Source organism: Pseudopodoces humilis, chromosome 1 (assembly GCF_049639895.1).
Source record: "Pseudopodoces humilis isolate 2021_Gansu_Grassland_sample_001 chromosome 1, ASM4963989v1, whole genome shotgun sequence".
Classification (NCBI taxonomy): Eukaryota; Metazoa; Chordata; class Aves; order Passeriformes; family Paridae; genus Pseudopodoces; species Pseudopodoces humilis.
In genome coordinates, this window is record NC_142200.1 from 20558630 (window position 1) to 20693921 (window position 135292).

Here is a 135292-nt window from a genome sequence, read left to right on the forward strand (position 1 = left end):
AGTGCCCATCTGAAGCAGATTATCTGCTCATGCCAGAAGTCACTCCAGTCTGACCTACTCTCTGAGTCAGCACCACAGACCAGAACACTTTCAAATGCACACCCTGGAAAAGCAGCATGGCTCTGTTAGGAAAAAAAAAAAAAAAAAAAAAGTAACAAAGAAAGAAAAAAAAACAAAAGAAAAAATATTCTGCAATTCCACTGGGGATAGAATGAGAAGGAACTGCAAAAATAGAAACTTGGGTCAGCCATTAGAAAAATGTTTCCCAAGTTAAGGAGAGTAAGGCCCCAGAACAGACTGCCTTAGAGAAGACTGAGCTGGCAACCTTAAAGGATGTATATGAAAAAGCTTGAAACATCTCAGCTGGGATAGCGTTCTCACCTGGGGAGAGAACGGAGTAGGATACTTACTATGCTTTCTTCCTATCTCTTCCCTACACCATCTCCCCCACCTCCTCCCCAAAATTCTGCATCTTTAACAGTCTACAAGCTAGGTGCTTGAATAGAAATATGGCAATAATTTTGTCTCCTCAAGTACACATTTAACAGTCACTCTGTGGCACTTATGAGGACACTCAGGAACAGCAGCACAATACCCAAATGTTTTTGATTAAAGTACTTCAGGTCTTCAGGAAGAAATACTGCAGCTACTGGTGAAGGGAACAAGCCTCAGAGCTTGTTGTAGAGCTTGAGCTGATTGTACTCTGTACAATCAGAGGAACCAACTCTGATTGTAGCTAATAAAAGGCAGAGGGAAACACCAACCTGGTTTTCACAATACCTTGATTTGGTGGTTTCTTAGTGAGGAGGGAAGACTGTATCAGGCAGAGTGAAATGAAGCAGAGGATGTGGCTGAGAGAAGGTGCTGTACTAGGGACAAGTATGGAACAGAATGAAGCTCACTCATGGGAAGGAAGAAGGGGTGAGAGAGAACTGTCAGAAGACCCAGAGGAGCAGAGTTTGTCCTCAGTGCAGTCAGTGACAGCTGGGCATGGACTTGCCCTGCTCCTGCATCTCACTATTCCTCTCCTCCAGACAGAGCCTTCACAGAACACCTTCTTGCCCAGCCCCAGCTCTAGTACCTCTTCCTCTGCCCACCCATCTTTCCAACCCTAGTAGTACCTCCCAAGGCTCAATAATTAACTAGTTCTTAAAGTGAGGAGAGGAAGACAAAGCAAATTTGAGGCAATATTCCTGACCAAATTTGGTTCAGTACATTCCTATTTCCTCAGCTGCACCTGGCACTGGGGAAAACAATCCCACTGCACAAACCTGTTGCTTTGTTTGCTTCAGGCACATTACAAAGTAATTAACTATTACCTTTCCCACGTCATGACTGCTTGAGAATGACACTTCTTTCCCTGTTCTGTTGCCAAAATTATTTCTCCTTCACAAGTTCAGTAAACAGACATACAGTTCTTTGTATGAATGAAGAACAGTCCCAAAAACAAGCGAGCAAAATTGCTTCTGCCCACATTCAAGAAGACTCAAAACACAGATCTCTGAGGTCTTGACATGTATTTTTTTCCCCACTTTTTTTTTTTAAAGGAATTACTCAGAACTTGGGTTTGGCTGGGCTCAAAAGATTATCTAGCACTGAAAAGACTATCTGGACTAAGTAGGCTACCAAAAGCAAACAGTGTTATCAGTCAGGCACTTAGTTTAAAGAAACTGGCACTCCCCTTCAAAAGGTACGTGTTCTTCCTTATCTCTTTAACACAGACCATCAAGGTTTTAGCTTTCACAGTGCCATTTTAGCACATGGCAGTGCCCTGTAGCTAAACAGAAAAGGAAAATGCTGAGATGTGAAAATGATGGAGCAGCTCCTGAACTCAGAAACAGTGTCTGTATTCTAAACAATAAGACCTTAATTATCAGCTCTGTTAATTAAAAAAAAAATCTTCAATATTAGCACTTTACAGATACTATTTAAAAATGCTTCCTGTGGCTAACTATAAAGCTGGGGAAACAATAAAACCTTTTTTACTATCAGGCTGTGTTAATTAAAAGAAAATCTTCAATACTGGCACTTTACAGATACTATTTAAAAATGCTTCCTGTGGCTAACTATAAAGATGGGTTTGCATACTGTCCAACAGTTTACTACAATCTATCATGTATCAAAAGGTCATAATTTCTAGGCAAGAGAGAAAATTTATTGAAGTCTGAATTAATTTCAATAACTTCCCTATTTCCATTATAGCCTAGAATAAAAACCAATTGCATCTACAAATCATAATACCACTGGAACAAAATAAAAATCTTGGATCTGCTTAGAGCTTTATGTTACAAAGGATCTTTATTTAACTTCTAGCTTATGCTTAGAAATAATGTATCTGTGAACTCTGAAATATTTCTCAATTGCTGTCATTGAAAAACATTGTGTACACTTGACTTTTTTCCCATTTGTTAGTTCTATGAACATCGAGCTGAAAGGAGGCAACACATCCAGGTAACTTATCTGGATTGCAAAAATACTTAAAAAATTTATTAAAGAATTATTGTCCCTCATTCAATTGCTATTTGACTGCAGTTCCCTGAAATTGACAAGGAAACACCAAGCTATATATTGTAGCTAAATCTCAAACCTGGGGTTTCAAAGAAGTAGTTTCTGCTAAGAAGGCAAACTTCCAAGTCCAGCCACCCACATGTAGCACCTGCAAGGACAGGACACACACCAGGTCTGGGCAATAAGCCCAGCTGACGAGACAGGCTCTCCACAGCAACTTTTATCAGACACCACATAGAACTCAAGAGCAGCAAATCTAAAATGGATCTTGAAAAGACTCAGATGAGAATATCAGGTAATACTCAACAAGGGCTCTCCTGCCAGGAGCCCTCCCAGACCCCAAATCGCACTCAGGGCTCTGGACTGCAGTTCTGGTGGGCAATCAGCAGAAACAAGCACACAAACATCCAGGTCCCTTGCAAGGTTCAATCCTAAATCTCTAAGATAATTTTGCAGCACCAGAATCTAAAGTTTAATGCAAATTCTGTGCCTCAAGCATAAAAGCATCCTTTCCTGTTGCCTTAAAACACTTAGGTCACATCTTGAAAAGTCAGTTTGTTACAGGAGGAGGACAAGATACTTGTTTTGGGCATCATCAGAAGGGCTATACCTACCTCCTACTGTGACAAGGCCTTTATCTAAAGTATTTGCTGCTTTGAGGAGGGCAGTGGAAGGAATAGACAGTAAAACTTCTATTAAGCTAGATCCTTGTTTCAGGTCAAAGCCAAAGGAATGCAATCTATGAGGACAAGACCCAAGAATATATTATTTTGCTGAAAGAGCAAACACTAGACAAGTTTACTCAGAAAGCCACAGTGCTTTTAAACAATAATTTGAACTCTTTTGGATATCCATAAAAGGCTGAGAGTGCATTTTTACTGCCTTAATCACATTTAGTGTTAGAAAATTCTGAAATCATACCATGTTAAGAGACAAGATCTCCAAAAAGTCCCTCTCTGTGCTGAGCAAAACTTGCAAATTTGATTCCTTAAATTTGGTTAAAGAGACATATCTTACCATGCTCTGGGCTCTATCTTGCCATTGTTCAGGAGTGCCAAGGGTAGAAACAGAGCAACTTAACTCACTAGAAAGAGGAGGAACATGCCAAGGGAAGAAAAAACGTATATTAATATGACTAAGTGCCAATAACAGAAAAGTGTGAAAGAAGAAGCAAGTACAAAAAAAGACAGTTTGGGGAAAGGAGACATGGTGAAGAACAGAACCATGTAAGGAAAGGAGAGACCAGACACAGTACATAGTACATCCTAGGGAGGGCATTATAAACCAGTATTTAAATAAGAGAAATTTTATTTTTCTCTAAAAATCACCATCTAAACTTTAACAAACACATCACACCTCACTGTAAGACACTGCTGATGCTGGCCATCTGCTGTACTCAGCTGACAGAAACCACCACTGCCATCTCAGGATGTGTTCATTTGTCAGCTGCTTCAGATTCCAGTCATTACCAGTTTAAAGCCAGGGCAGGGTGGAGGCTGAACAAAGACGTCACATTTTGCCATGGGGAGATGCCAGCTCTGCCGTGGGTTTGGTCACCTACAACAAAAGGCAGTGAAACTGCAGCAGCTGCTGCGTGCAAGTGGAATCTTCACACTTGACAGCAAAATTCCACAAGTACTACCCCCTACGGCTCTACTTAAACCCATAATGGCAAATGCTAGTGAAAGAAAAATAAAACATCATCCAAAATATAAAACAAGAAAACAAAACAAGATGCAAAACTGCAGACCTTTCTTTTTCTTTATATTGAAACTGTGTGAACAGTAAGACGACAGTAAGAAAAACAACATTAAATATAAAAGAGCAATTACCTCCAAGACTTCTGCAAATCCATGATATGGCTTCCTGCGTTACACTTTCATTAATGTTTAGTGTTTAGTCCAAGTGCAAGTACTTGTACATTTGTTTAGCAGGAATGAAGTACATTTTATTTGATTCTATTATTTTGTGAGACTCTGAAACACGATTGATTGGCTGGTAATAAAAAGCCCCATAGAATTCTAATTGATAGGAAAATATATTGCTTTCTCACAAAAGGATTAATGGGTTTTTTGGATTAGAAAAAAAAAAACACCTAAAAACAAAACAAGGTTTTCCAAACTCCACAGGATTGCTTTGGTGTTTAAGGAAGTACTAGAGGCAACACTTTGTGCCCCGGTGTAATTGACATGGTGGTGTTCAGTCAAGGGTTGGACCCGATGATCTCGCAGGCCTTTTCCAACCTCATTCGTTCTGTGGTTCTGTGTACGATTCTCCCTGAGAAATTCTGTATACAGCACAAGTCACGACACTGAGTTAGCAGGTTTCCAAAGGCAGTTAGGAATGCGGCGTTACACCACCTCCCCAAACTGCCCGGGATGACGGTGGTCACCTCACCCACCCACAAAGCTGCAAGATGCCCAGTCAACTCCCAACGCCCTTCAACCTACAGCACGAACTTCTTTAGCGTAAAACACAGCGATAAAACACCCCTAACTTAAGGAGCGACCAGAGGAGAGCCGAAATGCTAACCCCGCTTTATTCCCGGCCTAATGACAATATTCCTCCGGGATCCGCGCCTCCAAACTTTCCTCCGCCGCCGCCCCACCCGCCACAGCGCACGCGCCCAGCGGCCGCGCGAGCCGCCCCCTTCCGGCCCCGAGCGCGCGACCTCCCAGCGGCCAGCGGCGGGTGGGGCGCGCGGAGCTCGCGAGGGAGCCGCTAACGCCCCGCCCCGCGCCAGTCGTTGGTCCGCTCGGCGCGCACGCGCCCTTTCACCCCCCCCGCCCTCCCCAACCGCGCACATGTGCGCGCCCTCCCGCGCGTGCGCCCTGCCGCCGAGCTGCCCCCACACTCGCACCGCCCTTCGTGACGCCGGGCGGGCGCAGGCGCAGTCCCCGCGCGGCCGCCCCCCCGCCCCGCCCCTCCCTCGCGCATGCGTTGGACCCGCCGCCCCGCGCGGCCTGCCGCGCGTCCCCCCCCCCCCGCCCGCAGGTGCGCGTGCGCGGTGCGCGCGGCGCCGTGCGTGGCGCGCGGCGCGGCGGGGGCGGGGGGGCGGGGCGGGTATATATAGAGCGCGGCCGGGGCGGCGGCCGCCCCCTTGTCCCCCGGCCGCCGTCGGAGCTGTGTGCGCAGTGCGTGTGCTCCGGACCATCCGGACACGCCGGCCCGGCCCCGCAGCACCATTTATTACTAAAAAAATACCTAAAAAAGCCAAAAAAAATCCAAAAATCTTAAAAAACCTTTTAAAAAAAATAATCCTCTTTCCTCATCCAACCTTCCCGACAACCTTTCTGCAAACGGCCGGTTTGATATAAAATAACCCGGTGAAGCGAAGTCCCCCGGACCCGGCGCAGCCGAGAGGAGACACACAGCGAGCCCGACCCTGCCGAGCGCAGCACCCGCCGCCACCAGCTCCACCCGGCCCGCACGGAGCGACCCGACCCCCGCCCGCCCATCCGCCGCACCCACCGCAGCCGTTGAGTCCGAGCGGCCCCGCGCCGTCTCCGCCGGCCCCGCTCGCACCGAACGCCGCGGCCTCCGCCTCGTCAGCGCCCCCCCCGCGCCGGGAGACGGCGGCAGGATGAACCCCAGCGCCCCCAGCTACCCCATGGCCTCGCTCTACGTGGGGGACCTGCACCCCGACGTGACCGAGGCCATGCTCTACGAGAAGTTCAGCCCCGCCGGGCCCATCCTCTCCATCCGCGTCTGCAGGGACATGATCACCCGCCGCTCGCTCGGATACGCCTATGTCAACTTCCAGCAACCCGCCGACGGTGAGTGCCGGGCCGCGGGCGCCGGCGGAGCCATGTTTGTCCCCTGCCCCCCGCCCCGGCCGCCGCCCCGCATCCATTTTGCCGCCCGGGACGGGGCGGACCAGGCGGGGAGCGGGGGGAAGTTGGCGGCGAGGCCGCCGCTCGCACGCGGCCCGGGCCGCCCGCGCCTCGTGGCGCCCGAAGAAGCAGGGGGGAGGCGCTTCCGCGGACCGAGAGCGGCCGCAGGGCCCCGGCCATGGGCTGGAGAGCGCCCGGGGGCCCGGCGGGGCTGCCCCGGCTCCCGGGGAGGGGATCGAGGATGAGTGTGCGCGCGGCTCTTCACGTCCGACCGAGATGAAGGGTAGCGTGAGGAAAACATCGCAGTCATTAGCACCTTTTAATAACCGCGCAGGAGCTGGGTGTGTGTGAGTGCGTGGTTAAGAGGCCGGGAGAAGGAAGTAGGACGCACCGGTGTGGCTGGGTAGTTTCACAGGCGTCCAGGCCGAAGCGTTTGTTAAAACACCATGGCAGGTCCGTCACGTGCAGGGAGGGCATGAAACTACTCGGGCCTCCTTGTGCTTCTTCCTCATGTAGCTGGAGCCCTAGCTGTGTTCTCATTCGTGTCTCTTCGCCGTAAATTCTCTGACATCGTTTTTCCCAAGTCGCGTTTTTATGAAACTTGTGTTTTCACGAAGTCTTGTTGCTTCTCTAAAGTTATATCGGTAAAGAAACTTTCTCTGTAGTGCTGGTCATATTGGGAAACACAGTGTGATCTATTTGGAGGGTGTTTCATTAAAGGAACTGAATGCGACTGCTTCTAAGTTTTGTGGAGTCCAGTTAAAAGAAAAGAAGTAATTGCCCAGCTAGAAGATAACGTGATTTCAAGTAGAGTTAAGTAAGCAGTTTTCTATTATGATGATTTTATTTTCAAGCATATGAAAGTGAGATACTTAAATTACAAACTTTTCAAGCAATTAGATTTAACTGGCTTTCAGAATTAGCTTTAGCATACAGCCATTATCACATCAGACTTTGGTGTACCGATGGTATCTGTATATAAGTAGTAGAAGTTACTGTCTAATCTTGAGAAGACAGATACTCCACCTGTTATCAGCTCTCTCAGTTCAGAGAGCTTTTGATTTATTCAGCCATTCTTTAGGATGAGATGATTTGAATGCTTGTTTTGACATACTTTGTTTTCAAAAAAATAAGGGGTTAGCACAGGTCAGTACTGTAGTATAGTAATGTCAGGGCATAAGGTGAAGGTGATTCAAATACTGCGTCTCCTTAGTATTGACAGAGTTCCATAAGGGCTGACTTTATCATTGTCATTAGTTAAGCAATCAGTGCATTTTGTGGCTTGTTTTGTAATTCGTTAAATGTGGGAACAAATAGCGCTTTTTCACGTGAGCAGTGCTTAATTCAGTTTTTGAATATGCCTCTTGGGTGCTGTTACTCCAAATGCTGTATTTTTCAGGCTTTGGGAGACACACGTTTTAGTCCATAACTAGTCCAGTTCAGCTAAAAGTATTTCTTATCAAACCTGCATCTGGCACATATCTGGAAGTAGTTGTTTAAAATACACTTCAGTGGTGTTGCACAATTATACTTTTTCAAGATTTTTGTAATTTTCCTATTCTTGGCAAATATCTAGAAAGCATTTGCTGGGGGTGTTTTATAGGTCATCACATCCCTTTACAGAAACCTTGAAATAGGAGTTTTGAGGATGAATGGTTATTCTTAATGTCATCCTAGTTTTATTTTGATTCCAAACTAGATACCTTTTATTGGTCTAGCCAAATTTTTAGCTTCATCTCAGTCTATGCCTATTAAACAGCTAGTAACAATTACCTTGGGTTTTGAAAAATAGTTTTGAAGGTGTGCTTGACATCACCAGCTGTCTGTAAACGAGGGATCGAAAAGCCCTTCTAAAAACTAATTAGGCCTGATGACACATGTGTGAGGTATGCACACATTTCAGAGTTGTGACTTTTCTGAATTTGAGTCATAGTCTGGAGTAAAGCTCGAGCAATCTTGTTTAATCACTAAACTAGAAATACTCTTGAGTAATCTGAAACGGCATCAGAATCGTTTGGATTTTTAGAATAGTAATGTTTCCAGAGGTTTTTTATTTCATAGCTATTGCTGTTTACCTTTAACACAGGTTGGCATTAAGTGTATATTCTGAGTGATTTTGAAATTGGTTAAGTGGACTGTCCAGTTACTCTCGACTAAAATGGGAGCTGGTGAGTCATTCAATGAGAGCTCCAGCAGAATCAGCAGAAGTACAGCCTGGGTAGGTGTGTCCATTGGTAACAAGTTCGCTGCTGAATGGGGCTGCCTCCTGCAACCGGCACAGCCTTTTATGACTGAAATATAATGAAAGTGAGCCAGTTTCACTCGTTGGGAATTGTAATGTGTGTAGCTTGTACCTGGTTGTAGATGAAGTTTATTAATGTTTTAAAAATCTACCGTGGAATTACAATGTGATGTTGATTAGGCAGAAAAACTTAAATTTCTTGTACTTCTGCTCAAAAGGAGAGACAAGGAGAGCTGCTGAAGTTTCCATGCTGTTCTCGTGGAGGAAATGGTGCTTGTCTAAGACACAGGCTCTCACAATTTGTTAAGAGTGGTAATGTTTGCAAAGGACCCATGGACCCACTTTCAGTCAGATGGTTGGGAAATGTGTTTAGGAACACACATTTTTGAGGAGTGTCAGGATTATTCTAGAAGCAATTAGCATGAATTAGAAAAGCCTCTTTTCTAGTAAAGGAAGCCCTGTTACTACTTCTGGAAATAATGAACTGTTTGTTGCTGGCACATCTATTGGTGCTGGCAGTAATGATTCTAATGACTTCCAGGGCAGTAGTGAAGTCTTAAAGTTTCTACTGTGGCTAGTCTGATATCCACAGGTTTTTATTATTTTTTCCTTTTTTTTTTTTATCTTCTCCCCCCCACTTTTGTAGTATAGAGCTTTCCAATTGTTTTTTTTTTTCTCTTTAGCACTACCTAGGTTGCCTTTTCTCTCCTGCTTAATTTATATTAAAGTTTTTGAAAGCCTTATTAACTTACATAGAAGACTGGCATGTAATTTTTGTGGCTTCAGTTTAAGTAACTTGCTGAGTCGCTACTGTCAAGTGAATATGGTAATAGTATCAATAATCTTTTTTCCCCTGAAAATGTTAGATGTCCATCTCTTTAATGCCTACAGATGTCTTTCAGAGAATATAATCTTCAAATTTATTTCTAATTTGAAAATGTCACAAGAAAGGATATAAAACATGGTATATCAGCAGAATCCCAGGTTCACTGCAAATTGTCTTTGGCCATGACATGCAACAATATAGCTCAAGACAAAAGCAGCACTTAAAAAATAAAAACATTAAATAGAGGTTTTCACAATGGGATTGGCCCTTGGTCCTCCCCCAAAAAAATTTTAACTAACACTGTTGCTGTTTAAAAAACTAGTGATCTAAGCTGATTTCAGTCTTGTTAAGGTCATACTGTTCTGATACTTGCAAATTACAGTGAAGTGAGCTAGCACCCAGGGGTGTGACTTCAGGTATTTAGTGGAACTTTTTTCAGTGTTCTTCCAGACTTACAGGAACAGGGATGAAAAGGAGCTGCTATACTTGAGAACTATTGCTCTTTTATGCTTAAATACAACAGTTGAGTTATAAGATCACAAACATATCTTGTGGCTTTGAAGAGTCATGTGAAAACTGAGCAAGTCTTGATACTTCCTCATCTAAATACACAAGAGATTTTACATACAGGATTTGAAAAGTTAGTTATGGAGTTCTACTGGAAAAACTACTCCATTGGAGTAACAAAACCTGGTTTACATTACCCTAGTTTGCTCTTTTAATGTTTGCTCTTTCATTGAGCTCATATGTATTTCATTGTGAGCTTTTAGAATATATGTATCATTTCAGATTCTCTGAATTACTAAACCAAGTAAGTGCTAGTTTTGAATCCCTTTAAACTGTCTATGGCCCAGAATTTCATCACAGATCTTTTTGGTCACTGAGGAAGTTGTGTGGAATAGCTGCCTGAGTGAGGCTTGAACATCCACCTAGAAAAGAAATTTTGTCAGTTTATGGGTACTGACATTGTAGGTGTTCTTATGTTAACATTTGCAAAAGGTCTCGTATAGACACAAGCAGTACCCCTAAAAGTATTCTTGTTGACACAATATACATCTGTGTGATATAGGAGAAGCCAGCTGATTTTCACAAATGCTAAAACTTCATAACAGCTGCCACTTGCTGCGTTTTCTCCTGTCACCTTACCATCTTTTCATAGATTTAGTCTTACGGGTTGATGAGATTTTTTGCAGCTTTCTCAGCTGGTTTGTGCTCCTTCCGAAGTGCAGCTTTTGCTGATGAGTTTTTTCTAGTTCTTCCTTGCATACAACAAGAGTACACTGGAGGCTTGGGTTTGCAGCTTGGTGATGGTGCTGGACTTGAAATAGTAAAAATGTTACTAAGAATTGTACTTCAGCTGGTATTTGTGTGCTTATTAAGATAACTAGAGTTTTCTACTAATTCCATAATGTTTTTCCAGCTGAACGAGCTTTGGACACCATGAACTTTGATGTCATTAAAGGCAAACCAGTGCGCATCATGTGGTCTCAGCGCGATCCATCTCTACGCAAAAGTGGTGTAGGAAACATCTTCATCAAAAATTTGGACAAATCAATTGATAACAAAGCTTTGTATGACACATTTTCTGCTTTTGGGAACATCCTGTCTTGTAAGGTTAGTGGAAAATAAAAGGTATTGACTCACAAACTCTTCAATTTATGCTGGAAGCATTCCATGAGTATTACAGCAAGGTTTTTCATTAATAGGTGGTGTGTGATGAAAATGGATCCAAGGGTTATGGATTTGTACATTTTGAGACACAAGAAGCTGCAGAAAGAGCTATTGAAAAAATGAATGGTATGCTGCTTAATGACCGCAAAGTGTAAGTACATAAATAAGTATTTAGGGATCAGCAAACTGAAATTCATTTTATGGCAGACAAAGATTTAAAAGTTTACCTAGGAAAGGAGGGTTGTTCTAAATTTTTCTAATTTTAAGTTGTAGAGTTTTAGTGTTAGGGATTTTAAGAATTTTATCACCTGCCTATTCTAGAGGCAGCCTGAGTTCAAAAAGACAAATAATGGACTCCAGAGGAAAAAGTAATTTCATTAATTGTCTCACAAGCCAATATTGTAATAAGGATTTGGGATCTTCCTGGTTTTCTGATCTTATTGGTTTGAGATTAAATACAATCCATTGAGTATTCTGAATAGTACTTCCTTTATAAGAGTTATGAGATAAGTGTGTTATCCGTATTTTGGAGTTAGCTGAGAGTTACTTGGCACTAAAGAGTGTCAGATTAGTCTAATATTTTTGTATGAATGTCTGTTAATAGGTATATCTAGGGAGTAGAAAATAAAACTTAGAGAAGTGTACTGTTTTAAACATTATCACTGTTCGACATTGTAGGAAAAAAAAATGTTATTTGGCAACTTCTAAAATAATATTTAAGCTGGAGTGAGTGTGCCTCACAGCTATGCCTAAGGAATCGTTACGGTGTTTGGTATAATTGCAAAAGAACAGTTCTTTAAATACTTAGGAGGGTTTGGAAAAATGATGACAGAAATCAGCATCAGATTACCATCATGGATTATTTTTACATGTAGAGATGGATAGGTAAGACACATATAGGGAAAACACATATTTTGAAACTCCAGTTTTCCTGGTTCTTCTGTTCTTGACTGATATATTGTGGATGTTTTTATTCAGTGTCCATTGTTATACAGCCTTAAATTAATAAACATGGTTAGTATGCATTTATAACAGCACAGGGGTAAATATGTTTTATATTGTGAGAGTTAATTTTGCTTTGAATTTCTATTCAGGCTAGTCTTTTAGAAATCAACTCAAACACTTCACTCACTATCTAAATCTGCAGAACACATTGCATTCCCATTCTTACTGTACTTGATTGCTATAAATAAGGTGAAATAATCAAAGTTTAAAAATTACTGAGGTACTGGATGCACCTGTATTGCATTTGCCAAATTTGTGACTTTAAAGTTAGAGACTACAATAAAATTGAAAGTAGGAATCTGCTACAGTCAGAAATCTGTGTCAGCCATGTACAGTCTGGTAGGGCTGCAGAATGTTGTGTTCAGGTTCTGCTCTTTCCTGCCAGTATGAACTAACCATTGGTGTTTCCAGCCAATTTGCAATGGTATTTGACTCAAGAGCGAGTTGAACTATTTACTTCACTATGCCTAAAAATAGTCATGGATGCAGGCTGGAAAGGTGTGCTGCGGAGTGAGGACAGTTAGTTAAATATCCCTTGCTCAAAAACAGAGCAGTAACTGCTTTAAGGCTACCATATTTTTAGTATGGCAGAGGGATTGAGCTGTTACCTAGAATTTCTGTTTAGCCTCTTTACTTAGTACTCTTTCCATTGTCAAGCTCCTGTTCTCAGAGGCTGTTTTATAAAAGTGAACAATCTCACCAATGGCTTGGAAGTATTTTCATGCCTTGTAACTTGTATTTTCATGGGATAAACACTCTAATGTAACAAAGGACAATGGAATTGTTTTTCAGATTGAGTTTTATCATAAATATTTTATCTCAAGAATTTCCTACCTATAAGTGAACAAGACTGATTAAGAATAAAATACAATGCCGGAGGATTAAAGTAAATTTTTAAACCTTGAGACACACTTGCTTTAATCTGTATTACTCTGTTCTTCCTGCAACTAGATTTGTTGGAAGGTTTAAATCTCGCAAGGAACGTGAGGCAGAGCTTGGAGCCAGAGCAAAAGAATTCACCAATGTTTACATCAAAAATTTTGGAGAAGACATGGATGATGAGAGACTTAAGGAACTCTTTGGCAAGTTTGGTAATGTCTTAATGTTTATATAAACACAAGTGAACTTCAATTTACTACATGTCTCCTATCTGTACAGTTCCTTGAAATACAAGGAAACAGGGCTGATGTTGTTGTAAAAACGTAATAAAAGTTACTGAAAAATTGGTACAGAATTCTAGTTTCAGACCCAAAAGTGCAGTAATATCTGAATTTTAAATGCACACAATTTCGTATTTAATCCTGCTATCAGGACTGTTTTCAGTAATCTCAAGATCGTGTGTCTATGCCTTTTACAATTTTTTAAAGTTGTAAATAGAAGTGTTCTCTGGTTTAGTACAGATTAATTTTATAAATGCACCTACAGGCTGTGTGACAAATGAATTTACTATTGCTTTCATTGACCTGCAGACTTACCTCTGTTATTCAGTTGCATTGTGATGGTTGACATAATACAAAATTATAAGGAACTATTCCAGCACCAAGCTATGAGATTCTGCCTTGATCCTCACACACACGGGGCAAAACGCACAGTTAACGCACAGAGCAAAATGATGGTGGATGTAGTAATGTAGATGATGTGTTACCATCAAAATAGGAAATGGAAAATCTCTTAATGCCATTACAGGTTCCCCACATTTTATTTTCAATCTCACTTTTTCTTTTTTTTTCTCCTTCCCTGTATGCTTTTGCTGTTCTCCAGTGGATATTGTGTAAAGCAAGGGAAAGTCTTGTATGAGAGATACCCTGTAGCAGCCTTAAACAGCGTGTACAGGAAATTCTTTTCTGCACTTCAAGTATCTGTGGTTGAAACACTAGCAAATTTAGCTGCTACAGCTAAATTGGCTACTTCCAATTGAGTCCGTGAACTGCAATTTTTCAGAGGTTATGAAATTGCTGAACCAGGATGGACTTTTTCACCAGGATAAATAGTGAAATGTATACCTAATTACAAGGCCTTCCTCTGGCTTTTTCAGTACCCACTTCAAAGGATGGAAACACTAATACTTTTCAAGTGTCATAATTTTTAATGACAAAACAAATGAATTTATTTTGTGGTGAAATTTTCTTTCACTTTGAAGGGGAATTTTGGTTGAAAATACAGTAGAAAAGAAATTCAGCATGCCGGACTTCAGCCATAATGGCTGAAGTTCATCAGAGCAAATTAGTAATTTCATATTAATGGGTGACATTCACTTGATACTATTATTGGTGCAGGAGTCTTTTAAATATTATCTTCTAAAGCTGTTCAAAAGGTGACAAGAATGCACTGTGTATGAAGCATAAGTATTTTATTCTCTTTTTAGGTCCTGCTTTAAGTGTAAAAGTTATGACTGATGAGAGTGGAAAATCCAAAGGCTTTGGCTTCGTTAGTTTTGAAAGACACGAAGATGCCCAGAAAGTAAGCTTTTGGACTTAATTTTAGGAATCCTGTAACTGAGACCCAAATAATATGTTTCATTGAATGATTAAGTTTTTTTAATTGGTCAAGGCCACTGCAAAAAGAGATACTCACTCCTAAATTACTTAGCACAGTTTCTGTCATTTAGAATGTTTTCCTATGAGCAAATGTCAGTTGGTCTGAGAAGCCTATTAAGTCAAGATACTCTGATACAGCTGGAACAAGTGTAGAAATGGGGAATCTTGAATACTTTAAAAACCTGTTGTAGTTCGGCTTAAAGTTCTTAATGATACTTGGACTTTCACATGCTGAGCAATATACAGCATAGCAAATTACTACATCTCTGAATCACTGGATCCAATTTGGTTGCACAAAATGTTTGTGCAAGGCAGAAAGAATTGTGTTTTCAAACTGTAGCTCTGCAAAGTCAGCAGGAAAACTGTTAGTTTTATAAAGCATGTTTGGTATAACTGTGAGAAAATAGTTGTAGAGCCCGGTGATGTTGCTTTTACTCCAAGGGGTAACTTTGGAAAAAGGGTCCTTTTTATTCATATATACGTCTATAACATGCCAGTATGCTGTATAACTTAATTCTTTGTCAACGGGTTGCTTTGATATGTCAGTTTACTGTGACAGTAGGGCCATAACATCAGGAAAAAATGCAGTACTGAACAAATCATGGCAACAAAGTTTGCTTTTCGAAAAGCATTTTGGTGTTTTGTTGGTACTGCAAGTGAACAAGCAGGAGATTAGAACAAATCCTGTCACTTAACATCAACATTTTTCAGGCTTGTATACATTAATTGATGAATAGTTTCTTTACTGTAGTCAGAAGGACATGTTTGGTGTTTTAAATAACATAAAATTCCAGTATCTCTGTAAAAATGTCTAATGGCTTGAATCCTAAACATATACAATAAACTGGTGACTTCTGGTTTTAAATTAATTGAGTATGTGCTAGAGTTTTTACATCTGAAGAGTTGTAACTCAAAGCAGTATGAAGGGAAAAAGTTCACATTTTCATACTTTTAAGTATTTCATTAATGAAAGACTAAAAGTGACAAAAAAGCTCTGTATGTCATCTGTAGCTTGACACTCTAGTATAGAAAGATCTGATAGGTACTATGGTTTCAGGTGTTACTTTTAAAGATGGGACTAGGTGGATTAAAGCCTTTCAACTTTATTTGCTTATTTTTTCTCTGCCATTAGTAAGATAAGGCTGGAGAAATAGTTCTTGCAACTTGGGATTTTTTTCTCCAGCTTCATATATAAAAAAAGTGGTTTGTATCCCTTGTGACTTGTCTTCAAGACAGGCATACTGGAAAGCAGTTTCCATGTTACCACAAGTGGGGAAGTCTTGGGGTATTTTGTTTCAATTAGTGGTATTTTAAGATGGATTCTTTTTCTAGAATCCTTATGTAGATAGGATTCTTATGTTTTTATATTTGAAATGCATTTTTTTTGTGTGTCTGAAAAATGCTGGAGCACTGCTAACTTGTTGTTTGTTAATGAAGGCTGTAGATGAGATGAACGGGAAAGAGCTCAATGGAAAACAAATCTATGTTGGCCGGGCTCAGAAAAAGGTGGAAAGACAGACGGAGCTGAAGCGCAAGTTTGAACAAATGAAGCAGGACAGGATCACCAGATACCAGGTTCCGTTTTAAATCAAGAGGGCTAACTGTATTATATGATAGTTTGAGATTTACACAGAACGCTTGCTTTTAAAAATAACTTGCCTGTTTTCTTAGGGTGTAAACCTTTACGTGAAAAATCTTGATGATGGGATCGATGATGAGCGTCTCCGAAAAGAGTTCTCTCCATTTGGTACAATCACTAGTGCAAAGGTAAAGTTCATAGATTGTGTTCATGTTTTTTGAAAGTCAGCTTTCTTGATTATTGTACATGTCAGGTTAAACACAGTATGATCGTCCTTTCTTGAAATAAATTAAGTAGTAGGACTAGTGTAAGAAAAGTTACGTCTTTCCAGTCAATATTGTGCTCATTGTTATTTCAATGAGATTTTAATCTCCATTCAGGTGACAGTGAACTGTTAATTACACACTAATACTCATTTTTAAGTTGTGGTCTCACTTCTAATAAGCTGGAACAAGAAACTCATGCAAGTTGAATAAGTATATTACAGAACATTTAGTTCTAAAACTAAGTTTTGTGCTGACAGGTGATGATGGAAGGTGGCCGCAGCAAAGGATTTGGATTTGTGTGCTTTTCGTCACCAGAAGAAGCCACCAAAGCAGTCACAGAAATGAATGGTAGAATTGTGGCTACTAAACCATTATATGTAGCTCTAGCCCAGCGTAAAGAGGAGCGCCAAGCTCATCTCACCAACCAGTACATGCAGAGGATGGCAAGTGTAAGAGCAGTACCTAATCCTGTAATCAACCCCTACCAGCCAGCACCTCCTTCAGGATACTTCATGGCAGCTATTCCTCAGGTAAGTGTAGGGATGAGTAACTGCGTATAAGGTCTGCTTAGATTTAACTGTAAATGTAACTGTTAGCATGTGTCAGTGATTTCAGCATTTTAATCTCATGGTGGGAGTGTGCTGGGCTGTTCAGCATGCCCGTCACAGACAACAAAGTTAAGTGATGTTGTTGTGTTTGGCAGACTCAGAACCGTGCTGCGTACTATCCTACTAATCAGCTTGCTCAACTTGCTAGACCTAGTCCTCGCTGGACTGCTCAGGGTGCCAGACCTCATCGTAAGTCACTTTTTTACCTCTGTCCAGAGATTGCTGTAAACTCTGTAGCATTTACCTTTGTACTTCCAAATACATTTTCATGGCATTGCTGTATCAGTCTTCTGTTTGTCATGTTGTCACCACTCAGTGTTTCAGCATGTAACAGTATCTTTTTTCTAAACCATAGCATTCCAAAACATGCCTGGTGCTATCCGCCCAGCAGCACCCAGACCACCTTTCAGTACCATGAGACCAGCTTCTTCCCAAGTTCCACGAGTCATGTCAACACAGCGTGTTGGTGAGTTTGATTTATGCAAACTTTAAGTGTTAGACTTCTGTTCCAATTTTGATGGTTTAGCATGATCTTGAAAAAATAAACATTGCTAAGTTTAATATCACAAGTGATATTCCTAATGTAATACCATTTTCTAGTAATTACTTTAACTGCTGTCCCAGCAAAGACTCCAGCTGTGATCCCATCTCTTCAGGATGAAGTACTTTTGTGTGTGCTTCAGTAATACTGGATGATGGCTTCTGTCATTTCTAAACATAGTTGCAGCAATTGTAATAATAGGTTGCATATAGAAATACTGAGATGATACAATTCTAGGTCTTAATTTGTTATATTTCACGTATACATATTTTATTGTTGTGAGAGAGTATCATGAATGCAAAATCTGCACATCACTGAATGAACCAGGATTGACTGTATTCATTGAATGGTTTGGGTTGGAAGGACCCTTAAAGCTCATGTAGTTCAACCCCCTGCCAGAGGCAGGGAACCCTCCACTAGACCAGGGTACTCAGAGCCCTATCCAGGCTGGTCTCTAACATCTCCAGGGATAGAGTCCACAACCTCTCCGAAGGCATAATTCTCCCAGAATGTATCAGGCAGCCATCTACTTTCTAAAAGTATCTTTTTTAGAATGACTGATGTAATGTGTTCAGGAAATCAAATGTCCTTTAGTTTATAATGAAATTATATTAATACTCAAAAAAGTGGATTTTTTATCATGGATCTTTTTTCAATGGCATGTAAAAAGGGCAGTTCATGAATGAAGTGACTGGAAAGTAGCATCCAGTAAATTTCAAGGTTTGAACCTTTGTATGTGACCAGTGATGTGACAGTTGATAAAACTACTAAGATGAATCTGTAACACAATACCTAAATTAGGTGTTTGGCTCAAGTTGATTTGTTGGGCAAAATAATTATAATAATAATTATTCACATCTGGAATTGTTACTATTTTTTCAGCTAATACATCAACACAAACGATGGGTCCACGTCCTGCAGCAGCAGCTACTGCAGCCACTCCTGCCGTGCGCACAGTACCACAGTACAAATACGCTGCGGGTGTTCGCAATCCTCAGCAGCACCTCAACACGCAGCCACAGGTTGCTATGCAGCAGGTATGTGATCTGGGGAACTGCTCTGTGCTTTTACTGATGTTCTTTCTGTGCTTTTACTGATGTTCTTTCCAAAGGAAGGTGGTGAGGGTGATGGGAGGGAAATTCAGGCTCTGCATCATGGCAGTAGAGTAAAAGCACTAGAGAGTTAAGTATATTTGAAGTTCACCTGGGACAGGATACAATCCCATGCTGCGTCATACTTTCCAGTTCCCTCATACCTTAGCCTAAATTCTTGTGCTTGCTCCTCGGTTTCTAATATTCCTCAGCATCATCACTCAGCTCTAACCAGTAGTATTTGATTAAATAGACATAGTTGTTAATTTCTTTGATGTTTCTGACACTGTAGGCATTGTGTATGCTGAGTTGTGAAATATTGGCTGTTTGAAGCTGCACCTAATTATGAGCCAGGGTTTAATTTTAAAATGTTATTAAAATTAATTTGCAGCCTGCTGTCCATGTGCAAGGTCAGGAACCCTTGACTGCTTCCATGTTGGCTTCTGCCCCTCCACAAGAACAAAAGCAGATGTTAGGTATGTGCATGATACCTTTCTCTATGTATTGTAGCAAAAGGACAGTTAAAAGTACACTTTTTCAATCTTAACATGCAGAGTAAATGGTTTTAGCAGTAGAACAAGTTGGTTTCCCTTATCCCTTCAATATAAGCTGGATTTGTCCCTACTTAAGTTTTTTCTCTCTAGGTGAACGTCTATTCCCTCTTATTCAAAGCATGCACCCTACTCTGGCGGGTAAGATCACTGGTATGTTGTTGGAGATTGACAACTCTGAACTCCTCCACATGCTCGAGTCTCCCGAGTCTCTTCGTTCGAAGGTAGGTGGACTTTTGCCTTGTACTGCTTCCGTAGGTGGTTAAGTCTACGCTGATCTAACAGCTGTTCGTGCTGGCACAGTGGAGTAACAGCAATGCAGCAGTGGCTCAGGGCAAGAGTATCCTCTTCCAGAGGGTGACACTGACTTACATGGATGAACTGGAATTGTAATGTTCTCCTTTATCTTTTCAACAATGCAGGCATTGTTTATACGTGTGATTTCCACTGTATTATTAACTTAAATATAAACTGCTAAGCTTCCCTTCATTTATTTCTCATTTGTACATAACAGGTTGATGAAGCTGTAGCCGTACTACAAGCCCACCAAGCTAAAGAGGCTGCTCAAAAGGCAGTCAATAATCCCACTGGGGTTCCAAGTGTTTAATAGGTAAGTTTGGCCACTGTAGTTCCATAGGTTGACTGGGGCAAGTCTTTGGTCCATGGCCTTGAAAGCAGCGTGTGTCCAGGCTCTGTGTCATGTGCAGCCAGAGGAAGTAGCAGCTATGGTAAACAAACTTCTGTGCTCAGTTGGTTAGCAAAAACTACTGACGTGTCATTGTTTCTAACAACACATTTATCTTGAATTAGTTCTAGGCATGTGTGCAAAAACAGGCAGTTCTACCAAATGCTACTGTTGAGAACAACTTGTGGAATTGAAATAAGCTTGAAACAACCCCCTTTTTCCTTAGGAATTAAAGAGCTTGTTTACACTGTAGTTTGTATATAGTTACCAAATTCTAAAATTGTACAGTAAGTGAAAACTAAACTACATATTGTCTTGACTTCACATTTGGGTGAATTTAATGTCAGTTAAAATAGTGATTTTTCTTCATTGCCTTCTGTGGGGCTGATATCTTAATTGTGCATGACAGCGGCAAATGGTCTTACCTTAATTTTGGCAGGGAAAAAGTGTGAAGTTGAGGATAAAAAGGAATCTATTATCTCTTTTGTCTAGTTAGGTTTTGCCTGCAAATGTGCCTTCTGCATTTGTAGCTGTAACATTTGATCACATAAAATTTTTCCTTTTTTCTTGATATTTTAATTTCTGTAATTTTCCTTTCAGAGGCAGAATTTGAGTAATGATTTTTAACATTTCTGTTTCAATACTTATTTTTTGCTAGTGACACTTTCACTACAGAGATAAGTGCTGAATAGGTTGTTTCTCCTAAACTAAGGCACCCATACTTTGAGGCCATTACTCTGTTTTAGCAACTGGAAATTGAAAATACTGCTAGGGTAGTTATTTGATGAGCCTCAGTCTGCCGGCCTCAAGAGTAGAGGTGACGTGCACTCAATCACGGTAACACTGTGCTTAAAGTGGAGCTGTCTGAGGGATTCTCCAGTTCTAGAGTCAGTGTTGTCTTGACATGGATCACAGACCTCTGAGTATTTTTGTGTCCCTAAAAAGAGGGAGGCCTTCTGATATTCTGTTTCTAAAGAACTTTGATATCATTTAAACTCAGTGAAAGCCCAGAGTGCTGCATGGTGTACAGTAGTAGTAAACAAGTCAGAAAACATACAAGGTGCTGCATTTGTTTTAAAACATAACACCATTGTTTTTCTTTGCAGAACTATCCGGGACTACAATCTAGAACTTCGCTTCACCGAAGAAAAAAAAAATCTAAACATGGAAAAACTATTAAATATTGAGAAAAACATTGCAAAATATAAAATAAATAAAAAAAGGAAAGGAAACTTTGAAGCTTACGTACAGAGCAACGCCGGGGCTAGCAAAACAAATGCTAGCCCTAGATTACTTATTGATTTAAAATTTAAAAAAAAATAGTAAAATAAAAAATACAAATTAATGTTTTATAAACCCAGGGGAAAAGAATTTTCAGCACAGTACAAAAATTTAAAGCATTCCTTTCTTTAATTTTGTAATTCTTTACTGTGGAAAAGCTCAGATTATCACCACTGTTTTAGTTGACAGTGAGAATTGATAGCTGAGCAAAGAAACATAATTTGGATTATAAAATTCTTGGTTTAATAAAAATTCCTTAAACACTGACTTACTTGTGATGGTTTTTTTTGTACAGTCTACTTTTCATAAGCTTGTCACCCAGAATGCCAAGTTAGAATCCCATTCTATAGTATGTTTTGGTGGATTGTAGCGAAGATAAGCCTACACCTGTAGACTGTCTTCTAAATAACAGAAGTGAAGGGAGGGGGGAAGTGTTTGGGTTTTTCTTAACAAATTGTGCTGCTTGACCTGTCTCTGCTCTACTGCACAATAGCACAGGAATAATTCTGTCTTCACTCAGGGATGATGGGGTCATCAGGTCAGTTTGTGTCCCTAAAGGGGGTTTGCAGTGAAATGGCCAATGACACTAAAGTGGGAAGAGGGAGCACTAACACGTGAGCTATTTCATTTGCTACAGAACTGTACTGAGATTGGGAGTTTTACTTAAATGTGAAACCAACCTAAGTGTTAAATGCATGAACAAGAGACAGAGTAAAAGGGCTTTTGTTGTAAAACAAAATTCCACTGTGTGAGTTAGCAGATACTCTAAAGTTTGTCCATCCACAGATGTGTTATCCTACAGTTGCTGCCTTGCTTTTTTGTTTTCTCCTTTCTACAGACCTGTGGAATAAAAAGGGGTATTTTCTACCCAGTTTAGCCCATAATTGGCTGTATAAGTTGCTTTTTCAAAATTGATAATGCAAAGGGAGAAATGAAGAAGTGAAAATGGCATACCCTGCTTTTACATAGAAGAGGGTAAAACCTGTCAGGCTGGGCTGGGGAAGAGGCACAAAGATCTGTTGGTCATGGAGGAAGATGTGAGAGGTAACCGCTGCAATCTCTGGGTTTCAGTTGCTATATGTAAAGAATACAGATTCTATGGAATTCACAAATGCCAGTGTTCTCTGATCTGTTGCAGTCAAAGCCCTTCAGTATGCTTCCTGAAGTCCCCCAGAAGACAGTTCAGGAGCCCCCTTATTTTTCCTCTCTTGCAAAGGGGAAAATCTTCAGGTTTCCTGTTATAGAATTTGAGAAATAAGCCTAACATAGTAAGGTGAAAGTGATGTGGTGTAAATGGAATCTAACTAAAATCCTTTGCTGTAAATGCATTAGGTTAAACTTGTGTAATTCTTACACTCAGTCCTGTCCTGATTGCAGTAGACTGGGATAGCCTTTAATTTGTGGTTTTGCTGAGGTGTGTGACTAGAATTAAGAATATTTGAAATTGCAAGGTAAATCCTACAAAAGAGGCAGTTCAAGCAAGATACGTATATGTTAAGAGGCTGAATGTATAACCTTGATTTTATGTAATGTCAACTATGAAAACATTTAAAGTTTGGAGACTGTTTTAATGACCTAAAAATATTTAGCGCCATAATGGGAATGCTGAAGAATCTGATGATATTAAAGGTTTAATGGAAGGTCTAAAGGCTATTACAAAAACCTGTTTTCAGGATTCTCAGGGTACTCGCAGGAAAGTAAGAGGCCACTTCTCACTTCTTGTTTTCCTAGATAGGTTGTGTGTTCTGTGAGTCTGCTGGAGTTAACCAAACTAATTTTTTGTCTTATAAGAATGAGCAAGTTACTTAATGTCTTACCAATGGGGAAACTGAAAAAGGAGGAGAACAGGAAGTCTTCCCATTTGTACAGGAATTTGTACACCTCCTGTAGGTGTGTCATGCACTAGCATTTGTACCAGCATGAAATACTGGGTAACCGCTGTGATGGGAGGGAACAGTGAGGCAATTCTGCTGAGGTGATCATGGCAGCCTAAGAAAAAGGCTGTGGGTTGATTTGGTTTATTTCTTCACAGTCCTGATTACATGGTAATTCCCTGCTGTATACCACAGATGCTTATTCAATAAATGTCTTCTATTTTATGTCTAAATCTTAAAGATAGCAAATAAGGCATTTATCAGTGCTTCTACCAGTGCATCCTTGGAGCACTACTGTAAAACAATGCAGCATGCAGAAAAATCATTTTTTTCAATAGTGGAGAACTGGACCTTTGAATTAATAGGCAGCCTGACTGGCAGGCACTTCTGCTGCCACACGTTCTCTCTATTATGTGTCTCAGAGGCTTACACTGATCCTCTGCACACTGCAGCCAGTCAGTGCTAAGCTGATTTTGCTGGAACCTCTGGCATTTCATTACTTCAGTCTTTCTGTGTCTTCCATCCTAACCACAGCAAACACTTCAGAATTTAGCAGCAGCCAAAAGCCTGCTTGTGAAATTGGTGGTGATTTGAATGAATGAACGAATGAATAGTATTGTATTTGCCATCGCTTTCCCAAGCAGGACATGGCTTTATGAGCAACTAAATCAAAGGTTTGGTGCAGAGGTAATCTGGATTGTGTGTATTCTCTTTGCTGCTCTGCTGAAGTCTAGAGAATTCTGAGTTCACTGGGTCCAGGGGAGGAGGGGGCAAGGTGGTGGAAATAAGGATGATCTAGAGTCTGACAATGTCTTATTGCCAGTTTGTGCCAATTAGGTGTCTACCCTTGAACAATCCTTGCATCTTGAGTGTCCTTGGTAACAGTCTAATGATTGTGATGGACAGCTGGATGTTCAAAGGTGGCCAGTTAACATTTTGAGTTAGGAGTGTTGGGAAAAAGATTTCCTGAAATCTACATCTGGTAGACATATTTGTGCTTGGGATAACTGGAAAAAAAAGAAAAAAAAAGAAAAAAAAGGTCCAAAACAAGAAGGATTTGTATTTCTTTTCAATAGGTTTAGGAGTTTTGATCCAAACTAATATACTAGAGAAGAGCCACAGTCCTCGGGACCACAATTCTCCCTAGACTTTCATAGTTATATGTGAGTCCATGTGGTGTGATTACCTCACTGAAGAAAGCTTTTAGTCTCACTTTTTTTCTATGGGACGTGGTCAATGAGAAAAGTAGATGTATGGAAATGAAAACACAGCTGGCAGGGTTACAAATCCTTAGGATATTGCATTTGAAGTGAATACAAATTTAAAACACACGTTTCCAGCTACACTAAGAACACAAGATGTGCATGTAGTTACAACTTGGACAACAAGAACTAAGGAAGAATATTTTCAAAAAACTAATTTGAAATTTAGATTTTTCACTTGTATTGGGATTGAAAGTAACCATTAAGAGAAAAAAAGAATTGACAAGCTAGGCCAACATAATGGCCCTTTTGTACATTAAGTACTAAGAGCAGTACATCTGCCAAGTGGTCTCCTATTTCCCATGTCACCTGCTAAGGAAACATCCCTAATCCTGTCATGTACCAATTGGCTATAGCTGGCCAGACATCTGTGCTTTTTTATAGCTCTGAGCATGTGCTAAAATATACCATGTGATATCTGTGCATTCAAAAACGAAAAATGATGCCCTAGACAGGCTAAATAGCTGTGTCACATTTCAGTAACTGGGACCTTGGGTTACATGTGTTCTAGGTTAAACTTGATATAAAACAGAGGTTACTCTTCAAAACGTAAGCCCCAAGCATATTATGTTGTCACATCTGTAAGTGGAAGCTTACTTAATCCTGTCTCTTACCACTGTCGGAGATTTGCCACCTGTGGCAAATTTCTAACACCAAAGATTAAACTGTAAATAAGCCACCTACTTCCCCCCGCCCCTTTGTCCTAGGGTGGGACAAAGGCAGAGACTATGGGTTGGGATAACAATTTACTGAAAGCAACAAGCAATGGAATAAGAAACATACAGTAACAGCAACAATATTAGTAACAAGAGTATATATAAAAAAATATGCTTTACCCACAAAAAGATGTTTACCACCTCAGCTTAGTTCCATGTGGCCCTGGAACAGCACGATAGTGGCCAAGATGGTGGTTGTTCTCTTGCTGCCAGCTCCCTCCTGTCCCAACTCTGCTCAGCTCCTTTCAGCTCAGCTTGGCTCAGCTTCCTCCAGCTCAGCTGGATTGGGGCTCACCCCCGCTCCTCAGTTCCCCAGCACTGTCCTTCAGCACCATATGGATTCTGTGTTCTGATGCTTTTTCTTTAGCACCATGTCCTGTAGCTGTGTCTCAGAGAAAAAAGGAGGAGACAGCAGTGATGGCAGAGGACGGGGTCCTCAGGGCTGATGCCAACAGCCTTCCCACTGGGGAGAGGGAGGCAAAAATGGTGCACTTGTTGGAAATTTTACAACTTTTAAATTTTTTTTATGTAGCTTTAGTCAGGGGATTGTTCACCTTTGCCCCAGGGAAAGGAGAATTGAAGTTTCTCTTCAAAAGGCTGTTCATCAATGCTAGGTGAGGTGAGGCCCGATGAGTTTAACATCTACTGTTTGGGAGTAGCCACAAGATACACAGGAGATAAATATAAACATCACCCTGTGGTGTGGTCAGAGACACTTGGTTTGGGAAAAGATTGGTAAGAGAACCACAGAATGAGGACCATCATTCTATTAGCATCAAAGGCAAAGGGATCAATAACCAATAGGAGATTGAATGTTAAGAATTGTGTAATTTAGGCCCAATGAATGAGAATTTCTTTGGGGTTTTATGTATAAATATGTGAAAGGTCTGGTAGAGAACTAAGTATGATGGAGTGATTTTCGCTGGGTTCAGTGCAGAACCCAGGCATGTGTGGATGAAATTATTTCGATTGCACATCCAGGCCAAAATAACATCCTGGTCAGAATAACCTAATGCTAAGTCTCTAACACTGAAAATATGTTGTTGGAGAGTTTGTTTTCCCTGCACTTGTGGTGACACACTCACCTTTGCTTCCCCCCAAAACTCTGTCCCCAGAAATGACGTGGGTGGTATAGAACAGCAACAGAACCACACCATGTCCCCACCCTGCAACCAGGACACCACCAAAATTAGTTGTTCCTCCTCCTTTAGTTTTCAGGAACCAGATTTAGGCAAACGAGAAGAGACCAGCAACCTAGAATGACAACAGTAGAAAACTCCTGTGACCTGGAGTGTAGATCTTTCCTCTGCCTTCCTATACCTCACATTTTCCCATTAAATTCATTCTGCAGGTGCTTAGCCTCCCAGGTTACAAAAGTGGATATATGGATTGGCAAAATGTCTTGGGATACAAACAAGGATGCACACAGCAGCCTTGCTCAGGAGTGTGTGGTAAGCTGGCTAAATGGGAAACAATGGCCAAGCAGCAGCAACTGTCAGCTCCAAGTCCCTCTTTTCCTTGGCCTCTGGGAGAGAGGTGTAGCTGCTCAATTTTGGTCATTAATCCTATGAACAATGCTAGAAAGTTTATGGAGATCAGGCCAGGCAAATTGCAGAGTCGAATGCAAGATTTTTTTTTTTGACAAACTGGGGATTAATCAAGTGTTGGATCTTGAATTGCCTACGTCAATACCTCCGAAGTGACCCCTTCCACACAGAGTTACAAAACAGCTGGAACACAGGCTTGAAGTACTCCAAAGAATAGCGAGCCTCAGGGAATAATGTATAGCCCCAGGCAACAGAAGTGGATTATTTCAGGGTGAATCTGCAAGTTTATCTCTACTTTTGCTTTGCTCCTTATTGAGTTCCCTCTGTCCTTTTGCTCTCTATCATTCCTCTGTATTTCTTAGGAAAGTGAAGGGGGAGCATGTGATGCTGAGCTTTTCTGTGAAAGCAGTGTCTGTCAGCCTTCTCTTTGCTAGTTTTCTCTTTGCTCTCTGGCTGGCCTTTGCCAGTCCTTGGCTTCAAGCAAAATCTCTTCTGGCTTCTCCGTGAGTCTGGGTGCACACTGTTTTCTAAGCAGCATACTTTTACCTCACCAGCTCTATTTTAGGGCCCTTTTTGGTGAACTGTTATGCTGGTGGGTTAGGTAGGTGCTTCTCTTGGCAACTTGCTGTGCTCTCAGTTGCAGTGATAGGACCACTCTGAAGTAGTTTTTAAGCCAGTAAACCTGGATGGATATCAATCCATCTCTCCCAACTCTGTGTGACTCCACAGCCAGTTGGAGAAGCACAGCTGAAAGGTAGATGAGTCACAGCAGGGCTGCCATGAGAAGGAATGTTTGCTGAGGTGTGCCCTTGGAGTTGCAGTTCTGCGATTCTGTTCGCTGTGGGACCTCTCACAGTAGTATTTTGCTTTGGTTAATGGAGCATTTTGGATAACCTATCTGAACTAATAAATCAGCTTATGCATTTGCTTCCATTTTTAAAAGGCCTACTGTTTCTTGCTCAACAGGTTTTAACATCATTAGTGCTCTCAGCAAAATTGTTCCCTTCTCTGCATCCCTGGTAACTGAGAGTTTGCCTCCTGCTGGTCTTCAGAACTTGTTGGCTGATTTTTGTTTTCAGTTCCTTCCTTCCTGCTGTTGGTAGCACTTGGTCTTGAAGTTTACAACTGCCATCTCTTAATTGCCTTCCCTATTCTTCTGTGAGGTTGCTTGTCTAAAATTATTATATCCTGTTCTGTTTATCTTGCTTGAAATACTTTTTAATGTAGAAAAATGTACATGTATGAGAAGTCTTACTCCAGGATAAAGGAATTCTCACCACATGTGACCAGATCACATATCATGACCACAGTGTCCCACAGATGCAACAATTCCGTGATGCAAAGAATGTAAATTAGAAATAAAATTCCTTCACAGACTGATTTCTGCATTGCTACATTGAGGGTATTTCTTGAATACTACTCTGGAGGGTCTGTCTCTGTCATCTGTTGGATGAGCTGCTGAATTAATTGTGCCCCTTTCAAGGTAGCAATTTTCAAAGCTCTTCTATTCCACCTCTGCAAGCTCCTGTCCTGACTTGTGAAGCATAGGGCACATAATTCTTGTTTATGATGCTGTGTCTTATCTGTCCCTTTTCTTTTGCTGTGCATTTTCCTTCTTCCTGTTACTTTTTAGTTTGAGAGTGCTTCTGTTTGACACTCCTAGACACTGCTTCCTTGCTGTCTCCCAGAGCAGCTGTTCTCTTAAAAAGGACAGTCTGAAGGGAGCAGCTGTTCAGAGGTACTGTGTGGTGATGGAGTATACGGTGGTTTGGATACGCTGTTGAATGGGGAGGTGCAGATATACTGACTGTGAGCGACTTACCCCTCGGTGCCTCACCTCCTAAGGGATCTCAGCTTTAAGCTCAGGACCCAAGGAAAATCATATAGAGGGAAGTGTGATCAACTGAGAGCAATATGTTAAAAGAGATCTTGCTTAAAGTGAGTTTCTTAGGTAGGGTTGGCAGAAATGCTGAGGAGAGTGGTGCAACTTTAGCCCTTCTCCTCTTGCATAGGCACTTGGCTGTGGATTGACAGCAGGTGCCTATCTCGGTATGAGGATTTACAGCCTTCACCTTCCTCTGGGAGATGGGGCTTTGTTCGGACTCTCTTAGAGTCCAGAGGTGGTTCTGTGTTCTCCCCTTTGCCTCTTCTTTGAGAAGCTAGAGCATTCAATTTCTCTAGCAATCCAGTTTTCTTTTCCACTTTTCTCTGGATATTTTATTAAGTACTAGAAGAAGGAAGGAGAGCTGAAGGAGCAGTCTGCCTTGGCTTGTGATGAATCCCACACCACACACGTTGGGCTGTTTGCACTTGCTGAACTGAGATTTGTGCAGCCATTCTCCGCAAATGACTGAACACCTTCAGCTGGAGTGTTGATGGCAGATGGATATGCATTTGAAGGATCTAAGTCTTGGCCCTCGATTCACCCAAGGACAGCCAGGCAGTGCTGTGTGCTGTAGTCATGCTGTCTCCTGAGTGTTCTCTGGGTATTGCACACTGACCAGAGCACCCCTAATAGAGCTCTGGGAATTTATTCTGCTTATGGAGAGGTAAGGCTCTCTTGCAAGACTAATTTACGGAAGTTTCTAGAGTGGGATCAAAATAATTTGGACAATGGTTTGTGCTTTAAAAATGTCACTGTAATTCCTTGAAATCAAACAGTTGCTGAAGATCCAGGCCTTTCCTGGTTTCTGTGTTTGTGATGTAATGTTTGCATTTGGCTTTTCAGTTTTGCAGCTGCTTAACAATTTAGCAGTTTTGTTTCTGTTATTCTGTCTGACTTTGAGATCTGCACATCTCCAGCATGACCCTGGGTGAAACAGCTGGTCTAGGCAGCATAGACAGGACTAACACCAAAAGACAAACCGATGGGACTAGACTAAGTAGGAGATAATTAATTTTGGTCAACTACACTTTGAAACTGATGGTATCTCATGCTGAGGAGGAGAATGTTCAGTGCAGAAAGATGTAAAAGAAACAGCACCAACTATGGCCTGTGTCTTTACTCCTCTTTTTGAAGATAATGGCACTTAGAGCTTAACATTGTCATATTTAGGAAAGCTACTCTATCTATTTTAGGTGGAAATCTTGGATAAAGACAAAGTACCTCTTCCACCAGGTTGGAACAGCCTATCTGGGTTTTCAGCACCATACACAAATACACACTTAAAGTTTATGGGCATTTTCCTTTAATTCTTTGAGATGTGAAAAAATTAAATTAGTTGCAAGAAGTTGGTCTTCTCTGTGGCCCAGATGCCGAGGATACACAATTGCATTTCAAGAAACTTACCCAGCAGCTGGCACTGAGATGAATTATTTTTTTAAGTAGGCCAGAGTCTCGGTTTGTGTGAAGTGATGGTAACAGACAGCGCCACTTTCTGTAGGTGAGGCACAGCCTGAACACAGAGGGAAGAGAGGGGACCACCTTGTTGTCAGACTCCTGGCAAATTTTCTTGCTCTATCTCCTCAGTTTGCCTGCCTGTAGAGCAGAGATAAGTTTTCCCTGGAGGAAAATCATGTATGGGAAGGGCTTTGAAGATAAAAGCCACTCTACACTCACTATTGCAGTCAGCTTTACATTAAACCAAAGCATGTCATGTTATCTGACTCTTTTATGCTGTGTGTCTCTGAGCAATTCACACATTATATCTAAAAATCAAGACCTTGGATATGCTGGTGTGTTGCCAGCACAGGGAAAACAGAGTTGTGATTCTATGCTTCACTCCAGGTTTTAGCTAACAAAAATAAGATATCGCTAATTCTTGCAGTAATAAACTTTTTTCCTTCATACTTTGGTTGCTGGAGTCATGTGAAAGACTTAGGTAGCAAGGGCCAGAGGGGAAAATGTCATCTTCCATATGATTTAATGACACTAATTGCCAAGTTGAATACTGGTGCATAAATTTAATTAGTAGAAATGTCTCAGCATTCTGTAGGGAGTCTCATTTTACTGATCAGATGACACATCATTTTGATTTAGGTTAAAAAATGTTTCCAGGCATACTGTATTTTGCTGTGTTTAGTTATGTGCATTTTGAGAAAGTAAATATAGCTTATCCTTCTCTTGAGAGTGTTTGCCTATAGTTAAAAAAATCTTATACTTTCAAGTGATCAAATACTGTCCAAACCTATTGGAGCCATCTTACATCAATTGTAAAATAGTGTAATTGGGGTTTTCTAGGACTTCCAGATCTGTTTATAGATGAGATAGGGTTTGTACAAAGGCATTATGTCCATATTAGCCAGCTGTAATAACTGAAGGAACAATCAAACTTTAAGATAATTTGTGTTCATTAAATATTTTGTGGGGGGTTGTTTTGTTTTTGGTTTTTTTTGTGGTTTGGTTTGGTTTGGTTGGGCTTTGTGTCCTTTTTCCTCTTTACAATATTAGATGATCCAGTAACTTTTACCACCTCTCATAGACAAAAGAGTAAAAGCCTCTAAAGTAGCACAAGTCAAGGACAGAAGTTGCCAACTCATAAAAAAATAGTTCTGTGGATACAGAACAAAGAAATCCTGTATGGACATACTGGAAAGAGAAGACATCTGTAATCAGAATTTGTTTGTGTGTAAGACCTAGCTGATAAGGTTAATATATTAACTTCTGTGGCTTGAAGCAGTAGCTCAGAAATGTTAAGACTGTAAAAAATGGGGACCCCACATCAAAAGAGGCTGCTCACTTGGGCTGTCTTCTGGTAGGTACCCTGAAAAAGGCTCTGCCCTTGCTGTGGGCCCTGAGGGCCATCAGGGAGGTTCTGGGTGGGTGCCCTGTGCCTTTTGCAGGACATCATGTCTTGCTATCAAAACAAGAGAGCACTGAAAGCTCCTTGGAAACTACCTATACTTCCTCATTTTTGCTTTCCTTGGAATGTTTTGCAGCTAAGGAGCATTTTGTGCCTCCTTTCTGTCCAAAGTTTCACCTGACAATGACCAAACTAATGGCAAACGAGAGAGAGGCAGTTACAGCTGAAGCAGTATCTTCAAAATGGTAAACCTGGGTTTAAACGTTCAAAGGTATGTCTACAATTGTGACTGCAGGGTGCTCTACCCTTCTTACTGAGTTAGGGTGTATCTCAAATGCTGGGGCTAAACATTGCAGTCCTGTCCTGGCTGTAGGTTCACCAGGTTCAGAACATCAGGGTATAATATTTCTCTAATTTCTGAAGTAGCTGCCTTTCTGCAGGTTTCCCAAAATATAAGAGCACAGTTTCACACTGAACAGCCTGTAGTCTGTTCATTCTCTGTCTCTCTGGATCAATGAGTGGAGCCACCCACCCCTGCTGCTCCACAACTGCCAGAGCTAATGTGGGGCACAGTGGATAGAAGACTGAAGCAAAAAAGACAGGCACTTGGGCAGGTAGAAGTATAGCATGGACCTCCTTTCTTCAAGACTTTCCAAGAAGACTTGTGAGAATTATAGGAAGAGTTTGTAGAAAAATGAAATCTCAGAGCAGTGTGCTGTGTTGTACGTCAGGTCTGCAGGATCTCTAGAATAGGTCTGATGAGTTTCATGTAAGCCAAGAAAAAAAGAAAAACCCATTTCAACTACCCAAAAGGAGGGATGTGTGTGGGGATGAGCTTAAAGAGGTTTTGTAGCCTCTGGTCTCAGATACTTTGTGCCAAGACTTACAAAACAGAAACTCAGAGTTAGTTTTTAAAGTTTTACTTAGTGGTTATTCTATCTTTTTTGGCTTGAGTATTCTTTTCTTTTAAAGTTACTGGTCTTGAGCGACCACAGAGTTACATGGCCAAGAACCTTGCTAAGGTCTTGCTTTGGGAGAAGAGCAGCATTCCATGTATTTTGCCCTGCTCATAGCTTCAGTAATTTAACAGACTGATAAAGTCAGTTGTGCAGAAACCAAAGGATGATTAAAGTAACACTGATTATTTAAGTCAGCATTTAGTCATGTTTTGAGACACTGGCCATGTTTTTAATCTGTTGGCTACATTTGGTTTCCTCCCTCCCCATTTTCCACTTGTTTTTCAGTTACTTTGGATTCAAATATTACAAATAGAGATATCTTCATAAATCTTGTTGAAAGTACAGCAAGTAAGTTTTGAATTTTTCAGCCAAATAGTTTGTTACATGAAAGTGTTGAAATAATATCCTACCTCCCAGGTTCAAGACTTCCTTTGCTATATTTTTTTCCTTGTGTTCTTAGTGTATCAGTCTGCCTTGTAAAACAGTGAGTTCCAAAGACAGAGCGCTCTCTGGGAAGCCTGGGTGGCAATAATAATAATAATATTGCTATTGTTTTTTTCTCCATGTACAAACTTGTTTCTCACATGGAAAGAACTTCATGCTTTGTTTTTATATTCTGTGGCATATCTGATCTATCTTTTGCCTCTAAACAGTTCACAGGAAAGTCTTTGTGAGCGCTCAATAGAAGGATTACAGACATTCTTGGATTTTGCAATTGTAAATGCTTTTTGATAGTGTCAGTGGTTTGCACTGATGAGTGTATTGATGACTGCTGGGAAAATGTCATGTTCTCTTACCTTGCAGTTGTAGTGATGGGCAGAATCTGGCATATATTTGGGTTGTTGTAGCCTAGATGACTTTTCAAATCCATTTAAATGTGGTCCATGACATGTGTGATCTTTCTTTGGCAGGCTTGGAATCTAGATAAATTGTGATTGTGTCTGACTATTGCAAGTTGCCAAGTTTTCCATTCCTCTTTTCATGTTGCTGTGGTTCTAATGAGAATAATGGAGTTTTGGAGCAGGTTGGTGCAGCATGACTCCACAGCATTTTTAGGGAGGGGATGCTGTTTTGGTTTTCTGGGAAGTGCTTGGTATGCTGTGGTAACCTTGCTTGAAGTGAGCTGTGTTTTGAAGAAGTGAGTGTGTTTTGAAGAACCGAGTGTGTTTTGAAGAACCAAATATGAGGTTTGTATCTCAAGAGCTCTTCACTTGCCATGTGTGACTAGGGTATGTAAAGGGAATTCAGAAGGGCTATAGAAAATTATACGAATAAGGATTCCTAAAAAAATTCTAGAAAGATTTTTCCTGCATACTTTGTAAATAAAAAGATATTGTTTATTTACTGTCTCTTCAATTCAGAATTCCTGGAGTGCTAAAGACAGTGAACAATTTCTGATTTCTGTTGTGAGAAACAGTCTCTTTAGTTCTAATGCAATGCCTGCTGTGGCCCTACAGATGACTCTCAGTAATTACTGCTGAGTCTTAATTAGTCTTGATGAGACTGATAACAGGGCTACTAAAGAAAGTTAAATCTGTCAGGAATGCCTGCAATGTTGTCAAACACTGCCAACTGACTTTTCTTCTATAAAGTTTTGGTAGGAAATAATTCTTCAAAATATCTGTTTCCAGGGTTTAAAGATGTGTTTGGACATGGCAACATTGTGGATTTCTCTTATGCACCAGCATAAATAATGTGTATTTATTTTTTTTCTCTACACCTCCTTTTGGTGAGGAGGGTTGACTTGATACCTACATGTGCAATACTAATTTTACAGATTATGTACACCTTTGTATGCTTATAAACGCATGTGGTGACTGTGCTACCAAAAGCAATCAGTTATTTTGTGGGAGTCAAGATAGGCACAGAATTATTCCTTAAATGTTGGTGCAAGGTCAGTACATTCTCAAGACATAAAGTGAACCCAAATTTCTCTTTCACAATACAATGGATTTTAATAAGCTATGTTTAGGCTTCCTGGTTGGCAAAGACAGTAGTTACACAGCTTTATTTGCTTACAATTAAAACTTAAAATGGTTGTTCTTATATAAATGCTGCTTCATAACAAATAGCAGTACAATACAAATAGCAGTAGTGCTTTGTGTGTTCTTTCATTATGGTAAAGAACAATCGCCAAATAGAGATCAAATAACTCTGTGAAAGACAAGAGTGCATTCATTGTCATTACCTGTGCACAGTGCCTTTTATTGGCGTGACTGACAGTTGAATAAATATTCATTTTGGCTATTAAAGAATCCCAATCAGCAAACTGGCCTTGTTGAACATGTTCTAATATTTATCAGTGTACTGTGACTTGAGAGATGTTTTATGACACAGTAACAAAATTTCTTCAACAGCGCTGAATGACACAGAGTGAAATTCATCCTTAAAGCACTTCTGTGCCATTCTTTGCTTCCCCATTGTTGAAGATGTGTAGGCAGCACTTAGTGGTTCTACATGTTTCTTGGGAGGGAAAACAGTGAATGTTGCTGTGTTACTGATACTACTGTTAAAACCAAGCATTACCCCAAACTTGCTCATCTCATACCACAAGAGAGATGACTAAAAAATCATTAAAAATATGAAATTTTTTGGCAATGGCATTTCTGGCAATGGCATGGACTGGCCTTGAGTAGTCAGTCTTGGCAATCAGAATCAAGTTAGCACACACCTGTGCAAACAACCTGCCAGCTGATGTGGGAAAAGAGGCAGAGGGACTGCACTGCAGGTGCTGATGAACGGGAAGCAGTCACTTTCCTGCCACAGCAATTTATTGAGCACAGATATGCCTGCAGGTCAAACCAGTACAGCTTTTATAATGGAAACCTTCATTTTTAATAGAGTGAAAAGATGGGAAACCAGAGGTGAATGAGTTTGCTAGGGTTGGGGTACTTTTTCCCTAAAAATTCTATTGCTGGCTTTTTTTCACCTTCATGTCTTTCATTTTGAAAGAGAAGTTAATACTTAAGAGAGAGTAAGTTAGTACTTACTTAATTTTCTTGGTTTGCCTTAAACAGCAGTATTTAAGCTTCTATGTGAAGGGATTTATATGTGTCACTGACTAAAATACAATATACAAAGCAAAAAATCAAACTCAGTTTAAGACTTTTTTGGTCCTTGTCCTGTGTTTCTTCTGAATGGGGATTGTGAAGTGTGTGTTGGAGTGGGAGTGCTGTGCAAGCACCATGGCTTTACTGCAGCTGCTTGACAGTATTGAACATGACTCGTGTGTCTGCACTCAGCATCAGACTAACCAACTGCATCCCCCAACCATATCTAACAGGGCCAACTTTCCAAGTTTGGAGTAAGCCCATGCAGGCTAACCCAGCTTTCCAGGCACCTGTTTTTGCCTGGCAGCACTTTTTCTGGCAGCAGAGGTTACAGCAGGCATACTGTGGCTGTTGCTGCAGCAACATATCTCCTGGGAGAAGTTGTCAGGGGACAGCAGGACACCCAACACAACAGGAGACAGCTTGACAGAATGGATGTTTTGCTCAAAACAAACATTGCTAAAGTATTTGCCAACACTATTATGTAGTAGAATTGAACACAGAGTTGAATGACCTAACCCCTAGCACTCCTGCCCTTCCACTCTTTCAGACTGCAAACTTGAACAATGACCAAGCTGAAGAGACTGATTCAGTATATCCCTTACTACCTCCAGCTCCTTAAGACAAATGCTGTGGTTCTTGCAAGAAGCCACTAATAAAAGGAGACCTTGTGATTTTGTTGTGTCTTCTCCTTTTTCATCAGGAGAAAGACAGTATGAGCAGGTACATATGTCCCTATCAGTCTCATTTTCATGCTACTCATCAATATCCTTGAATGTAACCTGAGATTATGGTCTGCTGGTGTTTGGCATCTATGAAATAATGTGGTGTATTCAGGATGTGAGGACAGCCAGTCATTATGCTCTTATGAATAGAATTGAGATATGTTTCCTTGAAGCAGCAGAGGTTTGGAGTTGGGAACCTAGGAAGCTGACCTTTTCCAGTCTGTGTTGAACAGCAGCCTCTAACATGAGGAAAAGGATTCAGGTGTTGAAAGGACAGATGAAAAGTTTGAGTACTTGAACAAATAGAACAGAGCAGAGCCTGATAATAGGCAAAAAGTAGCATTCTTATGTGGTTCTTCACCAAAGGACTCTGATACAAGGTGGTTTTCATTCTGAAAAGCAAGCATGAGGCCAAGGATTGAATACCATATAACAGTATTGTGGTGTGTATGGTATTGGAAATGTAGGTAAAATGTGACCCAGAAATCTGCAGGTGTAACCAGAATCAATGCTGGTCTGATCACAGGCTGCATTTTCTTGGCTAGAGACCCTGTCCTTGACCATGTGATCTCTGCTCCTCTGGCCTTGCAACACACCATTTGTGCAAGCAATGGAGGAATACACAATTGGAACATTCCTCTCTTCTCACTCAGTAATTCACAAATGTGTTTGGATCTGTATGTACACAAACAGAAGACTGAGTAAGATTTCAGAACTGCTCTAAAAATGTTATTTGTTCATATGAAGCTAGGTTGTGTTTCTTATTTATTTAACTTCTATTTCAAAAGTAGGGAACTGAATTTCATATGGGAAGTCCCTATATTTTCAGACTTGTCTTGTGTGCTGGCCAAGGGGGAAGGTTTCTGGTATAGAAAGCTCTGAAGAATTTTAATTCAAGGATGTCTGTTTTATTTTTGTTTCAGTGTTAAGATACAGTTCAGTCTCCTGACCTGCTGTTCCTTTCAAACATGTTGTACTAAGGACCTCATCCTCCTCCTTTCTCCTTTTATGGTCCATGCTTCTTAGATGAGCAACAGATCCACTGAGAGCTTGATGAAGATTCAGATTGACTAACTCCTGTTAAAACAAAATCACTTAAAGTTAAGTTCTCTAAAGGAAAAATGGGGAGAATAAAAAGATTTCTAGATACCCTTCTTGTTATATAACATACATATTTTTGATGTCTTTGTTTGTTTCCATTTTTGTTGGTTTATTGCTTGTTTCCATTTTTCTTTCTTTATGAGAACTTTTCTTCCTTTCATCAAAACCAAAACCTAAAGAAAATGCTTTACCAGCTCTGTATTTTTCTGTATTCCTATGTCAACAATTAAGCTGTGATTCAAGCTGCTGGGAAAGACTAGTGGGTAGTAGACAGCAGTTTTAGATGTTTCAGGAGATTTTACTACAGGTAATAGTAACACTGTTAAGGGGATATGCAAACAATATTAAGGGACACAAGAAAATTCAAATTACATGGCATTTACCATACATGGTTTCCTGAATTTCAGGAGGGAAAGTGTAAGAAACATGAATAGTTCTCCTGAACATCTGCTGTTTCCAAAACACAAGGTTTCTTCTTGTTGGTGCCTGTTTTGAGTAGATAAGACTCTAGTGCTCTTTCCAAAACTGAAATAGTTGCTTGGGACAAAATCTGAGCTTCTGCTGCAAATTTATTTAAAAATAAATTTCCATCCATTTTGGAAGTGGTTAGGATTGCCATGTGCACTTACTGAATGGATAATTGCTAATACTGGTAAATGTTACTTTCTATAATTTATATTAAACTTATGCTGGATTCTATTGTGTTGTTTTAAGGACATGTCTGTATTCTTACTTCTTCATTTAACACTGTCTTCTCCTGCCTTACAGACTGCACTGTTTCCTCCTTTTGTTTTGTGTAAGTAATTTTCTTTAGTCTCAACAATACTTCACTGATAAGAGGCTAAGCACAAATATTTGTAACACTGAACAATGTGTGGAGTTTCTGGCACGGACAGTTCTGCCTTCTGGGCTAAAAGCAGGTGATAAAAGGAAGGGGGGGGAGGGGAATCCCCAAGCATAACAGTTTAAGATGATTCTTACTTTTGGTTTGCTGTGTCATAAACTTACTAAGGCAATCACAGAATTATACCAGCCAGGTTTGGGTTGGAAGGGACCTTAAAGATCATCTAGTTCCAATCCCCCTGCCATGGAGGGGACACCTTCCACTAGACCAGACTGCTGAGAGCCCTGCCCACCCTGTTAAACACTTACAGGGATGGGACATGCACAGCTTCTCTGGGAAACTTGTTTCAGTGTCTCAACACCCCCAAACTGAAGTAAAATTTTCAGCCTAATATCTAATCTAAACCCACCCTCATTTAAAATCTATTCTCCCATGTTCTACTGCTACATGCCCTTTTAAAAATAACAGTAATCAAAAGTTGGAGATAAATAGTTAGAGATAATTTGTCCCCAGTGCCACAACGTGAAGCTGTGTTTGCAGTTCAGAAGAATCAAATAAGATAAAATAACGCCATTTAAAAAAGACAGCTGCAGAAACTGCTGGTTTAAGTATCAAACAGTCATATTTAATGTGACTATTCTAGATGGAATTGAGATTTTATTTCCTCTAACATCCTTTCTTGAAGATCCTCAAATTAGTTTGCCTACTAATTCACAGTGTTCTTGGAGAACTCAAATTGCTTGAAAGTAGTTTGAAACCTTGAATCATGCTTGGTTTTTTCCCCTCATGATTACTGAGTAGAGAGGTGGCAAGGAGGGTAGTGTGCTGCCCGATGGCACTCCCTTGGAGTGGCAGAAGGATAACATGACCTCTGTGTTCCCAGCCGTGGGCTGCCACAGTGGATGAGGTGCTCTGTATCCAGGTTGAAAAAGCTACAGGGTGGCGGTGAGGATCTGGGAAAAGTAGATGCATAAAGTCCTCTGTGTACTTTCCCTGCGGGGGTTTTGTCATGAACATCACACACCCAGAAGCACTTACTCTGGTATTTGAGTCTTTTTAACCCCCCAGCACTGCTTAGCCCCAGGTAGCAAGCTGGCTACCTGGGTAACCTGCTTACTCCTCGTTGAGAGTCAGTAATGAGGAGTGGGTCTTTATCTCATCATGATCTTTGTTCCACACTTCACATACATTTTTATCACACGTGAAATGTTTCATACCAAAATATGTGCACCACAGGCATTTGTGAGGAAGTGTCTGCTCCTTCCCACCTGAGGAAAACTGTAGTCAAGAAAGCACAGCAGACTGCAAGAGGCAGAGGGACTTTTGTATCTTCACAGAAGCAAAGTAGTGCTTATTTTAATTAAAAAGAACAACTAGATCTGTATCCTGGATAAGAAACAAATAGATTTGGGAATAAAGATGAAATCTCTAGGACTCAATGCCTTGAGAAGGGGTTCTTTTATTCCTTAATACATGCAAATAGGTGTGTATGTAGATAGGTGAAATACTGGATGTCAGGAAAATCTGTGAGAAGTCTGTTCAAGTAAGAAAGATTGTTTTAGTTTGGCTCTCCTCAACTTTGCCCCCACATGTCATTCTACGAATTTTATAACAGGTTCTTAATTTCAGTTCTTGTTGGGAAAAATCCCCAAAATCAACACTGAGTGTTTGTACTTGTCTAGTCTTTCTGCCTGAAAAAAATAAGTTACCAATCTGAACTGAGTTAATTAATTGGAGGCACGCATCTTCTCCAGGGTACCCAAAGAGGGGTAATAGATCACACAGCATAAATGTCAGCTCTGCCACCCTGCTCTTGCTGACCTTGCAGGAGATGGGAGCTGGTGTTACTACAGACACCATGAAGACTCTGCAGAAAGATGGCAAGAGTACTTGAAACCTAAGGGTTCCCAGGAACTCTCCCATATTTTCTGCCAGGCTAGCAAAGGTAGATACAAGAAACTAAAATTTAATGTTGTATGCAGTTATGTACAATTTCAGAATTTTCCTCTGCTGTGGTTGTCAAGGGAAGTATCTCTTCTCAATTAACACAAATTCCAGAAGGATCACTGCTGTCTTCTGATACAGGGCCATCAACAGGAGGAGGAGCTACAGTGATGAGTTTCTGCCCTCTGATCCAGATGGAATCCCAAGGGTCTTCTCAAACTAGTCCCCATCTTCCTGAAATGAGTAACTGACTTCTCATGCAGAGCAAGACATGGCACTTTCTGAGCTCAGGAAAATCTTTTAGGGACGTATGAAGTCTTACCATAAAACCAGTGGAGAATATTTCATTCCTGTACACTACCTCACTGTCAGAAATGTGAGCTTTGCCTCTAGTCTGACTCTGTCTGTCATCAGCTGACAGCCAATGGATCTGGCTTCTGTGCTTTAGTTTCCCAGATTGCAATTCACCCCTTTATTATGTCTACACATAAGAGAGTTCTCTGAGGTCATTTATTTGAGATCTGTTTACTCATGACCTAAATGCTTTCAGGTTTCTTTTTTACATCCCCTCTCACTGTGCAGTGGTTTGGACCTTGGGCACTGGCACCGTATTCCTGTAGCAGTGGCTCTGGTCTATCCAGATACTGCAGTCCCATTATTCTCACCAGACCTTTGCCCAGGTGTAGGTACAGGGATGCACTTTTTCCTTTTGGCAGGATTGTGGCTTTGAATATTCACCTGCAGTTGTGTGTCCACCTCCTCTTTTTGGAGTCTCTACTTCCTAGGAAGCAAATGCGTCATGCCTACAACCACTGAGACATCAGGAAGACTGTGGCACTTAACACCAAAAAGACTCTCCTCTAATTCTTCAGTATCTTCCCATTTGCTGTTCTGCATATTTATTTTTTGTCATCTGCAAACTTTAGTAGTAGTTTTAGTAACTTTATGTGTACTAAATGGCAATCTTGATTGTTTATTTTACCTGAAAAAATAGGGAATAGAGCATGAACATCTTCAGAAGGATTTCAGTGATATGGAAAGCAGTAAAACAGTGTTGCATTTCTACCTGACAGGATACATTTAAGATCCAAACCCAGAAAGTCTTTTTGGATGTTTACCTTGCTGATGGCAGCAATATTAGACTTTATATCCAGACATCAGACACTGCAGAAAGAATATTTCATGTAATGGCTTTCTAAATTGTGTTGAAAGTTTCCATTTGAGAAGTGGAAATGAGAAGTGGAAAAAATCTAATATAATTTCAACTAGGAAAGGATAAACCTCTCTATATGAAGACATACAAGAGTATTTTCTGCGGGCTTTGAGGAGTTTATTGTACCAGTGGGATGGGAGGCATTGCTGGCTTTGCATAATGAGATTTTGGGTCTTTAGAATTGTCCACAATTAACTTCTTAATGTTACATGACTTCTGCTTCTATGGCATTTAGCTGCCAAGTTCAGGTTTCCTTCACTTATGATAGAATCAGAAAATACATAGAGACACATTCATAATTAAGCGGCCTTTGGTTTGGCATAGTGTGGGTAAAAGTTCTTGAAACTGAAGTCAGAAATTATCTAGTCTTCATTTATGTCTTGGCTGGAAGCAGCTGTTAAAACTGAGCACACAATTGATGCATCTTTCTTTTCTGCATGCTTCACTTTACTTGTTTTGTGTCCCTTGGTGCTTTCTGTGGAACTGTGTGTTTGCAGTGTTGGGGCAGTTCTAGCACCGGCTCTGGGATGTCTGTAACAGCTGTTGCAATACACACAGTAAACTACTGCTAGTTACAATTTGAAACCAGTAGCAACCACATATTGTTTACACAACTGGCTGGTTTGTGTTTGAAACTTTCAGATGGAGTTCCCTTCTTACGCCAGGAGAGGAGGAGCAGCAATGGCTCTGCCTATTTTGTGTATTCGCACATTTACGTGTGAGCAAGCAAGCAAGCAAGGTTTCTTTGGTTGCCCTCATTTCCTAATCCTAAGAGCAATAACAAAACATTCATCTGCCTGATGGGTGCTGCTCTTTGTCATGGGATTCTGAAATTTCCTCTCACTGTACTGAAAAGTGTGCACTGTGTTTCTGCTATGCCTTTGCAATCCGAGTTTGTGAAGGCAGTTCACAACTGGCCATAGGTATAAGGGAGCTGAACACATATTTGCTGTACTCTTGAGCTGATGTGTGTTAGTCCAGCCTCAGAATTTACACTATCTATACACAGGAACCATAAACTGGATAGCACAAGGTGACCCCTTGCTGGCTTTGTTCTGCGGTGGGGTTTGCACCACCTGAGGCAGTGCTGGGAAGGGTTCTTCCAGGGCAACGTATGTGTCAGAGTCAGCCTTAGACCCTGCAACAGGAGACTTGTGAGATGGGAGATGCTGAAGGCAAAACATCTTGGGGGTGGCAGGGAGATAGGAATTCTGATTTGGGGAGAGAGAAGTAGGTGCTAATAGGGTGGAAGAAATAAGGAGACACTTTTGGATAAGAAATTGTATAAGGGCCTTGAGTAAGTAAAGGATTTTCTAATATACTTTAAAAAACATTAATAATTTGTGCTTGATAAACTTATCAGTTTTCAGTGGGCCAAGGTAATTTCCAAGCCAGACAGTGGTGTTGTATATTGCTTTGTATGTTATTTTTATATTTGTTTAATGATTATGTGACACTGTGAAGAAGCAATGACACTTAAAATGCTGCAGACACCAATTCTCTTGTGGTCTTAAAGATGAAATAGGACTTTTGGAAATTATTTAGCTTTTGTCACTGTAAATTGCTACTACATTCACTGCTATTTTGTGATGGAGGTGGATTTTACAACCCTCAGTCCCTAACATTCTGGTGCTCAGACAGCATATACCAGTTTGTGCTTGGATCCAAGAAATAAAACCTTATTAAATCTGAGATGTACATTTGCCATTCCTTGGAAATGCCATCTGGTATGCTTAGCATCACACTATCAAGGGATAACACGTTAGTCTGTGGCTAGTTTCTTGAAGTAATTTGTGAGGACAGCACAGTGGCAGACAGAATAAAAGGTGATAGTCACCTTTTTGTCTTTTGTATTTGGACTTATGAAACTTTCTTCCCATCATATCTGGTGTCTGAATTGACTGTGAGACAAGTGATTTTAATGGTCTGCTGCCCTCTCTGGTAACAGTCCTGATATTAACAAGGATAAGGAAAACCTTGCTTGTGTGTTTTTTAATTTTAACTGGGAACAATTCTTTTCAACCTATATTTAGCTTGATACATTTTTCCATGCACAAAAACATGTCTGCTTTTTGAACACACAGATACAGCCGCAGGAAACCCTTCTGAACTGTGAAGATGACTTTGCAATGCTGTCACTCTGACACAAAGTTTGAAATGTTTTGGGATTGGCACACTTTGGAAGAAGAGAAACCTGACACTTCCACCTTACGCTCAGACAAAGAAAGTCCATCCTCTCTGACCAAAGCATGAGGTTGCAGGATCTGCCAGGATAGCTATGACAGCAGTATTCTCAGGACTGAAGAGAATTCTTATAATTGCCACACCATTTTCCTGAGCAAACTCAGGAGATTATGGTCACTGTGGAATTTAGGAATGCGTCCATGGTACTGCATTCTTCTAGGTTATGGCTGTTTAAACATAAGCTTTGATTTTTCAGAACCTAAACCAGAATAAGATAACTATCCCAATCAGATTCAGTGGTTAGTGGCTCACCTCTGCCTGATTTTTCTGTCCCACTATCTCATTGTGCAATATTGTCTGCATTTTCTGTTGGTGCTACTTCTATCCTCTTTCAAAGAAGATGTAGAGAGGCCACAGCAAACTAAAAGCAATCCATTCATAAAGCCAGATAGGGTTTTTCCTCCTTACACACTGTAGATAATGGAAGTTCAACAGAGCTCAAGTCTGCTCTTGTCAGAAGCCTTCCCTTAGCCCTCCCTTGGATTTTTATTGTTGTTGGCTGCAGTGACTGAATCTGAAGTCTGAAAAAGGCTTGCATGATCCTTCTAAGGTTAAAAGATCCATCTGGTCTGATAAATTCCCTCAAGCTCTCCCTCTACATCTTGGAAAGTCTGGCAGTGGGGAACAACTAACAACAACAAAGTATGGCAAGAAAGAGGGTGGTGTAGGGGTAAGACTTTCACATATGAATATCATCCCTTTGAGTTTACAGGTCACGTAGCAACTCTACCACACAGGAACTCTTGCGTGTGTATTCTAGGTAGGCATTTAATTGGATGGCCATACCTACATGAAACAGTTCTTAATTTACAGTTCACATGCTGAGTTTAACAATAGGACAGGAAGCTCTCTTGTTATACTTATAAACAATGTCTCTAGCTTACTTTCCTTTATATAATTATGTGTTTCTTTTCTTAACTGCCAGTAACTGAAGTTTGACCACAGTGCTATTAAACAAGCTGTAAATCAGGTTTGTGAGTGTCTTTATGATCATAAAATGTGAAGAGGCTTTTGCATCCTCAATGGTCTGCTAATGTCCTGTTTCCCATGTGGGTGGGTACATGAGGATGAGGCAGGATCCAGGCCTGTGACTGGGATAGGCTCAGGCCACATCAGGACAGTGAACAGTCTTTGCTGTTGACTGGAGTTAGGCATTGCAGTTATTTATATTTTTTCAGTCTTTTTATTGGCATAGAGATGTCAGTGCTCTTCTGAATGTTTTAAAATGAAGGTCCAGTTACTACTGGACTTACAAAGGAACTCAGGCTTACTTAGTGAGGTAGGAACTTTACAGTCTGTGTTTATTTTATTTATTATTCCCTTACCCTCTTCATTCTGCTGTGAAAGGTATCTCTGAGTATACAGTTGGCAGTTACTACATCTCAAATGCATCTTCCAGAGCAGTTTCAGATGGATTTATTTTTGCCTTGTACTGTGATATGATCAGATACACAGGAGAATAGAAAAGTTTTTCAGTTTATTACATTTCTATGTATCTTTGATAATCCTCAAAAATACATCAAGTCCTAATATAACCCACATTTCAAAAAATGTTTAGATGCTCACAGGCTTAAAAAGGTATGTTTTAGTGTTCTGCTGAATCACGCTATCAGCTTAGAATTAAATATTTACAGATTTGAGCCTTTAGAGTTATATTTTTTTTAAAAGTAAGCAGAAAACTAGTGATCTCTGAAGAGTGACATGCTTTTCTTTCTGTACATTGACATTTTATACAACCTGTCTGGTGATCTGTTCCAGAAAATTTCCAGTCCTGGAAGTTTCCATCCATGTGTCCTATAACATCTATCATGCTTAGCTGTGTTTCGAGTGAAGGCTATAAGACCGTAGTCTCAGGGAGTAGAGATGTTCTGTAATTAGTAGAGCTTGGTCTGTTCTGTAAGCTTAGACTCAGAGAAAAGGGGAAGATAACTAGCTTGTCACCCAGAATCTGTTTTGTTTTTCTTCTCTAAAAGCACATTGCTAGCCAGCAAAAACTGATACATGAAAGTAGTTTAGCTATTTCGCTAGATTTCACCAAATGTCTCTGTGGTTTCTTTTCCCAGTAGCGGAAAAACTGGCAGAACTTGAACATCCTTATGTGAGATTTCAGAGCATGAAGGAGTTGCACTCTAAGCTTGGGATCAGAAAGTGGTGAGCTTAACTGAAACTACTAAGATGCATGATAACTACTATAAGCAGGAAAGAAATTCCTTGAATAACTTAGTTACAAAGCCTTCAAGCTTCAGCAATTTTTAATTGGAATTGACTGGTTTCTGTGGTGTTGTATGTTTTAAATTTTAGCACTGTGGTATCCCTGAAGGGTCCTTTATTGTAGTTAGCTATTTATTCCCTTCCTCTTTCACAATCTAGAGAGGTGTTTTGTGACTCCTTGCCTCCTAATAGTTATACTTGCACAATGCAGTGACCACAAATAAAAATATACCCGTAAACAATGTAGAAGAGAACTTTGAGTTCTGCGTTGCAAGCTGCCCCTCTGGGCAGAGGTGGATTACTTTTTATCTGAAGTGCTTATCTATACACTAATATACATAATACCTGAGGCCATAGCTTGAGCATTTCTTTTAGTAAGTGGCCTGGCTTAAACAGCAGAGCACTCTTTCCTTTGCTTGTTCCTTGGGCTACTCCTTTATTATGCTGGTGGGATTGTGTGGGCAAACATTGGTGAACTGGACTGGTGAGCTAACCTAGTCTAAAAATACTGGGTTTTTATTTTTATTTGGTTTTGATGGCCTGTTTTTGGCCTGAGTCAGTCCCCTGGTTCTTTTTGCTGTGCAGCAAATGGTAATGCTGACTTGTGGGTGAGGATAAACCCTGAGGATGGGGAGCCTGGTGCCAAGGTCCCATTTGTCAGAGTGCCCCGAGGGGGCAGTTAGGCAGTAGAGCAGGGCCAGTCTAATGGCTGCCTGCTGTGGTTGTGCTCAGGTCTACTTCTCCCTACAATGAAAAAGAAAAAAACAAATATATTTTTGCTTGCTTAGTGAGTGGTATTGATTGCAGCAGATAAATGAATGGAGTGGAAGAGGAAGAACAGATCATGTCTTTTGGTGGCAGCAAGGAAACGTACACAGAAACTTTGATGCTGGTAACTTGTCTGGTTTAAATCTACTGCATTAGAGCTCGCCCTCTACAAATATTTCTCTCTTTCCCTGTATGTGCCTTTATGAACTACAGAACTAGCAATCCAGTGAAAGAACTGCATGGTTTTCAGCTATGGCAAACTGAGTAGATACTTCTCCATTCAGCACTGCTCCAAGCCCAGCATAGGAAATGATGAATGTCTGGGCTGCAAGACCCAGCATAGTGCGAGCGATACATCCGTACTGGCCATGGAACCTGCGCTGCTCCAGTTGTATGATTGTGGAGATTTACCCAGTTGCTTTAAAGCAAAGGGGTCAGCCCCCAGCACGTGGATAACTGAGTGTGCAATTTGCTTTGCTGCTGCACTGAGCTCAGCCTGCCAGACCTTCACAGTGCTTGATGCTGCAGCTCGCTGGCTTCAGGGTAGGTCTTGCATGCCAGAACTGCAGCGTGGCAGTGGCTGCTCTAGCAGCCTTACCAACTACTGTGTAGAGTTGTTCGAGAAAAGGAGGAAAAGGTGTTAGTTCTATATTGTAATTTACATGTTTGGTACCACCAAAATCAGTGGAGAGATTGGATAACCTCCGTTATCCCAGTTTATTTCCAGTCTGCTACAATGCATAAGGAATGAGTACAGGACACGTCTCAAGATCACATCTGTTGTTTGATTTGGTGTTTTTTAATCTGGTAAGTAATGAAATCTTTCTGGATTTGACTTCCATTTTATTTAGCTGAAAAATTCAAACAACCATTCAACAGAAGAATTTCTTCATGTTTTATTACTTTTTTTCCCCTTGGCTTGGGAAAGTTGTATGGATCCTTTTTTCAATACACTGCTGATGGATTGTAGAATTTCACTGGACTTGCTACATACACAGGTAAAACTGAAAGGACTTTGTAATCTTAAAGATTACCTTTCCCACATTAATTTAATCTTCTATATAAATTCTTGACATATTTATAAATAGTTCTTGTTAGCACTGATTTGTGCCACTTTTCTAAGTGCCAGATATAGCTGTTGTTGGTAGGGAGCATGTTGGTGTTTTGGGTTTTTTTTCTCTTTCAAACCCTTATATTAGAGATTCTAACTCACCTATGGCTGAGGCATAGGAAAAATATTACACAAAAAGGACACATTTAGGTATCTATCCACTGTATTTTCAAGGTGATAATGTATCCTAATGTTCCTAATATGTAGGCACTCTGCAATCATATGAGAGCATAGGTGAACTGTAAGTTTGTTCTACACAGAGCTTTGGAAACTATTAATTCATGAGTAAAGAACAGTGTAGAGTGAACTTTTCCTAAAATCAAAGGCTTTGTTTAAAAACCAAAATAAACCTCAAGCTTTCTATTTCTATTTCTGAGTGTTTATGTGAAAGGAAATACATGTTTGCTGAATTTTTCTGCTAACTTTAAAAATTCTTTTAAGGCATTCCAGGAAGTTAAGAGGAATTGGGTTAAACCAACAGACAAGCAGATGCAGCAACTTCAATTTCGACAAAAATGTAAACAAAGCAAAGGTAAAACAGTATGTAAAAAACCAATCAAAACAAATCAAATAAGTGGGTTTTTTAAAGAAACTCTACTAGGGGCTGTGACTTCAAAAACAGAGCATGGTTTTGTGGAGTCATTTGAACTAGAGAGCCAGGTCTCCCATCTTCTGGTCAGATACTGAACCAACAAATAGAAAAGGAGATTCCAATCTCCGTTAATATTTTTTAAAAATTCCAACAGAATGAGCTGGACCTCAAGGGTTAACAAGAAGTATTTGATTAAATGCTATCATTCTCTCCAAAACTCAGGTGCAAAAGTTTGTCATTTAGGCAACCAGATGAAAATTTGGATTGCTGGGTCTGTTGTTCACAGTATTTCTTACTTGTTAGTTTTATCTCTTAGTATTATCATATCTGCTAATCATCCAAAAGACCCATCTCATCATATCCTGTTAAAAAAAATGAAAAAAAGTTTTTTACTCTGGACTATAAGCACTATTCTCTGAATCAAGCACTGACCTATTATTGTGTCAATCTATGTCCTTCCAGAAGAAAGAGCATTAGGAAGTTTAAATATTTGTCCTATAGCCCTCTTTCTTTCAGTTTCTTTTTTTTCTTTTTTCTTATTTTTCTTCTCCAAATCACTAGACCTACTTGTCGTTACAGCAAATTGTGTTAGTTCTGTCTCTTTGGTGCAGTTCCTGATGCAGATTTGAGAAATGCAGTTCTATGGTACATACAGCTAGATGTTTGATCCTTTTATTTGTGACTATCCAAAAGAAAGCTGCTCAGCTGACACCCATGTTGACAATTATGAGATTGATGCATGACACTGCCTACTAACAAATTAGAGGTTAGCTTTAAAATCAACAGGTGAAGAATTTGGAAGGTTACTTCTGTTGTAAGTACTTCACTCTCTTTGTATCTATATTCATTTCCTCTTCATGAAAAATAAGGTTGGAAGGCCTGGGGAGAAGGGGGTGATGTTTTTTAAAGCTCTTCCAATTGCCCATATTCTCCTCCAAATCTATTCTGAAACATATTCCCTTGGCAGCCTTTTCAGCAGTGAAACATCTTGCCTTACTCTGCCCTTTTCTTCCTTTCCTAGCATTCCATGTCATGCTTTACCTGCCCCTTTCCTTTCCTTTCGAAGGTAGGGTTGTCACAGTTTTGTGTGGGAGCAAAATAACTGCTTTAGCCAGCTTTATGCTTGCAAAGACTCCCCCTTACTACCTCCCACTTGCTCCCTCCCACAGGGAAAGTGTTCTGGTAGAGATTTCAGCTGTTTTATTTGTATATATATAAAATGAACCTAATTGACTGATTCTGATTTAAGGCTGGATACATTAATGCTGTTTTAGCTGCTCCCTCTGTTCATCGGCTGGAAGGTTTTTGTTTGGTTTTTCTGTTTGTTTGATTTTCCAGGGTATACAAAGGATGCCAAAGAAGCTTGGATACACTGGAGCTCCGATTTGAGTACAATGACTCAGGCACATGAAACTGGATAATTTTGTACACAAAACAGGTTATTTCTCAATCCTTTTAGGAAAGGATCAGAGTAAAATGTAATCTTGCAGGGTTAGTCATGCTGAGACTGGGCCATAAGGAACTGCAGTTTGTTTGTTGCACTATAAGGATGTTAAGAACAAGGTAAAATTAACTGAGTCAGGAAATGATAGTTCAGTTGTTAGGGACTGTAATTTTCTCCTGGAGAAGGAATGGAAGAGTCAAGTACATAATTCTGAAAAAATCAGAAAGTTCTCTGGTTTATTCTCTTTCGACCTTTGTGTTCAGTAGCTGCTTGAAGAAAATGGTATCAGAACAGATTATGAAGGCAGCCAAAGGCCAATAAATGGTGAGCATATGTGTCGGTATAGGAATTTGTATTTAATATGAGATAACACTGCTACTCTATCACTCTTACAACTGTGCTGAGAGAAGTACCATTGAGGAAAAGTATCTTGCACATTCCAAAATTTCACTCCAGAATTAATTGACTAAAAAGAACATCTTTGCTCAATTTTACTGAAATAATTTTATGAATGTTAGAAGGTTTATCATCACAGCTTTAATAATATGTTTTACATTCTCTCTCCTTGACTTTGACTTTTTCTGACTATGGTAAAGGGTATAGATGGTATAATTTTTTGAATGTTCTGCACTACCCTGTTGTATCCATTTCTGGCTTTCAGTTTTTCCCCACTTCACTTGCTTGCTCCATCTGCTGCAATGTTAGACCAAATTGAGATCTGTGGCATTCACACAGAGAAAATTTTTTATTTTAAATAGAAGTCTTAATAAACTAAGTGTCTGATTTGTAGCTAAAATACTTCTGTCTTTTGTGTGGGCCTTTCAGCATGGAAGGATGTTTAGATATTTGATATTTTTAAAAATCATTTCCAGCATTAGTAATGTCTTTATTTAACCTTGTGATATCTAAAGACTTTGTCTGCCAACTGAAAATGTCTGAAGAGGATAAACGAAAGGACCATGTGTAATCTTCTAGGCCCATGCTGACTAGAGCAAGCAATAATGCAATGAACAGCATGTTATTTCATAGCTTTAAACTCTAACGGATTCAGAAGAGAAGACCAATTTTAATCTTGGGAAAGATTAGATCTCTTTATTTCTAAATTTATTTGTAATGAAAGTAAACTTTTAATTATGAAGATTAGCATTCACTATGTAACTAATCAGCTGTGGATTGTAGCTTGTACCAAAACAGAGAATTATGAGAGAAGGGCCACTATTCCAGTTCATTTCTTACACCTTTGCTGCTGGGTGTAACTGAATGCTGATTTGCTCAGTGTATTTTGTTACAGTACTTAGAAGAGCATTTCAGCTTATTCTCAATTTACATTTGTAAATCTGTTCTGGAGATCAAGATGCCTGAATAGATGAAAAATAGTAAGAAATCCAGCATCGAACAAAAACAGGTTAGTGAGTGAGAAATTGTGTCAAAATATAAATACAGTATGTCCTTGCTTGTGTTGTTTAACCCAACCTCTGTTTTTCTGGTTAAGAAAACTTCTAAAAAATTTAGTAAGAGCTTCTTTGGGTAGGAAAAGGAATAAAACTTGAAATTTTGGGAGGATGAAGAGGGCAAGAAACATGTCTGAATAAAAAAAATTATTTTAGCTTGATGATTCAACAACTTGCTTCATTTTATTTGCTTATGGCAAGTATTTCTGAATGACATATTTAAAATTTACAGAAGGACAGAATGTATATGGAGATCAGGTATGTATATCTGCATGCACCTGCTGATATATTTTAGACTTGCACTTAGATTCCACACTAGGATTGTTTGTGCATTTGTTTTTCTCTCTGGTTGGGAATCATACTGATTTGGAAAATCTGACATGCTACATATCCATACACAGAAATTCTCATCACATAAAAGATGCAATTCCAAGTTCATTTGCAGGAATCAGTATCCATTGAAGATAGTTCCTGAACAGCTAAATGACTAAAAGATGTTGCTCTTTCAAGTCATTTGTTGAATGAAAGGGAATAACATAAAGTGAATTAAAATAAATACCTCTATTACAGTGTGTGATTGGCTGAAGAAAAGTGTTTCTAAAAGAAAAATATTTATAAAAACTCAGTATGAATTCAGAATAAAAGTGATGTTGCTGTACCTTTAGAAACCATAAAACCAATCACTAATTGCTCTTCAATAAGCAAATTGATTAAACTGCGTGGTGGGTTCTCTTGCCCCTTTCTTCAAAGTGCTCTGTACTTGCTACTGCTGGAGATGAGATTCTAGGCTAGGTGGGGCCTTCAGCATTCACAAATAACTTGCAAATGATATTAAGAGAGGCAACATTTTCTGACTAGAAGTGCACCTGTGCTGGAGACTGAAGGATGTGGTTTAGTGGTGTTGCTGCAGCAAAGCTTTAGCAAGGACTAAGTTCTGTGGCAGTCTGGGCTTGAGGCCATTGGTCTGACCTTAACATATTTAAAATATTTTTTTAAAAGAGAAGAACAGCCTTGGACAGGGCAACAGAAAATCCCTGAGTTTATCAGCTGTGTCTGGCTGCTGATGCAAAACTCAGTGAGCTGAAAAAATTAAAGCTGATAATTATAACAGAGCTGTTAAAGCAAATCACATATGCTCTTGTGTTAAACAGTGATAGTATGGAACGGTATATGTAATTTTTTACAGAAATTTGAAGTTGCTTATGTCTTCATATATCAAGCTGTGTTTTTAGAGAATTGATATCAAATCTTAAACCATGCATAGCTAGCTTCTAGATGTTTTGACCAAAATATTAAGGATTTCCTCTGCTATTTCTCTATTTTTTTTGCAAGATGCTTGAAAAATGTAGTAAAAGTTTATCTTTTGTACATGCTCATTTGAAAAAACATTGAGTTGGGTCTTTATAATTTTGGCATTAGAATCCCCAAGAGACTTATAAATCTTTGCTCTGAGTTGGGGAAAAGTTTAACTGGTGCTGTCGAAAGACTGAAAACTTACTGCTGACTCATGAGAAAAACATAACTTTTATTTTGTTCCTGATAATGTAGGAGTACATAATACAGCTAGCTTAGCATAACAGCCTGAAAATTCTTGTCTGAATACACAGCCTAGTGCAGCAATAAGATTTAGTAGGAAAATGAGAAGCATAGGTGTACTTTGCAGAAAGCAAGGCTGTGATGTAGAAGTGCCTGCACCTAGGCAATTCTGCTGTTATGTCTTTTGGAAGTCTTGAAACAGGCATGAAATAATTTCTACAGAGATAATGTATGCAAAACCTGGTTCCAGCTTCCTAATGCCTTAATGTTAGTTATTGCAGCATGGTTACCATAGCTTCATGATAGACACTTTCATTAGATTTTCAGGACATTTACTTTACAAGCATATATCAGGAAGATAAATCAGTGCCATAAATTTTCCTAATAAAACAGAAAAGTGCAGATACAGGCAATGGAACAGTATAATTTGCCTGCTTATACCTGCCAGATGATATGGTATCGAGAAGCTTCAGACAGTACTTGGTAGCCTTTAGGAAAAGTAGAGTTGAAAGGTAGCATTTATGCAGTTATGGTTAAAGAATGTGTGATTAACAGAAGTCAATCTAATTCAGAAGGCCTATTAGGCAGTTAAAGTACCTGTATATATAGCCTTGTGGATATATATATATATGTGTGTGTTATTCCAAATAACATCAATGTTGGCACATTTGGGAACTGCTGTTCAATCCACACATACAGTACATTGTAATAAGCCTTGAGCAGAAAAAAACTGTTCTTGTGTTCTATTCCAGTAGGAAAAAAAATTTCTGTTCTCTCTGAAAAATGCCAGAGATCAACCTGAACTATATTACGTGAGATTTTTTAGCTTGTTTGTATTTATCTATAATTATTGAAATGCATATGCCCTTCAAACTGTTTGTTTGTTCCACTGCATGTAGTTCCTTTGGGTTGTATCTCAAGGAAGAGATTTTTAGTCAAGCCAAATGAAGATGACTGTGTATTTGAGAAAATAAGTGAAGATCACCTCAATAGTTTATTTTAGATACTGTCTTTCAAAATGAATTGTCTGAAAATAACAAACCCATTGTTGAAGCCTTGAATTATAAATAAAAAAAAAAACAAAACAAAAAACCAAACCAAAACCAAAAATCTTCACTGTAATTCCTTGCCTGTGCACTGTTCTTTAGAGATTTTACAAATCTAGTTACTAGTGAGAATGGGTGCTGAGACTCTGCTTTTTTTTGTTTTCCCTTTCCCCAGACACTGTTCGAGCAGAAAGGGGAGGGTTGACAGGAAAAGATGCTACTCTATTAGCAAGGAAAAAGTATTTACACATCAGTTTCTAATGTTTCTGTGAATGCAATTAGTGTGATGGTTGAGCAGGCTACTGCCACCTAGGCATTTTCGGGGAAAGGCATGCATTTCCTCTAATCTTTCCAAGCAGACCAGACTGTTGTGGTTCGTTTACTGACCTGCTGAGGTATGATCCATCCAAAAAAAAAGCTACACTAATATTGTGGGTGAAGTCAAATAACTGCAGCCCCCACCCTTTCTCCCCTCTCACCCCTGCTCCCATTCACTTATACTCAGAACCTTGGTGCTGAGGCGAGGTGGGGACAGAGGCACTGTACTTTTGCCTGAATGTTTAGCTTGCTGTTTTTTGTGGGTTTACAGGGATAGCACACACAGCGTCAAAATCGCAGAATCACAGAATCAGTTAGGTTGGAAAAGTTGTCTGAGATCGAGTCCAACCTCTGCCCGAATACCACCCCATCAACCACACCATGGTCCAGTCTTAAACTCTTTAAACATGTCCAGGGCTGGAGACTCTCCCACCTCCCTGGGCAGTGTCTAATCACCCTTTCTGTGAAGAAATTCCTCCAAATGTCCAATCGCAACTACCCTGGCACAGCTTGAGGCGGTATCTTCTTGTGCTGTCACTTGTTACCTATGAGAAGAGCCCGACCCCCCGGCTGCAGCCTCCTCTCAGGGAGCTGTAGAGAGCGATGAGGGCACACCCGAGCCTCCTTCGCTCCCTCAGCTGCGCCTCACGGGACTTGTGCTCCGGACCCTTCCCCAGCTCCGTTGTACTTCTCTGGACTCACTCCAGCTCCTGAAAGTCCTTCCCGAACTGAGGGGCCCAGAACTGAGCCCAGTACTCGAGGAGTGGCGTCACCAGAACCGAGTACGGGGAGACAATCACTGCCCTGTTCCTGCTGGCCGCGCTATTCCTGATTGCCCGGGCTCGGTCCCGTCCCTGCGCCCGGCCAAAAGCGCCGTGAGGGGGCGGATGGTCACGGGGCGCCCGGCGGCCTCCGCCCAGCAGGGGGCGCCCTCGCCCGCCCCGCCGCACGGCCGCTCGCTCCGCCCGGCCCCGCGCGCCCCCCGAGAGCCCCGCGCAGGTACGGCGGGAACGGGGCCGGGACCCCGCGGGGCCGGGGCGGCGGCGGGAGGCCTGGGGGGGCACGCCACGGTACGGCAGGGTGCTGTCACCGCCGACAGGCCTGTGCCAGGCCGGGGGGGGGGAGCCGGGGACGGGCCCTGGGCAGGGCCCGGCCCGGGAACCGGAGAGGTGGAGCGCTGCGATGCCGTTCGGTGGGAGAACAGCGGGAGCAGTGCCGGCCTTCGCGGGAGGGGAGGGAAACGGGGACGCGGCCGCGGCCGCCCTGCTGACAGGGCATTGGTAAGTGAGCGGCTTTGAACGTGCTTCCTAGGAGAAAACAAGGTAAGTGAAACTGAAATACATATTTTAACCTGCTGTCATAACTATCTTTGATGAAGCAATTACTGTTTTTAAGGGAAATGGAGTAGTTCCCTTTTTTATTTTCTAGACCACACTAAAGCTGCTGCACGTTGTTATTGTGGTGAAAAGGTAGGGATAATACTTGAATTGTAGACAGGCTAGGGAAGTAACTGGAGACAAACTATGGTGAATAATACTGAATCAAAAATCCATCAAATCTGAGTATCAGAGGGTATAAAATTAGTTATTTGAAGGTCAGTCTTGAGACCAATCTTACTAAACATTTAATAGAGGTTTTGATGTAGCAATTAAAACTTTACTGCCGTAATTTGGTAGTGATGAAGAGTTGGGAGGCACTGACCGTATGGAAGAGAGGTACAGTACTATGTAGAAAGAATTGGGTGATCCTGAGAACTAGGGTATGGAGTAAGGTCAGTAACAATTTAAAGAATGACTGTTTTGAGGTGTAAACTTGCAAACAAAAAAATTGTAGAAGAAATTATTACCAGTTGAAAGCAACACAAAACCAAAGAAAGTTAGGTAGTTACAAGATACTTAATTGCAGAAAGAGTAAATGCTGACTACAGCAATCCAGTTAAGGGAGTTACTATTATCCATGAACAAAACTCTAGAATTCTTTGTATAATGTTAATCATTCTCAGCAAAAAAAAAATGGAACAGAAACAGGAAGATATGCCGAGGTCAAGTAGGGAAATTATGAGTTTGTTGGAAGAGATATTTGGCTTTTTTATATTTTGCATAATAATTGTAATTTTGCTTTCTGTTTAACCATCAAGGCAAACACTGTGAGGAAAATAAATTGACCTGAAGCATGATGTTAATACATGAATATTTAACATAGATTTTAAGTTTAATAGAATATGAAAATTTCTAACCATGAGAGACCACTGATATTCAGGACCAGCCTTTCAAAAGGTCAAGGAAGAGCAAAAACTGAACACTTGTTAAATGGAATGAGACTGGTTTGTAAAAATAATATTTTTTTTTGCGGCAGCAGAGGCCTAAGCTTAGTGGTACCTGTAAACTATAGATCAGTTTTTCTTTTTTGTTTGTGAAATAGGTTATTAGCAAGAACTTGTTAAATTGTTTTTTAGAAGAAAAAAACTTATACAGTGTTTGCAGTCTGAATACTAGAGTTGTTGACAATCAGGGAATGACAATGGCTAATTGCTGTCTGTTTTGTGTTGAAGAAAAGGTGTAACGAGTAAGCCAAGATGAGTTGAAGGTTGAAGTGTAGTATGTGCATCTGCAGTCTTCTTACCATTGCAGTGTGAGTTGCAAGAGGGGACTCTAAAATTCAGTTCTGATCTGTAATCAGTGACACGTTTCCTCTCTAGATTTTGGTGTCCTTTAGTTAAAGTCGTCTCATCAGGAAGAGTGAGGGGTTTGAAGCAGTGCTTTAAGTTAATTGTGTTACCTCACATTCTTTTGAGCTTAGTGTTAGAGCACTTACGGCCTTGAAGTCCTCATCTGCAGCTCAGGACCTGAGATACTTGGTTGTCCAAGGAGTGAACTGCTACTTGAGGCTCTTCTAGGGATTTGGGTGTGCTGGAATTTTGAGGGCTGCTACTCTTCTTTTGGTCAGTCTGTCAGTTAATATCTCCCCACATGATCTCAAGCTATGGATGTTCCACTTCCAGATAGATTAGTTAATAAGCATATAAGATATTTTAGAAGGCTTTGGTTTATACATGTTATGTGAAATATGTGATCCCTGAAGCATTGAGCTTTCTGGAGAGACCATCCATAGAATGCTGTTAGAGTAGGTGACAGGCCTCTCTTGAGTGCTTGGGCTTGTTCCACCAAATTTCCATTGTGAGTGTTTATTGTCTTTGTAAGTTAAGAGCACAGATACTTGAAATGGTCAGTTTTGTTGTGGTTTACTTTGCTATTTAAAGATGATACTTACTAAATATGTGGGATAAAAGGTTTTATCTTGTGCAGTCCCCCACTGCAAGCTTGTCTGTACTTAGAGGACCTAGATTCTGCCTTTCATTCATATATCAACACCACTTTTCCAAGTGGCATTTTTTCTTTTACTTTATCAATAAAATTTCAATTCCTGAGAGGAACAGCGCTGCTTAAACACCAGTTTTGTCAGTCAGCAAATTTCTGACATCCAAGTAATGCAGCTACATTATCTGAATTTTATAATATAAAGTCAAAGGTATAAATGCTGTAATGCTCATTGATTATACTCCTCAGCCTGCTCAAGACCTCTTAGAGTGTCTGACTAGCAGTAGGGGATGGTGACAGAAAAAGGGCAGCAGTATATTTCAGGAAAGACTTGGGTGTATGGGCTTCCTATGGGTGGTGTAAAGTGCTTGTCTGTCTTCTTCACTTCAGAGTTTTTTATCCACAGAAGAATATGCCTGTCCATGTTATGTAAGTACCTTAGGGGCTGTTTCTCTCTGGGATTAGGTACATCTTCAGAGTTTTGCTACATCCAAGGCTCATCAGCTTTTACTCAGGGTTATTGAGTAGGGTTGTGGATACAGGTGATGTGGATTTTCAGGAAGCATTAAAACAAAGTGCCATACCAGAGGCTTTTGAGGAGAATGGATGCATATAGCATCAAAGGCATTTCTTACATGCAGAAGTGGTTGGGTTGAAAAATTATAAAGAAGGCAAAAAAAAATTGACAGAAAAAGGAAGGAGGCAGAAGGGTGGCACATGAGCTTCAGTGTACACAAAGTAAGATTATGTCTTGGGTAGAATAATCTAAACCATGCTCAAGTGGTGGTGAACTCACAACTGGCAGCCACCACTCAAGAGAAAGTGCTTGGAGTTACCATTGAATGTTCCCTGGAAACCTAAGCTCAGTGTGCCATGGCAGCCAAAGAGCCGGACAAGGGGATCGGCTTCCTTAAGAGGAAAGACTGAAAAGTCAAGATTGTTTACAGAGGTTATTGCTGGGGCATGACCAAGAGTTATGCAGTGAAGGCAGTGAATAAAGTGAGAGTTACTCATCCAGTGCTGAGGCACTGAATAGGGAGTTGCATGCTGGGGCTGTTGGGAGGTGGTTTCAGATGGACACAGGGAAGGATGATGGGCACTGTGGTGGCAGTGTGAGCAGGTTCAGGAAGGGGTTAGAAGTGAATGAAAAGTCTGTTGAGAGGCTGCTAAAAGAGCTGCTCAGGAAGGTCCACAATGTACTGTAGTGGCTGCAGGGTGTGTGTGGAGAATGGACTGCAGGAAGCAGCCATGCTCATGTGCTCTCCTGAAGGAGGATCTCTGATGGCCATTGTTGAAAGCAGAGCACTGGGTGAGCCAGATCAGTCTGATCCAGGATACCAGTTTTAGTCAACTTGATCAGTACTACTATGATCAGTAAGACTGGAATAATTTTAGTTCTACATGGCTCAATTCTGGCTTCTGAACTGTTAGAATTTGCATGTACAGCCTAGAAAAGGCAGTGAGCAACAAGGTGATAGTGTTTGCCAGGACGTAGGTTGTAAAGATAGGGTCAGCTATGAAAAGATGCAGAAGAACCCTGTAAAACTGAGTAACTGGATAATGCAATGTACTGGCACATGAGTTCAGTGTAATAGAGGGACTCAGCATAAAGAGAATCCTAACTTCGCATATGAAATACTGGACTCTCAATAATGAGCAGTATCTTGTAGTTTTGATGAATGGTTCCAGGAAAATTTAACAGCAGTGTTAAGCAGCAGTGAAAAAGGTAAAACAAACAGTGAATATTGCTGAGAAACAAGTAAAGAACAAAGCAAACAATTTTGTCATGACATTTGTTAATCCATAGTTCACCTGAACATCCTGATTGAGTCACCCCTGCTCTGTCTCCCAGCTCACAAAACAGAGTAAAAGTGAGTGAGACTTGGAGAAGCAAAACAAGAATGGTCATAGACACAGACCCCCTTCCACATGAGGAATGACCAAGAAAGCGGGACTTCAAAACTCATCCTGGAAAGGAATGTCTGAGGAGGCTATGATGGAGGCCTGTAGAGTCATGAGTAGCAGGAAAAGAATAGGCAGTGGCGCACAGTCTGTTCTTCGCACAGGAGATCTGGGAGAGCTCCCACAAGGGAAGCTGAACCCCTGGTTCAGTAAGATCAAAAGATGTTGTTCTTCATAGGAACTGAGTTGGAGAACTTACCAGAGTATCTTGTGGGTATCAGAATTATTTGTGTTGAAGAGGAGAAAGAGCAGATTCAGAGGTAGAGGTGGAGCCAAATACATAAAACCCCCATCTATTTAGAATAGAAAAAGCAGTATTATATATGCTTGCCCTATTCCATATTCTTTCTGGCCTTTGCTTTTTGCCACCGTTTGAAGAATTATACCAGGCCTAAATGGACCTTTGTTGTGATCAGCTGTGGCTACTTCTCTGTTGGCTCTTTATTCACAAAAAGTAATAATCGATGTTGACTTTTTTTCACAGTTTCTCTTCATCCTTCCTCAAATAGAACTTGTCAGAGCTCTTCAGAGAAACATGGGTATTGCCGTTCATTGACTAGACACCAGGTTCCATGTATTGAGTCCTTTACAGATGAGTTACTGTTATTTACTAAGTTATCTAAAGGTAGAAGTTTCCCCTGTATATGTGATGTCTTTTGTTTTCAGGCTCAGCAGGATAAATTGATGCATTTTGTAAACATCAGTTGAGCTACTTCACTCTCAGGTTCTTTTTGATCATCTTTCATTGCATTTTTGGTCAATTCCAGCTCCTGTGCAGATCAGGAGCTTGAGATTGGCCTCCCTGATTCTCCTCAGCCTTGCCTGTTGTCCTGGGAATGCTTAGGCTTCTGGTTTACTCCCTTCAGTACCTTAAGCCTGAAGTTGGGCAGACACTAGGACTACATATTTGCCTACATGGGGAAATTTTTTGAGTCTAAGCATGGTGAAGCAACTATTTATGCAAAAGTAATATCACTATGTATATACTAGTTAGACATACAACCTTAATAGTGTTTCTATTTCATCTTTCTGTATCACATAACATGATCCACCACGATACAGTTAAGTTTTTTAAGTCATGCTGTGTTCATAGATATTTAGAATATTTGAAAGAATAAATATATCAATTTACTATTTGTCCTTGGTAAACTTATTTAGTGTTTTTCTATGTGTACATGAAATTCCTGAGCAGAAATATGTGTATCCAGCAATGGTAGTAAGAGTTATGTGTTTGACAGTGTTGGTTGTCTTATCATCAGTATATTGATATAAATACATTGTTGGTATAAAATAATGAACTTCAGTGAACAAGCGGAGCAAGATATTTTTTCAAAGGTAAAGTCAAGCATACAGTTATATATACATGATGCACAAATTTAGGAGACATATGCTTTTAAAAGTGACTTGCTTCTGGTCACTAGCCACTAAACCAGATTTGATGTACCACACTAAGGCCACGTCATCAAGGTTATGTATGACTAAGGACATATAAGCTATTATATATATTATAAGAGAAAAAGTAAGAAAATGTGAACTATATGACAAGTCATTTGGTGACAGGTTCTTAGTTTGCTTTATTGCTTTTATTAAGTTCTGATTTCTGATGATTCCTGCTGGACACAGAAAGTTTTTCCCCATTTTAGTAAATGTGTCACCTTGGACTTACTGTTTATCTAGGTAAGGATTGGGCTTTTGTGTGGGGGGTGTTTTTTAAGAAACAGGCATAAATACTTACTTTTTAAAATTAAATACCTTTGGTTTCAAAACTCAAGCAACATACCTACATCCTTGTTTCACTAATAGAGGATCAAAACTTAAATGAGAATGCTGTTTATACTGCAAAGAAGTAGCAGTTTGGATTTCAGAATCCTTTTAATAAAAATTTATAAAATCTTATTTTCAGGTCTTTCATAATTTCCTTCCCAGGAAAACAGAACACCCACAAATGTAGATAAAGTGGTCTGTGTGAGTCCAGGTGTACACACCACACCAGTGCCTAAAGGAATCTATGAGAAAGCTGCAGAGGGGCTTTTTTTACAAGGACATGAAATGATAGGATGTGGGAATGGCTTTAAACTGACTGAGGGAAGGTTTAGATTGGATATAAGGATGAAATTCTTTCCTGTGAGGGTGAAGAAAAACTGGAACAAGTTTCCCAGAGAAGCTGTGGATGCCCCATCCCTGGAAGTGTTCAAGGCCAAGCTGGATGGGGCTTTGAGCAGCCTGATCTAGTGGTGGCTAAGGTGTCCCTCCATGGCAGGGGGCTTGGACTAGATCACCTTTTAAGGTCTCTCCCAACTCAAACCATTCTATGATTGTGTGTATCCCTCCAGTCGGACAGGAATTCATCAGTCCACGTGGTGGCAGTGTCCATCCAGACTCCAGTGCTGTTCCTGCCTCTGCAGCCTGCTGGCAACCAGAGATACCCCTCGTTCCTCTGTCAGTGAGTTTTCCAGAAGACTGCTCCGAGTTTGCAACAAATTTGAACACAAACACTTAATTAAGAGTGGGACAAATTCTCTCTACTCTCTTAAGAACCAGACAATTAGACCAAGAGTAAAACAATATGTAGTAACTTTTAATATTTTTCTGACCGCCATACACCCTACATGTTCCCAGCAGAAACAAAAAGAGAATTCAGGCAAAGCTTTGTGAGGAGATTGATAATTATGACTGATATGATTCAATAACTTTATATAAAAACAGATGTATTCAAATTGGCCACAATGATCCAAGAAGTACTGCAGCTATATACTGGTTTAATGGAGCCAATTGTAGGAAATTAAAGTTACAGATTATTTGAAGTAATCTGTAAATTGCCTTTTTTCCTGAATAGTTCTTGTGCAGAAGATGAAAGATAAACAATGTTCAAAAATACTTACCTGTATAATTGATATAAGTTAAATGTGCTGAAACATGTAATGCAACTGAATTACCACTTAAGTTTAGCAAGGATAAAGTGCTTGTGAATTTGCTTGTCGATAAAGGCGTTTTAAAAGAATGATCTCTTTCTTATTTTTTCCTTGTTTTGTGTACCTAGGTACACAAAGCTTGTACTATTTTATCTGGGGAAGCATTCTGCAACCCTGGACTGGCATTTGAGGTCTTGTATATTTTTTATCTTGTAGTGTTGACATACTGGGCAATAATGAGCAAAGATCTTTGTCTCCCAATGCCAGTATCTGCTGATCCATAAGAGCAGCAATAGTTGTTAAAACTTTTTCATAAAGTACTTTGTAGCCTCTACTTGTAAAGCCCTTTGTATATTCAGTGCACCAGAGTTTCTACTTACAGGATGGTCCTGACATCAAGAGATCATTACCTGTGTGTCTCATGTCTTTCTAAGGGAATGGAAATGATTGGAAACAAATGGCATAAATAATGTTACTTTGTTAACACCTACCCATGTGACTGACTAGGGACATGAGAGAGGATATAGGTGTTATAAACCCGCTGTGATACCTCAAATCCAGGAACTGTTGAAAAAATAGCTAAAGTTAGAAAGGAAAAATCTGCAAAATACAGTGGTGTGTAAAATAGGCATCATGCTGTACTTAATCTGAGGTGCTGCTTTTAGTAGCAGTTTCATATTAGTGGAGCCATAAAACTGTTCCAGTTGTACTGAAAATATAAAGGTTTCTAATAGAAAACACAGAACTTAAGGGGATTTTGATATACATACTGGGCTTCTTTCTTAAATGGAAATGAGTTGATCACATAATTTTTTGCTAAATATAATATTTATTCAGTTAAATGACTTCTCAGTAGCTTACACATAAATACACGTGTTCATGAAAACTTAGCAAGGAATTTCTCCTTCGGCATTTTAAGCTAACTACTGTAATGTTTTCCATTCACTTAAATAATGAAGAGGAAGAGCTCTGCAAGCCATTGCCACTGAAGTGCACTCAAAGTGTATTACAGAAAAAGCCTCTTTACCACAAGGGAGTTGACAAATGCAAATTTTGCAAGTAACACATACAGTGTGTTTGCTGGCATGGGAGGTTACTCTTTCCTGGATTTGTTTTTGTTTCCATTTCTTACTGGTGGCAATTTCCCTAGTGGTAATCTTACTGATGCCTAGGTTCTAGATGTCAGGGTGTGTATTATTATTGAGAATTCTCAAGGATGGAGCAATCTGATACTGTTCTGTGGTACCAATGTGTTGTTTTAAAATAGGGGCAATTAGTTCAGTTTTCCTGATTGTAGTGGAAAATACTGTAGTTTTGCAGAACTGGTATGTCCTATGGAGCAGTGACTGGATGATTAATCCCAATTTGGCAGGTTCATTAATACTTTTGTAGTGGAGGGATGGATCCCATGAGTGATTCTGTCTCATGTGAAGGTGTTCTCTCCTGTTCCTGGGGCTGTTTGGTAGCTGTTGAACTTAACGAAAAAGCAGAGACAACAGCATATATTTACTGTAAAATAAAACTGTGCACAGATAGCACAAATTTTAGGACTAGTTTAAGAAGTGACAGAACTTGCATTTAGCTCTGTGGTTTGAATTTTTCAAGATCACTCTTGGCTTCTGCAGGCGAGAACATGTCCTGCAACAGATCAGTGTGTGACATTGAGTTATCAGTATATATTGTGCACAGTATAGTGAGATACAACTGAGCCCTATTAAATAATTTTTACAGAATTACTTCATATAAGCATTCCTTTTGAAAACAAAGCAGCTTAGTTAAATTTTTTTATCCTGTACTAGCCCACATGTGTCATTGAAGAGACAGCATAATTTCTAAAGTTATTAATTAATAAGTACACTGTATTAAGACTAAATAAATGTATAAATCTAGGGAAAATCTATTATGCCTTTTTAATGGGAATCCTTCTAGATTGGGAGGATGTCTTAGAATTTACTTTTTTTCCACAAAACTTAATTTTCTGTCAAAGTACCAAGTTATTAAAAGCAAACTTTTTTTTTAACAAAAATATTATTAAGCAGAAACACTTTCAGTAGATGTGATTCATTTTACAAGCAATCATTTACTTCTGTCTTTAAAAATTAGATTTATTTAACCAGTAGTAGTAATTTTTTGGGATGTTCAGTATGGTCATTTTGCAATATTTTGTGTCTTGTTACTAATGCAAGTTCATTTGTCCTAATTGGTGCCTATGAAATCAATCCTTACTGGTATGTGAGCTTATGGACAGGTTCAGAGTTGTCACCTGATTCACCTTTCAGAAGCAATTTAAATTGAATGGCTAATTCTGTTTTGTTTCTAAATTTTGCTCCTAAATCTGTTGTATTAGATAGTCATTGCAATAGTAAGCTTTTTGATACTGCAGGCAGAAATGTAACCACCCTCTGTTTAATCAAAAATCCTAATTAAGTTGACTTGTGATTTTTTTTATGAGTTTTCTTACATAGGAAATTTTGCTAGGTTGGGTTAATTTTGAGGCAAGAACATGTCATTTGGGGACTGACATTTTAAAGATGGTGCATAGTTCAGCTTTGTATGCAGCTTGTATTTGGCATAGGTTAGCTAGCCATATGTGAAATAGAATTGTGTTAGTAGAAAAAAAATCTTTTTAATCACAAAGATAAATCAAACCAGATGGTCCAGATTTTATTTATTTTTTTTTTTTGTGAATGCATTTGCTTAGTCCACAATCTTCAAGTATTGGGAAGAGGGATTTGCTTCATCTTTGTCTTTCTTATTTGAAATACTAAGGTTTTACTTCAGTCTTCTACACATCTGTGATCAGTTCTAGACAATTCTAGTGATGATAAATTCTGAATCAGAATGACTTCCAGTTACACTTTCTGTTAACTACTAGTCTTTGTGCTTCCTTTTCTGATAAGATATGGAGATTACTATTTTTTTTCTTGGTATTATTAGCTGATGTTTTGTCACAGTTGGGGAATTCTGTAATGCTTTACCAGACATACACATCTGGTATGAAAATACAAACATTAGCTTACATTTAACAGAGCATGCCATGCTGTTTCTCAAATAGTCCAAGTTTCTTCCAGTATAATATTCTCATGTTGATTTATATTCGGCCTTGTTTTATTAAGCAGGTTTAAACACTGAAGCATTATTTTACAAGCAAACCACAATCTTTTTGTCAAGTGCAAGTAGGTGTTTGTGATACTGATATGCTGTTACTATGGCTGATAATTGGATGCTTTAAAATTATTTATGATCTTGCTTTAGGGAAGATTTAGTGCAGAATATAAAGGTCACATCACAGCGAAACTGGGTCCATTATTTTTCTCGGTGAAGACTGGATGACCAGAGTGGGAAAAGAATTCTCATGTCATTCATGATAGGAGATTTGGGTGGAATGGTGGTATGAGATTCATGATTTGGGTGGAAAATGGACAAGAAAATTGAAATTGCTATGAGCAATTCAAATTGAAGTTTCTGTCAGGGAATCATAGTTTTATAACATCCAGGGGGTTGTAACATATTCATTGAAAATTTGAGTAATTGCATTTTTCTTTCTTTTTTGTATAGGGTTATAAGGAAGTTGTCAATGCCCTACATGACACCAGTCTTGCACTAAGTTTTACAGTGTATCCGCAAACTGGCCACTTGCTATTGGAGATTGTTGTGGAAATGAGTTATTGAGCCAGTGATGTACTATCACATGCTTAAAAACGTACTTGCAGCCTAGAGGAATGTACTCTGCTTAAAATCATTCCTTATACAGATACCAAGACATAAAATTTATTTCTATCTCTTTCTCTTCAGCATCCAATAAAGAAAAAAACGTTGTGCATTACTGCACTGGAAAACTAGACAGTGTTGATATATCTAGCAGAATTTGTCCAGATAGGAAACACAGCCTAGTGAAGTTTAAATATGATTTATTAATCTCAACAGCCCCCATTGCTAGAGCTGTTATTCGGACCAGTGTGTAAACATTTTGAAATTACTTCTGTAGGTACTTTGATCTTGAATTTGATCTAAAACATGGGGCAAGAGACATAAAATATAGACATTTTGAACTCTCAAAAAAGGAGAGGTTTTAAATTGAATTCTTTGGCTACTGGCCATGTTTCCGTTCTCCTGGCTGAATGAGTGCACTGGTGTGGAAGGATACCTTATATAGATGAGAAAATTTAAATCTGTTTTAATAGGAGGTTCAGATATTTAATCAGAATACTGCTACACCATAAGCCCAGAATAGAAACCCTGGGCAAATGAAAAATACTGTTTCAAGTGATGTTTCAGTTCACTTTCTATTCAAAGCTTATCTAGTAAAATCACTTTTCCCTCCTGTTATTTGAACTTTGTCGTGTCTCTGTTGAGATTTCTTTTAGAGAAATTTTACTTGTTTATGAGTTCTTTTCCTCTCTGAGGCAGTACAAAAAGAGGACTGTTGTCCAGTCTTCTAGATGTTTTCATTGCTTCTTAAAATTGCCTCATGGACATTCTACCATTCTTTTGCTAAATCATTACCTTTTTCCTTAATGTTTTCAGCTTTTCTGTGTCCTGTAAGCACATGGTGTCATCATACCCTCATGATTTGACTCACTCTTAAAATATTCTTCTCTAAAACTGAAATCATAGTTCATCAAATATTCTGTACCAAGTAATGCGTGGTGAAACATTTATCTTCCTCTTCTATGTCCTGATACAGAAAAGGACTTAATCCTTTATTTAATATTAAGCCAGAGAAATTACATTTGTTTCTCTGTGTTGAAGTGAAACCCACAGTAGCTCTGTGCTTGATTTTACCACTGTATTCCTTGCACTCACTTCCAGTTTTCGGTGTGCAACTTCACCTAATGCATTCAGTTTTCTGTGCTCTCTATTGCTGTTCTTGTTTGTTCAGTAGTTTGTGTATATCTGGCACTGTAAAAATAATGTTCTGCAAAGACTATTGAAAAATACATTTCTTGCAGAATGAATAAATTAGTATTTTTATTAAGCATTTTTAGCTGTACTGTAGTTTGTGCATTGAGTTCAGATTCAGAGGGTGAAAATCCATTTGAGCAGCTTTGCTTATAGCTGGTAAAAGTTGCAGTTAGTGTGACTGTACCAATGAACTGAATTGTTTAGAGTTTCCCCATTTATGAAAGGTTCTTCCTTTCTGTCCCAATCTCTGGTGGTTTGCCCTTTAATATTAATACTACTACACGTGATTCCTTCTAGGCTGAAAACTAATCACCTGTCTGGCATCTGTGGTAGAGATCTTACCAGTTTTCTCTCCTAACAAAGCTTTGCTGCTCTTTCCAGAGACGTGAGCTCTTTCTTTTTTACCAGAAGGGGTGCAGCATAACACAATGTGTATAAGCTAGTTTGCATTCTTGTTTGGGAACCTGAGCAGTGTAATGAGTATTAGCACTGTGTTTATTTGCCTGATTTCACCATCATTTCTTTACCCTTTTACTTGCAGGTTGGTCACCTCCTCCTGAGATACTCAGAGCAATGTCCTACGTTTTTGTGAACGACTCCTCCCAGACAAATGTGCCACTGCTGCAGGCTTGTATTGATGGAGATTTTAACTATTCCAAACGACTCTTAGAGAGTGGTTTCGACCCAAATATTCGTGACAGCCGAGGCCGAACTGGCCTTCACTTGGCTGCAGCCAGAGGAAATGTAGACATCTGTCAGCTCTTGCATAAATTTGGTGCTGACCTACTAGCCACTGATTACCAGGGTAACACAGCCCTTCACCTGTGTGGGCATGTCGATACCATCCAGTTCCTAGTTTCTAATGGACTTAAAATTGATATTTGGTAAGTCACTTTTTACAGTACAGATTCTATAATACATTAGTCTTCTGTCACCAGAGCCTTGCATATAAATCTGCTGTTGCTGAAATGCAACAGCGTTGTATTTGGTACAATTCTACTTTACAAAGATACCACTAAATTAAAAAAACAAAATAAAAAAGCAGGTAAATAGTAAGAGGCCAGTTCTGCTAGTCTGTGTAACAAGCAAAGCAAATTAAAATAGTTGCTGCTGGTGTGAGCTGCTATATCTAATTCTGCCTCACTGATGACATTGCTGCCCTGGTTTGGCCAGACAACCAGGTGTGGGTGGTTGGCACCAAAGAAAAAATCACATTGACTACTTTAAAAGAATTTCTCCACCCCATCTTCTATTGTTGTACTATATAAGACAAAGAAAATACAGTATATGTGTGTGTCAGTTCATTACCATGTGCCTCTGGTAACAATGCTTCTTTTCAATGTTTTTGCCTTCCCTCAAAGCCTGTGACTCAGAATATTGTATGTTCTTTCCTTCTGGCTTTCAGCAGCTGTCAGATGCCAGTGCTCAGATGGAAGCTCTCAAGCTGCAAAATAACTAGCTGTTTCATTCCTGTGCTGAATTACTTTGTGAAACTTTCTGCATATTCACAACGTGTGCAAAAACCAGGAGTAACGTCAAAACCTTTGAGTTTTTAAATCTGTCCCTTTTTCACCTGTCCCTCATTAATTTTTTCAACTCAGCAAAACTAGTTATTGGTAGACCAGATTATTTATGGGTTGTGGGTTGGGATTTTTTTCCCCTCATTTCAAACAGCTCTGGTGGAAATTCCTGGTGTAAAGGCAGCTCTTGACCTATTCAGTATTATTTTAATAGCAGCAGAGGGACCATCTGTATTTTATTTCATTTCTGCCTCATATCCTAATACCCTCATGGAAAAGGAGCTATTAGGAGCCAGATTGCACAACTCGTTCTTGAAATTAAGCTTAAACTTGAACATTGCCATAAATCTATTGTTCTTTGGGGTTTTTTTTGCTTTTAACACCCAGAGATTCCAATTAGATTAGATTCCCAGGAATTTTGATTTTATTATGGGGGGAAAGAGTTGTGCAATTTCAAACCTAAATATACTGATTTTCTTCTTTAGCCAACTGTGCTGTAACTTGAATAGATTTGAATTTATTACTCTCTGATAAAACAGAAAATAGTTCTGAGGACTTACTAAATTATAATATGTTATGCTGAGTGGACTTGTTACAAAATTTCTGTGTTAAAATTTTCTTATGTCTTTTTATGGGCTTGTTTTAGCAACCACCAAGGTGCAACACCCCTTGTTCTTGCCAAACGAAGGGGTGTGAATAAAGATGTGATTAGACTGCTGGAATCTTTAGAGGAGCAAGAGGTGAAAGGATTTAACAGAGGAGCTCACTCAAAGCTGGAGACAATGCAAACGGCTGAAAGTGAAAGGTATTTACCAAACAAAAGTAATTACCAAGAGAAATAATGCTTATGGCTTTTAGATTTTTGGGATTAACTTGACTGTTTATTCTTCCAAACAGATAATATAAAATTTAGCCTGGCATTATCAGACAAAATCAAAATTGATTGTTACATTTTGGAAAAATCTCTTTAAACAGATCCAACGTAAGGAAAAAAAGAACTTCTGTCGAGATTTTAGTTTAATGGTAGAAATTAAAAAAAAAAAAATACTAATTTTCCATTACAGAGTCCCAAACATAAATATTCTACCACCTACCACAAAGCCAAGTGGGAAATAGTGTGAAATGCAAAATGCCACTATCACAGGCTAACCTGACATCCTTTTGGTGATTTTCTATGCAAAAAAAAGGGTAGGAGGCTTTTTATCCATCTGAACTTGAATAAAGGATTTTATATGGTGTCATATCTAAAATTTCTATTGTTAACAGTCCTAGAAAAGATGGAGAATAAGAATTTTATGGTGGCTAAAGGGATAGTTAATGCAGAACTGAAGATTTTGAGAAAATTGCTGACCATTTCAGAGAAGCTGTTGGGTTAGAGGGAAGTTACTAGTGAATTCCTAAAAGTCTGGTTCTGCGACTGTGCTTGCTTAGAATTTTCTTAAATAAAAAAGCAAAAGCATGAGAAGTAGAAGCATGTTAGTGATACCAAAAAATGAGATACAAGCAACCTTGAGGAAAACTGGGATGGCATAGACAAAAGCCTGGGTTTACAAGAGAGAGGAAATCAGTAGTAATAAATAGTGATTCTCTAGCACAAAATGCAACTGTAATTACTGAAAGCTGTATGCCATAAAATAAAAGTTTCTCACTGGAAAACAAACATATAAGGAGAACAATCTCGGTGCATTGGTCAGTTCCAGGAGTTAATGTTATCCTGAAAAATGCAGTGAAGTCCTACAAAGCACGAAACAAGGTGTTTTCAGTACGTAAAGAAAGCCATCAGTCCTATTGTATAAAGCAATGGTGGCTTCTGCTCTCTTATATCTTATATAAGAGCATATCTTATTATGCTGTTTACCCCCATTCAAAAAAATTGTGGCTTCTTTTATATTGTCTGATGCTGACTATGACTACTGGAACATTGTATCACAAACAACAGGGAGTTTTGTCATATAACTTTTGCTTGGTTTATGTGAAAATGTAGACAGGCTGTACTGTAAACAGAAGCTGTATAGGTGGAGTTGGATCTAAGCCGAGTAAACTGAAAAGGTGAAACCAACAAACTACTGCGGAAATAATACCCAGTACTCCCAGTGAGCAGACATGAAGTTCTTTCTAATGCATCAGGTGGTCTCACCTGTCAGAGAGACTGTTTTAAGCCCTGAAACAGAAAATTAATTTTATTTTCAAAATTAAGTGATTATACATTGTAGGAAGTAGTAATGCACTGTAGTGCATATTACCTTTCTGACTTCACTAACTCTTATTGAATGTTTCTTGTCACACAGAAATGCACTTAGGCTGATTTTGTTTAAACATATGGACAAACAGCTCAGCCCCATTTAAATTTTTATTTTTGATCTGATGGTGTCCCTTTAACAAACATAGTTCCTTTCTGTTATTTGACCTTCATAAATGTTATATTGTTTGCTTTGGCCAGGAAATCAGCAACTCTCCTTGGGGACAGACAGAGAGACATAAACAGTGCACTACCCAGCTTGCTTGGGAACGTGTTTAAAATGTCTGAAATACATTACTTTTAAAGTAACAAATAGCAGATGCGTACAGGAGCCAAAGCAAATGAGCTTGTATGCTGTTTACTTTGTAAATAAATAATATCTTTTTACCAGTTGTCTTTTCAGACCTCCACAGTTTCACGTCTCACTCTTTGTATTATTTTCACATTTTAGAGACACTTAGATTAATGTCTTCTGTCCTCTGCCCTCTGAACTCTTACATTACATATGAACCTGTGGAGAAATAACACATTCTAAAAACAGTCTCTGACTTCAGTTTTCTGCTCCTTGTCACATGCAGTTGCTGCTGCTTGGCAAGCAAAGGCCAGAGCTCTGTTCCCAAGTCGAATTTGGTTTTGCCTGCTTTGCTCTCCTGCAGGTGAGGAGCTGCCCTGCTGCCAGGAGACAGAGCTCTTTCTGTCCCTCCCTTACACAGACATCTGTCCCTCTGCACAGCCCAGCAGGACCTGTGGCTGTGCCACAAGCATGTCCAAATGTGAACTCTCACCTGCTGTTGGACACAGAACATGTGTCTGGGCTGTGTGGCACGAACTCTTCCAAGGACATGTTGGTGCATTACCAGTTTTTATGCAGCTGTAGTTTGTAATAAGAAAAAAATCTTGAATAGCATTGATTTTAATTGGGTCATAATATAAAATAGTAAAAATGTTTTCTGTGTACCCTTTTTAATGAACAAGCATGTGACCTTTCCACTTAAATTGCTTTGCACCTTTATTTAACCTCTCTGTGGTTGTGTATTAACTAGTTAATACTTACTGAGTAAGAAGTTCTGTTCTGTGCAAAGAGCTGTCTTTTACTAAACCCTTTGTTTTCCTTGTGAAATCATAATAAGTAAGGAAGATGACTAAATCCTGCAGCTATGGGTAAGCTGAAATAGCTTAACAGCATGGTAAATTTAAAAAAAATATACTGGCTGTTTAATAGGCAATTCCTGAAATTTTGTGCACATGATGCTGCAATACTTGAGCAAACTGTGGGAGTTTAGGCTAATTGTTCTTCAGTGGTTGTACTTCCTGAGAAAAAATACCATATAAATAGTGTGAAGTTTTCCCATGGTGATCTTGGAAGAGAGTTTCATGAATGAGACTTTTTTTCTGATAACCATAATTTTTCAATTCATTTCTGTCATGAAGAACAGCAGCATTTCTACAATTAGTTTCTGCAATTAGTTTTTGGAAATTACTTTTCCTTGATTTTTAATTTTTTTTATTATTAGTCATGTAAGAAATATCTAGGAATATGGTAACAGAAAGCTGTTAAAAGGGAGGAAAAAAAATTTGGGTTTTTTTTTGGCTTACATTCTGCTATTGACATCACTGAGTATGTGGTTGATTCCCCCATTTCCTTTCTGTGGTTGTCAGGGCCTGATCCTGTGAACACCCATGTATGCAATTTCACTCAAGTGAGAAGCTGTAAGGTTGTGCAGACAGACAAAATTTTAAGTGAAGTCAAGCTATGCAAAAGCTTTCCTGTTCTTCATGAGGTTTTTCACAAGCAACAGATAGCTTCCTATTACAATTGTGAAACCAGCAAAATTGGGAGAATTATACAAGAAGCCATGCAGGATTTTGAGATAACTTTTATCTTTTCTAAAGGCAATCAATTGTCAAGAAGACTCCTTCTCTCAGATTTTATATTTGTTTTTCATTAGAAGTGAGAATTCCACTCCCTAATTTGTAGTCTGACAATTTAAGGGGGCCTGATGGATTGGTAGTGAAATGCTAAAACATCAAAGCAGTCACTGAACACCATATGGCAGAAAACACAGCAATGCCAACTTGTTCAGAAAGTTTCTGAACTTCTTGTTATCCAAAGTTATTGTTTTCTGTTATTTTTTTTTTCATGCTAGAGAAGAGACATGTAACAAAGACATCCAGGAAAGTAGTAAAGGTCGCTGCAGAATTCAGCATCTCAATTAATATCAGTTAAAGTTTCCATTTATCAGTTTATTTTTAGCCATGATTTGTTTTATTAACAAATAATGTGTGCCCCTTGAGGTATTAACTTACACTTCATTGTATTTTACTAAGCCATATTGAGTAGGAATTATGGGGACTGACCTTTAAATGCTTCTGGGTAGCAGGCCCGAAAATTCAGTGCAGTTGTACATACACAAATATCATTCTCTTTGCACGGGTTAATAAAATATCCTTTCAGCTAAAATAAGTTTAGAATTAGTAGTGTTTTCCTGATCTGATTTGTCTTCATTTAGCAGAAGCAATGCTATAAATCAGTAAGGGGGTTTAATTTTTAATCTAGAATGTTTCAGATGCTCTTAGTAGGATTACTGTCATACTTAGAGTTGCATTCTTTTGCTCTGATGTATTTTTAACTTTAATCCTTTGTAGTGCAATGGAAAGCCATTCCCTTCTTAATCCAAACCTACAGCAAGGTGAAGGAGTTCTTTCCAGTTTCCGCACAACATGGCAAGAATTTGTGGAAGACCTGGGCTTCTGGAGGGTGCTGCTCCTCATCATTGTCATTGCTCTTCTGTCCCTTGGAATAGCATATTATGTTAGTGGGGTGCTTCCTTTTGTAGAAAACCAGCCTGAACTGGTGCACTGAAGCAAATGCAAAGAATACAGTGTCCTTTTTCCTGTTCTAATCTAATCTTATTTTCAGCTTGGAATTATTCTCATGGTGCAGACAGTGGCAGCTGTATATACTGTTTGCCTTTTGTACTTACTCTTAACCCCTTTGAAAGAGGGATTAATTAATTTCAAGTAAAACACTAAATTCTAAAGCATTCCTAAGCTACCTCTGACTTGACTTGCAAGCAAGATGTGAAGATAGTCCTCTCTGATAAAATATTGTAATTAGAAAAGGCTTTTCATTATGAATATTAAATTCCTGCATATGAAAAATATATACTAGTACAGAATCAAATTTGGTTTATTTTTCCTATGAAGAGAGGTAAATCTATTGGATTTTTTTGTAAGTGCTTCAGTTGTAAGAAAAATACTCTTAAAAGTCCTCCTCAAGAAATCTCAATAATGTAATAACACATCCTGATATATAGATGGTGATAAGCTGCGACTCCATAGTTATTTTAATGCCTCCCCGTAGTTTCCTATCTGCTAGTTTATAAAAAGAATGAGAAATAGTTTGTTTTACTATGTCTCTGATGTGTACATCACTCCTTTATTTATTAGATTAATGCAGTGTGTCTTCTCCAGATGAATTTAATGTTGTTAATACCTGCCTGAAGTGAATTTTGTAGAATAAAACTGTTGTTGTGCTTTGGAAGAAGCCTTGGACTGAAAATTTTGCATTTTTGTTGAAATGTTGCTAAGCAAACCTTTCATTGTAAGGGTAATTGAAAAGTGATTTAGGTGTTCTGCCATGTATATAATAATTCTGTGAGGTCATTGTGAAATATATCATGAAGGATAACTTCTTCCTTCCATAAGGATCAGACTGAACTATGTAATTGTATTTTCATGTTTGTGGAGAGAACTTGATTGAATAGAATTCCTTTCTAGAATTTTCCATTTCACTTGCTTTCAGACAGAACCTCCAGGCTTATGAATTATTTTCTGAGTCTGCAGAATAAAGGTATTTAAAATACTAATATTTAGGAACATTGTATAAAATTAAATCTTGGTCCATTCTGCACTTTGCTGTGAAGCCCTTTGTTGTAAATAACCTAGGGATATGAATCCATTAGATATTCCTTTATGAAGACTAAAAAGGTATTGTATAGTAAGTTGGAGGTTTTCAAAGAAAGTGTATTCTCTCTCCCCATGCTGATTAGACATCTAATTCTCTTTTGCCATTGCCTTGAAAATCCCAAACAAAATGAATTATGTGAGCCTAAGGAATCAATTTTTATTTTTTTAATTAGCCCTCTTCAGTTGTTACTAAATAACATAAAACATTTATTGTACATTTAAATGTAACCTACATGGTTCTGTTCTGGTACCATGTATAATTTTCTTTCTTGTTTATTGGTTTGAATTAAGTGGTTTGTTGTCTTTGTTTTGATGTGTGACATGGGTTTTGCTGGAGCTGGGCCCCATTCTAGATTGCATCTGAATAAATCTTGATATCAGTTCTTAAGTTAGACTTTAATGACACAATATTTTTTAGCAGCACAATGCTGCAGAAACAAAAGCATCTTAAAAAAACAAAAAATGAGAACATAATCCTCCTCTGAGTATTTCACTTACGGTACCATTGTTCACAAACAGATAAACTCATCATATACCTAAATTACATTTACTTGTCTAAATAAGTACATTTCTGTTAATAATACCATGCATCTTGATTAATGATGTTGTCTTTCAGTATGTATTATCTGCATAATTTGTAATTGTATTCTCTATATGGGTGAATGCCACAAATAAATACATGAAGAAAATATGATTTGGTTTATTATTACATTAGTGCAGCAGTAATGATGCTACCCTGTTTTACTGAGTTTGTTGTGCACTGATAATGAGTATTTTAGAAGTGAGGAACTTCCCTACACAAGAAATGGCAACCATGCAGCTGATATAAATGAGATTTTAGAGCGCAAGTTCTTTAGATTTGCCTGTTTTGTTTTCAGTATTGTTGCTGAATTAAAATTGCTGTTTGGCTCTCTCTCTTGTCTGAGATCTCAGGTATTGACCATGTGGTCTAGAGGCCTCTCAAAATTTAAGATTACCTGTGAAGGGCTACACAACATAACCAGGAAAACAAAGCTTGAGCCTTTAGTAGCCATTCCTGTTTTGCTGCATGCATAAGCAGACATGCAGGAGCTACACATTGAAAAGGTTTGAAATTAAGATATTTCATGTTTTAAACGAGAAAGAAATCCAAAGCACTGTTTGAACTTCACTGCGTAATGAATGCTGCTTCTTGAAATAAGGACATGATAAATGTTTGATAAAAGTGGAGTTTGTTCTGTATATACCTCTGTTACTGAACAAAGGTCTGCTGTGCTTTTCAATATATCTACAAACACTAATGTCTTCCTTTTCAAAGGCTGCTTCTAAAGAATGAATTTACCTCTGTAACTTTAGCTAACTTGTCATAGGGGGTTTTACTATTTCAGTATAAAGACTTTTGTAGATCTTGGATTGTCTGTAGGTAAAAAAGTTTTATTTTATTTATTATTTCAGCAGTGTCTTGGTACCTTGATCCAGGTACTCACTTTTGTGCCAGGCAACACAAAATTCAGCTGAAGTACTTAAATATGATTAAGATAACAGGTGCATCATACTGTCCTGCAAGTGCAGGTACAGAATTGTCCCTGCTGTCACCAGAAATTAATTTCATAGTGTTAATACAGATTCAAGATTAGTCACTCTTCAAATCCAAAACAGATTGTTGTCTCAAGCTGTTCTTAGACTAATGAGCTCAAATGGAATAAGGAATCGAGAGGGAAAACAAACAGCTATGAGGAGATTTCTTTTTCCAGTGACATGAAACAACTTGGTGGACAAGACAGTGTAAGGTAAACTGGATAGACACAGGCTCCTCTGAAGCTGGGCTGTCCTGGTGCTCACATTTATCCCATGGCAAGATCACAGCTCTCACCTCACAGTAGCTTGTTCACGTACCATATCGCTTTAACTTCAAGGGCTCTGTTTTCACTCATATTGGTAATTTGCTTTGTAGAAGGGGATGTTCTGTTGCATGACTGTCATGAGTAGATATTGTTTCTGGCTGCTACAGTACAACATGTATTTAATTACTGGATGTGATCTGGTAGCGTGAGGCTTTTCATCATGAAAAGCTGTGAGAGAAAACATGGTTTCACTTTGAAATATTGAAACATAAGATCTCGGTAGTTTCTGGGTCTGCAGCTGATTGGGAGTTTGATTTTGCCATGAGTCAATGAATATCTAAGGCTGTTTTTAATAACTTAAGTAAAATTCATCAGCTCTGGCAAGTTAGCTAGGTAGTTTGTTTTCTAGTCAAAATATATTTGGTCATAATTACTTAGAGAAATGCAAATTAAGTAATTTATTCAGAACTACAAGTTGCAAGTGATGACATCCCTGAAAACTCAAAGGGTAATATTGACTGGTGTCATAATCAGGATTTTCAAAAGTCTAGCATATATTTAAATGTTACCAAAAGTTGACTTTTAACAGAACTGATAGCTTCTTCAGCTGACACACAAACTAAGTGGTTTCTGAAGTTGTTTCTGTTTCTGAAGTCAGCTCTTTATTAAATTCATTGTGGAACTGGTGGTTAAAATAAGTCTTCAGTGATGTGAGAATTAGGTCAGAACGCTTTTCCTTCATTGTTCTTTTTTTACATTTCAATGTTAATCATGGTAGATTGGTTGCTTGTGATACACTTCATAAAATTTCCTCAGTGATACAAAGTGTTACAAAAAAACATTGCCAGTTGTTCCTGCACTTTTCATCTGCCGTGTTGCAGCTTTCTAGAGGAATTCAAATGTCATTGCAGTTTCATAACCTGCAGTTCTCTGTGAACTCTTAAGTGGTGAAATACTGTTGAATCATGAATCCTACATCTGTATTAATATTACTAAATTCATTTCTGGTGACAACAGAGATTATTCTGGACATCCACTCACAGAGTATTATGACATGCCCATTATCTTAATCATATTTAAGTACTTCGGCTGAATTTTGTGTTGCCTGGCATTTTTGTACTGCTCTTAGCAAACGATTCAAGGACAGAATGCTTTTAAAACATACAGTATTAGGAAACAAATGCAACTAATTGGTAGTTCTTTACTATTTATTGCTGGGAAGTGAAGTGTTCCCTGGGTCATGCTGCCAGAGAAATCTGAGATGAACACTAGAAGTCCCCGACTGACAGTGATCTGGTGTGTCTGTGCTCTTATGCAAAGCAGGGTGAGTGCTCTGGTGTTGCAGCTGAGCAGTCTGCATGTGCAGAACACTGAAAAATGTGTCTCTGCTGTAGGCATTTATAGTTTGTAATTCACTCTTGTAACTAAGCACTGAGCAACTAGCATTTCCTAATGAGTGAGATGAGACAAAACTGCTGTTCTTCATTAATGCCAAGGGAACGGGAACCTACTGGAAATTGCCATAACTAAAAAGGATCAAATTAGAATATCTTACGAAGTCAAAGTGTGAAAAAGTCATAACCATGGCTGCAAGTGACATATTCTTTCCATTTGTGATTTTAAACCACCTTCTGGATAAGGAAAAAATGGGGAGAGAGACATTTGGAAGAGAATTTGTTGTGTGCTATGTATGGTTTGCAGAAACTAGGAGGGAAGTGACTGCACTGAGCCAAGACAGCAGCACAGCAGGCAGAGCAGTGTGATACCTTCATGAATCACTGCTTAAAGGCCAATCCCAACGCTTGTAAGCAGTGTGAGGACTGACCAGTAATAGCTTCCTAGCAGGAGAAGGATTTCACTGGCTTGTGATTACACCATCCCACAGGGGTGGCCATGCTGCCCTGCAACCTGAGCTGGCCCTTCTTGACTTTCAATGTCTACAGCGCTGCTATTTCTGACAACTGCGTGTTTGAATGTGTGCCTACATTAACAGCTGCTCATGTGGAAGCTGAACCGGTTCCTCTTAACACAAGGATCCCTCTGCACATAGGTTAGCAAAAGAAGTTTTACCAAATGTGAACAGAAGCTCTTTGTAAAACATTAAATATTTCTGGTGTATTAAGTTATGTTTATCTAAATATCAGAAGGCAGGAATCTGGATAAAGGATCAAGTATATGCAATAATATATCATTTTCCTTTGCCAAAGAAAAAAGAACATGTAACATTCCCTAAATGCAAAGCAAGAAGATCACAGTAAATTTATTTCAATCTGTAGAATATGAATTTCTTAATGAGCCAAATTCCTTGGTATGAGGGGTTTTTCAAAAAAATACTCTGGCAGGTAAGTTTTCTAAAAGAACAGCTGACACAGCCTTGCAGAGGTGTGTGGGTAGTAATGTTTAAAGGCTGTCTGGCTTAATGAAGTGTACATACTGCAAACTAGGTAATAGAGTGGGTTTTTGCTAGGATGTAAGATTGAAATGCCATATGTTCATCCTCATCCTGTTGTCTCATTGCAAGCTGAACATCTGGCTTGGTTTGTTTGGCTACAGATATTTTCAGACAAAAATGATGTGTGTATATATCAATAGGTTTCAGCTGACACTACCAGTTTCTGTAGGCGACATGAAGAGTAATGAAGTGTCCTACTGAAGGTCATGACAGCTTGTATGTGGACTACATAATCCTGCCAGATGTGTTCCTTACAGAACTGGTGGTTTTCCCATTTATGGTACTGGTTTGAACCCTCGTGTCAGTCAGTGAACACCAGTGATGAACACAGGACTTGAACTGAAGGCCATTCTCAAAGTTTTTAATTATGATAGAAGTCAAAGCTTTATTCTTTATTTCAAAGTTCAAGGAACTTTTTTTTTTAGTCTAATGTTTACTAGAACTACAGCCTGTAAATCTGCACAGATAAATGAGCATGTGGGTGTCCTTACTCTGTGCACTCCTATGCCAAAAGGATGTTTAGGGATAGCAAACAAGGCCTCCAGTGAGATCAGTTTGAAATAAGTCTGATTTAAGGAATTCTGGTGTTTGTCATTTGTCATCAGATTGGTATTTAATATACCACCAGTTCTGTTTTTATTTGTTGCACTTAGTGGCATATTTTCTTGGTCCTGGTGGTAGAAGAAGGGTGGATCACATTACCTACCTCTCAGAGGTGTGCTTCCCCCATTGTGCACCATTACTTTGATAGTAAATTTGTCAGATTAAAAGTGTCAATTCTCTATGGTTTTTAGAGTTATCCTCTGCTTTGCAAATTGAGAAACTAATTTTCTATGTAGCACAGTTTGTTTAGTCAAAAACTTGGTCATTTTGTCCAATTTTTCATGTGAAATTTAACACTAATTAGAGAAACTATTGGCCTTGGTTTAGCTTGGTCCTGCAGAAAGCTTCTGGAGATGGAACAAATGCTTGGGAGAATTAAAAGATGGTCTGGCAATAAAGCTGGAAAGGTGTCTATCCATGGCATTTTCAGGCTTTCCAGGACCCTGGGGATTTCGTATTGGCCATTCCAAGTCATTCTACCCAATTATGTATATTATGAATATACAATAATATAATATACAATTATGTATATTATGAAATTTAAAGGTATATTTTGAAAACTTGTGTCTTCCTCCAAGAAACAAGCTATGCTCCAGTAGAGCAATTAGGAATACTTTACATGTATTTTTAAGCCAAGAAAGTAATATTAACTGCAAGTCAGTTTTTAAATCTTAACTAACATAAGGATATGAGGTCACTGACCTCACCTTCTGCCAGCAGCCAGGTGCTTGTTGCTTTATTCCCAATGTGCTTCCTCGCCCCTGCCCTGGCACTAGTGTTTGCATCTGATCCCAAGGGCCTGAACTGGGAAGCTGTGTCAGGTAGTCCTAACAGAAATTTACTCTCATTCCCACTTCATTCTTCCTAACTCTGCCCCTCCTTGTCATTTCATCTTCTGCCCTCCACTCCATGCCTCTGTTACGCTTCATCTAGGCTTGAGATTTACCCCATTTCATATGCACTGAGCATTCTGCTCATAAAACACACTTCTTCCCTAGAATTTTTCTCCATTTTTACATCTTTATTGCTTACAGCACACTATCCCTGATCTTACTAGAGCCATTGTCATTTCCAAGGTATGTTTATTTGCCTAGCTTTGTCTAGAGTGAAAGCCCTTTATGGAATGGAAGAGACCATATTTGAAGAGGGGATTATCAGTTGACTCCAGTTCACTAGTTCACTGCTGTCAGTAGTAATCATCTTTTTAATTCAGACTTTCCTGTAATAAAGATGCAAGAAGCTAACCTTGTCATGTGAGCCTTGTTTTCAGTTTTACTTCCCTTCTTCAAAGCTGTAAATTCTTTCATTACTTTTATTAAATCAAACTGAGTGTGTGGATGACTTCAACTGTCAACAGAAAACATGCAATGTGAACAAGCTGAACTTGGTTTAGGTAAGAGTAGATGTAAGGAGTCTTTGCACTACTTGTGAGATGGGATAGGGGGACTGGATGGAGACCACTCTGCTCCATGGAACAGGGTGTAGTAGGCTCTGGACATTTGCAGGGTGCACCAGCAGCACAGATCAGCATACAGGCGTGGCCCACCAATTTTTTGGCTATGGCTTTGTAATAGGCAAATGGAGGATGCTGAAATAGCCTCTGGAGTGGACACACAACACGGCAGATACTCCCCTTCTGCTGCAAGTGGCAAGGACACAGCCTGCTGAGGCCAAACCAGATGTCAAGAGCTGAGATCGCTGTGGTTCTCAGTCACCACCCAGTGTTTGTGAGCTGGCAGAACCAGCTGCACATCTAGCCTGCTTTGTGAACATACCGTGGCATTTTTGGCTGTGCCCTGTCACTTCACAGCTGAGACAAGGATGTGCACCCAGTGCCAGAGTGGGGAGGAGAGGAAGTAGAGTCAGTGCTGTGTATTCTGCTCTTTCTGCATGGCCAGCTTGGAGGCCACAAACCATGTGTGAGAGCCACTGGTGCACAGCACAGATCATATTTTCTTCATAAAAATATTCAATTTCATTAACTTCCCTTGGTTTGGGTAGGGATTAGGATCTGAGTTTCAGTGTGACTTTTTGGCGCATGAAGGAAGAATGCTGAAAGTAAGGGATCAAAAAGAGTAAGGAGAAATATTCAGCAAGAGATTAGCAACTTCCTTAGAAACTGCAGATGTTTCTGAGGAAAACTGGGCAGACACAGACATGCTCCTATGCTCCTGGCAAAAAGTAGAGTTTGGGAGAAATATTTTCATTCTTTCAGTTACAGATACCTAAGAGTGATTTTGCCAGAGCTCTCAAAGCGAGCAAAATATTCCTAGTTCTGTCACAAGAAATATTAGCAGAATTGGAGTTTTTCCTCTTGACTAAAATGAACAAGATTCTTAATGTGAATTTTTTTTGTAATATTATTTAAGGTGTTTCTGTATATAAGGACTCAGAAGTCTGTTTCTGAAATGGTATTGCATAGTGGGAGTAGTGTCTGGTTCTGACTTAACTGCCCACAGAGTAAGTTTAGAATGTCAGGTTCTAAATTAAGTATCAGAATATGTGATTTCTCCATCTATTTTTTACATGTGAGTATGGGATCAGGAGCTTTTCCAGCTGCTTGACTTTAACATAAGCCAAGTTCAAACAGGGCCATTCTGTTCTTTAATCTCTCAGAGTTTTTTGGTTGATACTTTGTCACTTGACTCTCAGTACCTACCTCTTTCAGTTCGTGAGAAAGATTGTTGCAGGTACTTAATTTTAATCCGCCAGCAGCAGGTTGGGATTTGTTCCATGTCATGAAGTGTGTAAGCATAAATGAGGTCCAGTCAGAAAAAGGTACAGGGAGAAGGCAGTTTGCAGCTTGAACCACTGTGTGCATTAAGGCCTCTGTAAGTCATGTCTGATTATTCAGAGAGCTGTGTCAGGTTGAGCAACTCCCTTTTGTTTACCTATGAAAGGAAATTAACTTTTTATGGATGGAGACTCTTGATGGAATGGAAATTAATTCTTTATTCCTGCTCCAGAGTCAGATTCCAGATGGTCTGGTTATAGTATTGTCACGTAATCAGCACTTCCTTTCACACTTGTCTTGGTTAATGTCTGACAAAAGGTCTTTGAAATTGCAGGGTCAATTTCATTTAATTTTCTTCGTTTTCTGAAAATGTTTCATCTTTAAGATGAGAAAATAATAATTTAAATTCTTAATTTGCTTAAAACAGGTTTTGTTTTTATAAAAACATTCCAGTATTAAAAGTAATATATATATATATATTATATATATATATTATATATATATATAAAGTATTCCAGTATATATGGATTGGTCTAACTCTGAGGAGCAGACTTATATAATATAGAGCAGTAGCATAGCAATAGTCTTCAAGAAGCTGAAATAACAGTATCACTGCTCATTTCCTACAGTCTTGTGGCTGCCAAGATCTGTTTGGACAGGAACAGTTCTGGCTTCTCTGAACTTTTCAGCTACATTGGGATAAACCTTCATAAACGTTATTTGAAATCTTAGACACAGATTTTGTATTGGAAATCTCATGACATAAAGCTATCTATGTGTCTATTGTGTCTATTTCAGTTGTATTAAAAACACTGTCAGGACAGTTTCCATCATGTTCTTCTTGTGCTCCTGTTCCTGGCCTAAACACTGGTGACGTATGACAACTTAAACAGAAGTTGACTTATGTTTTTTGAATGGTGGAAAATATTTTTTTTTAAGAATTAATGCTCACTTTATCTGTACCTTTTGTTCCTTCTGATTCCTCTTGTCCCTTAAGAGTTCTTTGGAAATATGCATTCCACAGTTAGTCAGCATGACCTGCTGGACTGAGCAGAAGGCAGATTTGGGAGTTATAAATCCAAGGACTTGCTGTGTGGCCTTAAAAAACTTATTTAACCTCTGCTTCCCTGCCAGTAAAACCAGAATACCTTCATCTTAGGGTGATGTTGACATTAGCATGCATACAGTCTTTAAAATTAACTGGTACTGATAGTCTGTAGGGTTTTTTACTCAACATATTCACTTTACTCAATATATTCATGACACAAAGGAATACAAATGCCTTGATATGTCAATTAATAATCTCATTGTTAACTATTATTTCTTTAGCACTCTTAGGCATGCATGAATTCCAGACAAAAGCTCTGGTCTTACATCATCAGTCTCCAGCTGAGACTTCAGCACAGTGTGTGAAGTCCCATTGATTTCAGTGGCTGTGGGCAAAAGCAGTCGGTGTCCAGAGAAGATTTAGATCCAGAATCATGGCCAAGGATGGAAGACCTGCCTGTTTTCAGCTAGACATGATGGAAATGAAAGAAGATTGATACAGGGAAGCTGAGCCAGGTGTTTGCCATTTCCTGCAGTTTCTAAGAAATTCATTCCCTGTGTCACTGCCTCTGGCTGAGGTTCAGTGTAAGCAGAGAAGGAAGGATTGTGAACAAGACACTTCCCTTTCTTCTTTCTGGTGGATGTAGGGGTTCTCACATTTCCCTGTTGAACAGGGGATCAGTTTGCATTCTGGAAACAAGTTTGGCAGCAAGAGGATGTATGAGCTATGGAATCAGAGCTTTGGAAAGTCTTCAGTGACATTTCTCCATTCTTAGCACATCATTTAATGACAGCACTTGATGGCCAGGCCCTAAATCTAGCATCCAGGCTCAGAAATCAGGCCAGACCCTGCATGTTTGAATGCAAGAAGCTGAGGAGTGCTCTCCAGCCGTGTCTTGGACTAGCTCTGGAGCTACTTTGCTCAGACTGCTCCAGTCCCACAAGGTGAAGATGTGTTTTTAAAAAGGAGCTGTTTTATCTCCTGTAGCATTTCTAAGTCTCCTCCATTCTGCTCCTTGGGTTTCCAGTCCAGGCAGTCACACAGGATCGTATCTTAAATCGTGTCTTACTCAGTTCTTGTACAGCCCTTGGCAGCACTGGTCCTGTGCAGTAGAGGTCAGGGCCAGAACTCCTCACAGCACTAGAGGAAACAGCCAGTCTGTTCTCAGAGCTGGAGCCCAACTTGCCTCCTGGTATCCAGAAGGAAGGAGTTTTGAAGTTTCAAGGGAAAAATAAAGGTAAATGCAATCAAGAATCCACTGAGAGATAGGAGGGAAGAAGAGTAAATGTAGCTTAAGGTACTGATAGCAGTCTTGTAAGGCTTTATTTTGACTGTGAAATTCATTGCTTTCACCACCCTTGTGCATGGTGTTGGACTGTGGGAATAAAACACCACTGTTCAGGGTGCTGCATTGTGAAAAGCTGCCTTGAAGTGTCACCTGACTATGGTGAGGCTCTTGGTGCAGTATAGTTAACATCAGAGATACTTGTCTGGTATGAAAATACCCAGACTAAAAAATATTCGTAGTGCTGCAAGATGTATGAGTTAAGCAGTCTTAGACCTCCTGTGTAAGCTCTGTTGTTTCTATTTTCTGTTGTGTTGTACTAGAGAAAATGTCCTTTGCCACATATTTTATTGCACTAGGCTGAGGCAAGATCAAGTGTGAACCTCTCTCATTAGATGTTCATGTTGAAGCCTGTGTTGGCCTCATTGACCACTAGGAGATCTGTTGCTTACAGTGATTGTTAAATTTAAAAATAATAGCAATTCTGATTCTCCCTCTGCAATCTAGCGCCAGTCTTGCTTTGGAACAGCTGAATCCTTTGCATTCTCTCACTTGGCTGCTTGCTCATCTCCCATGAAGTTAAACACGGAGTTTAAGGGAATTTCCCGTGTGGAAACTCCCTGTTCTTTATGAGAACACTGGGTGCAGCATTAACTGTGTGCAACAGTCACTTCACTTTATTTTTGGTCCACTTTCATTTTCGTTAGCTTCATTTCTTTCCTGAAGAGGGGAAAAAAGGTGAGAAATGGATTTACTGACCCGTTATTAGTTGTTCAGATTCCAATCTGACTTTCCACACTGTAAATCCAGAGTAAATCCACTGAAGTAATGGTATTGCTCCAGCTTTCCACTGTGGAATTGCCTGTTTTATTGTCTCAAAGCTCATTGTACATAGAGATATCCAGTAGAGATTGACAAAGATGTCTAAAAAACAATAATGTCTCTTTCCAGCTGTGTGAATTGCAGGCAAATTTCCAACCATTCAAAGCCCAGAAAATTTTATTTGGATATGGGTAGCTCATCCATTCACCAGAGACACTGGTATGCCTCAGCAGGGCAGCTAACTTAGGACAAGTATTGGACTTTGTCTTAGCTATTCAGTGGTACGTAAATATCTGATTGTAGTTTATGATAGAAACACAAAAGTCTGGGAATATTGATTGACAGTTACTCTGGAAACAAGGGAAGAGATGGGTAAGGTGAGTGACATTGTCTGAATGCTGCAACTGACAGACTCTAAGCATCATTAAAACCCTGTGCAAAGTGTAGATTCCTCTTCTAAAGACAAGATTAACTTCTAAAGACAAGATGAACTCTTTTATATTGCCGAATACTCTTCAAGGCGTTGTGAAAATTTGTAAACAAATATCTTAGCTATTACAAATCACGAGGCTGGGTAGATTTTAGTCTCTGTGTCCCCATGTCACCCTGCTGCACTCTCCAGGTGAGGACACACTCCTTTTATCCTGCCACAGCTGGGTTGTTGTTTCATTGGGTTTTTTTAATGAACCAGCTCTAAGATGAATTGCTTGCCTGCTTTTGTGAGTGTAGATGACAGAGGCAGTCCTTTGGTTGCACTGTGCAGATATCTGAGGCTTTCTGAAAGCTCTTTGAGTTTAGGTCCATCCAACATTCTGTGACACCAAAATAATCTCAAGGCTTGGACAAGGTAGTTTTACAGCCAAGTGATCTCAATTATTTCCTAAGCAATATTAAGATAAATAGGTATAGTAAGTGTAAGCTTCTAGCTTATTCTCTCAGTCCTTGCAGATGCAGCAATGCTTGTATTGGTAAAGACTGCTTGTAAAACCAAGAGGTGAAATTATTAATGCATGGAATTTGGCTATTTAGAATCAAGTAGCAAATCTAGCTAAATTAAATACTGATTAAGATGCTTAGGCTCTGCTTGCTTTATCTTTGAATGCATTTTCTTTGTATTAGGAAAAGAAATAATAATAATAAAAATAGATAACTTAGAATTTTAATAATGAGGTGCTTTGAAGACCAAGTCCTGAAAGCAGGAAAATTATTCTGAATAGGATATTGGAAAGCAAATGAAGATAAAGCCAACCCTCCACAGGGGAGGAAGAGCTGGTTAGACATCTCAGCCAAGTAGAAAACAGAAAGACTAAATTAATGAGACTAGAATTGTCTTTCTGTGTAGAGAGTCACTTACACCAAATAAAAGGCTATGTGATTCAGGCAAGGAAAATTACTCTCTCACTGGGAATAATGAGGTATAATTCTTTTTAAAATAAAATTAGTGTTCAGTTCTGTACTTCACTCACTGCATTGAAATGGCACCCTGCCTCATGAGTTTTCAGTGGCTTTGTCTTTACTTTCCATGTTCATTCATCATTTATATTGCACTGAAGTCCTTTTTGTGGGAAAGCAATATTATCTTGCCATGATTGCTTCATGGGTATTAAAAATGGAAATAATTAATTCTATGGGTTTTTTTTAAATTTATGTACCCGGTATCTTTTCTCCTTGTGCTAACAATGAAGGACAGTGTCCAGCACAGCCTTTGTAAGTCACAGGCAGTCATAGCCTAAAAAGGCTGATGTGTATAAGATTACCATTGTCAAAGACTGCCAGAGTCCTTACAAGTACTGGACCCTTGAGAGGAACTGACGTTTATCAGAAAGACTATTGATAACTTGAAGGGCAATAAGTTCAGCCCACTGTCTATGAGTGGTGTCAGAAACTCCACCGAGACACCCCAATTCTTTGTGTCATTTGTTTGAAATGGCATGCCTCTTATTTTTTTCCTTTTTTTTTTTTTTTTTTTGACCATCATAGTTACTTTGGGAACAAAGATGTTGCAGGTGGGCATGAGGCTTTATAATACTCATAACTGTGTTATGTTCAAGGAAAACAGGGCAAGTAGAGAAAGAGTGTAAACATGGGAGTGAATGGAATGGACTAAACCAGTGAGAACCTGATAGTTGGTGCTGAGAAAGGATGTAAAAAAGAAAGCAGTGAAAAAAAGAAAAAGAAAGTACAGCATGGAAAATCAAGGACCAATTCTACCAAACTAATTAGGCAAATATAAAATAAGTAGATTCTGTCTTGATGGAGTTACTCAGGTAAATACCTGTTTACCTGACAGCTGTATCTGGCCTTAAGCGCTGACTTTGTGCTTCTCCTCAGTCTTCTAGTTCTTGCCCTGAAATAACCTGTTCCTGTCAGTATACCATGATTCACTGTTTTGCCAAGAGTTCCCATGTTCTTTATCATGTCTAACCTTGTGTTCTGCAGCTCCGAGCTGGAGCAGTCTGTGTTAGGCCTGGCACAAGCATCCTGCTCCTCCACAGCATTCAAACCCTGTGCAGACATTCCCCATGTATTAATCACCACGGAACTCTTCAGCTGAGACTGCTGATGGCAGAGCTTGGTAACAATAATGGAGTTTTTATATCTTCAAGGTTTCTTCAATAAACAAATTACTTCTGGAGAGATTATAAGAGTTTGAGCCATAGTCTGTGGAAGTCAACAGAACATTTTCTGTAGACAGCCGTGTTCCTGAGCAGAGTTGTCACTTTTCATGCTAAACAGAATGAAATATACAGAATGAAAAACACAGACCATTTGAGCTGACCTTAGTATTCCTCATTCTCTGACAAGCTTGAGCATACATTATGCTACTTGGAGGAAAACACTCATTTTCCTCCCCAAAAGCTATTTCATTCTGTTTTGTGTCTATGACATTAATTTACAATCAGCTTTGGGATTTCTTCTAAAGCATACCTTTACTTTTTAATTTAAATTTTTAAAATATCACCAAAATATTTGCATTAGCATTAAACAGTAGCCATCACTCATACTGTCCAGCCATCAGGTATGTGGCATGCTGTGAGGACAGTCCTCACAGAGTAAGAACTTGGTATGCCATTGCTCTGTGGGGTCTCTGTGTCCCAGTGTATGCTGAAAACTCAGTGACAAGCAAGGAATATTTTCCAGCCTGAGGTACAGCCATCTGAGCTTACAGCAATGCCAGATTTTACAAAGCTTTCATTCTACATTGGCTCTTATGACTAGCCACATCCCTGCCATCTCGGAGTGCATTTCAGTACTGCCTTAAGCACTGTGCCCAGCATGTGTCCAGTGGGGGTTGTTCTCCCACTGTTGCCTTGTGTTCATGCTTTCCAATTGAATTTTTCAACAAGAAAGCATCAGTTTGTCTAGGCTCTGCTTCCTGCTATTTTTGGTCAAGCTTCCCTTCCTCAGATAACACCCATCTTCATCCAGCTATCCAAAGCAATTTAGCAGGCTAATGAATAGCAGCAGCAGTTGCAGTTGCTGTGGGAAGACAGAGATTTTTTTATTCCTCAAAATAGCTTTTTTATGAACTTGTGAATTATTTCCTTTTCCTTCTTTCTAAAACCTTGAACAGTTCCTTAATTTTGGTTGCTGGAAAGCTGTCACTAAGCTCTTCTCATTGTCTAAGCAGAAGCAAAACAGAAGTTTCAGTATGCATGACCATCTCCCAGGCAGTGCCTGCTGTAAGCACACGGTTCTGGGATGGCTCCTCTGACAGTGAGACCTGGTCCTGGCAGGCAGTGACAGTGCTCAGGCTGCACCCACCCCACTGTGTGACCCATTCAGCAGGTGAACTTTTTTACATGTGTCTGTTGTGACATGCAGGGCTTTCCACCATCCAAAGTGCCTGCAGCGAGTCTGCTAGTACAAAAACTTCTTCTTCAGAAGTGGATGCTTTATCTGTGGAAGACAACGAACATTGTCATCAAAAGCCTTGTCTGCCTTTTCGTACAGTAAAAAGCCCTGAACTTTCTCAATAAGTTTTCTTCAGTTTCTTTGAAAAAAACCCTTCCCTTCTCAAATGCAATCTTTCCATCCCTGCCCCTGCTGTCCCACTTAGTGTTGGTTGTAAAGTAAAGTCAGCATCTGTTTAAATGGAGTTCAAAGGTTCTCAGCACTGTAAGTGAAACTGATTTTTTGCTGTTGCGAGGATAGCCTGGTCCAATGTGAGAAGGGAGGGGACAGAGGGAAAGATTTGGGTGATCCTGAAGTCAGATGTACTTCTGCCATTGCCAGTGCCATGTTGCAGTTGGGAGGACTGTCTTCATGAATCACAGGTAGCACAGAGAGGAACAACAGGCAAATAGAGAGAAACCTGAATAACCACATAATCCATTACTGCAGGCAGATTTGTGGAAAAGTAGAACATTAATAGTATTAGTCACTGTAGTTGCAGTGAGTGAGATTTGTCAGGAAAAATCACTCAGTTGATTGTTGCATCTTTCACCCACAGGATTTCAAAGCATCTACCAGAAAAATAAGAAAACCAAACCAAAACAAAAAGCAGCACACTAGCATAGCCACATGCACATCCCCCAATATTTAAACGGGTATGAGCCCCATATTAACACTTCCCACTTGGTATAAATATACATAAATTTGTGTGAACAAAAACTCAGTTCATTTGCAAAGTCATGCTCTCAGAAAATGTAGCATTCTATTTTAATCCAAATTTATTGTGGTTTTCTTTTCACACAGAGGCTGCAGCTCTAAAAACATCTTACAAGCACCCAAAAATCTTCACTATGTCTCTGTAAGGTCAGATATGGAGTGTGTAGGTGACAATTAGGTGGATAGAAAATGGACTGGATTGCCTGATTCAAAAGGTTGAGATCAACAGTACAAAATCCATCTGTCAGGTTACGGCTGGTGGTGTTCCCCTGGGACTGGTACTGGGGACAACACTTTTTAATGTGTGTATTAAAGACTGGAACCTGTGGGTAATGCCAAATTGCAGGGGTGTGGTTAACATTCTGGAGGGCAAGGCTGCTATTTACAGGGACCCTGACAGTGGAGGCATGGACTGACAGGAGCCTCATGACAACCAGCAAAGGCAAATATAAAGTCCTGTTTGTGGGATGGAATAAATTTGTGCAACATCTCAGTCTGGCCAATTGTCTAGGAGGGAGCTTTAAAGAAAGGGGTCTGGGTGTCCCTGTGTGCCTCAAGCAGGATGTGAGAGTAGCTCAGTTGGTCAGAGCACGGTGCTAATAACACCAAGGTTGTGGTTTCCATCCCTGTATGGGCCATTCATTTAAAAGCTCAACTTGATGATCCTGCTGGGTCCCTTCCAACTCAGAATATTCTGTGATCTGTAATATGCTGGCAAAGACCAACCATATGTTGGGCTGTTAGCAGGAATCTAGCCAGCAGATCAAGAGTGGTCGGTCCTCTCTGGTATTCCACACTTGTGAATTCCGCAGCTGGGGTACTGTGTCTGCTCTGGAGTTCCCCAGTTCAAGAAGTTCACTGAGAAATTGGAGCAAGACCAGCAGACAGTCACCAGGATAGTGAAGGGGAAAGAGCATATGGTGTTTGAAGAGAAGCAGCCAGAGCTGGTTTTGTCCAGTCCCATGAAGGAAGGCCAAGGGAGATGGTTTTGCTCTCCCCAGCTCAGTAATGTGAGTCAGACTCTTGTGTGTGGTGCACACTGGTAGGATAAAAGGCAGTGGGCACCAGCTGCAGCACAGGAAATTCATTCAGATATTAGGAAGATCATTTTCACCATGAAGGGATTTCCTTACAGAACAGGCTGTCCAGAGAATCTGTGTCATTTCCAGACCTTCAACACTTGACTTACACAGTATTGGGCCATTTGATCTTGCTGGACTAATGTTTAACAGGAGGAGGGACAAGATGACTTCTAAGGTCTCTTCCAGTCTAAATGACCCCAATTCTAAAGGGAAGCACTGCTGAGGGGAAGTCCAGTCCCACTAAAATCTGTTGCTTCCATTATGAAACTTACTGGTTGAAGGGGATGTGAAATGAAAAGCTCATGCCATCCCATGAGAACAGTTTAGATTTTAGAATTTTCAAATTATTTTAGTAGGCCAATATCAAGGTCTTTTTAAAGATTTGTTTTGTTTTGTTTGTTTCTCTAGAAAGACATGAGAAAAGATTAGATGTTTGTCTGGTAATCAAATAGTAACTAAGCCTTGAACTCTTTCATCAAGAAAGGGTGCCCTGACCTTTAGGCCAGAAAGTGTTAGCCTCCCTCCTCTTTCCCTGGCACAGCATACTCCATCTGGAAAAGTAGCTCTGGAAAGGGTAAGTGAGGTATTTTTACAGGGAAAATAATTCAGTTAGAAATTTTTGACCAGGTCTACATGGCCCCCACTGTGTAGGACCATCCAGCAACTTTAAAACAAAAAGTAAAGAAAGAGGTTCCTCACACTGCAATCACTGTAATTTCTGAAATAGAAGGACATTGTGAAGACAAAGAAGTTGGCCAGTATTTTGAGATTAACACCTCTGAAATGCAAAGTATGTCCCAAAATAGATTATAATCATAAATTATAGAGCTCTGCTTTTGTGTCTCCCACAGTAATGATACATTTGATCTAAACAGGAACATCCCACAGAAAGAAAAAAAAAAAAAAGCAAGAATGAGCCCTCAGACTTTGAGCTCATGTGGTTGGCAGCATCTTGTGATTGTGATGCTTTTGTGTGTGGCAAGAGGGGTGGTGGTAACCAGTTGTGGAACAGACTTCATGATCAACTACAAGATTAACATGCTTTCAAGTGACAAGTGGCAGTGGCCTTTATCTTCCTTGCATCAGACAGTACAAAGAGACGTAAATCTGTCCTAAAATCTATCTGTCACATAAAATCTTTGTTTCCTGCTTCTTCATCACCTCTTTTGCCAGAGATAGTTAATTATGGATGGAAAATGGTCTCATCTGCCTGACAGTGTCCTAGACATCATCCTGTCAGCCAAGTCTGAAGAGGTGAATTTAGGGAAAAACTGGCCCTGATCATTCTCCTTCAGCTGAATCCAGACTGCATTCAGATGAACATTCGATATTTCATCTTTCCATTTTCATCTTCCACTGCATACTTGAGTTCTTCCAAGTGGGCACTGCCTCTGCCTGGGTAACCACAGCAAGTTCCTGGCCCCTGCTCACTACTGCAATAGAGTAATACTTATCCCCAGCCATCCAGATGTGGGCATGCTCGTACTGTGATAATGGTGATAGCAAAATGAGAAGCAGGAGGAATTAATTTTTATGCTGTTGTTAGCTGCAGGGCGTTTGGGGAGAGCACATGGAGCAGCAAAAGCCATGCTGCCATTTGTGTGTTAGCTATCAGTGTTAAACTACATTATCTGGAATGTTACAAACACTCTATTCAGTTCCCAAATTGGTTGGTGAATGCAGGGAAGATTCTGCTTGATGGATTTGATGGTCAAAAATTGACCATCCTGACTTTTAACTGGCTTGTACTTGGGTGAGGCCTAAGGATGCTTAAAGCTGCCTTTGGAGACCACGCACACATTTGGGCGTTCCCAAGGAACCCATGAGAGTTTGGCTTCCCACAGACACTCTGGGAATCCCAGGGAGTCTTTTGTTACGATGTATTTGCTGGCTTGATTCTGGTTCTGTTCAAATATTGATCCTGGATCCTTGCTTTGATCCCTGTATCCCACTCCCCTTCCTGGTTCTTCATTTCTTGTCCCAGCCATTTGCACTGGCACAGTGCCACCCCCACCCCTCTTCTTGGGGTTATGGAAGGGGAGGATGTCCCTGCTAGACTGCTAACAAAGTTTTTCTCAAAAAATGCTTTACCACTTCCTAGCCAGGATGTATCTCCAGAGAAAAATGTCACTTTCCTCAATGGAGCCACTGTGTTCAAGTCGGGCAAGAAAAGATTTAAATAGCTTTAGTAGAGTCTGTCTACGAAGCCTGTGAACTCTCAGGCCATGAGGGGAAGCTTTTAAAATGCTCTTCATATACAGGAAAGCCTTTTGTCTCCAAGAGTTCAACACAGGCCCCTGTCCCAGCCTCACAGTCCTGCTTCCCAGCGGGCTCCCATCCTTTACCCCTCTGCTCTCCACTGCTTGCTGGAAGTGAAAGATGCCACAGCAGGCGGTGCTGCAGCCCTCCAGGTTTGGAGAGGCTCTTATCTTGTTTACAGTCTCAGAGTACGGTTCATGGTCACAAAAGAAGCTTGCCCAGATCTGCCTGCTATGGCTGGCAACAGAAAATGCGCTGCCTGACGTGTTCAGAGTCAAGAGGGTTTCAGTTTTTTTCCATCACTCTGATATTTTCACTTTTTCTGTGAACTAATCTTCAGGTTTAGAAAGACATTGTGTGAGAGCTTATGCACAATTTGGCAGGGGGCTGTTAGTTGTTAGACTATTAGCTTTAGTAAGTAGTTTTATGTCATAGTAATAAGACCAGTATTTCTGATAGCTTGTGACAACAGACCTAAGAAGTCTGATTCCCAGAATTAAATAAAGGGATTTTTTACAGCTCAGAGACAAGGGAAAGGGTCAGGCACCCAGCTGCCATGGCATCTTACATTTCCACAGTCAGCTCTGCCACTGTGGTAATTGTCATCAGGAGCTAATGTCCCACACAGCTGTCCCCCATGGCACATCTTTTCACATCTCTGTAATCCTGGGGACTTCACAGGAGGAAAAAAATCAATGTGATACAATGAGGAGTAAGGCACAGTTGAAGATGTTTGGGGTTTTTTAATTGTATTTTTAGATTATTCAGTCTTCAGCATTGGAGAAGATTGTTTATTAAATGTGTTTAACTTTGGAAGTTCCAGACTTGCAAATCACCCTATAGTATTCTTACAAATTTTACCTGTAAGTAGATATACCTATATAACAATTCAAGACACAGATGGATGGTTTATTCTTCTCAAGCTTTTGGATGGAAATAATCTTGAGCTTTTCAAAATACTTGCACTTTTAAACACAAAAATGAGTAGATTATAGCATTCTAATATGTGGTCTTGTTTTTGGAAGGTGAGTTGGAATGTTTTTAAGTTTGTAATTTTCCTTACTGTGCAAATCTTCCTAGAAGAAATGGTAGATTTAATCTTTTCAAGAGGAGCTCTCAGGCTCGTGTCTGCCACAGGCTGTATCCTCTCTTTAACAGTGTGTTGGAGCATTTATGAACAAAGTTATCAAAGCCCAAATATCTGATCAGTTCCAGAATAGACAGTCTGTGCTCAGGAACTCCAGCATCCACCCAGTGCAACTTGCTTCTCCTTCCTCTTGATCAATAATAGCTAGTAGGGATGAAAGCAACACATCGAACTCCTTCAGTGCTACTGCTGATGCTTTCTGACAAGCTGTTGATTGAAAGGAGGGACCCCACAGGCACTTTCTGTTAAGAAGAAAAAGGTAACAATAAACATTTTTCCAATGCAACCCCTTTAATTTACAAAGCACATGCAGAAGTCTGTTTCTTTTAGAGCAGAATGAATCAAATAGGAGTGACAGCATCTTGGAGCTGGGAACACATTATCTTTCAGCCAAAAGTCTCTAGAAGGGTGGGGGATTTTTCCTGCTATGAAGACTTCTATTTTGTCTGCATATAGTTGTTATTTTTTTTTTCTCTGCTGTGTCTGCATGTCTTTAACATTCACAGAAACCACCAGAGATAGCAAAGGAGCCACTCTGCCTTTGTTGTGAGTCAAAATCTTTGTTGTTTGAGTGACTTGGTTCCAGAAGGAGGCTAAGCCTTCCTGTAGTAATGGGAAATGTCTGTGTCCAGTCCCTGACATTACATATCATCATAATACCTCTGAAGGTCCAAGGACACAAACGAGGACAGGACTGCAGGCGAATTTTACATGAGACCAACCTATGTATGCACTTAAATCTATACATAAATCTTTGGGAATCTAAGCTTGTATTACAGGTCTGAGACAAGCTGCAATTTTCATTGTACTGTTTAGGAACAATTGCTTTGAAATCAGTTTATTTTTCATGCAATAATTATAATAGCTTAAGGTAAGACACCCAAGGAATACAGAGGGTCTGGTAAGGGGAGAGGTGATATACAGCAAGATAGGAAATAATGAGACTGTGAGGAATTAGGAGATGAAGGATGTGTGAAACATTGCAGGATGATATGGAGCAAACATCTCTGCTTGATTTGCTGGTTTTTAGTAGCTAGTAGAGGTGAATACTATTCCCTAGGCTTATTTTTGGTAGGTCCCTCTTGAAAACTGCTGAGTGGTGAACGGGTTAGTTGTTTTCTGAAATGTGCTCTCTCGAGGATAGCTGGTTTAAAGGTTGTCTGGGCATTGGTCGTGGGCTTGCTTAGAGACCACTGCACATCTAGCTAGTCTTCCTCGAGTTCTGCACTGGGCAAAGGAGTAATAGGAAGTCCAAAATATAGTCATGTGAATTTTCTTATGATTTAATACTTTTTTCGTGTTGTCCTGTCTGATTAACTTGTCCAGCCATCCGCAAGTAATTTTCAGTATTTCTTTGGACGCAGGAAAAAACAGACAACCAATTCCCTTCAGATCAGTTTAGCTACGAGAGGGCGTGAGTGTGGTTGTGGAGGGTGTGGTGCACGCTCAAGGAAATCAGGTATCTCCGGGGAACTAATTAGAGCTTTTAACTGTTGTTGCAATCTCTTCTATGGAAGAGAAGTTTTCACATGAATATTTCTTTCATAAGAGGTGAAATCAGATCCTCATCCCGCACTTGCTGTGTTTGGAGTGCTGCCAAAAAGCTCTTTTAAAAAGGCATTCCTACTGGAGTATGTCATGGGCTATTCTCTGCTCCCAGCTCAGATGGGGAACTGGAATGCAGACCTCCCAGTCACACACTAGTGGTGGCATTCGGGAGGCTCACGTTGCAATCTAGAGAAAATAAGCATCAAGGCAGAGGCAATACCACATGAAAATGACAGGGAGGAACAAGCAAAAGACATGTGCTGTCTGTAGGGAGCTCAGCAAATCCACAGCCCTCCAAACCTGCGTTTAACACGTCCGGTGCTTAAGTCAGTGTAACAACCAGCTGGGATTTACACACATGTACTTCTACTAAAAAGTTCTTTTGTAGTTTTTAAAGGCGGTATCTCCACAAGAGAGTGAGCTGCCTAACGAGTAGAGTGAAAAGCAAGAGGAGAAGGAAACATCTGAGCTGGAAAAGGTGAGAGTCAGATCATGGAAAACTCTTTAAAAAGATGAGCACTAGATACAGAGTCCTCATTAATCTTGAGGTTAGCCCATCTTCCCTAGAAGGGATTACCCTTCTGTAAGGAGAAAGGGTAAATATACTTAGTCTGAGCTAGAGATAATTTCATTTTAGATTCTCTGTTTCCCGGATTTATTTTAAACAAGTAGACACCCCCTCCCCTTTCTCCCCCTTCCCCCCCATAAATATTTCCTACTTTCTTTGGTGTCATGACAGATTAAAACTGGAATATCTTTCAGAGATCATGTGAAAATGGTTCTATTTTTCCTGGGCAAGTGTCATGAATATCAATATACTAAATAGAACAGACTGTGACAATAAAAATGTTGATCTCTGTGGCTGCTGAAAGAGTGACATTAAGTGACTCTCACTGATATTTAATTTGCAAATTGAATTGCACTTATTGAGGGAGGGGAAAAGCTGCAACGCTCGTGTTGATGAGAAACTCTGCATTTGGAAATGCTCCTTATTAATGATTCAAAACATACAGTTCCTAGAAACTGTAAACAAGTTCAGTATTCTGCACACTAATCCATAACCATTATCATATGTAGAGAACAAGAAGTTACTCATAAACAGATGTTCCCTTTGCCAAACACATTTGTTTAATGCACATTTTACTTTCCAGGTCCTGGTTAGCAACTTTCTGTGGTGGGTAGATGACATGAAAGGATGGAAAAGCAGGGGTAAGTTTGCCTGCAAAGGAACAATGTTTTCATGACTGTTCTGAGTCTTTTCCATCTTGCCTTGTAGTGGAAGAGTTATTCATCTTGGACTTGCTCTCACTGCCCTAGAGGGCACTCAGCTTTATGCTTCCAGGCACTGTGAGGCAGAGGGAGATGCCAAACGTGTTCTGTTACCAGAGAGCTGTGTCATTAAGTGTGCTCTCTGCTCTGACTGGGAATGAAGCCTGGCATTCACAAATGCTTATGCCCAGAGAAGGCAATTATCTTGCCATAAGTTATAGGTGAGCTTTAAGAAAAAGGTATGCCAAAAGCAAGGGTGGAGGAAGAATTACGGCTCAAAGCATAACTAATTTCTAAGTTACTTCTTGTTTCTCAGGGCCTAGTTCAGCCCAGGAGCTGAGTGTCTGTAAGTATGGAGATCCCACCACCTTTCTGAGCAACCTGTTCCCCTGACTAAGTACTCCCATGAAATTCCTTTCTATATATCCAGCTGGAATTTCTCTCCTTTTGCTATGCACATCCAATAAGCACATAACTCAGTCTTTCCTATAACTCCCCATACAGAAGGTGTATGCACTGTAAAGACCTTCCCTCAACCTTCTCTCCAGGTTAAAAAAATCCAGTTTTCTCAGTCCCTGCTCCCACAGTGGGTGCTACATCACCACAACCATCTTGGTGACCCTCTACTGGACACTCCAGTTTGTCAATGTTCTCCTAGGAGCCCCAAACTGGATACAGTAGTCCAAATGAAGTCTCATGAGTACTAAACAGCTCTTTACATCCATCCTAACAAAGAAAAGACTGTCATACTAAAAACCTGGACAGGCTGTGCTGAGATCTCTCAGAACTCTGTCACTGCAATTACTTAAAGGGGGTTTCTCAAAGATATTTAAAGAAAGAACAAGAGACAATGGGCAGAAACTGAAATACAGGAAATTCCATTTAAATGTATGAAAAAATCTCTCGCTGTGAATGTGGTCTAACACTGGAACAGTTTGCTAGAGAGGTTGTGAAGTTTCCATCCTTGGAGATACCCAAAACAGAGATGAACACAGCCCTGAGCAACCTGCTGTGCCTGATCTTCCTTTGAGCAGGGGTGGGTTGATGAGGTATCTTCTATCCTTAAATATTCTCTGATTCTGTGAACTGTTAAGTGAGATTAAAGCTACATGTTTAAGGCAGGTTCTAGGATGATCCACATTTGAATCTTTATCAACACGAGATGCAGAGACACAAATAAAAGCTTGTTTAAAAAACAAAACAAACCAAACCTAGTCATAGAACCCACAAAAAGATATCACTCTGGAGTTGGTGATGGGTGGCACCAGATGTTACTGGGAGAGCAATTCTGTGTCAGTAATCACAGCAGAGTTAGGGCAGTATTGCAGGATAGAGCAACCCAAGCAAATTCAGCATATGGATGTTCATTTTCAAGAGAGGTTTATCAATATGAGATTAAAATAAAATAAAAATAAAAAAGGAAAGAAAGGAAGCAAGTCTTAAACAGAGTAGTCCAAAAGCAGAAGGGAACAGGTAGCCTGGGTGCTGTTAAAAAAATACAGTATTAAAATCTCAGGTAAAAAATTTGACATAATTTGAAAAGAAAACAATGTGATCCAAAAAGGCCATTTCACAGCTCAGTAGGTGCATTATGGATGCTATCACAAGCAATAAATTAATGTTTAAAAAATGGGAAGCTTACCCAAATTAGGAGAACAGGAAAGCCCATAAAATAAGGCAAGTCAACCATAAGGCTAAAAAATAATGTGAGTTGAGCCTTGCGGAGACTGATAGTAAATAGTTCTTTATATAGCAAAGGCAGGAAGCCAACTAGTTGGAGGACAAATATGTAAAAGGACACTTGGGGAAGACAGAAAAACAGCAGAAATTCTCACAGGGTTTAATGTTCCAGTCTTTCCTGCTGAAGACATGAGAGAGAGCCCCAAACCTAGCATATTCTGGATAGCAATTCTTCAGATGAGTTAGTGCAACCTGGACTGAATTCACAGAAAAGAATAGACCAAACAGATTAGGTGCAGGTCAGTAAACCAGTAGGACCAGGCACCTCTTACAGAATATTTCACGTGTGAAGCTGCAGAACTGGTGGCCCAAGGTGTGTAAACTGCCATTACAAGTGCCCTCTGTGCCAGAGAAGGAGGAGGGCAGAATTGCCACTGTAGCCCCCCAGCTAGAGGGGTCTTGGGAAATAGCCAGACAAAGAGTTTGACTTCCATTCCTTCTACAACAGCAGAGCCAAAAATCCATGTACACACAGGGAAGTGTGATGTCAAGGGAAGCAGTCAACATGATTTCTGTAAGGGAGAGCCTTGCAACCAGCTTGCTGGAAGTCCACAGGGGTGGTAACAAGAATGTAGAGATACTGGACATATTGTATTTAGATTTTCAGGTAGCTTTTGACAGTTTCTCAGCAAAGGCTATAAAGATACTAAGTCATCACAGACTGAATGAAAAGTCCTTTTGTGATATGAAAATGGAAAGTTAAGGGCTCAACTGTAACTTCTTTTAGAATGGAAAAGCAGTGGCAACAGAACCTCTAGAAGTCACTCTGGAATTACTTAACATCCTCACCAGCAGCCTGGAGTAGTGGTGTGTGTCTGGCATGCCCAGATTTGATCAATGGCAAGCTCATTTGTCTGGTCAAGTGCTGAGCTGCATGTGAAGAGCTCTAGAAGTACTTAACAAAGCCAAGGGGGGAGGCAGAAGGGTGACACATGAGCTTCAGTGTTCACCAAGGTGATGTCTTGGGTAGCATTATTTGCAGAATAATCTGAATCATGTTTACATGGCTCTGAACTCACAACTGGCAGCCACAACTTAAGAAAATGCTGTTGGAGTCACCATGGACTATTCTCTTAAAACCTCAGTTCAGTGTGCCACGGCAGCCAGAAAGCCAGGAAAATGGTGAGCATCCTCAGGGAGTCTCTTCCAGCTTGGTGCACCCACATTTGGGGTAGTGTGTGTGGTTCTGGTCTCTGCATCACTAGAATAGAGAGGGTTAGAGATGGGCAACCTAAAAGGACAAAGGGATCAGCTTCCTCAAGAGGAAAACCTGGAAAGCCAGGATTGCTCACATTAGAGAGGAGATGGGTGTGGCATGATCACAACTTTTTAATGAACTTCTCTTTCAAAGAACAGAGGTGGGTATGAAATCTGGTCACCTGGAAGCGAGAGAATAACTTGCTTAAAAGAAAAGCATTTGTTTCCAGAAAACCAAAGTCCTTGTCAATGGTGTTGGTAATACCACAAAGCAACTAGGATTGTTCCTCTGATCTTCTCATGCCCTGTGTCCCAGCAGGCTCCACAGATGGCTAGGCAATGTCCTGTGTTCTACAGGAAGTCAAATTTTTGCTTTGTCAGTCATGAGCCAGTGGCTGATCCAATCCGTGGGTGGGCAGTGCTGCTGGAGCTTTTATTTGAGAAGGAGCAGAGGTCCTGAGATCAGCAACAGGGCTGAGGTATTTCCACATGAGCCACACATTTGCTCCATTCTTCTGGCCAACTTGTTTGAGTGTCTTTTTCCATTATGTGGTTTGTGGTTGTGTCCCAAAGGAAAAGAAATTATATGTGTGCCCTTTATGCTCTTCATAGTATATTAAAAAAGGGGGGGGGGAAAATTCTTTGTTTTGAGTTTCCTTCCAAACAGGATTTTTTTGCTTGTCTTAGGACTTTTTTGCCTTAATTTGTTTCACTGGGTAATGTCATTATTCATCTTTCCTGTTTTTGCTGTAGAGCTTCTTAGATGGTTCACAGATGTGCACTGGAAATTAAAAGGTGGCATGCTAAATCCTGAACACAAATAATCTTCATTTGTAACTTGAGCTGTTACTGCTCACAAAAGAAGACAGAAAAGAGATTCCACTTGATCTGGCTTTCTTGGTTTCTCTTTTCCCTGGAATATTAAAAAACTGCCTCCCAAGACTTGCGCAAGAACCAAAACAGTTTTTTTTACAATAACATCACAGCTCAGTTGGCAACCTTCCCCAAAACAAGTCTTTCCTCATCCCATAGTTCCTTCAGGCCTTTGCTAAATGTAATGGAACTTTCTAATCAACAAGGCTGTGCTTTTTCTTTTCCTTCATTTCTTCCCACTTAAAGCAGTTTGTTGTCCCATTCAACTATCTATTTATATTATTTACTGTAAAAAGCCAGGCTGATCTGTGGACACATTTCTCTGGTTCTCCCTATCAGCTGTTTATTTCAAGATCCCCTTTATATCTATTTTCCCACACAAACATATACTTGAGCTTATAGATGTGACTCCCTCTCAACCTTCCAGGTCTAAACAGAGAAGTTTCCAACTTGTCTGCTCCACATGCTGAACATCTTTGGAGATGGACCCTTCCTAATTTTGCATCTTTCTGTTTCAGACAGGACATTTTCTTCCTAGAAGAAAGATATGACTCTTGAGGCCCACAGTGACAGCCCTATACCATCTGGCCCTGTAAAATATTATTCCCAGCTATTTCTAGTGTGTGTAACATCATATTTTCTTCATAACATGTGATAAAAAATACTTGGTTGGAATGTGAACTATTCAATGGAGATGGTGGCAGACATCCCTATGCCTGTTGTCCTAATGAGCATTAAAGTTGATTGTATTCCTGTAGAGAAGCTGCATGACAATTCAGCAGAGAAAGGTGGCTGAGCATCAAGCATACCAGGCATCTCTGGAAATTATATCATGTTGTTTTCATTAGTTTCCAATCTTGGTAAACTGGGATTGACTAAATGCTCTGAGGGAGTTCAAAATGAGAACAGCTGAATCACAGCAGACTCACTGGAGTGATCGAAGGCAACAGCAAGCAGAAATTTGCGTGAGTCATCGTAAAGAAGAGGCCAGAGAAAAGGGTGGGTGTGCTTTGTACTAAAGTACCTAGCTCTTCTGGGAACATGAGCTTCTCAGGAGCTTCTGCTTTTCTATTCTGGTGTAAATCCAAAGGGAATCTACTATTTTCTATGAATTGCTCTAGATAAGGATGAGTTCTGCTAGAAACAAGAGGTACAGCCCAAGTTCTTACACCCATTCTGTCCTTCAATTCAGCTGTTTTTCACCTGCTGCAGATCTGTGTAAGTGGGACGGCATCACTCCAGAACAAAGGCCCAGGACAGGGAAAAAAATGTACCCAGAGACATTACATGACCATTGCCTTAGCTTCTACCACTGTGATATTCCAAAAGTGTAAACAAAAGGATCTACTCATTTTGGGCAGAGGCCAGGAGCACAGTGCCTCCCACAACGGGGCCATTCCCTGCCCTAACATTGCACAGCTTTCCTTCCACACCCTGTTTGACCAGTTGTGGCACTCACCCTGCTACACCTCCCACAGCTGCCATTGCTGGCAGGAAAGGGGACTGCCAAGAGGGAGTTGACTTGGTAGATGGATTCATGGATTTTTTTCTACTTTTTCTTTGTGTAGACTGGGGGATTGGCAATGCCACAAAGAGTGCTGGTCTGAATCCCACAAAGCAGTGTCTCAGCACCTTCACATTTTGACAGTAGCCCCACAGCCTTTGTAAAATTGTTGTCTACTTTACAGTAACTATCTGCTTGCTGAATACAGCCACCACCAAGCCTTGGCTTGAAATCCTTGAAGGAAATTAGTTGTCCCATCCTCTGTATCCCTTGGTTGTTTCTAGAAGGGTGTGTGTGGTACCCTGCTATTCTCAAACTAATTAATAGCTCCTGCTGCTCACCTCTGGTGGAGACAGCATGCTGGTGACAGTGCTCCCAAATGTCCTTCTGTTGGAATCATCTGGGAGAAATGACTCACTTTAAATAATCTGTCATCTTAATAATTTGTGTCCTTTTAACCCCAGAAGATTTGGGATGAATACCTGCCCTGGCAGTCTGCCAGCACACAGGGGCTGAGCCCCTGAGTGCTCACTCACACACTCCCTGCTGCTGAGCACCTGGCAGCATGTTGAGGGCCTCCTTCAGTGACTCCAAAGGCTTTCTCTGACCAGGCTCCTGCGGAATTTTCCACTTAGGGCACTCCTCTACAAGGCGTCATGCTTCTACAGCATGGTCCAAGCAGGGATCTCAAAGCTCTGTATAGATGGAAATCAGCACCATCTCAACAGTGACCTTCCCAGCCCCAGCTTGGAAGCCACAGTACCCCCAGCTGCTCCCATAGCTCACCTCCCCTCTGCCTTTCTCTGTCTTCCCATGTTTATTTCTTTTGGTGTTCTTTTTGCCAGAGGAAGAGTGCCAGCATGATCACAAACTTGTCTTCCCCGTGGCCAGGCACCTCCACATTCAAAGGAAATAAACTGTGCTAATGTTTACAAGAAATATTTTAATTCCAATGTGTGAAACCATCCTCTTGACAACATCTTTCTGTGGCTAAGCATTAAAATGTTTATTCAGACTGGGCCAAGATCTATTTCAAGTCAAAACCCCAGAGTCAGACATTCCTGCATTCTCCAACAGCATTCCCTCAAGCTGACTGTGACAGGGCAAAGCTGGCTGTTGTTGTCTGGGGACAGAAATTCTCTCCTGCTCATGCATTGTCCCCTTGCTTCTGAAAAGTGCTGCACAGTCACAGTAAGTGATGGCTCACTAGATAAGAAGCTGCTCTGCGTGTGAATGAGTGTCCAGCACTTTCAGGAAACTGTGAGATGGGCAGTTCCCCTTTTTAATGCTCTTTGATGACCAATAAAAATGTCAAAATATGTGCACCAGCTGCCTTCAGCTAAGCATTGGATTTACCTGCATATTCCCACCAATCTTCAACTGCAGCAAATTATCTCATGAAAGTTTACTTCATTTCTAGTTGAGCTGTTTCTAAATGTGAAAAATCTAGTGTCTAATGATGTATAAGCTGGATTTTTTTCAGTTTTGGTTTGTTGTGTGGTTTTGTTGGTTTTTTTTTTAACGACATTATTCAATTTCTCCCAGAAAGTTTCTCTTTGTGGTCTTATGGTATGGATAATTTTCTGGGTATTATGGTATGTGTCTTCCAGATGAGTCTAGGGAATAAAATCAAGTGAACAAACAGAAGTATAATTACATATTCCTGCACCTTCTATATATATGTAAGCATTTGATGTGTGTATAAAAATACGAGGCTTGCATTAATAAATGTGATTCTCTGCAGAGAGACACTGTGGCAACAAATATGTGTATGTCTACCTGTGTATATCATGCCTTCCTTTTTCAGAGTGTGGTATTACTAAATTGGGAAACTGAAAATAAGAAGAAATGATCACACTTCCTTTAAAATGGTAAGATTTTGAACCATCAATATATAGTGAATTCTCTGCCTTTCAGTCTTTGGTTCTGCTCTAGGAGATACTTTCAAGCTTAAAAGAAAAGCATAGTTGAGATTCCTATATAATCAAACCAGGGCTTGAAAAGGCACCGTTTGTCGTGAGCCGCACACTGAATCTGTGAGCGCTGGCAGCAGTGGCAGTATTACAATTAACATTTTTTCCAGATACGATAAACACCATTTGTCACTTCATAAGCTTTTGGATGTGAGAATGGAACTATGACTGTTTCCTTTTCTCATCCAGATGCAGATGATGTTGCTTTGTTTTCTGACAATATATTAGTAGACATCATTAAATGAAATTTAAAGCCTCCTCTCTTTCAGTTCCCCTCCTTATTCCCCAATTCTGACACTGTTTTCTTGATCACTGATACAGAAGCCATACAAGTGCTTTATTACTGATTGGCCGTATCACTTCATAGTCAAAATGTGCTATACCAGAAAGAAAGACCCAAAAAGGATGACAAAGTAGTGTGTGGGAATATGTGAAGTTGTTAATATCTGTACTGGAAAAATCTGGTATTGATTATGGCGGTACATTTCAGAATTGCAGGTCTAGGGTTGGTTTGACAGAGGTAAATTTGTAGCTAAATTGGATGCCTGGGTATCTTTTTGTTATGACAGTTGCACCCTGTACAGAAATGTCAATAAAGCTGTTAGCTATCCATTTCATATGTCAGCAAACAGGAGAGGGATGTGTGTGACCACATCCAGAGGTGCAGCTGGGAATGTTTACTGCAGCACTGCAGAGAAGAGGAAACTAGAAAGGATCCCAGCCAGGATTTCCAGCTATTCCCAATGTAATATTCTGGTGCACATCATCCAGGAAATCTGTGTGAGTGCTGGGTGTATAACAATTTTGAACACCTCTGAAAATCCTTCAGCCAAAAGAAGCATTCTACTAAGTGAAGCACAACTGCAGGGTGCTGGATGGACCATAGGTTTTTTCAACAAAGTTAGAAAGGGATTTTTAATGACCACAGATAATTAGCATCCAGGTAATGCCTCTTGCTGCTGAGATGTCATAACAAGGTATTTCCTAAGGGACACAGAGGAAAATCAGACAAAAAAAATGGCCAGCAGCACACCTTGTAATTCTTATGTACTTCTTTCTGAAATCATTTTCTTGCTCTGATATGCCCAGCTCTGAGCCATGGGGGTATCTCCTTGAGGGAGTTTGCCTCCTTGAGTGACTATCAGTGTTCTGCTTGCTGGTGTGCTCTGCTCCTGCCTGGGCTTTGGACACTGACAAGTCATAATCTTTCCAACTGTTTTTCTTTTATTGGTCTGGATTTTGATTTTTTATATTTTTTTTGCCTGACAGTGCCCTCCAAAGTGTTGAGAGGCAGCCTGGATGCAGATGTTCAGTCCAGAAGCCTCTCGCCATTACAAAGCCAAAGAAAATGTAGATTCCTTTGCAGACTCATCACAAGAGAAACACAGCTCCCCTCTGCACACCCCTGTCCTCACCTTGGCAATAGTGGTGCCCATGTTTGGGGAGGGAAGCATGGCTGGGCTGTTCCCTCTGCCCAGGAGACTGTCCTTCCTGGGCCCTGAGTCGATGCCTGTGTCAGCCTGCACTCAATTCTCAGTGGAGAGTAAGAGCAGCACAACAATGAGATTCACCTCATTCACCAGAAACAACCCACCAAAAAGGAATGTTAACTTAAAGGGAGACACTGTATTTACAGTTCTTGAGAGACAGCACCCTACAGCTACCACTAGGAACAAAGCAGTGACTTAGTGGGGGACAAAAGCTTCACATACAAGAAGATGAGATGAAGCTTGTTAGAAACTGCAAAGTGACATAACATAAAAAACTAAAGCAAGTGCTGAACAGCATCATCTTAATTCTGTGTGCTGCCATAGCCTTTCCCCACATCACTGACATGATGCCTTCACGAAGGCCAGGTACGCTGTGATGGGCCATGAGTGACACAGGTGCTGTGCCCAAGCTTTACTCCATTGTTCAAGGCCTGGTTTCCTGCCCCATGGGCAGCCCCAGTCTGGCTGTCTGCTCCCATGTGAGAAACAGTGCACTGGGGCAAAGGGCCCTCCTTTGTCCCCCTTATGGCATCCCAATTCTGGGGAGAATGAGGACCAGCCAGAAGGATGGTCCTTTCTCTCTCCTCTGTTCATAAAATACCTTATTTATAACCTTAACAGCCTGGACACTTGGCATCTCCACTGCCTTGATCCTCTGACATCTGCCTGCCTGCAGTTTCCAGCCTGGGAAGGATGGAAATTTCATGACAGACCCCCTCCATTTAAGAACGTGCCTGCCTTGGGGTTGAGTCACCCCTGATGAGATGATTTGCAAAGCAAAGCCTCCCCGACCTGAGCTCACTGAGCTCTGGGTGCTGCCTTGCCAGACTGCCTGTCCTCCCAGGGCTGTGAGGGGAATGCTTGCAGGCGCCAGCTGGTTCACAGTGCACAAGCTCAGAAGCATCAGAAAAAGTGTTTGGCCTTCGTGTGTCAAGTGTGCTAGAAATGGATCAGTGTGAGGCAGCGAGAGGCACAGGTGCCTTTTGAGCAGGAGAAAAAAGGAACTTGGCAAGTCTTTTGATGTGTCTCAGTAAGCAAGCAGCAACACCAACAAAGACAGGAAAAGATTTAGAAAAGCATACTTGTAATAGCTGAACACAAAACTGTCCAAAAGTGACAATTTGATAGCTTCAATTTGTCTTGTGTTGTGCCTGACTTGCTGTCATTTCACATAATACGAAAACTTGAAAATAAGACACAGTCAAAATGTTCTGGAGAGGTAATGGGTGCTTTGTTTCCTAGGCTAACATCCTCCCTTGGGTGAACTTTCTCCATTCTACAGTCAAAGGTGGGAAGTGTCCATAGGCCTCCAGATGGGGATGATTTAGGCTGTATTTTTCAGAGCTACTCTAAGTGAGGGGAGAGACAGGGATATGAAAATAATCCTCCCCTTTTTCCTTTCTGCTTGCCCTCCTACAGCGAAAAATCTCCACTTCCTATGACCCTGGTCTGGGAAGCTCAGGTGTTTAACCAACAAAGTCAAGGAAAGCAGAAACTGAAACAAGGACTGTGACTAATTAAGATTTTTGTGATTATTAAGATCTTGTGAGCACATTCAGATTAAAGTTCCTGGGAAGATAATACAAAAATCTTAAGTAGTTGTAAAGTGGTTCTTTTCACCAACTTTAAATCAGGGTACCACATAATAACTCACAGCTGTGCATATTTGATCTCCATCTAGCATCAGTTCATGCATTATTTACATCCTTATTACTGGTAGGGGAGTTGACCAGAAATGATGGGAATATCTGTTACCCCTGATGGGAGGCAAACATTTTGCATAGGTCCCACTTGTGGTTGGGCATGGCCCAGAAATGCAGGGGTAGAGAAGGTAGAAAAGCAACTGTGTTCAGAGAAACTGGAACTCCTTAGAAATCAGATAAAAGGGAAGAGAAAGTATGTTTTGGAGTATGAGCAGGCACTCAGTGGACGGGAAAAAGAAGAAAACTTGTTCACTTTGCCTCTATCCAGAGCTGCAGTAGTGAGCAGTTGAAATGAGGAGAGGCATGAGTGGAGAGAATTAGCAATGCATGAAGCACCAGCACGTTTCAGAGAGTGAGCTGAAGTCCTTGTTAGTAGTGTCCTTTGACTGACACTTGATGGCCTGTGCTAAAGGTAAGGGGTCAAGCAGGTTTCTTGGCCATTAACCCAGGCAGGGAGCTGCTTCCTGGCTTGGAGATGTCCAATAAGGCACAAAGGGCTTTGGCACTCCCCTAAAAGAAGTGGTGAGGCACACCACACCCTGTGGCGATCAGGCAGTCTCCTGCCATCAGGAATCCCAGGACTGCTGTCATGTAGCCTGGCTGTGGAGGTGATTGGTGACAGCTTTTTTATGGATGACTGCCCATGGGGAAATGGATGGACACCACCAATTACACTTCTGCAGAGCACCTGACAGCTGAAAACTGCCTTCTCTCCAGTGAGTTCTAAGAAAAAAAACATGAAAAGCTGTGTTTTCTATATCTGAAAACCATTTTGGCTTCATGCTATCCCATAGGCACTCTGGAAAAAACTGCTTCTGCTGTCTTTACGTAAGTGCTCCAAATTCCTTGCTGGACAGGAGGGAAAACTTCCAGACAGGCTGCCAGGCAGAATGGTTTGGCTCTACTGCTGTCTCATTGTTATTCACAGAAGTATATTCCAGGACCACATCCAGCTGCAGGCAGAAGCAGGCAGGAAGACAGCACACAACCTCCCATATGCCATCTGCTTTAAAAACTGGAATCCAACCCCAGTGCAGCCCTTCAGGCAGTAACATGACTATACCCAGGTCAGCCAAAACCAAACTCTCTGTTTGCATAAGCATATCTCCAAGTATGACTTCCCTGGTGCACACAGTAGCACCATGCTGGATCATCACACATAAGATGAAATTAGCCTTTTTCCTGCTCTGAACTCCAAGTCAGAGTCAATTCTTCACAACTGGTCCACCTGGGTCATAAACAAGCACAAGATTCAAAGATCTCTGTGTGCTGGCCTGGCTGCAGAGGAGGAGCGTGAGGAAGAAGTCAGCAGCATGAGGCTCACATCAGGTCAAGTTCCTGTATACATGGAGGGTTTAAACTCAAGAATGTTACCAGCTGCAGCCACCCAAGGCAGCCAAGGCTCAACAACAAGCAAAACCTCTGTGTATGAAGGTCACAGGAAGAACAAAGGTCCAGAGCTGTACGAAAGGGCATGGGCCATTTGGAGGACCTCTGAGCAGTGGCCCCCAGGGGAGGCATAGCTGCCAGTGTGCATAATTGCCAAGAGGTTTAAAGGGAAAACCCACAGCACAGCAGAACTCTTAATGTTGTCCACATCAAAGCAGCTTTGTGGTTTAGAAAATGTGTCATCAGAGGGAGGGAAAAAATTAATGGCAACCTCTTCTAGGACAGCCTAGTAGTGCCTACTTGGTAGAAACACCTTGTGTGAGATTTGTATAAGCCTCACAGACACCCTGGAAAACTGCCAATGGGCTTGGGAAAAGAGGGTACAGCAGCCCCAGCAGCCCCAGACCAAGGATGAGCTCATGTGCATGGGTGGGGTTTGTAGGCTACGCCACACTGCAGCCAGCTCAGCCTGTTTTCCCCTTCCAGGACACCTGGGCAATTTTGATTGGTCTTGCATCGTTTCATGGTGATTTGGGAAAATGTAAGGAGACATAGCTTCAGCTTTCCAGAAGCTTCCCTTGCAAGACAGCCTTGCACAGGACAGCTATAGAAAAACTCCTTATATTCCAGCCCTCCCTCCCTCCCTTCCCAAGTTCTGTGCAAGGGTGAGGTATAGATGCACCTCAGCATTTGCTGTTTGGAGACAATCCTACACTTGAGACCTTTGTCTAACTCACCTGATTTGCCCTTACCCCAGAGTAAGGTCGAATCACTCCATGTGACTGACGTAAGCAAGCAGTAGGACAAGCCTGGTGTGGGGGAATATGTTTGTTGGCACATTCCATCCCTCCAGTTATCCACAGATGCCTAAGGAGACCCAGGAAGGCAGGCACAGGCCAGGCAGATCAGGCTTCATCTGTAACTGCTTCTTGTGCAACAAGTTGCAATCATGTCAGAGCTACAGACATTAAGACTATTGCCCCACCAAGAACATAAGCAGGAGAAGAGATCTGCCTGACATAATTTTAGTCCAGATCATCTCAGGAACCCTGTGTGCTATGAGAATCACAATTCATGGGCTAAATCCTGAAGGCTTTGCTCAGTATTTTTCTGGAATTGAGAAGCTTTTGTGGAGTCTGTGCAGAAGCCTTACCTGGCTAAATGCTTTGAGACCAGGAGCCCTGCTTTCCCTCAGCAGACATCAAGCACCACAAAAGCCTGCTTCACTTTACAAAGCACAGAAAAGGGATTCTCTGCTCTGAGGAATCCACAGTATAGGAAATGTCAATATGAGGATGGGCAGTCTCTCAGTCTTGTAGTGCATTAGTCTCCATTAACCTTTAGGTCCTTCAGATTTTTGCTATATTTGCAAAAAACAAACAAACAAACAGTTCCAATGTTGCTGTGAATCCCTTTAGAAACCTAAGGTAGCAGACCACTCTATTTTTGTTTTCCAGTGAGGCTTGACAAGAGCAGTGGCTGGGCAGCTTCAGAGGAGTTTTTACATGTTCATACCATTATGGCAGGAGGTGACCAGGGCCACATTTCTCAGCACTACCAGGAAAACGTAGAGAGAGCCAGGAAGGGACAGGAAGCTGAGTCCTTGCATTGAAACAGGTGATTAAGTACTACACACTGTAGTATTGTGTATGTTCTGTGTATGTTCTGAACCCGGTGAAGGCAAGAGGTTCTGTGGCATTGAGTACCCAGCCTATAGTAGGCTGGGGCCATTGTTTCTTACAGAACACAGCAAGAGGTCACAAAGAAAAATGCCTCTCCTCTTCAGTATTTATCACAAAGGCTGAGGCTCTTTTAAGGATTCCCTGCTCTCCAATCTCTGACAGACTGAGGTCAAATGAGAACACAAATCTCACAGATAAGGTTGTAAAATATGCCAAATGAATGTCAGATATGATTAAAAAGGAAGATAATAGTTATGTGATAGCTCTTGGGGAGGAGACTGCTGAATAAGTTGTAAAACTGGACAATATGCTAAAGGAAGCAGCAGAGCCCAAGCAGAGTGAAAAGGTTTACACTGCACAGCAAAAGTAAAATCTGGGTGCTAGCGCAAGAAGTTTACTATGAGCACACTAGTCACTATGGGAGGCTTGGAATATCTTCAGGGAAATCACCCTCTTATGACATCCAAATTGTTTTGGGATAACTCCCAGAGATACCTGTGATTTCACTACATTAATGTGTTGCATTAGATTCCCTGGTACACTGATTTTCAGCCTGGACATCCATCTAGCTGAACTGTCTCTGGCTGGTGGTCATGGTGTGTGTCCTTAAAGAAATTAGTTCTTTATCACTGTCTGTGCAGCACCAGGGATAGGGCAAGGACAGGAACTCCCCATGCACACCCCATTAGGAGGGTCACAAGGACAACTTCCCTATTCCTTATTACATCAGCTGCTGTGGCATATAAGCTCCAGGTTACCAGGAGCGGCCACACAACTCCTGCCACTCAGATTACAACCATACACATATTTGCATAAGAAAAGGCTGGGGCTGAGGTGGAGCAGGAAGGAAAAAGCTGTGTAGAGAGTTGGTGAACGGCAGGAGAGGTGTCAGAGAGCCTTTTCAGCCATCCCAAAGCACCCCAGCAGAACAGAGAGGTGATGCGGCACAAGAGAAGAGGACCTTGCCTGTACCTCAGAAGAAAGCAAGGCACAGGGAAGAGCTCTTCCTTTCCTGGCTCATGGTTTCTTGTTTATGTTGTTTCTGTGACAGTGACCCCACAGGAAGTTTCAGGCACACAACACGCCACTTCACCCTAATCTCAGCCTTGTGCCTTTATTGCCTTGTGCTCCAGTTTGTTATTAGGGAAAGGTTGGAGCAGGCAGACCCTGGCAGCTCAGCCTGGCACACCCTTGGGTCCCCTGATGCGGTGGCCATCCACAGGTACGCTGTGCCCTGGGGCACTCTCTTGGCATGCTCTGCCTTTTCCTTCCCAGCCACACAGGCACCCTCCTTGTCCCCAGCACACCCATGGGTCTCCACTGAGCCAGAGCTCCCACCTTGGCCAAGATGAAGGAATGCAGCAAAGAAAGCAAATGCTCTGCACCCCTGAGAGGGTGTTTCTGTGTAAACTCAGTCCTGACACACAACCCTGGCACAAATGCACCCAGCTGTAACCTTGTCACAACCTAACTCCTGCCAAGCCTAAGCTGATGGTGAGAGCTGAGGCCATGGCAAAGGAGCAGGTTTCTGGCCACCAACAGCAGAAATCTGAGTTAATCTTTCATATCAACAAACCTTCCCTTTAAATTTAAAACTCCCTCTCATCTTTCTGCCTTCATACTCTACACCAAACATGCTTTACCTACTGGTGACTTACTGCTAGTGAATCAGATGAATTAACCATTTTTCTCGCTGTCACAAAGCCCCATTTTGGGGTAACTGCATGTGTGGAATTTTCCAGGTGGTTGTGATAAGCTGCTCATGTGAACAGAAAAATAAACAGTATGGCTTTTAGATGCTACTCAAATTGCCCTGGATTGTTTCCGCAACACCTGCAAAGGCCCTTAACCAAAGCCTCTGGCTGCCTCCAAGTGAAACAGGGCATTTGATGCTATCATGACAACCAGAAGCTAAGCAGAGAATTTCGAAAATGTCAGCAAACAGTACTGGAGTTGTTGGGATATTTTAAAGTGTCTCAAGCAGCTGTAGCCAGCTAGAGTACATAAAACGGAATAGCAATTAATTCACAGTGGTCCACACCATTGATCTAACACACACAAACGGGAGGAGCAGGTGACTAAAAGTCATGTTTCTGGCTTGTACCTGAAACCCAGGTAACAGACTTCCTTGCCAGACGTGGTAGAAAAACATGTGCAGTGATATACTGCAGTGGCTGTGGAATAAGATAACTCCAATAAGAGGGGTTGTTTTCTCTAAACCATTGACAAAAATGGAAAATATAGAAGAAAAGTCCAGTTTCAAGTCAGTTGCTTCGCTCCCATTGATAATTTAATTTTCACATTTATCTGAATTATTTCTAATTGGTGGTATGTTATATAAATCCCTCTTACCTGAAATCAGATTTTTACATATTCTTCCATACACTCCTGCTCTTCTTAAAGCCAACAGAAGTTTTGCTGATAGTCAGGAGAACTAGCTCCAGTGCAGATCCTAGTCATGAGAACCAGTACACAGCCATCAGAAAGGTGAAGGCATATGCATGGGAAAGCCATGCACCTCCCTCCACACGTGCTTTAGCAAAAGGCACAGAAAGCGCATATTTAGAGGGCAGTCCCATGTCTGGGTTCAGCAGGGATGCTGTGCTTGCTGTATGAATCAAATGCCCTCAGATGATGTGCTGTACAGCAATATATGTGCCCAGGGTAGAGAAAAAGGGCCTGAAGGGGCTCCTGGGATCATGGAACTGAGCTCTTGACTGCCATAAACACTGCACCTTAATTCCTAGTATGAATTTTCAGACAGGACAAGAGGGGATAGTCTCACGTCCCCTTGCAACCCAGCCCCATGACACTGCATACCACATGGTGGCCAGGCTGTTCAGCCCCCCTGCCATGTGTGAGACCTGCTTTCTTATCTGCTTGTCAGAGCCCCTGAGGTTATCATGTGTCCCTGAAAAGTCTTTGAATGGCCTGGCAGTCTTGTTCCCCAGCCTTAAGCACTGATCTATACAAGGGAAAATGGCCACACACCTCATTGCTCCTGCAATGCAGCTACATCTGTTGGTCTTGGTCTGCCCCCTGACCCTTTCCAAAACACCTCAGTTGACAGTTTCCTAGTGTAGACCCCCCACTTCACATCCTTCACTGCCTGCCCCATGCCAAGGACTCTGTCCTCCCTCATCTCCTCTCTGCGACACATCCGAGCCTTTTGGTCCTTCACATCCCTGCTCGCTCACATGGTCACCTGTGCACTCCTTCCCCAGAAATCTTCTGTGCTTTCAGACTTCTGCCTTCCCCATCCCTGATGAGCATTTGGCTGCAGCACCAGCTCCATATGCCACAGGTGATCCTGTGACACTGATACCTACACCTCAGTCTCTTTGCTTTTACTGTCAAGTGGAACTCAAAGGTACCAGAAAGGTGCAGGCATAGGATGTCTTCCACATACAGCTCACATCTCTTCTGTGAATTATGAGCAGGAAAACTTATGGGGTGGCTGTGGGCAGTGCCCAAAAACAGCCTCAGTGTTTTTCTTCAGCTGCTGCTGCACCTCAGGTAGTCCTTCGAGGCTGGAGCTGAGGCAGCACACAGCAGCCTGGGGACTGCTCTGTGCATGGGCATGATTTCAAAGGTCACAAGAAACACAGAGACCCTTGGAGTCACTCCCAAAGGCTGGCTGTGCCACATGAGCTGGGAACACCTTGCAGAGAGCAGACACCAGAGCCACATAGCCCTTGGAAAAAAAATCAGCCCAAAGGCTTGAAAGGAGACAAATCTCTTACAAACCATACTTTTCCTGCAATGCCAACAAATTGTGCTCAAGAAATACACCTCTTCTTTTAGAAATTCACCTGACTTGCTCCTTCTCTTGAGAAATATTTCCAAGCCCAAAGTTGAATGCCAACAGATGTGAGTATGTCAGAGGCTGTGAACTGGAAAATCTTTATGAGAACTGGCAGCCCCAAAGAAATACACCCAAGATTGACTTTGAAACTTAATGATGGTAAGGAATGGTGTCAAAGGGGATGACTTTCATGAAATATCCAGCCAGCTCACCTGTTCTGTAGCTCTCAGTGCTCCTGCTGCCTTCCAAAGGTCCAGCATTCCTGAGTCTTCCTGTCTGGCCACCAAAACCTCTGTTACTTGTCTCAGGATACAGCCTGGGATTTCTGTTTTATGATTCTGTAGTGCAATGACAATGTAATATTTAAGAGGCATATGAAATTAAATGTGGTCTCAAACTAGGTCTCCTTGTGAGTGGTGCACAAGGTGTATTATTCATTTTCATATTTAATTAATTCCAAAATTCCATTTGTGGATCCTGTTGATGTGTGCTGGCCTGAAGCAGCACAGAATCCATCACCACAGAATGTATGGGGACCCACACCACATCTTGGACAGCTCTCTTCTACTTCTTGTGTGTCTTGAACATAACTACAGAAGTTCATATCTGGATTCAGGTGGCTCAGTGGCTTGGGCTGTGATCTGCAGTTAAAGGTGGCTTGCTGCTCTCTGGGCTCATTTTCCAGAATTCCTGAATATCAAACACAGCTTCAAGAGCTAAATTTTGAAATTATATAACATATTTGGTGATGGATACTGTGAAAAATTAGGTATATCTTAAATTGTGTCCCCCAAGATTTTTAATTTTTCACTTTAATCTATCTCAGTTTTGCCAAATCAAAACTACCCTGCCTTATTCTATCTCAGTTTGCCATTAGGTATGGACATCACCCCCACAGAAGAGTGGAAACAACCATTTCTTTCCAGTAGGAGTGTTTGAACAGCATGCAGCAACTATGATGTAAATTCACCTGTGGAACAGTCAGGGGAAAACAAATTTTTGCATCACTGCTCAATAAGTTAGATCCACACATTTCAAACACTGAATGAGGTGATGAAAAAGCTAAAACCAGAATATATGATCAGGTAATTAGCAGTATGCAAAGGTGCTGAATTAAAGTGGCAAAGGACTCCCTGGTCCTGGTCTTTCCAATCTCTGTCTGCTTGAGTTTGCAGCTTTAGTGTTCTTTAAACATAGATTTTGAGTTATAGGTTAATATTTGTGTGTGATTCTGTGATTTATATGACATGATTACCCTCATTTCCCACTCAAGACAAGATGCACCAGTACAGGCATAGCATCTGATAGTCAAAGCTTATAATCTAGGGAGACTAGTATAGGAGGAAGGGAATAAAGGAGAAATAAAGCTTAAACACATATGGTTGTGTGTATATCTGTGTGCACACACATACACAAGAATGCATCTCTATATTTATGTTACATATATACTGATTTAACTACCCAGAATTTTTAATATATGTATATCCACAGACTATTTGCAGAACTATATATGTGTATGTATATATATGTGCATATATATATACATATATATATTTATATATGTCTTGCGTATGTAAGGGAGCACTGCCTTTCCAGCTGCCTTATAGTCTAGATCACATTCAGTGCTGGTTTTCCTGCTGGTGTCATCAGCAAGCTGTGAGAGGCATATCAACAACAATGTTTTCCAGATTTCTTCAGGGACACCCTCCATGCATAACGTGCAGTGATACTGCAAAAATGCTTGTGAAAGGAATGGGGAAAATTTTGAAGGCTTCTAGGAGATTACTTTTCTAATTAGATTTGGCTGAAAGAAGCTTTTTAATGGGAAATTATTTTTCAGTTTCTTCTATTTACTTGTCTTTTGTAGACATTGCCCATTTTTCTCACTCAGTTTAAAGGAAAGCAAAACCTGATATTTCTACTTTCCAAAATTATTTTTATGTGCATCACATGAAAATTGAGATTCAATGTATGACTTTTAACATAAGAAAACACTTTTTCACTGTGAGGGTGACTGAGCATTGGTGTGGGGAGGTTGTAGAGTCCCTTGCAGACAATCAAAAGCCATCTGGACACAGTCCTGGGCAAGCAGCTCAAAGTGAGCCTGAGCAGGGGGTCAGACCAGGTGGCCTCCAGAGCTCCCTGCCAGCCTCACCACTCTGTGATTCTGTTCATTTGGGCTAAATATGTGAATCTGATGATTTAGATTTTTCATTTATATAATATTATTTACTGTCATCTGTCTGCAAATGCCAAAAGTGGTACTCAGTAGTTTTCAGTTATTTTTGAGTCATTAAACACTAAATGTTTTCCAGTAGAAATACAGATTTATCTGTAGTCAAATGAAACCTAACAACTGTGAGTTTAATTTTCTTACTTATGGTTTACTGAGCATCCTGGTCCTGGGTCAGAGAATCTCAGCAGGGCTCCAAAGGCTGCAGTAATCTAATTGTTATCATTAATAACTATTTATTTTCTTGGAAGGACTTTGAGCTCTATAAGGCACATTCAAACACCTACCAGTGAGTAACAGTAATCATACATGAGTATTGAGACAGATGGCACTCTTCCCATCCTTCAGGTACTAACAGAGATGCCCTGTAAACCTCTGTGGGCTGTTCCTGGGACACAGGTAAAGGAAATACCTGTCAGTCTCACCCACAGCAACACTGGCTTCTAACCCCTGGTAGGGTCTGTTTCTGGAGTTCCACTGATTCATTTCTGAAGCAGGCAATCACCTATTTTAATCAACCTTACCAAAATGAACATACCTCTTACAAGAGCACCAAACATCCCAGGAAATCCACACAAATACTCTTTTGCCTTCTTGAAAGCCTGCTTGTGCTGTGTACAGACTAACAAATCAAAGTGCCTGCAGTGATGACTAATGCCTCCCTTGAAGAAAAAGACTGGTTTCTGGGACCTGCTGCACTTAGCAAACCTGCCTTTCTTCATTCTCACCAGTGTAAATAAAGACTAATTTAACTGAAATCAGTGGTTATACCAGTGGCAAACTAGGGTGTAGTAGGATTTGGTTCAAGCTCAAGGTGGTAAATATACAGTTGTTGACAATCATGCATATCACAAGCCAAGCACTCAGCTTTCAAAAAGAGTGGGAAGCCTTGACATTGTGTATTACATCTGCACCAGCTAAAGTCTGTTCTTTGGAATGACCCTTCTCATCCTGGCCCAAAAGGTAAAGGAAGAGAAAAAGAAAAGTTCCCTTGTTCTCCTTATTCTGTTATTAGTTAGCATTTTTCTATATAGAAATAGTGCTCCAAATGCCCACCTTTCCTTCAGGACCTGCTGTGAAGGGAAGAGTGTAAGAGGAATGACTTTTCAGTGGAGGAAACTAATGGACCAATGAATTGAGGAGACAACGCCTTCCAAAACATGTGGAAAGATGAGAAGGGATGGCTGAGAGGAGGCAATCACTCACATGCCACATGTCTCTGAGGGTCTTTGTGAGTCTCTTTTATTCATTCAAACTTATTTCACAGTTGCATTCAGTTGCTCCAGCCTTCGTACAGACTGACATGAGCAAAATTGTCCATCAGTGTTACAAATGGTCCAGCTCTTACTCTATAGTTGTCTGCTGTCACACTGATTTTGTATTAACCCTGGCTGCCTGGAACACCTGGCTCAGAGTCTCATCTTGGGCACCTTGCCTTAAGTCTGAAGTTAAAAGCAGGGGTTTTTTTCCTATTTCTGACATAATATACTTGAAACACATATACTGAACTCAGGAAATTTCTGTTACTTTATATTCCTTGGTAAAGGCTCTTCCAAAAACAGTGCCTGTATGTGTTGCAGTGTTTGCTAGAGGCACAGTGGTAAACAGGTACTCTGTGTCCTTTTAGTTGGCATTAAGGTTGTAATGAATCATTGATAAAGCTAATAATGTACTCAGTTTAATCTAATATTACAGCACAGTAGCTGCACCCAGTGCTTACAGCACAGGAATATACAAAAGTAATTAATTTTACACAACTGCTGCTAACTGAAGTTGAACCTCTCCAGGTCATGAAAGTTTGCTAAAGCAAGTGATGTAAATGATCATTGTAGACTGAGCAGAGGTTGAGTTTTAAAGACCCGAGCCAGACTCAGTGGCACAAACAAAAGAGGACAATTGTATCTGATATGCATCTGATGTACCCCAAGCAAAAGAGCTATTGACAGCTACGTATGAAACCGAGCTACAAGGGAGCTCACTTCAGATAGGAATTGTTACTTCCCAAGTCTTTCATGGAGCACGATGGATGTTTACTTTACAAACACATTCATTTAATTTGCAAAGTAAGAACAGATTATATAGACCCAAAGTAATCATAGGCCTGAAGCCAGCCCCTTTGTTGGTATGTACCATAATATCTCCTTGATGGGAGTCACGCAGTCATGGGCCAGGTGAAGTTTTGATCCACTCCCTGAAATTACAAACTAAGCATTCTCTTTTAAATTAACATTTTTTAAAAACTTAGATCAGAGTATTATATTCCAGCTTATTATACATTTAAGTAGTATAACAGTCAGAAAATTCTCATCTGGTATCATATCCTTCTGAGGTGGAAAATTTTAGTTGAACTCACTCCTCTGACAGCAAAATCCAGAACTAAATTAAGCCCAAATTTATGCTGGTCTGTGGATCATCACAGCCCAAGACATTCACAAGGGAATTTACTGCTTCATCACTGGTAACAATGCTGCATTTTCTGCCTCTTCAGAAACTGTACTGTTAGCTACATCATAAGAAGCAGGGTAGGATAGGAAAGGAGAGGACAGAACAAGACAAGGATAAATTACTGTCTTGAGCTTGTAATGCCATCAGACTCAGTCTTCTGCCACATGTAATTGTTTTGGAAATGTTTCCATCTCAGAGACTACCATCATGCTACCCATCTGCCAGGCTCACTCTCCTGACTGATCAAGGAAACATCAGCTCAAGCCTCCAGCCAGCCTCTGAGGGAAACCATTCTCTTCCCACCCAAGTGCCCAGCAAGTCCTATCTTCAAAGGAAAATCAAACAGATGGCATTGACCAAACAGGAATTTATTGGGCAAGAGAGTTGAAGAGCAGAAAAAGCTCCCCAAAGACAAGCAGTCATTCCACAGCCCCAGATGAAGAAGAGCTTGTCTCTTGGTGGAGACCTGTTTGGCCCAATAGCCACTACCCCTCACTGCTTAGGGTGGGCTAACCAGAGATGCCCTCCTCCTTAGCCCTTGCAAACTGCTCTGCTTCGACTGACACCTTTCTGCACCAACTCAGCAGTGAGCAGGGAGGGCAGCAAGTCCTGTACCTGGTCCCCTCCCTTTACCTCAAGATGAAAAAAACAGGTAGTGTTGTTAATCACCCTCCTCATGTGGGGTTGGTTTGCCCCCTGGTATCATTGCAAATGGGTGCATTTCACATCAGGTGATGACATGGTTACTCTTGCTCACATTATCAGGACTAGGACAAGTCAGACGTGGAGGGACAGAGCTGGGCATCAGGTCCTAGCAAAGTCAACTGTCCCCAAAAAGGTTAGGTTCCTGCACTGTGTTTAACAGCAGTGCTAATGAAACAAGAGAGCTCAGTGGAAAAAAATGTCCAAAGACAGATATAAACATTAACAGAGATGGAACAACTCAAGGAAACAAGAGTAATGTAGCCAACTGAAATAACACTGAATGTTGGAAAACTGCTATCAATCTAGGAGATAGCCTGTCAGAGCTGAAAAACAGGGCTCTGGCACAGGGTTTGCCACCTCTTGATTTCAGCTTTAGAGCTAATCTATTTTGTTTAACTAGTTTTACATACCTTGTCCAGTTGGATGGAGTTTTACAAGGAAAGTTCACTGTGTTGATCAACAGTGAGGCAAGTTTTGTCGAAAACACAACTCTTCTGGCAGTGTTTTGAGTTTTATGGTGATAGTCACTTCAGAGTGTTATTTTGAGCATTCTGCTGGGAAGTCTTTATCACCAGGACCATTTGGTAAAACAGAGAAGATTCTTAAAGCTATTCCATGTTGCTTTTTAACAGCAAAAGTTTCTACAGAGTCACTATTTTATCTCTAAAGTTGCCATAAGTTTCCATCAGCTACTTTCCTCTTTCACTAGAGTTCTATGAAGATAACAACAATAATAGGTCATAAACAATTATGAAAGGTCCTAGAAAACTAATTTCTATTCAGAAGGATAGGACCTGCTTTGACTATTGTCCCTGCTGTTCACAAATCCCTTCATCAGTTGAAGTCCCTTCTGTTCATGTGCTCATTTTCTTGCCATTTGTCCTGGCTTTCTTCAACTGCCCTTTAGTTTTGCATAGTGGAGATTAAAAGGCAAAAAAGAATAATGAAGAAAAAAGACCCAATTGCTTGAGATGATTTTTCTGCTTGGTGGGAACGTCTGTCTCTTCAAGGAGACCAATTAACATTCTCATCATCTCTCTGGACCTAATCTAAATATGAATAAAATATCAAAATCTTCTTTAAATTGTTCTTTGTTCTTCTTACCATAGTGAAATTAACTTTTTGACACGATGCCTGGCAGAACTTGTATAGAAAAGGCACGATTCCTCCCCCTCCATATTCGCATAATAAAATGCAGTTGCATGTTTCACTGGGCAGTGCTACTGTAACAACGGACACCCATCCTTCCCAAAAAAATCCCAACCCTCACATGTAACAAGAACTGTCCCAGAGCTTGGGGGGTTTGGATATTCAGATTTTGACACATCATTTATGAACATACGGCACCACGTCTTTTAATTTGCTTAAAGAAAGGAGATTGTACTGGGCACTGAACATCTCATAGAAAGATGAAAATCTTGTAAATGGGAACATTTGCAAAGTTCTTGCTCATTTCTGACTAATTATGGTCATTTCCACTAGTAATTACCCAAATTGCTCTTGCAATCAATGTAATTGTACTAAGTTGTTTAAAAATCAGCTTCATTAGATTTTGCCTGGTAAAATGTACTGTTTTTCAAAACCTAAATTTTGATCTTGTATTAGTTGTCAACAGGCCTTTAAAAGTAAATAGGTTTTATTTGGTCTTCCTTCTCCCTTTCTTGCATGTTGGCGTGAGATTTTTTACATTCATTACAGATTAACTGTAGTCAGAAAATTGACTATAACCTCTGGGAAAAAGCTATTATGTGTGTCTGCAAGTTATTGTATGGTTCTCTTTCATTTTCAAAATCATAAGATCTCTAGTTTTTATGGTTCTGGAATTAAAAGAATATTTCAAAATGTGAGTATTGAGTGTTTAGGTAATTCTACCCTGAGTCTGCAGTGGGCTGAAATAACAAATAGTCACACAATAAGCAGAGCTGTTCCCTGACTCCTGCTGCACCCACACAACCACGCTGTAGAGGAAGAGAGCAATGTACCAGGAGCATGCTCCCTCCCAGCAGTTTCAATTGCACTCTGTCTAGGATATAATACACCACCACCTCTCCCTCTCTGACCCCACATCTCTCCCTGGCAATCCATCTGCTGCTTTCATTTCCTTTCGAAATGATTCCTCTTTACTCAGCCATCTACAAGGGGAAGGTGTAATGGCAGTAAGGTGCCCTCCATGTCCTTCTAGGACTGTTTCATAGCACCTGCTCATGTTAGCCAGCATTTGGACTGGCATCATAAACATCTGCTCCTCAGGAACAGTGAGAAGTTTGGCTTGTGCTCTGGAGAGAGAATGACACTGGGGTGAGAGGGAACAGCAGCACTGACAGGAGGCTGAGGCTGCCCACAGCACTGCTCCAGTGATGCATCAGAAGGACATTGCCCCTCCAGTGGTACATTTAACCACCCTGGCACCCTCTGTGGTGGGAAAGCCAGCTCAGCATCAGCTTAGCAGCCCTGGGTTATACCAGAGGTGGTAATTGTCAAAAGGGTACAGTAAATGCCATGCTGGGTGTGAACATCCACTGGAATGCCTCCACAATCCTCTGTCTGAGGCATACTTTTTCACATCATGTTTTCCTTTGGAATAAAATCTATTTGCTTATCAGTAGTAGGTACTTGAGTCTCTCTTCTCTTTTATTTTAGCTAAAACAAATCTCTTGTAACCCTAAGGACATGCTGGAGTCACTATTTCTGAAGACAGCTATGGAGAGAATTTCATTAAATAGGACCTTGAATTTGGTATGGGACACCAACTAGTGTAGGCATAGAATAGCAGGAAAGAGGCTGTAGTATGAAAGGGGCTCTCCCTGGCTTCCGTGCTGAGAGGTGAGGGGAGTATCAGGAGGCAGAGCCCCAGGCAGCCCCTCAGAGGCCTGTGTGTGGAGGCAGGCTGAATGTCTCAGCTCTTCAGCCTGCAGCACAGTCACTTCGGGGTTAAGGCAGGATTGACCAAAATCTTCTTCTGGAAAACGTAAATGACAGGCCCTAAGCACAGTTTCAATAGATTTTTCTCTTACCTGAAGATCTCTTATTTTCCATGCCTCCCTTTCATTGGAAAGGAGATTATGTCATAATCATCTGTAACAGCTGCACTGTAAAATACCTCAGTCACGTGGCTTTAAACAACCCAGAGGGGGAAAAAACCCCAGTTCTTTAAATAAAGATACATGTATTCTTGTGACATTTCCATACAATTGCAATTTTCAAGGGAACCAAACAGTCATTACTGCACAGTTCTTCAGAGGCCAAACCTGACCTTTAGTCAGAACAAATTCCCATTTGGCTAGGCTTATTCATACAGCCTACAGTTCTGTTTGAATTCTACATTGACTGAGAAAATTTCAAACTGGACTGGAGAAGTAATTAGATTAAGAGTAGCACTATTAAAAAAGCATGCATTGTCAGGGTAATGGGATAAGATCCTTAGCCTCAGGAGCTCAGGTTCCTATCCTACATGTAGATTCCAGGGATCTAGATTTGGAGAAGTACTTTAGAATACTGTATTGTAACTGTACAGAGGAAGATGATGGAAAAGAATGACTAGAAAGAGGTTAATCAAACTAGGATATAAAAGTCCACTCAAATGTCCAACTTTTCCATATGGTAGATCTCTGGTCAACAGTCTGTCTTGCAAATTCTGTCTCCCGTGCTTCCAGGGTTGTGGAGATCATCTTTTCTCTGATACACTTTCACATAATATCCCCGGGGCAGCTGTATTCATTACTTCTGTGGAATACCTTTTCCTCCCTGCTTTTACTAGAAGCTAGCAGCTGGAAAAGATGAGGAGCCAGCAACACAAGTCTGTGGGGACCACCAGGCAGCTCTCCATAGGTCACAGTAGGAAATTTCTAGACAGTTTGAAAAGAATTGGTCTCACTATTTCTCTGTGCACTGACACTGAGACATCATCTTTAGTTTTGTCAGGAAAAAGATTTAGTAGAGTATTATATGTGACAAGTTATGGTGGTTTTTTTCTGAATTTTTCCTATTAATAGTTTAAAGGCAGATACACACAAGAGGCAAATGAAAGTCCACAGCATGCAGTGTTTCCAATGCTGTACTGAAGCCTTGGCCTTTTGCATAAGATATTAGTAAGCGTGATTACTCCACTGAAAAACAGGAAGGGACAGGAAAAACCTGAAAAATACCTAGGGAAAATAATCTCATTAAATTGGAAGGTACATAAGAGTTGGGGAAGAGAGCAAGCTGAAGAGAATTAGGAGTGTATGGCAGGGCTGTGCTCCAGCAAACTCTGGCCAAGCCAGTTGGAAAAGCTCGCCATATTTCCCAAAGGAAAGTAAAAGTCATCAACACTCTCCTCCAAAACTATCTTTGCATATGAAAGAAGGGAAGGAAAGTTTTCTTCCATGCAACTATTTTTAAACTGCCTTTCATTTACCTGGCTAAAGAGAATGGCACTAGGATTAGATATATACCAATGATCAGTTTTATTTATTGATTAAAAAAAAAATTGCCTATTGAAACATTATAATGTGAATATATCTATAGGCAATAGGAATGAAGAAACTTTGAAAAGGAAAATTCCAGAAGATACATCTAAATGCTTGTCTTTATCAATACGTGCTTTATCAATACGAGCACTAGTCAGTTTGTACACCCAAAGATTTGCCTAATTCCTGTTAAAACATTATTCTTGTTGCCCTGCTACTTAATTCTATATGCAAACTGTTGTGACTATTTCTTTAACATTGGTATATAAGTACCTTATATTCTGCCAGAATCCATTTCAGTTTCAGGAAACTTAATATTTAGATATATTTGGTTATTTTTCTTGCAATTAAACTAGCTCAACAAGTTTAATTGCTCAACTTGATTAAGCTCAACTACATTTGTGGCATACAACTTCTCTATTTTCTCCAACACAGAGCATACTTTAGTGAAGTTCCACTTGCCCTTAACTTCCCTTTTCTATAGATAACAATTTCTATTTTCTCTAAGTGTTCTGCTTAAATTGATTTCTCAACTGAATGCAGTGTTTTGCCATCTTCTTCAGAATTTTGCAACACTATTGAGATGGCCAGAACTGACAGCCTCATTGCTCTTGTTATGTGTCTATGTGTAAAACAGAACGCTAGATCTTGCAACAAAAATATATATTCAAATTACAGATTCACTGGCATCATGTCTTCATACAGTGCTAAAATAATCTCCTGCAGTCTATATTCAGTGTTTCTATTTATGCAACTTGTATTTTGCTTAGCAGTTAGACAAAAAGAAAGCAGGCCATCATGGGCACAGCATTGAGAGGATGTTAACTCTCTCCCCTCTGGACTCTTCCTAACCTATCAGTATTGGGAGTGATTCTATGAAAAGCATGAAAATGACAGTTCAGTATGGTGCAAAAACCTATGATCTTGTACTTTCTCATTTTATTTATTCGAACCCTCCCTTAGTCCTGACATACTTTAAGCCCACATGGGGCACTCTCAATGGCCGAGGGACCTGGCTGTACAAATCCTGTGGCTTGACCCTTAAATATCTCTGGTACTGCAGAAGCACTAAATCAAGGTTTCATTTAGAATAAAGAGGAATAAAAACTACCAACCAGATAGCTGACATCTCTGCACAGAAAAAAAAATAAAAAAAAAATCCTTGCAAAGAGGTTCCCTCACTGTTTCCCTCCAGTTGTCTGTTGTGATTTGGCTGACAGAATCCTCCAGCTGGGGAAAAACTGGTTTAAAGGGTCTGAGAAATGGGATAAGAGTCTATTTGCAAATTAAACTATGTAAATTATCATCACTGATTAATCATAGCACTTTAAGTATGAGCATTTATTATATCATATAATTCTGCAAGAATCACCACATGGATTTTTACTAATGCTATGGAGGAAGGAAAAAAGGAACACTTGATATCTTTTCAGATACTTGGCTAATTTGAAGACAGAATTAATCTTACCCTTACCTAACCTTAACTATTCAAATGGTAAGGTTAAACCAAGATCATAATCTGTGCTTTCTCGACACTGAAAGAAGAAAGACAGATGAAGCCAGAAGGTGATTCATACAGCTTCTTCAGAGACTAGTTCACATGAGGCTACAGTATGTCACACAAAAACGACCTGCCTAAAATGTTTACAATAACCTATGTCTTCAGTGTCAGAATATAAACTATTTAAAGATCTCCACTCTTCAGAACACTATGGTACACCCTTCATGTCCTAATTGCAGGTGGTCAGACTCCAAGTTTTCTCTCACCATGCTAAGTAAAAAAACTTTTAAAAATTAGTCTTGACACATACTTCTAACAGATGATATGAAACCAATTTGTGAGATTTTTTATCTTTTTTGTCAGCAAAACTTTAATAAGCGGCATCCCTCCAAACCTTTGATAACTACATGAAACTCACGTTTGGGATGGGGAGGCATTTCACTCTTGTCAATTGCAACCTAGAAAAATCTGAATGGTGACATTGGTTTCTAAACTTTAGCAGCACATACAAAGAAATTGCAAATGGGAAAGCAATCACATCAGAGCAATTGGAAAATTGCAAGCAGTGAAAAGAATGTCCCTATAAATACAGAATCCTGCAAAAAGGAAAAGGAAAAAAATACAGAAAGCAAACAGGAGATGGCAAAGAATCCAAAGATCTCATAAAAATAAATTTATTGTAATTTTGTCTTCCCCTTAGGCAGTGATATTGTTTTCACGTAACCAAGCAATACAGTTGTCACGACGCAGGTGCGGAATCAGGAGGAGTGTGTCATGAGATTGCTGCTCTTAAGCTGTAATTCAGCACCATGAAAAGGATTTCCACTGATGTCATTGGAGTATCTGTCTTCATGACTAAAGTAATTACTCCACTGAGCCCTGTCTCCAGTAGCAGGCAACACCAGAGACTTCAGAGGAACCACTCTCCTATGAAGACTAAATACATTCGTGGGGGTGCATTATCTTCCCTGGTCAGAGCTTAGTAGATTGCATCATTTGCTTGTTGTCTTCTTCAGCTCTGTAGTTACATGAATTTCTTATTGATCATAAACTTATCCAACCTTTTGGATATGTCAGCTAAGTATCTGGGTGTAAAGAATTTCAGTCACCAATAACTTTACCTTCTATATTTCATGGCCCAGACCTGACAGATAAGTAAGTGGTGAATGGGGATGACCTAAACCTAAAACACACAGCCTGGGCATTGCAGAGAGACCTCCAGATAAGCACAGATGTGTGTTACTAGTTACCATTGCAGGGAATAATTTTGTACAAAATCTCATAACCTCAGTATTTCCTGGGGAAGTGAAGGGAAGGGAAAAAAATAATAAAAAAAAAAAAAAATCAAGCAGAGCCTGAAAGGCTGGTGAACTGCTGTTCTTCACCAAGCTCCACGCTTGCACAGCCAGCTGAACCCAAGAAGTAGAACTGGCTCGAATACATCTACACCCCCTGCATTATAGATAAACTCCACAACATCAGAGAGACTGCCCACTGAGTATTATGGCTACCCTTTTGTTGCTTCAAGCAGAAACCTGGACTATCTCAGTGGTTAAATTTTATCAAAATTTGAAACAAACAAAAAAAAAAATAAACAAATTTCAGTACCAAATGTCAGTTCTAACCCTTTAGGGATAAATGGAGGGCAGAAACACCTTCCATAAAGCAAAGAATAGCACTGCAGTCTCCAGGGAGGACTCACTTCTGCAGGTCTTGTACTAGAGTATATGATTAGGAATGGTATCTGAAAATGATCTCCCAAAAGGCAGGTAAAACCCTAACCCTTCCTTCTAATCATCCAGACTTTGAGACTCATTGCCCTTGGCTAAGAGGAACTCTCTGTCCATATATCTTGGCCAGAACTGAGTGCAGGGGATGGAGCAGGGGGGCACAGTGAGTGTAGTCTTAGGTATCATGTGTTTAGTTGGTCTAATGCAGAAATAGAAAGGAATCAAGGGAAACAACCCTGTGAAGACAAACCAAGGAGGGAAAAAAAGGGAAAAAAAGGAAGCAATACCAACACACACAGTATCTCCTGAAGGACTTGAGGCAGACACAGTTCTCAGAGAAGCCAAATCTTCTGATTCCTGACTTGATTACTTTGGGACAGTAAGCAAATTCTAGAATAAAAATAAAAAGGCTAGTTCTGGTTCCAGAAATTCACAATTATGGCCTCAAACATTTATATTATTATATATATTATATAGTTATATATATTTTAAATAAATTCTATTTTCTTTTTGAGGAGGAGCACTATGCAAAAGCTGTAGCACTCCACTTGCAGCATGGCAGAGGTGAAGCTGAATGGAGTAGCGGCCCCTGGGGACCTTGTTGGACAGCAGGGAGAAGAAAACACACCACAGTATTTTCCTCACTTTGACATCAATGCAAATGCACATAAAGACCACCATGTAGGGCCTTGAGGGGAAACCATATGAGGAGCAGCTGAGGTCACTTGTTTTGTTCAGGCTGGAGAAGAGGACACTGAGGGGAGACCTCATTGCAGTTTCAGCTTCCTCGTGACGGGAGGAGGAGGGGCAGACACCGATCTCTTCTCTCTGGTCCCAGTGAAAAGACTCAAGGGAATGGCCTGAAGTTGTGTCAGGGGAGGTATAGGTTGGATATTATAAAGAGGTTCTTCACACAGAGGATGGTTGGGCACTGGACCAGGCTTCCCAGGGAAATGGTCACAGCACCAAGCCTCACAGAGTTCAAGAAGTGTTTGGACAATACTCTTGGGTACATGGTGGGACTCTTCTTTGGATGTTTCATGTACTTCTTTGCATGAAGAAAGGACATTTGAGACCAGCAGTTCTCTTCTGGTCACATTGCATCATGGTCAATCTCGGCATGTCCTGGTATGCTGCCTACCATGAATCAAAAACAGTATTTACAGCTCTCTGTGAAAGATTTAATTATGTACCATTCCTGGGTAAACTCTCTGCAGTCACTACCCTTTCTGTGTGATGCAAAAGAGGCTTGAAGTCTTGGAAACTGTTGGAGGGAGCATTGGAATTGGGTGCTCCTGACCACAGGAAATTGCTGTTTTTACTACCTTGTGTCTGGAGTCAGCTTTATTCAAGGAAACAAGAGTTTCACACTTCTGGAAGGCCTTGCTCTGGCTAGCCTGAAGAAACAGAGACAACAGAGGAGACTTCTGGGAAAGAGGTAAAGGCCAGAATTGCTGCTTTATGAGGGTCATGCTGAGAGCAGTCACAGTAAACAACAAACTTGCCAGTGATGTTGGCAGGAAGGAAGGCACAGTCACGATGCTCATGGCAAAATGAGCAATGCATAGAGGAGAGCAGTGTAGTTGTAAGATTCACCTGTCGAAGCTGGGGAGAACCAGGCTGCATCGGAGCGCTCTGCTCGTGTCCTCTGCCCTTGGCAGTGGCTGGGGCTACAGAATGTTTTACTGAAAGTGGGAATTGCCAGACAATCTGGCAGAGCTGTGTTTGCAGCTCCCCACACAGAGCAAGTGACTCTCTCCTGTGGCTCATCTGCCCTGGTGAGGCCAGGAGGGATGACACACTTCTGAAAAGCTCTCTGCACAGAGGCCCTATGTCCTACTGCTGCTTGCTGATGGCTCTCACAGCTATTGTATGAGAAAATGTGTTCCCTAAGCAGGGGCTGAAGGCAACCACTCCTCACCACCTCTGTCCTTTTTATCCACCAATCCAACTGCTCACAGCAATGCTCCTGGAAAGAGCTCTGCTTCTGTGAGCTCTTCTTGAAGTCAGCCAGAGGCAAAGCCATATGGATTCTCTCCATAAGGATGTGTTGGGACCCTGAGGTGCCTGCCCATGGCTCAGGACCCCATTTCAGCCCTCTGGAGCCATCAGCCCGTCCTAACAATGGGTCTTAATGTGCCAGGCACACCTGTGGGTTCACGTCCCAGTCTGGCCTCAGCCTGTCCCCAGGGAGGTGCCCAATAGCCAGGGCTGGGGCTCCCAGGGCTGGAGCTGCCCCAGTGCCCTCCAGCTGCCTGATTTAGGGCTGGAATGGTGGAATAGGCCCTGCCACCATGGGGAGTCCCTGGCCTGTGCTGCCCCCTGACAGGATGGTTTTGGATGGCCACAGGAGGGTCAGAGGTTGTACACCCCTGTCCAGCCGAGAAGGACGTCTTGCTCACTGTCTTTGTCCGATGTGTGCTCATGATGGACATGTAACACCTGGCATGACTGCACGTGAGAGCATGTGACTATGGGCTGTGTCATGCCATGCCTGCCCATAATCCTTTCCTTCTGCTGTCCCTGGCTGCAAACACATGCTGTCTTCAGGTCCACTGACCTAGCCATGGCTTGAGGCAGGTTAGCAGACATTGGAAGGTGCTCTTGAGGAGAAACACTCTGCTTCTGCACATCCCACAAGACAGCTGACAGAGGCCCCTCATTGTCATATAGGTGGTTTATATTTTTAAATGCCTGTGATGCTTAACTGTGGCATGAGGACATGCAGAGAGAGAAGGCCACAAAAGCCTGCTGCAACACATTTGGAGATCCCGTACCACCAACAGCAGAGCGTGCCCACGGTGTGCACTGAAGCGCGGTCCCTGTGGGCACTGAGCCCCTTCCTCACCATTCTCCCCAGTCCCAGTTCATTTGTGAGGAAACCTGTAGATACACTGGAGATAAGCCACACCCTGAAGAATTAGGCAGTAATGGGGCAGGACTTGGGGGTACAGTCAGTGTGTCACCACAAAAATACTCAGAAGGAACAGATAGAGCAGAAACTTGCCCTTCCTCTGTGGGAAGGTCAAGTGTAAATGCTCCCTGGCTCTGACAAAGACGGAGTGTATATGCTGCTCGAAGGACACACTTGAGACCAATTTTAGAAAAAGTATAGGTCCTCCCTGAGCAGGATTATTTCCACCACGACTTTCATCTCTTCACATCTCTTCATCATGGTGAAAAAGTTCTTTAGAAAACCCTGAAGCACTTTTACCTTTATGCAACATTCCCCCCTCCCCGCCATCCCACTGTTCTCACACTTAAACCAGCAAAAATATTCTTGCTCAAGCTTTCCAGAAACAATTTCACCTTTGGGCAGAGAATAAGCACATAACTTCTGAACCCAGAAAAACAAAAATTTCAGGCTGTTCTGACTAAAAGAGGACGAAAGCTCAGGAGACTAGAATGGAAACAGTGTTGTGCAACAGAAATCATAGTCTGCTGCTTTTTGCAGTATAACTCTTGACTTTCGTTTATTTTTCTAACAAATTGAAGTTCCCTGAGGATATTGACAGTGATAGCAAACTGGGCTTTAAAAATGGCTAACTCCAAGAAAATATACAGGTATCACTTTTGCATGCTGCAACTCCTTTCCCTCTAGAGCTTAAATACTCATCTAGGAGTAGAATTTTAGGCATTTGAGAAATTTTAAGCTCATATAGCAGTCTTTTTCAGATTTCTGGAGTCTTGTATATTGAATGACGTCTTGCATGTGTTTAGGAGCACTTTTTGGACTCAGGCTCTCAGATTTCTCAACCTGTTTTTATTCTGTCACAGTGGCTGGAAATGAATCTAAATAAATTTTACTTATTTAAACAGATTTTCTTTCTTGCAATAGGCATGTTCTAGGGACTGCAGTTCTATATATTATAAATTTTCTATTTTTACTTTATTGACTACTACCAAAACTGATTAGATCAGATGATGTAATTCTAAGATCTCTGAGATATTTGAAATGGCTATGGAAGCCTTCATCTTTAATGTTTTATGATATGCCAAAAAATTTGGAAAGTTCTCACCTTGCACATTATTTACTGGTATCTTGCCACTTTATAACTTGGATTAGTGAGATAGCATCTATATTAGACAGGTCTATTTGTCACTAATCCATTATCCTAGGCTTGTCATCATGGTACACAGGTATTAATTATTTTTTTTTTTTAATCTACTGCACTCAATACAATTTATGACAATCAGTGCATGGCAAATAATCTTTCACAATGGGCAAACAGAAACCTGATGCCCAACACTTATGATGTACTCAACACTTATTCCTGTCCTGTGCAATCTTGTCTCTTAGCTGTATTTGAATATAATATTTATCAGTTATATAGTGATATTTATTAATATATCCTATTTTTGCAGGTCTGATTTCTGTTTTGTTATCCATAAGTATTGCAGATATTTTAATTCATCAAAGGCTTTCATCCTTTCTTCTTTAGTTGCAAGTCAGAATGCATTTCCATACTACATTTTTTCCAGTGGCAAAATTGATCTAGACAGTTCTCTTCCTTCCCTATGCCACTTGTTCCTGTTGCCACATCAATCTTCTGCAATGCTTTTTGAGCAAATGCAGCCATCTGTGGGGCAACACTGTAAGACAGATCAGTAAAATCAGGGGTGCTAAAAATAAATTTTCCAGGAAAAAAAAATAAATTGGCGAGACAGTTGAGCTGGAAAACATAGGAGCATGGTGAATCTTCCAACAAAGGGTGTTCTTCAGAACAAGATGAAAGAAAGATCAAGGACACAAATGTGTGGGTCAAAAGGGGAAGGTCTGAGGACAGGTTTTTCCCTAAAAATGATGGGCTGGAGACCAGATGATGACAAACCCGCAGGAAACATGAAATAACCTATACAAAAATAGAGTTTGACTTTGCCAATTTTATGTTGAAGATGATGGTTGAATATTCAGATAAAAGATTTCAAAGGGAGTCTCGGATGTGGGATCAGAGACATGGAAACATTTACTCATCATATTTGATACTCTTCCAATATGAGTTTGAAGAAAAGACCACCAACACATGAAATTCTGGCCTAAGGTGCTGATTTTACACTACCATATGAGACAGCAGTGTTTCATATGTAAATATTGAAATTACACTCAGGCCAGCAGTCCAGAAAAGCAGAGATAATGAGAAGGATATATAAAATTGAGATGAGGTTGTCTATCTCAAACCCTTCTCTCCATTTCTTACCACCAAAAAGAAAAGCACTTTTCTTCCTCAGCCCTTTCCGCTCACCTCTCTTCCTGTTGATATGATTTTTAGCCTTCCATGTTTGAAGCATGTTGTGTGTGCTTATGCCTCCTTAGAACATACCAGATGCTTTGCTCAGAGGGCAGTATTTTTGTATTGTGATGTACTTTGTACTTTTCTGCCAGCAACTGAATTAAATACCTACAAAGGTTAAATCCTAGATGTTCTTCAGAAAGTGTTTTGGAAAGACAGGCTAGTTTGCATTCTCAAATCTTGTACGCCTCACCAAATGCAGCACACATAAGGTATTTCCTCTCGACTCAAGAGTTTGAGCAGCCCCTACTTTTCCTTAATACCTCTCATCCTGTTCTATAATAATAAGCTAGCAAGCAAGAAAACAAATGTATCTGCCTGTCATACCAAAATAAACAACTGCCAGTTTTGGTGTACAGCTTGTGCAGAAAAGAGTTTCTTTCTTCCCTATGCTTAGTGTATTTTGTTAATTGATTATTTTGAATACTTCTGATGAAAAGCACCTACTTGGCTGCAGGCTCTCTGCTGCCAAGATCTCAGGAGGATGGCTGGCTGGAGGTTTGTTTTGTCCCTTATCTGCTTCAAGGAGAAATCATCTCACCACCACAGTGACTACTCAATGTCCCAGTGCAGAATTTTAAAACACCTGGGCTCTGTTCCTCTCCTATTCTCCAGCATTAGCCAAGAGATTTCAGAGCATTTGTACTGATTTTCTGAATCCCACTGGACATTTAGAAAGTAGTACATTACTGTGCTGCTTTGCTGGCTGGTTTTTGCTTTATTGGTAGCTGTACATTTGAATTGGTAAAATGGTTTGCTGTTGCTATTCCAAAATGTGTTCACTATCCTACCATGCTATTCTATATCCTAATCTTTTTGTTTCTGTCTTCATTTTCTTTCCCTCACCCACCTCCATTCTTGTCTTCTTCTCATTTTATGAGCGAATTCCCTTTCTCTAATTTCCTTTTTCTGTATCAAATCCCATACATAACAAAGTGTTCAAGATTTTACTCCCCCAGTTGCTGTATGTAATAAACTTCTGTATATCTTATCCATCTGAACAATTGTACCACTTACACGCCCTAAGTGACAAGTACATGTTTGCAGTACTGGAGCCTGAACAACTCACCTAGCCACTGGCTTTTACAAGCAAAGAGGAAACTACCGTGGTTTGTACACAACATGCCAAAATTCCAGTATAATCTCATTGGTGTTACCCTTATTTTTCCACTTCCCCTCCCTGTTTGTTGTAACTGCCTATTCTGTCATTTCAGATTAAGTATCTCACCATGGAATGACTTGTATTTACTTTTAATTTGATGTACTGGAAGTAGCTCTATTGACTTAAACGGAACCATGCACATAAATAAAGGTAAGTATACGTGCAAGCCTTTAACTGATGGTACATTGCAAATCCCACAGGAAAAGCATGGTACACTTTATTCATTTTACCGTCTTTGTGCATGTTAAATGCAGCCTGGGTGATTAATAACTTTTTCCAGAGTAAGTTTTCAGGTTTCATACCAGCTTAACGGAAGAACCACTCGTCATAAGCACAGGATCAGCTCTAGTTCCACAGCATTCTTAGATGAGACAGTATGAATGATTAACTAGGAATAAAAAAAAGCACACGATTTAAACCCAATGTAATAATAATGTAGGCAGAGAATTCTGAAACATGCCAGAGGAGATTTGGAATTGGGCCAGAAGTGGAGGTCAGGAGCAGCAAGCCAGCTGTGGGAGAGGGCGGCAGCTACGACAGGGTTGCAGAGGGAGGGAATCCCGTGGAAGACGGCATGAAGGTCGGTAGTCAAAGGAGACGGAGAGCCCGATCTCAGGGACGGGTGAGCGATATAGGTCAGCCGGAGGCAGCCCAGAGCTGCGGCTGCCGGACGCCGGCGCCCAAGAAGCCCGGGGCTGACCGCAGCTAAATGCAGAACAGGACCATGCCACGAAGGAAAAGCGGGGGGCTTGTGGGCAAGTTCTGAGGCGGCTTCTGTTTCAAATGGCAAGGGGGCGGGGGGGGGGGGGGGGGGCGGAAAAAAGGTAAATCTGTATCTTACAGCACGGGAACAGGGTTTTGTCATTTTGGCAAGTGAATCAGAGCTCAGCAGCACGACCCTATCGAAACGCCCCGATAATTCATTCTTCGCCTCGCAATTTTCCATTTCCATGGGTGGGAAGTCCACGGAATTGTACATGCATATAACGATG

General features: G+C 40.5%; 3 protein-coding genes across 6 annotated transcripts; all 3 read left to right on the top strand.

The window, feature by feature from the left end:
• Window positions 1-5592: 5592 nt before the first annotated feature.
• PABPC1 (poly(A) binding protein cytoplasmic 1) lies at window positions 5593-21491 on the top strand. The gene is made up of 15 exons (XM_005516985.3): window positions 5593-6284; window positions 10830-11023; window positions 11116-11231; window positions 13037-13176; window positions 14451-14545; window positions 16060-16197; window positions 16294-16389; window positions 16725-16997; window positions 17171-17264; window positions 17431-17541; window positions 18499-18653; window positions 19099-19183; window positions 19352-19482; window positions 19773-19868; window positions 21050-21491. The coding sequence occupies exons 1-14, from the start codon at window positions 6092-6094 to the stop codon at window positions 19863-19865; spliced, it is 1914 nt and encodes a 637-aa protein (XP_005517042.1). The 5' UTR covers window positions 5593-6091; the 3' UTR covers window positions 19866-19868; window positions 21050-21491.
• A 7935-nt stretch (window positions 21492-29426) lies between these two features.
• Window positions 29427-65785, top strand: SNX31 (sorting nexin 31). Its single transcript, XM_088064789.1, is given in 19 exon segments — window positions 29427-29505; window positions 31502-31581; window positions 31583-31610; window positions 32610-32663; window positions 36250-36260; window positions 41062-41172; window positions 41844-41919; window positions 45509-45596; window positions 47353-47422; window positions 47977-48041; window positions 48043-48067; window positions 48739-48859; window positions 48862-48961; window positions 49490-49566; window positions 49822-49895; window positions 50920-50980; window positions 53458-53550; window positions 54478-55202; window positions 65672-65785. Coding segments are annotated over 19 exon segments (2052 nt in total).
• Window positions 54817-75437, top strand: ANKRD46 (ankyrin repeat domain 46). Of its 4 annotated transcripts, none has more exons than XM_005516986.3 (4): window positions 54817-54921; window positions 67560-67902; window positions 69185-69343; window positions 73424-75437. In XM_005516986.3, exons 2-4 carry the CDS (start codon window positions 67592-67594, stop codon window positions 73638-73640), a joined length of 687 nt encoding a protein of 228 aa, XP_005517043.1. In that variant the 5' UTR covers window positions 54817-54921; window positions 67560-67591; the 3' UTR covers window positions 73641-75437. The 4 variants fall into 4 exon arrangements, with proteins under 4 accessions (XP_005517043.1, XP_087920249.1, XP_014113289.1 ...); XM_088064123.1 differs by lacking the exon at window positions 54817-54921 and adding an exon at window positions 54951-54992; XM_014257814.2 differs by lacking the exon at window positions 54817-54921 and adding an exon at window positions 55081-55202.
• The last annotated feature ends 59855 nt before the right edge of the window (window positions 75438-135292 follow it).

Bases quoted from the DNA above. Each gene is read 5' to 3' on its own strand.
- PABPC1 (XM_005516985.3), top strand. From the start codon at position 6,092: ATGAACCCCAGCGCCCCCAGCTACCCCATGGCCTCGCTCTACGTGGGG. The intron at 11,024-11,115 runs GTTAGTGGAAAA...TTTCATTAATAG, and splicing joins GGAACATCCTGTCTTGTAAG to GTGGTGTGTGATGAAAATGG. The intron at 19,184-19,351 runs GTATGTGCATGA...TTTTCTCTCTAG, and splicing joins AGAACAAAAGCAGATGTTAG to GTGAACGTCTATTCCCTCTT.
- ANKRD46 (XM_005516986.3), top strand. From the start codon at position 67,592: ATGTCCTACGTTTTTGTGAACGACTCCTCCCAGACAAATGTGCCACTG. The intron at 67,903-69,184 runs GTAAGTCACTTT...GGCTTGTTTTAG, and splicing joins GGACTTAAAATTGATATTTG to CAACCACCAAGGTGCAACAC. The intron at 69,344-73,423 runs GTATTTACCAAA...AATCCTTTGTAG, and splicing joins CAAACGGCTGAAAGTGAAAG to TGCAATGGAAAGCCATTCCC.